This window comes from Schistocerca americana, chromosome 1 (assembly GCF_021461395.2).
Source record: "Schistocerca americana isolate TAMUIC-IGC-003095 chromosome 1, iqSchAmer2.1, whole genome shotgun sequence".
NCBI lineage: Eukaryota > Metazoa > Arthropoda > Insecta > Orthoptera > Acrididae > Schistocerca > Schistocerca americana.
The window spans coordinates 1,127,103,599-1,127,219,086 of record NC_060119.1 but is presented as its reverse complement, the minus strand read 5'-3'; the positions used below and the strand labels follow the sequence as shown (position 1 = coordinate 1,127,219,086).

Here is a 115,488-nt window from a genome sequence, read left to right as displayed (position 1 = left end):
AAGTCGGTACATAGAATTTTACTGTCGAATTCACTGAACGCTTCACGCATAGCCCTCCTTACGCTAACTTTGACATCGTTTAGCTTCTGTTTGTCTGAGAGGTTTTGGCTGCGTTTAAACTTAGAGTGAAGCTCTCTTTGCTTTCGCAGTAGTTTCCTAACTTTGTTGTTGTACCACGGTGGGTTTTTCCCGTCCCTCACAGTTTTACTCGGCACGTACCTGTCTAAAACGCATTTTACGATTGCCTTGAACTTTTTCCATAAACACACAACATTGTCAGTGTCGGAACAGAAATTTTCGTTTTGATCTGTTAGGTAGTCTGAAATCTGCCTTCTATTACTCTTGCTAAACAGATAAACCTTCCTCCCTTTTTTTATATTCCTACTAACTTCCATATTCAGGGATGCTGCAACGGCCTTATGAGCACTGATTCCCTGTTTTGTACATACAGAGTCGAAAAGTTCGGGTCTGTTTGTTATCAGTAGGTCCAAGATGTTATCTCCACGAGTCGGTTCTCTGTTTAATTGCTCGAGGTAATTTTCGGATAGTGCACTCAGTATAATGTCACTCGATGCTCTGTCCCTACCACCCGTCCTAAACATCTGAGTGTCCCAATCTATATCTGGTAAATTGAAATCTCCACCTAAGACTATAACATGCTGAGAAAATTTATGTGAAATGTATTCCAAATTTTCTCTCAGTTGTTCTGCCACTAATGCTGCTGAGTCGGGAGGTCGGTAAAAGGAGCCAATTATCAACCTAGCTCGGTTGCTGAGTGTAACCTCCACCCATAATAATTCACAGGAACTATCCACTTCTACTTCACTACAGGATAAGCTACTACTAACAGCGACGAACACTCCACCACCGGTTGCATGCAATCTATCCTTTCTAAACACCGTCTGTACCTTTGTAAAAATTTCGGCAGCTTTCTGTACCTATAACGATTTCAGCTTCGGTGCTTTCTATCAGCACTTGAAGTTCCGGTACTTTTCCAATGCAGCTTCGACAGTTTACAATTACAATACCGATTGCTGCTTGGTCCCCGCATGCCCTGACTTTCCCCCGCACCCGTTGAGGCTGTTGCCCTTTCTGTACTTGCCCAAGGCCATCTAACCTAAAAAACCGCCCAGCCCACGCCACACAACCCCTGCTACCCGTGTAGCCGCTTGTTGCGTGTAGTGGACTCCTGACCTATCCAGCGCAACCCGAAACCCCACCACCCTATGGCGCAAATCGAGGAATCTGCAGCCCACACGGTCGCAGAACCGTCTCAGCCTCTGATTCAGACCCTCCACTTGGCTCTGTACCAAAGGTCCGCAGTCAGTCCTGTCGCCAATGCTGCAGATGGTGAGCTCTGCTTTCATCCCACTAGCGAGACTGGCAGTCTTCACCAAATCAGATAGCCGCTGGAAGCCAGAGAGGATTTCCTCTGATCCATAGCGACACACATCATTGGTGCCGACATGAGCAACTACCTGCAGATGGGTGCACCCTGTACCCTTCATGGCATCCGGAAGGACCCTTTCACATCTGGAATGACTCTCCCCGGTATGCACACGGAGTGCACATTGGTTTTCTTCCCCTCTCTTGCTGCCATATCCCTAAGGGGCCCCATTACGCGCCTGACGTTGGAGCTCCCAACTACCAGTAAGCCCACCCTCTGCGACCGCCCGGATCTTGAAGACTGAGGGGCAACCTCTGGAACAGGACAAGCAGCCATGTCAGACGGAAGATCAGTATCAGCCTGAGACAGAGCCTGAAAGCGGTTCGTCAGACAAACTGGAGAGGCCTTCCGTTCAGCCCTCCGGAATATCTTTCGCCCCCTGCCACACCTTGAGATGACCTCCCACTCTACCACAGGTGAGGGATCAGCCTCAATGCGGGCAGTATCCCGGGCAACCACAGTCGTAGTCCGATCGGGGGATGCGTAGGACGAGCTGGCCGTCCCCGACAAACCCCCATCCGGAACCCCACAGTGATGCCCATTGGCAACAGCCTCAAGCTGTGTGACCGAAGCCAACACTGCCTGAAGCTGGGAGCGAAGGGATGCCAACTCAGTCTGCATCCGAACACAGCAGTTGCAGTCCCTATCCATGCTAAAAACTGTTGTGCAAAGAACGTCTGAACTAATCTACAGAGAGCGCAAACAAATCGACACAAAATTTAAACGGTTATTAAAATACAAGATTGCCTAGTAAATGCAGTAATGCTGCTACTTGCGCACTGCTGACACACTGCTCGCCGGCGGAAGGAGACTACGCGATTTTACACTATTCAGGTACTAAAACGCGATGCTACAACTCTCAAATACTATAATACGCCCGAAATTTATGAATTAAACAATGCAAGTACCAAAAACACGCAAAGAAATTAAGAATTAAACTATGTAACAAATGAGTGAGCTAGGAGTATACGACTTGCTGCTGCAGCTGCTTATCCAACGGCGGCAGGGAGTACACTGACTGTGACCAACCGACACTGGCCGTTCAAAACAAAAACAGAAGACAGACGACTACGCGAATTTACACTACTCAGGTACTAAAACGCGATGCTACAACTCTCAAATACTATAATACGCCCGAAATTTATGAATTAGACAATGCAAGTACCAAAAACACGCAAAGAAATTAAGAATTAAACTATGTAACAAATGAGTGAGTTAGGAGTATACGACTTGCTGCTGCAGCCGTTTATCCAACGGCGGCAGGGAGCCGGGTCGAAGTGAGGAGTCTATTAGGCGCCGAGGAATCCAACAACCACACACCTCTGAGTACCCCAACTGGTGGCCAAGAGTGTCAGCACTACCACCAAAGACGTCCAGTAGAATGGCGAGGTGTTTAATTATTGTGATCCGTCGATCACGTCGATTGAGAGTGTCCGCACGTTGCAACACTGCAGCAGTCACAGCTGTGTGCGGCTGGACGGCATGCGGAAGACCAGTCAGGTTCGCCGGATCTTGTTGCGATAATGACGGACACCACGCTCAACGACTCACCGTGCTTTTGTTCACTGCCAGGTTTCTGTAGACATGCTGCCAGCGCATATGAATATCTGCGATGCTTTGGTTTCCCGCCAAGAGAAACTCAGTGACAGCTCTCTGCCTGATAAGGGCCTCTGCTACAGACGTCGTTTTAAAGGCTACGTATAGCGCCGTCATCTATCGGAACTTTGTGAAACTTTAAGGGCTGGAGAGGGAATATTCCGCGACGTTCACAATAAATTTCCCATTTTATTCAACTGAAAGTGGCCGTGAAATGAAATCTGTTGCGCTACTTATTGATCGCTACTCGTAAGATAAATGTCAACAAATGTAAGAGAGATACGAAATGGTATGTAGCCAGATTAAAGTTGGCGACACTGACACAATTAAATTTAAAACTGAGACACTAAAAGCAATAAATTATTTTCTCCTTTCGGGCAGCAAATTTACAAATGAACGCCGATGTAAAGAGGATTAATACGCAGGCTGACGATGAAAAAATATGTCTGCCTGGAAAAGATAAATCTGTTGACATCAACCAAACACGCGTTTAAGTGTAAGGATGTTTTTTCTTAAAGTATTTGTCTGCGGTGTCGCTCGATGTGAAAGAGAAACGCGGACGGTCAACAGTACCGGCAATATGAAAACGGAAGCTCTTCAAATGTGCTGTTACGGAAGAATGGTGGAGGTTACATGAGTAGATCGAGTGCATGATGACTAGGTAGTGAACCTAACTGAAGGGAAACCAGCTTTACGGCACATATTGGACAAAGGAAGCGACAGTTGATGGACACACCCTGAGGTGTGGCGCAGTCATTAAATGCGTAACGTTGGAAAGCGTGGGTGGAAAAAATTGTATGGCAGGTTCAAGTGGGTGTGGGCCGCAGCAGCAGGAACGCGGGGTCTCTGGCTGCGTCACTCTGACGACAGCGACAGCCCAAACATTACTAAACAGCATTCATGTAGTTTGTTAGTGATATAGCGTGCCGTCTTCTTGGTGGGACTTACAGAACACTACGAATGACTGAATGTGTCCACCTGGTCATTTAGCAAAAAGTTCATCTCGCTAGCTATAAGTGTCTCCCTCGCTCTCTCTCTTTTCAGTCGCCTTGCTGCTATCGACATTTCCTTCATTAGCATTTAATCTCTCTGTCTTATCGCACTAATGATAGTGCTGAAGCCATACTCTGAAGCGTAAATAAACACTCCTGATAAAGTTACTTTCGAAAGTATGAAAGTTCAAACTGATAAAATCCATTATCAACGAGAGCTGACCACGCACGAATCGATGAGAGTCTGGCGAGTGCGTCCCTAGGAGTGGGCAGTCGACACGGATCCTGGACCGGTGGCGTATGTGTCTGACGAGTCCGCAGGGGTACCGCTGCCTGCCGCCCACACCGTGAGTACACCCAACTTCTCTTCCGCATCACACTGCAATGTATCCGCCTCTATGTTGTTGTATCTTTGATGATTCCGCGTAGTTCGTCCTCATTTCCTCTCTTTTCTGTTTTGTACCACTCCCTACACCTGCTCTCTTTCAGTCCGGTATTTATCAAACGTTGTGGATACGTTTCTCTCATGTTGTTGTAGTCTTCAATCCGAAGATTCTGTTGAAGCAACTCTCCACGCCACTCTATCCTATGCGAGACTCCCCATCTCCAGATAACTACTGCGACCGACGTCCATTTGGAGCTGCATACTGTGCACATACCTTGATCTGCCTCTACAATGTTTAACTCCCGCTACGTTCCAGGATTTGAGTTGGTGTGATTGTGCCAGTGATCATGGCTTTGATTGGAAGAGAGCGAATGCAGACTGGTTCTTACTTGTTTTATTGCATTTCTACGTCCAACCACATTCGCTTCGACTAATTTTCGTATGGGCGCTGATAACCTCGACATTGAGCGCTCTTAACTCACCCACCCATGCATCCACACACACACACACACACACACACACACACACACAGGCACACACATACTTCCCCGCCTTACTAAACTGACGATTCCTCGACACTACCTCGCTGATAACCCGCCATTGAGCGCCCATGAGCACTAAACTGAACTCGATACCACAAGATACGTCCCATCAACTGGTCTGTTCCTCTAGTCGAGTTTCACCATAAATCCTCCAACATCTCACGTTTCAAAACTTTCTGTTCTCTTCCTGTCTGAACTTAATAGTCCTCATTCCACTTTCGTACAGGGCCACAATACAGACAAATAGTGTAAAGATGGCGCCGGTAGAATTGTGTGTGGGATACTCCAAAACCAGTTGAAAATAAATGACTCTTCGTGGAGAAAGTGTAAAAAACTTGTAGTCAATCTGATGTAGATATAACAGATTATCACAACAAAGTAAAACCCTTTGGCATAGGTGAAAACTCTGAAAACTTTACAAAATCATTAAAAGTTTCTGTGGAGGATGTAGATAACGCTATTCCAACATTAAGAAACAAAAAATCTGCAAGGTGTGATGGAATACCCACCAAAGTTATTAAAGTGGTACTCAATAGAATTGCAAACCCACTAGCTCAATTAATACAATTCCAAAACGTAATGTACTTTGTGGATAGCCCTCGTATCTTAGTGGAAGATCAGGATTTGGAAAAAATTCCCAAATCTGTGATCACTACCCTCAGTACCTTAGAAACTTGGTTTCAGCTGAATGGGTTGAGTCTAAACGTATCTAAGACTCATGTGTTGCAGTTCCAAACCAGTCAGTCAAAATGTGAGCAGATTAAGATTGTACACAACAACCAAGATATGGAAGAAGTTGACTCAGTCAAATTCTTAAGTTGAAATGCAGATAAAAATTTCAGCTGGCAGGCTCACATTGAATATCTGGCAAACAAACTGAGCAGCTTTGCATTTGCAATGCAAATATTATTAACTGCAACTGACATGGACACAAGAAAAGTAGCATACACAAGCTACTTCGAATCTATTATTAGGTATGGTATTGTTTTTTGGGGTAACTCGAGAAATATAGTGCAGATACTAAAAATACAGAAAAAATCTTTCAAAATATCTGCACTACAAATCACAGAGAACCATGTCGACCATTATTTAGGAAACTTAAAATATTAACTCTGCCATCCTTATGCATACACTACTGGCCATTAAAATTGCCAGACCAAGAGGAAATGCAGGTAATAAACGGGTATTCATTGGACAAATATATTATACTAGAACTGACATGTGATTACATTTTCACCCAATTTGGGTGCATAGATCCTGAGAAATCAGTACCCAGAACAACCACCTCTGGCCATAATAACGGCCTTGATACGCCTGGGCATTGAGTCAAACATAGCTTGGATGGCGTGTACAGGTACAGCTGCCCATGTAGCTTCAACACGGTACCACAGTATATCAAGAGTAGTGACTGGCGTATTGTGACGAGCCAGTTGCTCGGCCACCATTGACCAGACTTTTTCAATTGGTGAGAGACCTGGAGAATGCGCTGGCCAGGGCAGCAGTCGAACATTTTCTGTATCCAGAAAGGCCCGTACAGGACCTGCAACATGCGGTTGTGCATTATCCTGCTGAAATGTAGGGTTTCGCAGGGATCGAATGAAGGGTAGAGTCACGGGTCGTAACATGTCTGAAATATAACGTCCACTGTTCAAAATGCTGTCATTGCGAACAAGAGGTGACCGAGACGTGTAACCAATGGCACCCCATACCGTCACGCCGGGTGATACAACAATATGGCGATGACGAATACACACTTCCAATGTGTGTTCACCGCGATGTCGCCGAACACGGATACTACCATCATGATGCTGTAAACAGAACCTGGATTCATCCGAAAAAACGACGTTTTGCCATTCGTGCACCCAGGTTCATCGTTGAATACACCATCACAGGCGCTCCTGTCTGTGATCCAGCGTCAAGGGTAACCGCAACCATGGTCTCCGAGCTGATAGTCCATGCTGCTGCCAACGTCGTCGGACTGTTCGTGCGGATGGTTGTTGTCTTGCAAACATCCCCATCTGTTGACTCAGGGATCGAGACGTAGCTGCACGATCCGTTACAGTCATGCGGATAAGATGCCTGTCATCTCAACTGCTAGTGATACGAGGCCGTTGGGACCCAGCACGGTGTTCCGTATTACCCTCCTGAACCCACCGATTCCATATTCTACAAACAGTCATTGGATCTCGACCAACGCGAGCAGCAATGTCGCGATACAATAAACCGCAATGGCGTTAGGCTACGATCCGACCTTTATCAAAGTCGGAAACGTGATGGTACGCATTTCTCCTCCTTACACGAGGCATCACAACAACGTTTCACCAGGCAACGCCGGTCAACTACTGTTTATGTATGAGAAATCAGTTGGAAACTTTCCTTATGTCAGCACGTTGTATGTGTCGCCACCGGCGCCACCCTTGTGTGAATGCTCTGAAAAGCTAATTATTTGCATATCACAGCATCTTCTTCCTTTCGGTTAAATTTCGCGTCTGTAGCACGTCATCTTCGTGTTGTAGCAATTTTAATGGCCAGTAGTGTATATGAAATTATTATATTTTTGTGCACTAGACGTGAATTATTTGAGAGAAATAATTTTGTCCATTCACATGATACTAAAAACAAAGGAATTTTATGCTCCCCACCCACCGCCTCAGACTGTATGCCCAGGGACCTCAATAAATAGGAATGAAAATTTGTAATAATTTAAAAGGGAACAAGTTGATGCAGATGAGTTTAGGCTCACTTAAAAGAAAGCTATATGAGGTACTGACATCGAAGTGTTATTACTCAGTAGATGAATTCAGGCAGGACGAACTGGAAATTTGAGCCGGATACAAGGTGTTACACATTCCAACAAATATCCTTATAGTGTTGTTATGTATTGTAGTGCTATTATTTATTAATGTGAAAATCATTGTAGCTGTACTATAAGTTTTTTACATGTCTCCTGTACGCAAACCAGTTGGATTGCAAATTTATGTATGAGATGAATAAAACACAATTATCAATTCACAACACAAAATACTTCCATCACTTTAATTTATATTCAGCATTCAGAACATTCTCTTTTTAATAAATTATTTTCCTCCTATTGCTAGTCTACATTCTATATTAAGTCTTCTTCAGTCAGCATCAGTTATTTTGCTGTCGAGATAGCAAAACTCAAACAAATAGCTGGGTCTAAGTGTTTGTGGTGTTATGAAACGAAACGATCACATAAGCTCAGTCGCTGTTAAATCAGGTAACAGAACTCGATTCATTGGTACACTGTCTACACCACACTTGTCCGTCCTGTGCTACGGTACTACTGTGTGGTGTGGGATCTTTACCAGGTAGGATTCACGGAGGACATCGGAAACATACAAAGAAGTGCAGCTCGTTTTGAACGGTCGCGAAATAGGAGAGAGACATGGGTATGAATGCGAGTTGCGACGGCAAGCATTAAAACACAAGCGTTTTCCGATGCAGTGATATTTTTTCATGGATTTTCTATCACCAAATTTCTCCTCCGAATGTGAACATATTTTACTGTCACCAAACTGCACGGGGAGAAACGACCGTCATAATAAAATAAGAAGAGAGATTAGTGTGCTCATTTTTCCTGCGCGCTTTTCGAGAGTGGAACGGCATAGAAACAGGTGGTTCCATTTAACGTACTGCCTCGGCCTGAAGCCTGAATTGCAGGGTATTCATGTAGATGTAGATGCTGGGAAAATGCAGTCAGTGTACAACGGAGATAGCGTACAAACCACTCCTGCGACCCATGCTAGAGTACAGGGTTATTCTAAATGGTGGTCCCATTTTCAAAAATTCGTATGTATTCAAGTACAAATCCAAAAAGAACAAGCTTTATACCAATAAAAAGAGGAAGTTTAAAAGTTTTTGTCGGGCAGCGGCTAGTGGGCGGTGATGGTTTCAGAAGCGGCCCGTAGAGTTCGCGCGGCAATAGGACCGTCATTCCATTTCAGTGACAGTTGAGGGTGAGATGGCGACTGAGGAGCACAGGGTTTTCCGCGTTCTCGAGTACGCGAAAAGTGAGTCGCAAATTTCACTGCAGCGGGCATTTCGTACCAAATTCGGTATTCGACCACGAAGTCGCAAAAGTACCCCGTGCGAAACGTGGAAGTAACAAACCTGTAACTCTCAACTGGTTAAAGTAATTTAAACAGACAGGGAGTGTGTGCAAAGGAAAAAGCACAGGCCAACCGCTTGTGTCTGAGGATGATGTCCGATGGATTCGAGAAAGTTTTGTGCGCAGTCCAGGTAAGTCTACCAATAGAGCCAGTCGAGAACTTGGAATACCCCAACCAACGGTATAGAGAGTTCTGAGACGGCGTTTACCGTACAAGCCCAACATATTACAACTTGTGCTGGCTCTCAACCGCGATGACGAAGAGAATCGTCGCGCATTTTCTTGTTATGTGCTAGCAAAGATGGAGGATGACGCATTCCTACAGCATGTAATTTTTAGCGATGAAGTGACGTTCCACCTTAGTGGAAAACTCAACAGACACAATGTTCACATATGGGGTTTGGAAAATCGACATTCATTAGCGCAAAATGAGAGATCAACGTGTTCTGTACCATATCCCGTACAAAGGTTTATGGAGCATATTTCTTTACGGAAAGAGCTCTAACGGGAATCACATACCTAGACACGTTGGAACAATTGCTGTTACCTCAAGCTATGGAAGATTCCCAGGACTTCATTTTCCAACAGGATGGAGCTCTGCCCCATTGGCTCCATGATGTACGAGGGTTTTCCTCAGCACTGGATCGGTCACAGGGGACTTGAGGACCTGGCTGTGCCCTTCTCGCCTTCGAGATCTCCTGATCTCACACCCTGCGACTATTTCTTACGGGGTTACATGAAGGAAGCTGTTCATATCCTGCCTCTACTAAACACACTCAACGATCTGCGGAACCGGATCACTGCTGCCGTGCACTCAGTAACAGCAGATACGCTTTCGCATGTGTGGGACGAGTTCGGCTACCGCGTCCATGTTTGCCGTGCAGCCAACGGTGGCCACATTGAACATTTATAACAGCTGTCACATCTCTAATTATTAATTAATTATTAAAAACGAATTAATTATAAATTATTAAATTTATTAACTTGATATCAAACATTATGGTTAAAAAAACTTTGAAACTTGCTCTTTCATTGGTATAAAACTTGTTCACGTTGGATTTATACTTGAATAAAAACGAAGTTTTGAAAATTGGTCCGTCATTTAGAATAACCCTGCATTTATCGCTCAAGTCTGTGGGATCTGCGCCAGATAGGACCAAAGATACGTACAGAATTTTAACATAGGGGACATTGGTTAAATGCTCTGTGTGACCGTTACATTACACTCGTAAGCAAACGCAACCAATCAGAAAAGAGCAACGGACGCAGCCTGAACCAGTCAGTATCGAACGTTCTGAGTACAGCTCAGACGGCCGTGTCTCAACAAGTACCAGAACTTGTTTCCTCACAGACATTAGTAGGACCATTTTTCCTAGTTTTGCCCAGTACTGTTTCCTGTAAGGATTCGAGACACTTTTAAACACCCTGTGCGTAACGTGGAAGTAACAAACCTGTAACACTCAGTTGGGGAACTGTTGATTAGTTTCACACCTGACTATTTCCCGTCATTAAGAAGCAACTGTCCCGTCCATAGGGCAGCCAAATCGCGCTATCGACAGTGTTTCTGTGACGGTTTCCACGATGGTATAGCTTTTCCCCATCAGGCAGATCTATCATTTGCATTGAATAAGTGTTTGAAACCATACACATGGGAGATCAGCCCTTCGAGATCGATACGGACGTGAGAAAAACTCTGTGTAGGCTGTTTGAATGTACCGATTGCGCTGAGGACATGGCGTCCCATTTTAGCAGGCCGACGAGGGAAAAAATTTTAACCCATAACCGACAATCATCCCGCTAACCCTGTCACGCGAGTCTGGCCGTCACCATTCGTGTAATGGCGTCAGCTCCTAAAACGCGAGTTCGTGGATGGCGTTAAAAATCTGTTTCCGGGAACACAGTGGAATGAAAATTCGTGGTCTGCTTTGCGAAACGTCACAACACACAAAAAAGTTGGCCATAGGTAACTGCTGTAGACGCAGCCCGGCATTTGATTTTTTGATAAACTCCTGTAGCTCTGCGTAGGTTTTTTGGGCTGTAGTCAGTTGTGTGAAGTCAACACCTGCGGAAACTGCATTTGTTCGGGAGAAGTAGTCAGGCACAACATTTTCAGCAGCACCTCACAAGTGACGAATGTCAGCGGTAAATTGGCTGATGAATTCTATACCCCGGAACTACTGTGGTGAGAAAGAGCAGCAGGTCTGTTGAAAAAACCAAGGAAACTGGTTTGTAATCAGTAGAAACTCTCAAGTGGTCTGCCTCTACATCCAGTCTAAAACGCTTAACGGCTTCGTATATCGCCAAAAATTCGCTGTCATAGGCAACAGTCACTGCATTTTGTCTGTGCTTCCTCCAGTGTAAGGGAGAAGAACCCTAGCGGCTGTTGTGTACTATTCACTTGCAATTGTAGGGCTGCTCCAAACACAATTTGGCTAGCATCAACAACAATAGCTAGTAGTGCAGAAGGGATAGAGTGTGTCCTTGTCTTAAACTGGATCCGAAGACCTCGAATGCAGACAACATTGCTCGCCTCCATGTTACTGAGCGTTGTCCTCATAAAATTGGACTATGAGTGCAGTGGCTACTGACACTTGTGTGGCCGCGGTATGGGGCAGACGACACCTACAGAAATTTGCCATACCCAAAAAACGACGCAACTTATGAAAGTTGTCTGGATGTGGAACCGACTGAATCGAGTCAGCCTTACTTTGTAAAGGGTGGATGCCCGAGGGGGCAACCCAGCGTCTCAAAAAATTCACCTCTTGTGTCGAAGCACACATTCGTCTGCAGTCACAGCGAGAAAGTCAGTCAAAAATAATCTGCAGATCTTAGTTGCCTTCAGTGGTGGAGGCTGCGAAAACCGACACATCGTCAAGATACGCGAAGCAGATGGGCAGGCTATGAAGGACTTCGTCGGCGAATTGCTGTCATATTTAAGCCACATTCTTCGGGCCGAATGGCATTCTGTATACTGGGTGGTTGCAATTAAAGTGCAGCTACTCACGAAGGCCCAATCTAGCTGCAATTATCGTACGGCAGCAAAACTTGGTAGACCCTTTAACATGGAACCGATCAATGCTGAAAAAAAATAGTTTCAATTTCGGCCATCAGATACAGATCTGGAGCTGTGAATGTAAGAAAGACGTATAGGTATGGAAATGTTTCAACTTGTAATGGATAAGGAATAGGACATGGGCAGAAAAGTTCAGACATGTGAGAAAGGTTCAAAAATGGCTCTGAGCACTATGGGACTCAACTGCTGTGGTCATTAGTCCCCTAGAACTTAGAACTACTTAAACCTAACTAACCTAAGGACATCACACACACCCATGCCCGAGGCAGGATTCGAACCTGCGACCGTAGCAGCAGCGCGGCTCCGGACTGGAGCGCCTAGAACCGCACGGCCACCGCGGCCGGCTGTGAGAAAGGAATAATATTCATTTTATTATAAACTGCCACTTACACGGTTTGATCAGTGCGAGCACCAAACACGCTGATGAGATGCTGCATTCATAAAACGATGTGACCAACGGTTGCTCACAAGAGTTCCAGTGGAATCTGAGCAACATGTTCCTGTATACTGGCCTTCGGATCAGATAGAGACTGAACATGTGCCTGATAGATGCGTTCTCTTTAGACGTCCCAGAGTCAAAAGCCACATGGATTCAGATCAAGTGATCTTGCACGTCATGCATCTGGAAAACCTCTGGAGATAACACATTCGTGGAAGATTGCGTTAAGCAGCTCTTCAGTGGGCGAGCGACAAAACTTATTTCCCCATCTTGCATGAAATCAGTGATTTCAACGCAGTTGCGCTTTTTCAAAGCAGGAATCATATGTGTAAAAGGAGATCTCAACGTCCAGATGTCATGGTACACCTGACAGGTACTCTGGGTGCATTCCCTTCAAAGAAGGATGAACCAAGAATAAAGGTACTTCTGAACCCACACCAGACAGTCACATATGGCGAGTGTAGTGGCTCTTCATGCACAACACGCTGCTTAACAGTACCCCAAATTCGGCAGTTGTGTATATTCACCACACCCTTTGGTATAAAATGTGCCTCATCACTCTATAGGGCATAGCGCAATCACATGTCATCAACTTCAATCTATGTCAGAAACCGAAGAGCAAATTAAGAACATTCCTGCGGATCATGAAATTCCATTTGGCTCTTGTCCAGGACCATTTGGCTCTTGTCCAGGACCAGAGTAAAATAAACCACAATACTTTCTGTCCTGCTGGCTTTGGGATGGACAATTTTCGTAACACTGCACGAGCACTAGCACTGCCCGGGGCGTGTGCTGTATGGTCAGTTACAGCAACAGCAGCCACGTCAATAACTTCCACCAGGATAGGACGCCTTCTCTTGCCAGGTGCTACACCAAGTTCAACCATGTTTTCGACTTTCATTACCATCTTGTTTAAACCATTTAATGACACCGGGTCTCTCCTTAGTCAATGACACTCAATGCAGCACTGTAATTGCTGCCATTTACATAAAACAGTTACACAAACACCGCCAGATCGCTCTCCACGATAGCCATACTGTTCACTCATGATATGGCTTGTCAAATGACAGCCTGGGTGTCACACTGTCATGTAAACAGTGTACAACGCCAGATTTGGATCTGGTGGCTAAAACTGGAACTATTTTTCCAGTTATTTCGGTTCTGCCTTAACTTATTAGCATATCTACCGAGTTTCGCTGCCATGCGATAGTTATAGCCCACAAAATGAGCTTCTGTGAGTGGCTAAGCTTTAATTATAACCACCTGTATTTGAAGAGGCCAAAGGGCATGACTTCTACTGTCTTTTGTATATCGGCAGCTGTCAGTGTAATCTGCTGATCAGCTGAGCATTTGTTAACACGGCCGTAAACACCTGGAGTTGCGGAATGGGGTAGCAGTGCGATGGTCCCCACAAACATGCCAGGACTCGTATTTCGTCTTTACTACATCTAGGAGGCACGCCCTCAGGCTATCTGTATGTTGAATAATCCCTGCAGAAAATTACTTCTTCGATGTAGTGTGTTTTGCAGGCACCAACTGGCGGGCTCTGAAAGCAACTGGCAGTCTGGGTGTGGTAGTGATTAGTTGTTAATATTGTGCCATACTCCGGACAGTGACACGAACTGTTGCGTTGCGATTTCCAAGATCAATGCAGGAATGAGGTCATTCCGTAGGTCACTTATGTGAACCCAGCCCATCTCAAATCCAGCAGTGTGGTTGTTAATGCGTGTGTGCAACACATCGTTGTCTGTGGTAATGTGTGACTTCTCTTCTTCCATGGTTGTCACTTTCCCAATAAGTTCAGTAACAGTGTTCACTATGATAAGAAGTTCATCCAGTAATGGTGATTTCACGTCTTCAAAGGAACACGCAGGAGCAGTGTTTGGCTAGTTATGTGTGTCACGTCAACACGCAGAATTTCAGTAATCAGTCTCATCACCCAGCCCGAGTTGCGCCGCTCGCATGGACACATCTGTGCAGAAGTGAAAGACCGTGCCAAGGATAGGATCAGCAATGTCCGCACTCAAGAAGGTCCGCCAGAACTTTTGAATGAAATCCAGACTTAGTATCTTACTCCCAAAGTAGGTATTGGAGAGTTTTTGGTGGCCATGAGCCAAGATGCAACTGAAGAAGGGTCTTTGACGTTGCTGCTAGGACACTAACATCCAATCCTGTGTCAGTTAAATACGTTCGTGCATTGCAGGTGTCCTGACTGTACAAACAGTGTGCTGTAGGAAAAACGCGAACAGACATCTCAAGGGCAGTCACATTTCCAATACATGAATGAGATCTGCTTTTTCGTGTTGCAGGGTTCTCTGTGGGCTTTGGGTCATATGATGAGGAACCGTCTTTACTGGAGTGTAGGCACTTCTGAGCAGTCAGTTGTGCATCGTTCCAGTCGCTGTGCGCGTCTGCAATCACTTACCCGATCATTTGTTAGGAGATGTGAATATGTTACAGCAAACTGGAGTGCTAATATTTACAGGGTTAATACACTATCAGAATGAAACATAGTTATGCACTTTTAATAAATTTATGATACAAGAAATACCTAATCACGACTCTTGTGACCACGTGCTGTCAAAACTGGAGTCTGACAAACATTTTTACTTAAGCTGGCCCAACAGTCTCTATTAGGATAGTTAGCTGTAAAGCAGAACGAACTACCTACCAAAAAGTCTTTCAGACTCTGTTTCTAATACTGGCTGGCAATTTATTGATAATATGTGTTCCAGTAGACTGGACCCCTTTTCGGACCAAGGTAAGTGATTTGAGGTCTTTGTGTAGGTTCTTATTCTTATTGTTCTTATGTAGACTGCTCTTATTCCTAGTATTGATGCTATATATTGAGCTGTTGGTTGAAAATGGAGACATATTATTTGCAACAAATTTCATCAAGGAATAAAAATAATGAGAAGCAATGGCTAGAATAACCAGTTCCTTGAACAGGTTTCTGCATGATGTTCTTCAGTTTATACCACAAATAAGTTTTATTACACACTTATTCACTCTAACAACTATCACTCGGTTTGACTAGTTACCCCAGAATATGATCCTATATGACATAATAGAATGAAAGTAAGCAAAGTATACAAGTTGTTTTAAATTTATACCTCCCACAACTGACAACATTCGCATTGAAGATATAGACTTGTTTACGTGCTTCAGCAATTCTGAGGTATGCCCTTTCCAACTGAATTTATTATCGAGTTGTAATTCCAGAAATTTAACACTGTCAACTTCTTCTATCCGCCTGTGTTCATACACACTTATTGGATGGAAATCTCTCATCAGTGAAAATTTGATTAGCAGCCATTTATAATCCATGCCTGACTTGCTGTTTATTGCAGTGTTTGTATCATCTGAAAACAGACAATAGGTGATGAATGTAGGCTACACAAGAAAAAGCAACAGACCCAAGATGGAACCTTGAGGACCCTCACACGTAATAATTCCCAATCAGATGAAGACTGATTGCTTACTCCACAGCTATTTTGTAATGACACCCTCTGTTTCCTGTTAGTTAGGTAAGACCCTAACTATAAAATTGTTAAGGTTTTCGTGGCAGCTTGTTGACAAACTGCCTATTGGCTTCTGTCTTGGGTTCTTCGGCCGACGTTCATCTGATGATTTTGTTGACGTTTCGCCAGCACAAGTGGTTGAAATTGGCAAAGATTCACCTTCCATTGCCGGTTGTGAAATGGAACCGAGCTCGCGGCCGCACGCCAACGTCCGAGGGCTTCTCTTCGGTCATTTCCGGTGCGATTCTTCTCTTGCTGCCTGCGACGGTCGTTCTCTGCAGTCGCAGTTAGCAAGAGAAGAACCGCACCGGAAATGACCGCGGAGAAGCACTCAGACGTTGGCGCGCCAGGTATATATAATATAGTCTGCGGCCGTGAGCTCGGCTCCAGTTCACCATCGGCAATGTAGAGTGAAGCTTTGACAATGCCAACCACTCGTGCTGGCGAAACGTCAGTAAAATCATCAGACGAACGTCGGCCGAAGAACCCGAGAGAGAAACCAACAGGCAGTTTGTCAAGACTAACTGTTTTGCAGCATTGCCAGTGACACCATAATATTCTAATTTACTTAAGAGAATTCTGTGATTCACACGGTCAAAGGCTTTTGACAGGTCACAGAAAAAGCCATCAGCGTCTAATTGGTTAGTTAATGAATTAAGTACTTTCTCACTGTACTTGTAAATAGCCTTCTCCATACTTGAACCCTTATGAGACCTAAACTGTGACTTGGACAATATATTAATTTCAGTCAGAAGCTTAAGAAGAGGCTTGGACGCGACCTTTTCAAATTTTTTGTAAAAGCCAGCAAAAATGAAATTGGTCAATAGTTTGAAGGTATCTCTTTATCTTCCTTCTTGTAAAGAGTCTTAACTTCAGCATACTTTAGCCAGTATGGAAATGTTCGGCTGATAAGATATTGATAACACAAATAACTTAAGATAAAACTCAACTCACATGAACACTTCTTGATGAACTTCATTGATATGTTATCATAAATAATGGAATACTTTGATTTTAAGGATTTTATGATGGATGCAACCTCTTTGATAGAACTGAATCCCATTTGAATTTTACCGAAGTTGTTTGTAGAAACTGGTCTCAGATATTCCAGTGCACTGTTTACTGAACCTGACAACCCCAGACGGTCCCCAGACTGTCAGTAATAGAAACAAAGTACTTGTTTAAGGAATTTTCGACACTACATGCACTTGTTACCAATGTTGCATTTATTTTTAGAGCTATCTGTTCCTCTTCATTTCTGGCCCCATGTGTCTCTGTCTTCACTATATTCCGTATAGTTTTTATTTTGTTGCCTGATGTAATTACCTTTGTCTCATAATAAAGCTGCTTAAATTTCTGGATTAATTGCTTCAATATTTTGCAGTATTCTTTGTAATGCTTTGAAATGCTAACATCAGAGTTGTTGATAGTAGATACAGTTTCCTTTTTGTCCCACATGATATCTTTATTCCTTGTGTCATCCATGATTTATTTGACTTCTGTTTGATTTCAGTTACCACTGGCGGAAAACTATTTTCAAATGAGGAAGTAACTGTGTTAATGAATGCTTTGCATTTTCCATTTGAGTCAGCAGTATTATAAACACCTATCCAGCTAATGCCTTTGAGCAGTCTCCTAACATTCTCAGTTTTTGACAGATTTATTACCCTCCCGTATTCAGATTACAGAGATTGTATATCCTGACAAATTTCAACGTTTAACATAAGATGCTGCGCATCATAATCAGATAGCCCATACAGGTTAATAGTAAAAAAATGACTTACATGTGTTGTGGTTTTTATTGGGGTAGCCACATGTGAGAATGACAATCCACAGTTAAAGAAGAAGAACGTTAACACTAAAGTATTCATGACATGCATGTAACACATAAAAATTATACAAGTAACGCGAGTAAGAAAGGCAGGAAGTCATGGAGGTAAAAAAAGGGAGTTGTCATTACGTGACAAACTTAAAGTCGATGTCGCTGGTGATATCTGTCGGCTTTTGTGGTTGCATCCGAAATAGCATATGGTCTTCTGATTGTGTCGAGACATAGTTGTTTCATCAAAAATGTCAGTTTGCTTCATTTATGTGCGTACTAATCGATCCTACTGTAATCAAAAGATTAAGGGGCTCCGGAAAGGCTCAAAATCATGAAAAGTTCAATTTTTACTTTTTTGCGTTTTCTGAATCTGCAGACTATTTCCTTTTAATAGATATATAATTTATTCAATTCCAAAGACTACAACTATTTTTTGAAATGTGTTCTACATGGGCGTGACCCACTGTGGCGCTGTTAAACTGCTGTCAAATGGTGTTATTATTAACATCCGTGTTCATCAGGTACATTTTAGTGATGTGAGATAAAGTATGTGTTGTGGCTAACCTGTGATGGTTCAATATATATCGCTGGTGTGATTGTCGATTGTTTCATATTTATTTACTCTGTCGTTATCTCGAAAATATTCGTAATTAATTCTGTTTCTTGAGTCTCTGTTTTGTTGAAGTATAATAATGAGTAAAAGTAAAGTTATTAGAAATCCTCTGAAGGCTTTTAAGAAAAGGAGAAATGTTGGAGAGCCAAAGGTATGTGTTATTACTGTAAACAATAAAGACGATAACCAAGTGTGTGAACCTAACCTCTCAAGTACACCTGCCCATAGCAGTCAAAGTGGGAAAGAAAATACTTCACAGAAGAAGCTTGGTTCAATGAGTGAAAACTATGAATGTTTTATGGGCGAATCGGATGTGAATGAAATATTTGATATGTCGGTTCTCAAAGGAATTTTTTCAAACTGTGTAAGATGTATTCATTGTAGTGAAGTTGGTCTGGAACTCTCCATAATAAAGCACGTAGGACTTGCTAGTGAAATACAACTGAAATGTGATAAGTGTTCATACATGACCACCTTTTGGAACAGTGTTGCAGTAACTACAACTGAAGAAAATGGTAGCAAAATCTACGAACACAACATTAGATTTGTTTATTCCTTGCGTTCAGTTGGTAAGGGTGCTACTGCAGGTGCAATTTTCTGTGGCATCATGAATCTTCCAAATCCCCCAACCAAGTTTACGACCTATAATAAATTAATAGGGTCTAAAGTAGATGATGTCTGTATAGAATCTATGAAGAACGCTGTGGAAGAGGCAGTAATGGAAAATAATGGTAACAGAGATTTGACTGCAGCGTTCGATGGTACCTGGCATAAACGGGGACACACATCTCTTCATGGTGTAGTATCTGCCACCAGTGTGTATACAGGGTAAGTTTTAGATGTAGCAGTAATATCAAAGTATTGTAGATGTCCACAAAAATATAAAGGTACACATGAAAATAATTGCAAAGCTATCTATAGTGGCAGTAGTGGAGGAATGGAAGTGGCTGGTGTTGCCAGTATATTCCAGCATTCTGAGGCGTGTGATAAAGTGCGATATGTTAATTACCTTGGTGACGGTGATTCTAAAAGTTTCAAACATGTTCAAGGACTGAAGCCCTATGGTAATGATGTTGTAGTGCAGAAATTTGAGTGTATTGGACACGTACAGAAGCGAATGGGAACAAGACTTTGGCGACGGAAAGCTTCGTACAAAAAACAAAAACTCAGTGATGGTAAAGGGTTGGATGGGAAGGGAAGGTTAACTGACAGTGTAATTGACAAAATACAGAACTATTATGGAATGGCTATTAGGCAAAATACACAAAGTGTCGACGAAATGAAGAAGGCTGTTTGGGCTCTTTTTTTTCATACTTCTTCAACCGATGAAAATCCCCAACATAGCTTGTGTCCCAAAGAAGAAGACAGTTGGTGTAAATATAACAAAGGGTTGCTAACTGGTGAAGTGTACACTCATAAGCATAGTCTGCCTCATGCAATAATGGAGGTGATAAAACCTATTTTCAGAGACTTAGCAGCACCTGAACTGTTGAAAAAGTGTATTCACGGAAAAACTCAAAACCCCAATGAAAGTGTAAATAGTGTTATATGGTCGAGAATCCCCAAGACTGTATTTGTTGGAATAGAAACACTTCACTTTGGTGTGTATGATGCTGTTGCGACTTTCAATGATGGCAACATTGTAAGGTGCAAAGTATTTAGAAATATGGGAATGAAGATAGGTTCTAACATGGTATGAGCGATGCTTGCTTTAGACAAGGAACACCTTCGGGCTGCAGACAGGGCTGTAAAGAGTCTAGAAATACAAGCAAGAGTAAACAGGAGGAGGAACAAGAGGAAGCTGGAGGAGGAGTTTGCAGAGGATGAAGATAATCCATCCTATGGACCTGGAATGCACTAAAAAGTTAATCCAATCTTTGTCGTTCGATTCCCAAAACTTTTATTTTCTCATACAAATTACATGTTTTCTAAGGATCTTCCAAACATATTTGTTTCAAACTTTCAGTAAATGTTACACAGTACCTTCTGCATAATTTAACACAGCCTTTTTCCAAAAAACTGTATATTTTTGAATACTTAAATAAAAAATTGCAAAAAAAATGTTGTGAATTTTCATTACAATTGAAAAAAAATCATCTTTAATAACTGAACTAAAATTTTGTAAAATCCCTGTGTTAAGTTGTAGCCCATATTCCAATAAATAATCTGTAAAAAGTTCAGTTTCCTACCTCAAATACTTTGTGAGGAAAGATGTAATTTATAAGCATTATTTTAACATTGCAAGTATAGGGCGTTCCGGAGCCCCTTAAAGGAATCACATTTCGTTCGTAACGGGAATCATTCGAGCAATATTTTATTTTATTTACATGAATAACAGCTGTGCCGTGTAGTTTAATTTTTCCTGTGTTTTTCGTTGCCTTCCAGACTGCAAACGGTATGACATCCGAACCATACTCTATCAATGGTCTCATTCCTGCATGGCTTTATGACAGTGCTGATTGTTGGTGCATCTTCTCATGCTCTAAAATCCTCCAGCCAATAATTATTCATTATTCATATGTCCTACCTCCTTAAAAAAGATTGTTGTTAGAACAGCCATAGACAGCAGTTTGTGTGTGTGTGTGTGTGTGTGTGTGTGTCCGTGTGTGTTTGTGTGCTTTGCTTCCTTTCTGAATAAGGTCTTGGCTGAAAACTTATATGAACACTTTTTTGTCATTCGTGCCTGTTGCTCAGCGTGCGAGTAAAAATCTACCCATTTCACAGTATAGTTATTCCCTCATGAAGTTTGTTGTAAATAATCCACTGAGCTTCAACAGGAACTATGACGTACTTAATTACAATACCAGAAGAAAAAATGACATTCATTACGCCAAATTAGGGTTTTCTGTAGAACAAACAGGTGTTGGTAACGCTGCAACCAACAGTTTGGATCAGTTATCCAGTGATATAAAATGCCTGACAGACAGGAAAGTAAAATTTAAAACTAAACTGAAAACCTTTATGTTTGAGAACTCCTCCTATTCTGCAGGAGCCTGCGTATTATTGTACACTGTAAGTGGTGATGGGTAGGAATTACTAACGTCGGTCTGTCTTTACTTAGAAAATAAAAAAAAAAATCGAATAGATGATCAGCCTGAAGGCATATTTAAAAAAATTGATGTTAATATAAAACGATTCATTCCACATCATTGGGATTTATTGTGCAAATGATTTGTGGAACATGAAACCTACCAACTAACTAACTCCAGAATGAGATTTTCACTCTGCAGCGGAGTGTGCGCTGATGTGAAACTTCCTGGCAGATTAAAGCTGTGTGCCAGACAGAGACTCGAACTCGGGACCTTTGCCTTTCACGGGCAAGTGCTCTACCAACTGAGCTACCCAAGCACGACTCACGACCCGTCCTCACAGCTTCAATTCTGCCAGTGCCTCGTCTCCTACCTTTAAACTTCACAGAAGCTCTTCTGCGAACCTTGCAGAACTAGCTCTCCTGAAAGAAAGGATATTGCAGAGACTAGGTTCACAGAAGAGCTTCTGTGAAGTTTGGAAGGTAGGAGACGAGGTACTGGCAGAATTGAAGCTGTGAGGATAGGTCGTGAGTCGTGCTTGGGTAGCTCAGTTGGTAGAGCACTTGCCCGCGAAAGGCAAAAGTCCCAAGTTCGAGTCTCGGTCTGGCACACAGTTTTGATCTGCCAGGAAGTTTCAAGTTTCAACTAACTAACTGTTTGTATATCACAAAGAATGGTACAGGCTTACATATTTTGAAAATTTCAAAATGAAGCTCAAGAGTAAAATGAAGCGGATGATCAAATTAGATGAGCGTTTCAGTTGTGATATGTTTGGTTACTCCTGAAAAATTGACAGATTTACTAAATGAAATGTTCTGGGAGGTGGGGGGAGGGAAATCAAATAGGACGCTGATGGAAAGGTAGGCCTATATGTTACACAGATTAGGCTATTATTACTTATAAAAAATTACTTACATACATGTTAAAACGAAATATCTATTTTACAGGGTCTAAGCATTTGAGACCACTTCCTTAATCACACTGCAGCGTATTGATCGTATTCAGTCAAAAAGTTTGCCAGAGCGGAAGTGAATTGCAACAGAGCCAGCCGCAGGCAGGCAAGAGTGTTATGCATTGTGAAGCAAAACACGGTCAAAGGACATTGCTAAGCAGAGTCAGCTGGGCGCAGTATAGCAATAGCCGACACTGCAGTATATTAGCGGAAGGACAGAAGCCTTTCCTTATTTGCCATTTGAAATAGTAATGGAAGTGTGAAGGGTACGTGCTTTAAGCCCTAAACGGATATAGTCTTGACCGTAATAGTACACAGCCATTAGTGGAGTTAATTATTCTTGCCTTACTATGACAGTCTACACAATGAGCCTGCGACACCCGTAATAACATCCTGGAATGCAGTACAAGATCTGCTGTTCGAAAGTGGGGGGACAACTTCTGGTGCCAGAAAAACCTCGAAATTTTCGGACTTTTTCCAGTTTTTCCCTTATAACTCGAAAATAGTCCACATTTTGGAAATAACCATTCTATAGTAAACTAAACGTGACAAAATCCTGCGTCGATTAAAAGAAAAAAATCAAAATAGATCCAGTAGTTCGACTTTCATGGGGATCCAGAAAAAGGCAAATTTTTCCAAGTTTGTCAAAAACTGTGTTTTACCCATTTTAAATGTGGTGTAACTTCCCAGCATAAAATTTTATCAATACCTCACTGGTTAAAAGTTGTACAGCATCAATCCATGAATTCAAAAAGCACTAAGTTTTTCGAAATTGGACCAATTTTGAAATTTTTTCGACTCATAAAGCAAAACTGAGGAAAACATTAAATTCATACTATCAGGTTTTCGAATTTTTTATGTCAACGAGTACAGGAATCAATTCTAGGTTCATTCTGAGGCAATTATGCCAAATGAATGCTTTTTAAATTGGTTTTAAGGAATTTTGTGAGAATTTTAAAATTTAAATTTTTCATAACTTTGACGTGTTCCTAAAATTTGAGATCTACATTTTCCATGAGTTTGACATGTACAGCTGGTTTCTTCGTCCCTGCATATGTACTTAACGTCTGAAGACCTTTTTCTAAATGCTATAGGTATTTTTTGTACTTATATGTACATATTATACAAATGTTACTGAGAAAGAGTAAGTACTTAAAAAGTCATTTCATTTGCAACTTAAAATACAGGAAAGATTTTTTATTTACCTACTTTTAATTCCAGCATTACATAAAAGGTTAGGAATTACATTTATTTACAGGAATGCTTACAGTAATTACGTAGTTAATGGAAATATTTCCAATTTTGGTCGTTTTGATGGTTCCAGTTTAGTGTCTTCTTCTTAAGGCTGACTGGCGCTATTTGCTGCCTCAGGTTGGCCATCGCCAGTCTCTTCCTCCTCAGCTTCTTCGCCCAAAAGTGCCTCACCAGGCTCAGCCTCATCTTCCTCCTCAACGAGGCAACCGTCCAAGTCTACGTCGAGTTCAGTGTAAGGAGTGTTTGTGCAACCCCCCCCCCCCCCCTTCCCACACACACACACAGTTTTTGCACACAGTGGTGCACTTGAGGCCTGATTTGCGCCAAGTGCATGGACTGGTGCATCCTTTTTTGCAGCTGCAGAACACCGGTATCAGAAGCTCTTGGGGAGCAGGTTCTTTCATTATAGGAATGGGAGTGAGTCCCAGGCTGTCCCACATGCAACATCATTCAAGCGGGTCTAGCGTGTTTCCCATCCACCACTGAACCTGGAGGAATGATCTGCAACTGTGCAGGTCTGCAGTGTTGAGCGATGGAGGATGTCGATGAACTTCACCTTCGTTGAAATCCTTACAAACAGACGTTACCTCAGCATCATTGATGCTGCAGGTGGTCGTTCTTCCATTGCCATACATTGCCATCAGGGTCTTCTCCCCAGATCTACTGATGTCTGCTGGAGTTCCAGATGCCTTTTATATCACCATAGCAGCTTCCCTCAATGCTAGGTTACTGTCGGCGAGAATACACAGTTTTATTTTCCCATGCCCAAATGGTGTATAGGTTGTGTCACACCCAGAAACGGTATGCAAGAGGAGGAGGTGTTTCTTCTCAAACTGGTACAAGGAGGTGGGGTACTACGTTTCAGCCGGCCGTGGTGGCCGAGCGGTTCTAGGCACTTCAGTCTGGAACAGTGAGACCGCTAAGGTCGCAGGTACGAATCCTGCCCCGGGCATGGATGTGTGTGATGTCCTTAGGATAGTTAGGTTTAAGTAGTTCTAAGTTCTAGGGGACTGATGACCTCAGAAGTTAAGTCCCATAGTGCTCAGAGCCATTTGAACCATTTTACTACGTTTCAGCTTCCCCCTTCCTCCCTGGCTTCGGTAGGTAGATGTTGTTGCAGGTGGCATTGCTGGGAGCCCCAGACAGGATGACTGGGATGTCAGTTCCTCACTGACCACAAACACAGTGCCGAATCTGGGTGACTGAGAGCAAGCTGTTGTCACAATCAGTAAATCAGTGTCCTCTGCTGCCTCCAGTACTCGAAGCGAAGATTCTTCCATGTGTTTTCTCAACATTTGAATGAGGCAGCTCTTATTCGTTTAAATCTCACGAACTTCTCCTGGGAAACTCTCATCAAACATTACATCAGCTGAAGTCTTCACTTTCGAACGCCGAGCTCTTTCTGAGCTTTTACTGCCTCGCTGATTCGCCTGACTTGGGTACCCATCGAACGCAACAATCACTCTCTAGATCTGTAGTGCCAAGAGACGAAGCTGACATACTTTTTGCAGATGACACCAAAAGATTCGTGCTTGTCCCACACAACGTTGTGAAGACGCAATCTTCTATCCACAACAACTATTTCATTTTGAAATCCTGTGGGAACAGTTGCTGGCTTAAAAGCCTTGTACGACAGAGATTTGATTCCATTTCGTAATCCGTCTTCGCTGAACAATGATAATGAATACAGTGCCAGTTCATGGGTGACAAAGTGCTTCAGATCTTCGTCAGATTGTGTCGCTCTGCAGATTCGTTGAAACAACGTCATAGGATCAACAGCAGTCAGCATTTGGGAGCCAACTTTCAGGTTTGTGAAACCTGGGCGAGTGTAACAACTTCATCCATGTGTTCCAACTTAAGGTTGTGGAAGTTTTGGCCAGTCATCTTTGTCATACATGCCTTGCCTATTTCTTGGGCTGAATGACACTTCATCGTCAGTTCGTGAGAGTCAGTGTTGTCTCGAGCCACTCTGGTGGGACTTACATAAATGTGCTCCTCAGACGAAACAGCAGTCACTTGGCAGTAGGTTTCCACGACGTCACACACATATTGAAGGTTGATATTCCCATGTGTCCACTTGGCAAGAACACTTTCACTGAAGCCTCTACCACCACTGAGCGCCCCCCGCCCCCTCCTAATTTTTCTGGACCTCATCGATGTCTGCTCTACCGTCATGTCCGACCAACCACCGTACCAAATTTTTCCATTCCGCCTTATGGGAAAATATTCTCCTCTGGTGAGACGGTCGAACTCAGTGGTGTCCATCCATTCTTCCAATATCATCACGTCTTGTACGTAAAGATGAGCACTTTTGGCATACAAGTGCCCAGCTGCATGAAAGAAGGCAACATTTTTTTAGTAGTGACCTGGTGTAGAGTCCAGCTACCCATTCATTCTGCCTCTATGAAGTCTTTCACCAGGGTGACCGACTTGAAGTAGATAACCCACAAAGTTGAAGTAGGCCCTTTTTGCTGAAGAGATATCAAGGTGCTTCGAAATTTGTCACTGACTGACAGCACCACGTTTTTCTCATCAAGGATCCACGATTGACCTCCTCTCAACAGCCTTTCCATTTCAACTCTCCCCTTCTCACTCATCTTCACCATTCCCATGTCACTGATGCCAGTGTATTGTGGGTGAGGATCTCTGACCTGACTGCTAGCTCATAGGCATGGCCAGATAGCATTTTGTCAACACTGTTTGTAGAATAGATAACTGACAGAAACTCCTTCAACTCACTCCTGCCATAATCGTTCCAATACAGCCCATAAAAGTCATAATGAGATGAAAACCTTCGAGCCCCCACAACCAAATTTTTAAAATCAGAATCCCCGATCCATAGCCTTCATGTACAATGGTTGGTCGAAGGTCACTGCACAACTTTTTGTTCCAATTTCTTAACTTTTTTGGTCGCATCCTGAAGAGAAGTGCAGGCAGTGTTGACGTCGGAAAGTGGTGCACTGATCAATGGGAGATATATAAGAGGTGAGCGGACGTATTCGGTGTTTTTCGTTGCTTCCTTCCTGAATCCATTCCATCCAGGATGTTCTGGGAAGTTCCCCCACTTCGCATACAACTATATAATGTCAGTAAATGATGGTAGAATGTCGTCAGCAATATTTATGTCGCAAGCAATGATATTTTTGAAACCATCCTGCATTCTACATGACTGGAGTTGAACAGTGTTTGAACCTTTTACAATCTCTGTAGAGGAGCAAATGGGTAGTCTCTTCATTTTTTCGACAGGAGCCATTGCAGAGTGAAGAGTGATACAAATGATGCTTCCCATTGAATGGAACATATTCAATCCGCCAAGAGTGTTGGCATTACAGCCAGAATTGTCAAAGACGAATTGACAATAAGAGGGCTGCAGCACTGAATTTGTCTGAGAACAGAACACGCAAGATGTCTCAAAACGAATTTATTCCCAGTGGGATTCAGAAAATCTCTGGAATGACAACTTATCTATGAGTAGCCTGGAGCCAAATCTCTCACACAGATAAACAATTGTTCCAAGCAAGACTAGAGATAAAAACGAACTGGGTCAGGTTTCTGAAAAGATTGCATGGGAGTGCATAACAACCTTCTTTCTCCGCTTTCCCAACTCGCCTTCCTTGTGTTTCACGACGCCAGTTTCAAGGAAGAGTTTCAAAGCGCCTGGTATTGCAGACATCGTTGAATAGGAAGTTGTTGCCAGGAGGTGGATATTGCTTTAAGTCATATGCAACAGAGCATGTGTCTTTCATAGCTATTTATACTGCTGCTTTCACAGTGCTGTTTCGTCGGTCTTCAGTGTTTTGGGTTTTTCTTCCGTAGAAGGTGTCAGTGAGGATTTTGTGCCCAACATTCAGAAAATCGTCACCAAACCATTTGAACAGACGAGCTTTCACTGTCCTTATATCTGAGCGATTTTCCTCTTCCATCTGATTCATTAACTCGCAACAGCACATTGGCATTCATCTGAGTGTTCTTCAAGGTGCCATTTTTTTGGCCGAAGGTTTACGTCCTGCTCCTTGCTGACCCTCTGATGAAGGCTTCCATTAAAGTTTATTGTTAGATACCCCGTGATACCATGTGTCAACTGCAACCAAGTCTAACTTCTCATCATGCAAACAATTTACTATATCGTGATCCCCACGAACAGTAGCTGCATTAATCATGCTCTGTCTGACTTCACGTTTCATGACCTGGTGAAGTTGGTATTTTTTTTCGTTTCATCTTTACTATTGAAGCTCTTTGAATTATTCTGTGAGACTCTCACCACATAAAAAAAGTGTTCTCGAGAATTGAAAGTACCACTTCTGTCACGAACTCGTCGTGCTACAGTTGATTGTGTAACCTCTTTATACCCACAGCGAATATAAACGTCAATCATTTTAGGGTTACTTTAGGGTTTTGACATGTAATATGAACTGCTACCTCTCGAACTCTCTCTCCAGCAGACGAGTGTGGTCAGCATTCTCGCATTTTCTGCTGCTCTCCAACAACGTTCTCACTCCTTTCTCTTTGACAACTGTCTCTTCACCTTCGTCAACAAATGTTTCCACTCATATTGAGACAAAAACACAACAACTGCTCACAGCACATTGGTATCCATTCACTTTGGCGAAAAGGTTTGAACTGAAGAGTTCGGTGGGGAAAACAAAGGTGGGAGAGTAGGCCATCCCCCATGACCTTCGGCCTCACAAAAGGTAAACTGGCTACCTGGTCTCCACTCTCTCCATCCTACTTCCTCCTTATCTCAGCATTACGAAATAGCTCACCAAGCGCCATTCTTTGATGTGCACATATACCTATATACTCACTGAAGGTATAAGTCAGTGGGATTTTCTTTAGGCAGAATATATTCTGGATGATCAACTTTCCTAAGTTAGTAATGCAATTCAGCATTGTCACATGTATTTAAATGGATGTGCAAGTAAGTACATGGAAAATATTTGTTCGGACCTAATATAGCTGTTCAGTTATTAGAGTCTATGTTGTGAACAAGAAGCCAGCAGTGCTAGTTGAAAATTATGAAAAAATTAGATTTTCAAATTTTCACAGATTTCATTGAAACCAATTTCAAATGCATTCAGGTGGCATATTATAGCCTTCGAATGAAATCAGGCTTCTAGGCATCAAAGAAGTATGAAAACCCGAAAGTGTGAAATTAAGGTTTTCCTCAATTTTGCTTTATGAGTCGTAAAAATTTCAAAGTTGGCCCAATTTGGAAAAAAGTGGTGTTTTTGGAACTCACGTAATGATGATCTACAACTTTCAGGCGGGGAGGTATTGATAAAAGTTGATGCTGGGAAGTTACGGCAAATTTAAAATGGGTAAGACACAGATTTTGGCAAAGTTGGAAAAACTGTCTGTTGTTTTGATCTCCATAAAAATCGAACTACTGGATCAATTTTCAATTTTTTTCTTTTAATCGACTCAGGATTTTGTCCTCTTTATTTCACTATAGAACGGTTATTGCCAAAATATGGGCCGTTTTCGAGCTATAAGCGAAAAACTGAAAAAAGTCCGAAAATCTCGAGATTTTTCGGCCACCAAATCTTGCCCCCCCCCCCCCCCCCCCCCACACACACACACACTTTCGAGGTGAAAACTTAGATTTAGCATACTCACACCATACCTAACGATCCTAGAAAAAAATATTTTGCTGGAATTAATGTAAGCTGAAGCACTTCTTGAGCCCTCTATATACTAGGCTATGAGGCATCTCCCTTCTTTTGTTACTTCCATGCAGGAAACAGAAAGCACTCCAAAGTAAATATTTCAACCCACTCAAAGACATTTCACAATTTCTGTCTTAACAATCGACTATTTGCGCCGCCACAATGAATGATCCCAGCACCGATGAGATATTTTAAAAAACATTTGCTAAATAACAATAACTATCCTTAAACTGTAATATGGAACTTTATTTCCATGAACGTGAATTATGTAACAACATATGGCATAATTAGAAATGCTACAGGATGAAATGTAAGAACTGAAAAGTATAAGAAATTTATTTTTGTTAAGGTATGTCCAAAAGGTACCTCTTTCGTCCAGTGCAATCACAGACACATGGGAATAAAAGAACATGTACAAAATTTTGTGGAAAGAATGCATGTACACATGGATGTTCTCGTGTCCACACCATGTTTCATTGCATAAACAATGTGCTGTGAATCCCCTTCTTTGCTCAGGAGCTTGTGTTGCGTTTATTGTGATGAAAAGGCGTCAGGAAAAGAAAATGCAAAACCGACTGTGGGTCAAAACGTATAGAAACAACAGAGGTTTGAGAAATACAGAGTGATTGCAGCGTTTTCTGTGCAAATTTCAGAAGGAAGTCGATTTTAGATTTTCTGCTTGGGAAACTGAAGCGGAGGCTGACAATACAATTTTGTTAGCTAGTAACTGGCGAATTATATTCTCGTTTGAGTTATGTATTCCTCATCTCAAAGCAAAGCATTTCAATTCTATCAAATTTGTAAATTGTGAAGGCCAATTCACAATGGCCGTCACATCATGCCCCGTTCCCTCCTGTCCCATTCTGTCCAAACATTCTACAATGCATTTCAAATGGCGCCATCCGCACTGGCCATCCTATCCCATCCCATCACGTCATGGCACTTTCAAGGTTTCTCTGGAAGAGAGTTTGATGGCTGAAGTCATCCATTGCTCCTCACACGACCCAAAAGCTCATTTCCTCGCGATACATGGCCAAGGGCAGATCTTCACATTTCGTCTCAGGTATTAATAACAATTTCAGCTGTATTTAATCCTTTATTACTGGATCACAACCGATTTTGTAATACTAAAAGCTACCTCTTCAGAGTGGAAAAGCTCATTTTCTTGCCCTCAGTATGACAGAGCACGCAGGCGCATTCCCTGTACGAGGTTCCGTGTAGATTGGAGAAGTGACCACTATGGTACAATTTGTTTTGTATGCATTCACTGTACTGAAATCAGGCAGTTTTTAATCTATGACTTACCGTCTTTTAGCGGTGTTTTGTTTTGATGGACAACGAATGTTGGGTAAAAAGCTATTCCGCTCTGGTGTTTTAATCACATATTCGCCTGAAGAAATGGCTTTTCGTGCCAGAAAACTGGTTGTGATCCAGTAATAAAGGACTAAATATAGCTGAAGCCGTTATTAATACCCAAGATGAATATTCGCAGCTGTGGTTGCCCCACACGCAAGGTTGTCTGCAGCTCCATATATCGATTCATCGTGGTTGTCGTGGTTGATATCAGTTGTTCGTTGTTCGATATTTGCTATAAAATGTTTCGTTTAGTTATTTCTTATGTTAAAATTTGTAATAAATGGCGATAGACTAATGGGAACAGTGAGAGAGAGCAGTCCAAATTTTATGATATGAGCATACTACATTACTTGCTCTCTACAGCACTTACGAATTGGATATTTACAGATACCGGTACCATATTTATACTTAACAATGAAATGGATTTGCAGCATAGCTGCAACTTGAAGTGAAATAAGAACTGTGAGTAGAATCAGATTAATTAATAGATGGAATTTATTAGTGTGCTGTCAGGCATTTTTGGTGATACATAACGAATGCACAGATATATTCAGGGACTGCAAGTTGTTTGTTTAAATATGATTTTGTGGCAGGCCTATTTATTGTTAAGCAGCTTTCAGAATTGTGCGTGGGACAGTTTCCAGCAAGCATCAGTGGTCAATATTTATGTGGTTTCACTATCTAACTGCAGACCAAATAAGACACTAAAAGCCAAATACAATATGTAAAGAAAGCCGATGTACCTTGAAGGGAAAGGTACTGTAGGAGATATGAGTAATGTACAAAAATTTGCATTGGACTAGCAACTAAAGTTAACCTTAAAAGAAATTTTCACAGGATGTGATGGCAGCTCGTAACTCTTTCCTTTTAGTAATTTTGGGTGCAGTTTGACATAACAAATGAAAAAACTGATTCTTCCACTTTCCAATATATTACATGCATATTACTCTTCCTCAAGCTCCTTGTATAATGTATGAAATTCTCCATCTGTACTATGACAATTTTTTGGACCCATGCACTTTCTTTGTGTTGTTTTGCACGTCTGTCTCCCTTCTATAATGTACAAATCTATTCCTGCAAGCTGCAAACCACTGAGGTCCAACAATTTTTATACAAATGTGGACTAACACATTGTGTATTTGCACTTCATGCATAAAAACAGTTAAAAATCGTGTTGCAAAGATCGCAGTTTCCGTGAGGAGATCAGTTGAAGACAGTAATGTGTGTTGAGATCACATGACTTGACATACCGTGACGTGATGGGCAGTGCGAATACACCTTGACGTGATGGTGCCGTGACGTGATGGACAGTGTGAATTGGCTTTAATGTGGAATAATGGTAATTTATTATTCAATTGTTTTATACCTCTTTTCATTGCAGGAAATGCCCAAGCTTGTAATTATTAGCATATTTTGCTCCTATGCAATATTATAATTTGTATCTGTTAGGATCTATAAGTACTGTTCTCGTGTAGCCTATATTATGACTCATTCCATATCCATGCAATTCTCTTGCATACTGGATCGACAGAAAACGAATCAATAAATGGAAATAAATGCGATTGTTCCTGAAACTGAGAAATACTTCAGGGAGGTTCATAGTCGTAATGTGAAGGTTAATTTACTTTCAGTGCGTCATTTGTATTTAATCATGAAATATGATATGTGGATTAACATCCTGGGACTTTCCAAATTTGGGAATTTCATAGACGCCAGAATCCACTAGAATGGCGGCTGTGTTTTTCAGTTTCGTATTTTTTGCATCATCAGTGTCCTTTATTGCTATTTTTGTTGAGGAGCTACATATACCCTATCACTTCTTTTGTCTGTCAGGCTCCTCAGCAGTTGTTCTTGTAAGTCACCATAACATGAATATTCACCCACAGTTTTCATGAAGATTTTTATAAATTTTTGCCTTATTCTTCTCAGTCATCCTACTTTGAAACTTAGGGTATTTTATTCTTTCCAGAGATATGATGGTAGACTTAATCTAATCGTGACGCTCAGGGCAACACATATCGAATTTTTATTGAAATAATCTTCAGAAGCGACATTTCACACGACTTTTGTCTGTAATCATCAAGGGCTATCAACTTACGTGTGCTTCCTTTGGAGTCAACTTACATTATTGCTCATAAATTGCTTTACAACATAACCTCAACATGCTAAACAATCTAACATATATGGGCCCCTGCTACCTGTCGTCTGCTAAGCGCAAAGATTCCCAACAAAGGCGGGCAGCAATGCACTTAATGCACGACCAAATGTGCATGCATAGTTCCACTGTTGCAAATTTATGTGCATATGCAAAGTTGAACACAAAAGGCATCGTGTGAATGCACAGTTACTGAATAAAAACCTTTGTATCAACCACTAATGTAATCATTCAATGCACTTCGTACCACAGGAGTATAAATAAATCAGTTAGTATGTACGAATGATCTCAGATGGCGCCTTATTGAAAAGAGCGCCAAGTTTGACAAGAGCATCTGTAAACAGCAGCACACCCACCACTGCCTTGTCAGCTGTCATGCTACGTGGTGTGGCGCCAATTTTGCTAAATGAAGAAATTTCGGCTTGAGGAAAAGAAGAACACATCACGTAAACTGACGCACCTCAAAATGTCAGAGGCACTTGTGCGACTTTTCTTTCAAACAAAATTTAAGAACAAACAGAAAACAAAAATTTCCATACACTATATATTTTTGTAATCATCATGAAATTATCTTTCGTGTAGATCAAAAATACTTTTTTCAAATCCCGTTTGTGGTCTTTTTCACGAGCGTTCTCCTTCACGTCCTACTTCTGCTTGTGTAGTGCGGTTCCTCTTTGTTCTACTTTAAAAAAAAAAAAGTTAAGATGGGATGGAGGCACTGTTTTCCATCTGCCCACCTAACTGGACACCATTACTGGTGCCATTTTTATTGTGTTCATTTCCATGGGAGAGTTTGGAACTGCCACTCTAGTATCCCTTGTAGGTCAGAAATCAAACCCACATATACTTTAACACATGTATGTAGTTGGATTAGAGTCGGAAACAGTTCTAAAGATAAACAAGGAATAAATATTCAACTCTCAAAATCAGTTACTCTTCCAACGAATGAACAATGCGCTTCACTGTGTGAATAAGCAGGTTGGGATATTTTTTCTTCCCCTCTTGTTTTGCCATCTACCTACTTCAATTCGTTTTTTTTTCATTTCATTAACATACGTGAATATAATCTGCATTTTCATAAAAGAGAAAGGTTGGCCCTCAGTTTTAAAGAATATAACACCAGACCTAACTTTGTGCACAGTTTCGTGTATTTAATTGATTTTCTTATTTATTTTAAGTATTCCTAGTTAGTATCTTTTGTTACAGGGTGAAATCAGTAATTGTTTCGTAACGTATATTCTATTGTTGACACATAAACAAATATAAATTCTGTACTAATTATAAACGTTCAGAATACGAAATTCTAGTAATCTTAGAGTATCTATTTGGCTCTATTCGAAAACATGTTGGCAAAGGCAGCTCTTAATTAATTCAAAATTAATTAACAGTTTTGTCAAAAGTATTTTTTACATAACGATATTTGTTAATTTCATGATTTAATGAAAAAATTCGGCCTAAATCTTGTAGTAGAAGAAACTGTTAAAAGGAACGAATTTTTCGATGTATTCAGTTACTTTCATGAGTTAAATTTTAATTGTAATTTCTGTAAATTTAACTTCGAACAGTGTGTAGTTTCAACATCTATTATTGTGAGGATATATAAGGGCCCGATCTTTGGTCACGAGACAGTCACTCCACAGCCGAATTTCAAACGAGGAACCTGTGTTGGTTAGGACGACAACAATACATCAACTTCACAGTGAAATAAGTGTTACACCAATAGACCATGTGTTAAAGCAATGACAGTGTCTGTTCCATACGTACCTGATTATTCTGAAAGAACTGTGAATTATGTGGTTAGGTTTTTACTGCTTGTAGATATTCAGTATTAAACTACGGTAACAGTATGTGGAGGTTTGCCTGAAAACGATTAATGAGGCTTATCGAAAGTTAAACAATAGTGCACTGCCCATATAACTGTTTATTATTGGGGGGTTGTCAACGGTGAAATTAGAGTGCTGTGAAACACAACTGTGCACCTGTTGGCTACATTATTTACAGTAGTCAGCGTGCAAATTTCAAACCTCATTTTTCCGCCAGTGTAGTAACGCAGTACATCGACACCGAGGACAACAAACGAAGAAGCAAAAGAAGGCGAATCGCTACAACTGGTCAATCTCTTGTTCTCACCCAGCTTCCCCACCCCCTAAAGTGCGGAGCACCTGGGATGTAGGAGTACTAGATTTTGACTGGTTATCCAGCTCTTGTATAGACGACCGGTTGTTGTGTCGGTGTGAGTACAGGTGTGACTAGTTGTTCTGTAGTCCTCTGGTATCTTGCCATTACCTCTTCAGTTCGACTGGGTGTAGGCTCGCCTGAACCTTGGTCATCCTGAACTGGAGGGGTGCTTTCGTGCGTTGGCGATGGTAAAATTCATACTGGTTTCACTCTCTCAGGTGACACCATGAAAGTATTTCCATTTTTGATATGTCTGTAGCACGGCCATCATGTTGCGGTACATGGTAGGGCCCAGTACGAGGAGGCTGTAAAGGAGCCCGTACGGCATCCGTGTGCAACACGACGTGCGAGTAGTTGGTCAACGTATTGTGCATGAAGATCAGATGTTCATCACAGCGGGATGCCGGTGGCTTTCTCATCTTTGCCACACGGCCACGAATGTGTTGTACCAGCAGTGATAGCTCCATTTGTGGTGGTAGTGGTGCTGTTGTTTTTTTGAGACAGCCTGCCAGAATTCTCAACAGTTCTCCACAAACCATGTGGAGTCCGTAAACCTAGAAGTACTAGTGGTAGCACCTTTATCCAACTCTGAACTTCAGTGTTCTGTACCACCTTTCCACCATCCCATTGTTTGCTGGGTGATAACGGGTTGTGCGGTGATGCTGGAATCCACACAATCTAGCCAGTTCACTAAATAGATTACTCTCAAATTGTCGAACCTGATCTGTAGTAATTTCTAGGTGTCATCCAAATCATGCCAACCAATGTGCAACAAATGCCTTTGCTACTGTCTTACTTGCTACATCTGTTACTGGTACAGCCTTTGTCCATCTTGTTCATCTGTCTGCTGCCATGAATAAGTATTTATAACCCTCTGAGGCCAAACGTGGACTCACTATTTCGAGCTGAACATGACCAAACCTTGTCTACGAATCAGCAAAATTTGCGACCTCTGCATGAACATGTTGTCCTACTTGACAACACTGGCACTGAAGGCATGAGCGGCTCCAGTTCCTGGCATCCTTGTTAATCAACGGCCACACAAACTGCTCGGTTAGCAACTTGATATTGATGTTTGCCCCTGGGTGTGCTAAGCAGCAGAATTTCTGCGTAATGTAGGATCGTGGTCTCTATTGTGATACATTGCACCATATTTTGATCTTGCTTCCTGACACTTCTATTTGTTCCAGTGGCAGTCCTCTGTGCCAATCTGTTAGTAAGACTTGCAACTCTTTATCTCTCTCCTGTGCTGTGGTGAGGTCGTCGTAATATAAGATGCTGACTAACCTGCATACTCGCGAAAAGGCTGACGAACTCCATGTGTCGGAACTGCCGTGGCGAACATTTGTCGTTGATGTTGTGGAAGGCTGACACGATGTGTTTATGACCTGTGAAAATTGTCAGTTCAATGTACAGGCGAAAATGTCTCTCACTCTCATGTATCGCCAGTAACTCCCTATCGTAAGCACTCCATAAAAAAAGGTCAAAGGCTGCCAATGTCCATTCACTTCTTGTGCAGTGCTGCTCCAATCCCGACCTGGCTGGCACATGCCACAATATTCAATGGTGTACCCAGGACAGGAAGGGCAAGCAACGTTGCGTCTTCAAGGCTGGCTTGCAGTTGGCTGAAAGTGTTACTCCTCTCTGGTGTCCAATGTAATATTCGCTTGTCCTTGCCATTCTTACTGGCAACCGCGTCCGTTAGTAGTGACTGAGCTGTTACCAGTAAATGACGGGGTAAAAATTTACCATGCTTAAAAATCGTCAAGTTGCTTATAGTCCATTGACTTTGGTAGATTACGCAATGTGGTAATCTTTTCGGGCATAAGTTGGATCCCATCGGCTGAAACTTTCTCACCTAGGAAAGTTACTTCGCTTTTGCGCCTGTCACACTTGTCTTCATTTAGTACCACTCCATAGTTACACAACCTCTGCTTGTCGTTAACTTGTGCATCAGCTGAATATATTAACATGTCATCTAAAAACAAAAAGCAAAATGGCAAGCCTTGTAACATTTTGTCAATGAATTCTGCCAGGTTTGCGCTACATTTTTAAGACCAAATGGCATAAACAAAAACTCACAGACAAAAAGGTGTAATAACTGCTGTCTTTGTAACATCGGTATGTGCCACTGGGCAAGCCAACACTGAGAAAACTTTCGCAACCTCCAGAGAATAGGTAAATTCTTGAATATTAGGTATCGGGTACTTGTCTGGGACTGTCCCTACGTTCAGCTACGGCAATCGCCACAGGGGCCGTCCTTTTTGCGCACTAGGTGTGTTGGGTATGACCATGGGCTGTCTGATCTTCGTATAACACCAGGACGGAGCATATACTCAAATATCGCCTTAGTCTCAGCCAATCGTTCTAGAGCTATTCTACGGACGCGCTTTGAAACCGGCGTACCTGGTGTCGTGTCTTTGTAATGCACTGCATTGTGCATAAGACAGCTTGGTTGCACCCACGTGCGTGGGGTGGACTGTTTACTTGCAACATTAATTACTCCTATTACCTTTCTGAATTACCTTCACCATGTCACACTGTGTCCCGCCTATAAGGCAGACGTTTGCCATGTCTACGACCAGTGCAAGTTGACAGAAAATAATCACCTAATATGGGTTCTGTAACGTCTACCACCACGAAACTCCAATTGTACGGAGTCGAAAAACCAATGTCTACCGTCATATCTTTCCATCATACGTGTTGATGCTGGAGCTGTTCAAGGCTAACAACTGTAAGGGCTCCTGTATCGTCGTCTTAACTGTGCCCGTGACTGGAAGGGTGCTGACCTCTGAACCAGTGTATATTAAAAATCTTAGACCTGAATCTTATCAATCACGTGCAACCGACGCGTTGTCGTGCCGCGACTCGTCGGAAAAGTAGTAAGCATGCCATCATGGGCCTTACCTTTGCCGTGTGTCCATTTGAGCGTTGCTGCAATGAGACTCCTTAGTCCTTACGTCGACGGCGCCGTTTGTGAGTGTCGCAGTCCCTAGCGCCTAATTCGCCCTGCCCTTGCCATTTGAGTACTCACAAGGTTTCGTGCACTTTGTAGCATCGGTGCCGACCCGTCTGTAGTACCAGAAGATGTCACCGATAGTAGCTGGACCTTCCGTGCCGTCTAACGGCTGAAGGTTGGATGAACGACGCGACCGCGTCCTCTTATCGGAGTCCGTCCGTAACTTACGAGTTCTGTAATTGCTTGACGGTTCTTCCCATTGTGGTCCGCAACTCTCGGAGTTCTCCAGCGATGTCGTGGTTGTCGATAATATGCGGAGTTCCCCAGCGATGTCGTGATTGTTGATAGGATGCGGCACACAATTCGGCATCGGCTCCTCCAAAAACCCCGATACATGTTTGTCACCTACTGCTATGACGATAGTATTTATCCAGCGGCTGACGTTCATACGATATTAATGTCAACTGTACTTGAGACTGGAGCTGCTGTCGCTGGATATGTACCAGCAGCTCATTAGATATTACGCTACAGTCCACTATCGCTCACAAATGTCTCTAAAATTCCAACTGGTTTCTGTTCTCACGTTTCTCCCGGTAAGGAACTTGTGAAAGTCTATGCTCGGGTAACTTCCTGCAGCGAGTGATTAGGGAAGTCTTCAGGGCGAGGTATGCTTGTTGATGAGGTGGGTGTAGAATCACACTGGAAACTGTTGTCGTCACTCTCTGGTCCAAATTGCTAATTGCCAGCGTAAATTGTTCACGGCCTTCTGTGATCCGTTGTTCTGCGAAAATGTTTTTCAAGATCACAAACCTTATGTGCGGTTGTGTGGGCGTAAATGGAGGAGCCCGCAATTGTAGACGCAGCGCACCTGACACGAACGAACCGGCACGCATAAAATTTTCGGTGTGGGTGTGCGCAAGCGGCGCGGCAATTATCGCTGGAATTTGTGATCTCGTCGTGTCCGTCTTACCGTCGTTTCTCAGCATCGACAGTTCTAAGACTTCAATCTCTTGTAGCTGCAGCCGGATCTCGTCACCAACGGTTTGTAAAAAAATATTTGCACCTTCCATGTTTGACTGATGTAATTCGAAACATGTTATTGCGACTTAAGCCGTTCTTGTTTTCGGGGCCTCCAATTAAGTAACTCAGAAATCAAACCCGCACGTACTTCGAGACATTTATTTAGTTGGATTACAGTCGGAAGAGACAGCTCTAAAAAAAAAAAAAAAAAAAAAAAAAAAAAAAAAAAAAAAAAAAAAATAAGCATCCAACTCTCAAAATCAGTTACTCTTCTAAGGAATAAATAATGCACTTCACTGGTCGCTAGCTTGTTCCCACACCCTTATTCTACTGGTGTTTTCACTACATACTAACATTTCCGAAACAGTGAGAGCGGACATCTACATTGTCGAAATAAGTAATCATTCTCTCTTGACAGCACAGTCTACTTGACAGCAATTGTGAAAGCTTTTTATTAATACAATCCCGTGCTGTTTCAGTGAACTTTGCATGAACTTTGACCAGAGAGCAATAGTTGGCCACAGTTTAATTTCGAGTGTTTGTTGTTTGTGTTGGATAACGTGGCTGTCAAAGTAATCAGGTGACTATGGAGGTGACTGGCTTCTCGTTATCAGGGAATAGTTTGTTTCAGAATGCCTGTGATACCATCTTTCCAGTTATAGAGATATCGTTGCGTACGAAGGTAGAAGAAGGACAAAGTGTTTTTGCCTTAGTGCTGTGACACTGCAACAATTGTCAATGTCATAGCTCCTCGACTTGTGGCTACACTAATAACAAGATTTTAGAAGTTTATGTCGGAGCAACTTAGGTAGGTACGTAATATAAGACATTATATTCGATAATCGTATACATGTAGAACAGCAATAGTTTTAATACACGTAATCTATTCATATTGCACAGTATATCTGAAATGTGCATTTTCTGCTCATAGACGTAGTAACTTAAACGCGAATAAATCGCTGAGAATCCAGTCTAACAACTTTCAGTATATGGTTATAGTTTGAACAGCAGTGTTGATAGCTGTTAAGGCCAGCGTGTGATGATGTTCTAGAACAATGTGCTGCTTGGTTATTTGTAGGATCGGTTTTGGCCACTCATGTACAATCTTCGTGCGTACATGCACTCCATTTTAGTTTACTGAGTAAAAATCAACCGTCCAAGATTGTTTAATGCTGTTATATTGGCTGCATAGACTGATTACCCACAATGACAATCTTCCCTATGATAAACAGTTCATGTCATGTATTGTCATTCACAAGCTGCAGGTGATGAATGTTGATACCTTGTTGTGTTGTGTAGTAGTGATGTTTAGTATGTGTTCATATGCCAGACATAGCCCACAAAGAACTAAGTGTAAATGACTATCTTTATTAAATATGTGACATATTAATGAATTCATCAATGGTCTTGTTGAATAGATCAATTTGATATTCACTCTAAATGATTTCCATAATGCACAGAAAAACACAGTGATAATTACTGTAAGTCAGTTTGTTTTATGGTGATAATTACTACATAGCTGACACTGTTAAGCACTCTGTTTTGTGAAATTCTGGGCTGTGATTCATGAGTCCGTATGCTCCTGTAATAAAAACTGCAAGAAATCTGATTATATTTGTATCCTGCTTGTTTCCTTCTTGTTCGTAGTCATCATCTGGGTTATAATGCTTTTGTTGAAAATATTTATTCACATTATAGGAAGCATTTAATTAAAAATACTGTTGGCATATGTTAAATATCTTTATTTCTTTCTTAATCCATCTGTTGACAATTTTCATTGTATAGATGTGGTCATGTTATACATTAGCAAAATGTAAATTATTAGTCATTCATTCCAAAGTATATTGTATTTGTTTTCTTTATGTTAAGTGTTACTTTGCTTTCCTGTGACCATTTGTAGACCTCCCTCAGCACTTCAGTAGAATTTTCCAGCATTTGTGCTGGTGTCTTACTGGTGATTAATATGTTGCTGTCATCAGCGCTCCCTGGCTGATATGTTGTGAGAAATCATTTATGTGTACCAGAAACAATACTGGGCCCACTACACTTCCTAGAGGAACCTCAGTATTGATATATTGTGGATCCGATATATGTTTCTCGTTGTACTTTGATCCACTGGAGTCTTGGGATCTCTGCTGACTGTACTGTTTTCTTGATATGAATGAAACCATTTATTAACCACTCCCCTTACTCCTAGAGCCTCTAACTTATGCAACAGTGTCTGGTGATCAACTGTGTTAAATGCCTTAGACAGGTCTAAGTAAAGGCCAGTTACATAGCTTTTCTCATGGTCTGTAGTTCTCAATGTTTTCTACGCCACCTTTCTTGTGAACTGGTAAAGTTTTTGCATGTTTCAGATAGTCAGGTAAGCAACCACTTTTGAAGGATTCATTTATGATTTTCGTTAGTGGAGCTTTGATACCATTTATGCACATTTTCAGCACACACATTGGGATTTCATCTACATTTGCCAAGTTTTTGTTCTTTAATTGCCTTACAACATTCCGTACTTTGTCGTTAACAGTTGGAAGCAATACCACTGAGTTAGCTATATGCTTTGGTGTTGGTTGATTAACACTTTTTGGAAGATGTTTCTGTAATTTCGTTGCAATACTGCTAAAGTAGGTATTCACATAATTTGCTAGTTCTTTAAGGTTACTTGCTAAGTTTTCCTTGTTCTTTATTTGTGTGTTTGTACACATCTGCTTCATGTTCCTGCTTCTTGTTTCACTATAGCTCATGCAGCTTTACTTTTATTATTGGCTAAATTTATGAACCTATCATTGGCTGATTTTTTTTTTTTTTTTTTTTTTTTTCAATAGGAAATTGGAATTAACGTTTTGGGGAATGTTTCTTCAAATTTTAGTTTAGACTCAGACATGAAATTGGAGAATTTCCTATTCACTTCAGTTTCTGTATTAACTCCTTCCCAACTTTCATTTGTTAACTGTAAGGAAAATTCTTGCAAAGCTGATGGAGAGTATACTATTTTATATACATGCAGTTTGGATTCTTTTTCTACACAAGCTTTTACTTTTATAATCTGACATAGATTGTCTGACAGTACCAGATTTTTAACAAGTACATCTCAGTTTTCTCTGCCTACATCTGTAGCTACATGGCCAATGGTAGATGATGAATCTGTGATTATTCTTTTTGCACAGCTTACTAGAGATGACATCCCAAAACCAAGTAGGATATTCAGAAATGTGTTACTGGTGTCATCTGTTTTAGCTGTATTCGTGTTAAAGTCCCCTCGCAAAAGAATGTTATGTTTCAGAGTCAATGCTAGTTATAGGCTTTGTATAAGTTTTGAAAAGTATATCTCCAAATTACCACTGGGAGAGCAGTACAAAAATAATATAGTTAGTTGCTGCCACTTCAAAGTCTTTGTTGTACATAATAAGATAGGCCTAATGTCATTTCTGACTTTAAATTCAATACCGTTCTTAACATAAATATATGATCGTCCACCTTTCATTGTGTTTGTGCAACAAGAACATGCTTGGACATATGAGGGAAAATTAATATATAAGATTTCATTTTCTTTGCGCTCGTACTCTGTTATGCAGAAGCTGTCAAAGAATTGTAACTTGACTTTGTTTTTTACACACTGAATTAAATTCATAGATGAAATTTTGAAATTTTTCTTAGTTAAAACAAGGGCAGGAAAAGGATATGGGATCTTGCCACTCTTATTCAACATTGTTTTAGACAAAGTAATGTAAGACTGGGAAATGGAACTAAGAAATCAAAACTTCTGAAAGCCAATTGAACTAGGAAGAGGCCAAGGAAAACTGAATGTTTGATTTTTAGCATTTGCAGATGACTTAGTGATCCTAACGGACAGTGAAGAAACAGCAATAAAACAAATTGAGACCCTCAAAGAATGTGCGGGGAAGGTTGGCTTGCAGATGTCCTTTGAGAAGACTTAATTCATGTGCTCCAATTTAGATGTTCTGAAACTGAAAGTAAACTGTGGTGAAATCAGCAGGGCAAACACAAGTATCTCAGTGACATTATTGAACCAACAGGACAAAAAAAAAAAAAAAAAAAAATAATCAGAAAAGCATAAGAATTTGTTTCAGGCTTGTGTAAAATCACAAACTACTACTCAGTTATCAAACTGACAGTTACATACACAAGTGAAACACTCTCATTGAAGCAAAAATTACATTTACCGGAAATTAAGAAAGTAGAGAGAAAGATTATTAGAAAAATTCTCGGACCGCGATACTTACTAAACGGATACCGACTGAAAAAAAAATGTGAAGACAAAAGAAAAAGTATCAAACATCAAAATTTATATTGGAAAGACATGAATGAAGTTTCATGGGTACCTAGATAGATTACCTGGAAACAGGCTAACTAAATTGTGTGACATCACTTAAAGCATCAGTACCCTGGGTAACTGAAGTTAAGGAGGATTTTATACAAGCAAAAACTGATGTAACAAACACATCAGACAGTGAGAAATTCAGAAGCAAAAGTAGTCAAAGTTTACTCCAGAGATTGAACCAAACCCGTACCAACCTAAGTGGACTGAAGAAAGAAAGAAGGCCTTTGGGGAGAAAATGAAGAAATATTGAGCAAATAAGAAGAACCCTATGAGAGTTTGAAAATCGCTTGCTTATTGTTCTCCAGTGTGGACATTTGCTAGTAATAATAATAATAATAATAATAATAATAATAATAAGTGCTCAATCACTTAAAAAAAGTGCCTTTAACATAACCTGAAATAGACGGAAACATGGATATTAACACTTTCAAGACAACGCTATAATCACATGCTTGCCTTTACAGTTTCACATTATTATACTTTTACCATCACACTTCAATAGTGAGCACCAGGCACTGAGTAATCTCTGGTGTCTTACTGTCTGGCAGCCTCACTTTACAACAGCATGTCTTTCAAAAGAGCAAGCAGCAGCTGGACCATTCTTATATAATAGGACACTACATATATTTTATATTTGTGCTCATTGGCTTGTGGATACACATTTTATGATGGCCACCCTGCTTGAACAAACTCCTCTCTACTGTTTAGCTTCTAGATATTCATTTAAACTATGTAGGGCTAAGGAGACCAAATAAACTTTAGATTTGTTTCTGAAAACAGATCTATTTTCATTGCTTCTTATTCTAGATGACAATTTATTGTGTAAAATGCACCCCTTAGTTATTGTTATAGGATAATTTTCGGATAACTTGAGCCACTTCCTTTATAGATGATAATCATCCTTGTTTCTTGTATTGTAATTGTGTATATATCTATTTTACTGGATGGTACTGTTTGCTTTCATATGCATAATTTGTTTCCAATTTATATAATGAAGGGACTGTTAATGATATTAGGTTCCCTGAATTTATTGCTGCAGGATTGTCATAGGGTCATGTAGCGGGACTTTGAATTTTGCCGCGCTGCACTTGTTCCCTCAGACATGAATTGTGCCGTCGCAACGGTATGAGCGCTCGGCGGCAGAGAAAATACTAAAATTGTAACTCTTTTTTGTTTTTCTATCCGTTTCTTGATTGACCCTTGATAGCCGAAGCTTAAGGCAAACGTGATCTGATGAAGACGTTAAAAAAACTTATTAGCTAGTCTTAATCTGATTTTAATGTGTAGACATATTGTGGAAGTTGTTAAGAAATTCGGAGGATGGAAGTAGCAAAGTAAATTAAATTGCATACAGTATCAAGATGATTTTAATTGGTATAAATTAGTGATTCCTGGACGATTGCAAGATTTCGGAGCAGACTTTTCACGCCGAAATGAAGGAGATTTTTGAAGACCTGGACATCGCATGAAAGAAGACAAGTTAACCTGGGTAAAGGATGAACTCTTATCTACGCCACTTCCCCCTGTCAGTTACATTTTGTTATTCTCTGTTTCTTTCCAATAATTTTTGTAGTGGAAATTGGTTTAACTTTTGCTCAAAAACGCCACAAGGACCACCCCAACTATAGCTTTTCTGTAATACAAAGTCCGACCTGCATTTCTTTCTTTCCCTTTTTTCGCGATCATTAACGATTTAAAAAAAAAAAAAAAAAAAAAAAAACATTTTCACTTACGATTTCTTCCCACATTTTCAACCTTTTTTCTTTTTCTTTTCTTTTCTTATCTTTTTTCTTTTTTAATTAACTGCTACAGTCAGATTTGCATTGCATCTAATAGGCTTCTTTTGAAGCTTCACTAATCTATAGATATTCATATGTGCAGTATTTTCCCAGACTAAAATGCAGTATGGTAAGTGGGGGTAGACTAGACTATAGTACATTGTTAATAGCGTGCCTGTGTTTACCGTCCTAGACATCTTCCTCATTAACCCTAGGATGCACCGTGCCGAAAGCACACATGAATGCATATGCAGGGCCTCCAAGGCCCTGCCCTAATTTAAAATTTTCCTCTTTTCATATAATCAGTCTTTGGAGTTAAATTTATTTCTGTCAAATTTGTCATATTGAAAGATTCCTAAGATACAGTAACAGGATCTGGTGGGCCTGATTAACATTTTATTAATTTTTTAAAAAACTCTAAGAGTGAATTTTTATTAGTTACATCCATTTACATCCAACATATACAAATAATTTTATTAATCCACTTATAAGTTGCAGTTTACATTTTATAACATTTATTACAGCCAATTTCTTAACTTATAACATACTCATTATTCACAATATTATGTATATAGACAATATTTTAACAAAAAGTTATTGTTCATTGTTCACATAAAATTGCATTTTTCTTAGTTTTCAACATGTGACAAACAGGAAGCACAAAGAACGCCACTATGTTCCTTACAAATGTTGGTTTTACACTTAATGCATATCATAGCACTTTTTCTATGTTTATTATATGGACAATAATTGCATCTTCTTCTTTTTCCTGGAACAGGTAGTTGGTTCGGCAATATGACGTCTTTTTGAACACCGCATCTTTGCATGGCATCAACGATTTTCTTTGGAAGATTAGGGATCTGAATACGGAGTTACCATTTCCTCTGCTAAATCTCTTAGGAACAAATGCCTTTTATCACTTCTTCAACTATGGTATGTCAGATGTTGGGCAGAAAATAAAATTTCACTGTTCATTCCTGCGACATCCATCATATTCATCCATAATGCAAATGGCCATCTTCTTGTTTGTCTCTTGCAAGTGTAATAACGAATTTTCTGGTCCATTTGATCTACTCCACCCTTCGTAGAGTTATAGAACATTATTATATCTGGTTTCTTTTTTGCATGAGTTTCAGCAATGTTTCTGTCATGATGCATTGTGCTAATGAGAACTACAAACTTTTTCTTTTTGGGAACATAACTCACCATTGTAATGTCACCTCTAAATGCAAACAAAGAGGAATGAATTGGTCTTGAGGCAAATGGTTTCATCTATTAGGAATTTCTGGTTTATTTTGTTTGATTGTTCCCACCACTGTAATTTGCTTCTGAAGCATCTCTTCTGCCAGCTGCACACTAGTAAAGAAGTTGTCAACAGTAATGTTTTTTGATGATCCTTCAATGCTTTTAGCAAGATCTGTCACCACATTCAATCCAAGATGTTTCTGAATAGGTTCATGGGGCTTCCTTTCCGTGTAAATAACTCCATCTAAAGCATATACAGATGTAGCATCACATAACCAAAATATTTTTATGCCATACTTGGCTGGTTTAGAGGGCATATACTGGGTGAAGCTGCGTCTTCCACGGAATGGGAGTAGCTATTCGTCAACTGTGAGCAAATCATTGGGAGTCATTCTATTTCTACACTTCTCAAGAAATAGTTCCCATACATAGTGAACAGCTGCAAGTTTGTCATCTGCAGATCGAGCTTCACGGGTACGCCTGTCATCAAATCTAATCATTCTCTCTATATCCTCGAATCTATTTACTGACATAGTGGCCTTATAGTAGAATTTGCCTTTTCATCCAAGAATAATTCTCTAATATGGACATCTCAACTCTTCTCAACACCAGAAAGCATTAAAATATCAAGAAAACCCTCCATTTTAGCAAGTGACAAGTTTTTCCATGTTTTACCACGTAAAGCAGCCACTCTTCTGCTTTCAATATTTGTGCAGTTGATGATTTCCTCTAGTATTTCTTTGGAGATGAAATAGTCCCAGGCATCCTTAGGTTTACAGGTTTTCAAACCATGGGCTGGACCAGGTGCCTTCTTTACGGTATTATGGACAGGCATACAAAAATTTGCAGGAGGATCTAATTTCCAAATCGTTCCATTCCGACTAATGTATGTGTGGTCTTCTATATCTTTTTGTGGTGGTTCTTCATTTTTAGACTCTGATGAAGTAATATTATCAGAAGGACTGTCATTTGCTTCAATATTCACATCTGCAGGTTCATTGGCTGATTCTTCACTACTTGCATCTTCAAAAATATTTCCTTCCTCGCAATAATCATTTTCTTCAAACCACTGAGCCACAACACTTTCAAAATTAGCTGCACTTGCACGTACTGACTCTCTTGCTTTGCGTGTCGAAGCCATAGCAAAGGGTGTGTCTCTCGAACAGCAGCTTGTGCAGCACTAAACAAGTCATACTCGTAACAATATGGGCCTTGCAGCAACAAACAAACTACAGTTACAGTGAGGCTGACAAGAGCAGCACAGGATAACAATACTATGCAATAATAAAACATTTGATAGCAAAAAGAACAATAATACACCGACGTCGCCAATATGTGAAAGTAGTGTCTATTATTTTTTAGTTATACTATTACTACTACAGCTACTGCTGCTGTTGGCACTCCTGTTGCTGGAAATACCACTACAGTTATTGTTGAATTAATAATTGCTCCCAAACAAATGTTGAAGACAATATAGGTTAAAGAACATTTATAAATGTGTGAGGGCTTCTGAACCCCTTCTTATGCATTCACAGTGTGTGGGTAAACGTATTGAATTAAACAAGAAACTTAAAGAGGTATCTCGTTCAGACTTGATAGGAGGAATGTCACAGAGTTAGTGAAAGAGTACTGGAAAGTGATTTGAAATCAAACAAAAAATTATAGAATTTTTTTAAAAATGAAGACAAGGCCCTGTATATGCATCCTAGGGTTAAGAATATGTTGCTGCATACTTTTGATCATACTTTGCGGATATGGTCCTCCCATGTCAAATGCTTACCAACAGTGACACCCAAGAACTTGTAATTCCTTATTTCTTTGAGAACTGCATTACCCAATTAAAGAAAGGTATTGTCAGTCTCTGCAGTTTTATTTACTTGTAATTATATATGTATTTTAATTTATTCACATTTACAAACATGCTGTTTTCTCTGAAATATTTGTAAGCCTCACTCAGATTTACATAAGAACTTGATTTCACTTCTTTTACTGAGTCACTTTTTACTACAAGTGAAGTGTCATCTGCAGACATTACTACATTGTCACCTACTGCTGAAGTCATATCACTTACATATATAATGAAGAGAAGGGAGCCTAAAACTGATGAATATTTGTGTAGAATTTGTATATGGGCATCCAGTTAATTTATAAAGTACTAACTCTTGCTCTAAATGTGAAACAAAATATCACAAAATTGATCAAGTTAATTATGAAAGTGACTTTACCAAACAAAAATGAGATTAGTGATTTAATAAAAATACCCATAGGAAATTCTAATGTTACTGGAAAAATCAGCACTGGTAATAAAATAAACAAGAACAGTAAAAGTCTTTCTGTTTGCCTTCAAAGTACTTAATCAATCGTAAGCAAAGTCTTAGATGTAGAGATTTTGCTAAACATAGAACTCCATTTTATTCTGTGCAATAGGCAATACTGGCTAAATATTGACCGGATTGTCTCTCTTTCTGTATCAGTCTACATTGTATTGTATTGTATTGAACTGGGGACCTAGAAACGACGGAGAGGCTTCGTCTCCACCGTAGCCCTTAGTGGTTCACAACCCCACAACAGGCTACAGCATTCGACTCACCCCACCGTCACCCCACACTGAATCCAGGGTTATTGTGCGGTTCAGCCCCCGTTGAAAGCCCCCCCTCCCCTCCGGGAATGTCTCAGTCCAGATGAGTGTAACCCTGATGTTTGCGTGGTAGAGTAATGATGGTGTACGCAAACATGGAGAAAGTGTTTGCGCAGCAATTGCCAACATAGTGTAACTGAGATGGAATCAAGGCAGGTGGAAAACCGCTTTAAAATCCATCCACAGACTGGCCGGTGCACCGGACCTCGACACTAATCCACCGGGCGGATTTGTGCTGGGGACCGGCATGCCTTTCCGTCCAGGAAGCAGTGCGTTAGACTGCACGGCTAACCGAGCAGGCTCAACAGTCTACATACTAGTAAATTATTTCTGTAGGAACAGTTAGAAAATGGGGGTACTGTAATTTTCATCAACCAAGTGTTCAAATATAAATCTATGTATAAGTGTCAGCATTTCGATGCAGAAGGATCGTCAGGCTAGCACTCATTGAAGTCAGTGAAGCAAATTACCTTTATTACAAATTCTTTGTTATTCACCACCCATGGCTGGACAGACAGCATTAATTTTACAATAATATTACCACTTTAAAATTAATAAAAAAAATTAAACAGTATTACTAAAGTGGGTACTGTAAAATATCCGTTTAACTGCTAGATTATGATACATAGTAGAATAATAAGACAATCTGTATTAGAACACAGAGTTGTAAAACAGTAGAGTTGCTGCTGTTTTCTTTGGCACTGACTTGCAGCACAAGTAGACAGTGTTTTATCGCCAGAGAAGTATTCTTCTTCACTGTACAAAGGTTGTTCTTTTTATTATTATTATTATTATTATTATTATTCACACATGGGCCCAGTAGGACCAAGTGAGGTACAATCAATCAGTGTCACTTTTGATGGTTGGCCTTCTTTTGTATCCAAAGTTCTTTCATCCTTTCAGACTGAAGTCTCTTTCTTTCATCAGACCATGGAGTGCCAGACCGTTTTCTAATTTCCCTCTGACCAACTTTCCAACCAAATATCTTTTGTCTGAATATTTTCCTATCTGTAATACCTGCCTGAGTTATAGCGGCTACTTTAAGATCCTCCTTAATTGCAGTTATCCATTTAATTGGCTCAGTTTTGACCTTACTTCTGTTTTTGTAGAATTCTGCTATTTGTTTTGTCAACTTAGTGGTTGCCATTCTTTTAATGTGTACGTAAAATTTAAGTCTTCATTTTCTTATGTCATCAAATATTATGTCTGTGTATTCTTCTATTCCCTTATTACTTTTCATCCTATAAAGTTCCTCCATAAGTAATTCTGGGGCCTAATATTTCTTAATTTTCTTTCATTCTTTTGAAATTCTTCAATGTCCATCTTTTTATTTAAAATTAAAGTGTCTGCTCCATAAAGACATTCAGGTCGGTTATAGTGTTGTAATGTCTAAGTTTCCTCAGTTTAGAAAGTGATTTTTTATTATAAATACTTTGTGTTAATCTGAATGCAGTTCCCATTTTTTGACAGCGAACTTTGTTTCCAGCTCTTTCCAGACCATTTTCTTGTAGTTTCCCCCAAGTATTTAAGCTGAGAAACCCTTTTTATTTTTCCATATTTCGCATTCAAAAACTTTGATGTGTGTTTGTTGCATGTCATGTATTCCGTTTTTTCAAATGATATTTGTAGTCCTAATGTTTCTGCAACTACTTTAAGAATTTGTTTTTTTCCCAAAACACAGTTATATAGTAATGGGGAGGTTGCTCTTTTAATATACACAAAATTTTACTCATAAATAGTTCAACTGATAATGACTGAATACTCTCTGGTAGAGCATTAAATAATTTTTAATTTTAGGGCCACCATTGAGAAGCTGGTCTGCTTCTTAGTTAATCGACATCTTGGCCTGTCTGTACTGTCTTTGTATCGAGGGCTGTATTGATTAACTTCATTTCTCTTTCTATAGGCCTCATGATTTGTCTTTGTGTGTAGAAGGCAGTTGAAAATATGTTGACTGAAAACAGTCAGAACTCCTAAATTGGGAAAAATGTTTTTTGAATTTTGTTTGAGGTAATGCTCCTCAAGGCTTTCTTTCATAATATAAGCACATTCTTGCAGCCTGCAGAATGGTCCCACAGTAATAGCCAATAGCCGATGTGACTGCGGAACATTGCATAGTATATTGTTAATAGATACAGGTGTGATGTAACACTTTTTAGTTTCCTCAAGAGGTATGGGACCAGTGAAAGTTTGGAACATACATGATTAGTATGTTGTTGCCAGGTTAACTTGGTATCAATGACAAAGCCCAAAAGCTGGTGTCACCCAGTGCTCCAGTATTACTTAGGCTGCGTATCATCCTCATGGTTTGTCTTAATTAATGTTCATCTTGTTCATGGCGAACTGGGCCTTATCCTCATCGAGTAGGACTTCTCCTCTTTTGTGAACAAAGTTGTGTCATCTGCAAACTGCAAGGTGTGCCTATTGGAGCCTATGTCATTAATGAGCAGGGGGCCAAATTGTGGATCCTTGTGGGACACCATGTTTGAACTTCATTTCACCTGATTCTGCTCCTTGCTCTTATACAATCTGTTGTTTGTTATTTAGGTAGGATTCAAGAGTTTCTAGAACAGCTCCCCCAATACCATATGATTTTAGCTTGCTGAGCAGGGCCTTATGCGGGATACGATCAAATGCCTTACTAAGGCCGCAGAGTACTAGTGCTATAGGCTCCTTGCCTTCAAAACCATGCCATATATTTGAAGTAAATTAAGTACTGTTGTAGTTGACTTGCTCTTCCAAAAATGCAGTTGCAGCATGTATTTATCATTCCTCAGATAGAAATTTTGACTCATTCCTAAATAAGCCTGAATATGTACCATATGTTCATCTAGACAAGAAATCAACAGTAAATGTTGTTGTGTGGAAACTTCAACATTGATTTTTGTGGAATCACAGAGGGAGGGAGAGAGAGAGAGAGAGAGAGAGAGAGAGAGAGAGAGAGAGAGAGAGAGAGATGGATGGAGGGAGGGAGGGAGAGCTCTAGCTGCTGCTCAGCTGTACAGTAGTGGTAGTAGTAGTTTATGCATCCAGAGACCAGAAAACACACATGCATGCACACACGCAAGGTGCACAGTACCTTACACAATCTCCCATTAAAACTGCATATACGACTTTGATTAATTACGTATTTTTCATGGAATACTCTTTTGAGATTTAAATAAAAGCATGTAATTGTTGTAACACTTCTGTTCAAAAAACTAATTGGGATCATAGCAAATGTTTGCTTGAAAATACTGTTGACATTGACTAGTGTGTAAAGTTCATTATTTATTTGGGGCACTGGTATAAAAATGTGTACATCCATACAGTCTGCTATTTTAAGCATTCATTCGAACTTGTACCAGTAAAATGCATGTTGTAATATTACCAGCAATCAATTGTTCATAGACAATAAGTATTTGTACAATATATAAAATGCTTACATAACTGTGTATTATTTCACTTGACTTGTCTGTATTTACATTACTAGCACTAGATATGTAATCAACAGGACCAAATAAAAAATCAAATCAAGTATGGCATATAGTATATGAATATAATTATTTGCTACTAGGTTGTTGAAAGTATTCATTTACACTGTAATAGCAGTTGGTCATTAAAAATGTGAATTTGCTTCCATAAATGTAGACAATTTTTTAATTTCCTTATGTGTGCAGGAAGCTGGTTATACAATTTTGTACCTTGAATGTTTGTTTGTTTCTGTGCAACATGCTTGCTTACTCTTTGTACATGGATATCATTGCACTTTTTGTATTACCTGAATGCAGATCTGAGTTGGTGTTGAAATTTTGAATGCACCTTTTTATGGTAATTACACCTGTTTGTATGTACAGTCACGGTAAAGGTAGAATATTTAGCTGTTGGAATATCTGTTTGGTGGGTGTTAACCTTGAACTGTTGGTAATCATACTAACAGCTTGTTTTTGTGGTGTGAAGATGATTTTTAGATTTATCATAGTATGACCCTAGAAACTGCAGCTGTAGGTAACAGCAGTGTGAATGTAAGCAAAGTAGACAGTTCTGCTTCACTATATACTAGACACATTACTAATTCTATGTAGTGAAAAGCAAGAACTTAACATGCTAGTGAGATAGCTTATGTGGACTTTAAAGTCTACATTTTCGTCTATATGGACACCTAAAGATTTTGTGATAGTTACTCTCTTAACTTCTTTATTTTTTATTCTGTGGTCCAGGTCATTTTGTGATTGTTTTGCTGAAATGGATGTGATTAGTTTTTGAAATATTTAAAGTTAGCTTGTTCATTTCAAACCAGTTTTGTAAACATTCCGAAACTGTGGTTGCAGATGTTGAAAACATGTGATTTACATTAGTTACAATGACTTTGGTATCACAGCAAACTGTGTTATATGGCACTGATTGGAATTTTGATGTCATTTACATAAATTAGAAATAAGAGAGGTCCTAGAACACTTCTGTGATATCTGAATTGGTACAGTCCAAAAATCAGATCTGTAAGCAATACTTTTTTTAAAATGTTGGTTGAAGTAATTTCTACTACAATTCTTCTTCTACTATGGAGAGAAGACTGAAACTTTTATTTTCGACTCCTCATATACCAATAGCTTCTAATTTGTTTAGCAAGATATCATGTTGGACAGTATAAAAAGTCCAAATTTAGTCTGTCTAGTCCCATTACAACATTTTCAATGAAATGGGTAATAGCTGATTCTGTACTCAGTTCTTATGGAAACCTTGTTGGTTTACAGAGAAGAGATTAAATTTTTCAAGGAACTTAGTATTCTACGTTTCAGGACTGGCTCTATTACTTTTGAAAATACAGATAATAAAGCAATTGGTCTATAATTTCCCACTTCATATCTATTGCCCTTTTTATACAGTGGTTTTATTTGTGAAATTTTTAATCTTTGAGAAAACACTCCTTCTGATAATGATATATTTATGATGTGTGAGGGCAGTCCTGGTATGACAGTAGCATTTTATGACTGAATCAGGTACTTCGTCAATTCCTAAAGACAATTTATTCCTCATTGTTTTTAGTTTTCTGAGAACTTCTGATTTATTTGTTGGGCATAGCAATATTGAAATGACACTTAGTATGAAAAGAGGAAGAAGGTGTATTGTACTATGAAAAAAATGCAAAATAGAAACAGTCAATGGTCCAAAGACAAGAAGTGCAATACAGGGCAGTTTGAAGTAGCAACAGCATTGTGGTTAAGTGGTTATGGTATTGGACTGCCATGCAAATGGGTGTTCAAACTTCACTTGTGCTCCGGTATATAAGAGGGGTAAAAGAGCAGACCCGCAAAATTACAGTCCAACATCTCTAACTTCTATTTGCTGCAGCCTCCTTGAACATATTTTCAGTTCAAATATAATAAACTTTCTTGAAACTGAGAACCTTATGTCCCCGAATGACCATGGTTTTAGAAAGCACTGCTCATGCAAAACTCAGCTTACCCTTTTTTCACATGATATACTGCAAACTATGGATGAAGGATAACAGGCAGATTGCATATTTCTAGATTTCTGGAAAGATTTGACACGGTGTCCCATTGCAGGCTGTTAATGAAGGTATGAGCATATGGAGTAAGTTGACAGGTATGTGAGTGACTCGAAGACTTCTTAATTTATAAAACCCAGTATGTTGTACTCGATGGCGAATGTTCATTAGAGGTAAGGGTATCGTCCGGAGTGCCCCAGGGAAGTGTGATAGGACCCCTGTTGTTCTCTGTATACTTAATGATTTAGCAGACAGGATGGGCAGCAATTGATGGTTGTTTGTGTATGATTCCGTTGTGTATGGTAAGGTGTTGAAGTTGAGTGACTGTAGGGAGATACAAGATGACTTGAACAAAATGTCCAGGTGGTTTGATGAATGGCGGCTAGCACTAAAGATGGAAAAATGTAAGTTAATGCGGATGAGTAGGAATATCAAACTTGTAATATTCGGATACAATATTACTAGTGTACTACTTGACACTGTCAAGTTGTTTAAATATCTGGGTGTAAAACTGCAAACCGATATGAAGTGGAACGAGAATGTGAGAACTGTGGTAGAGAAGGCGAATGGTCGACTTCAGTTTATTGGGAAAATTTTATTAAAGACTGGTTCACCTGTTAAGGTCACATATAGGATGCTGATGCGACCTGTTCTTGAGTACTGCTTGAGTGTTTGGGATCTGTACCAGTTCGGATTGATGGAAGACATTGAAGAAATTCAGAGGAAGGCTGCTAGATTTGCTGCTGGTAGGTTCGAACAACATGTAAGTGGTATGGAGATGCTTTGGGAATCCCTGGAGGGAAGGCGATGTTCTTTTCGAGAAACACTATTGAGAAAATTTAGAGAACCAGCATTTCAAGCTGACTGCTGAAGGATTCTGCTGCTGCCAACATACACTGCATGTAGGGATCGCAAAGATAAGAGAATGAAATCACCCTCTAACCTTCCCCCCCCCCCCCCCCCTCCCAACACTTCGTACCAACCTTTACACTGTGTTATCTGTTGAGATTATTAATGTTGTCTGTGTTTTTGTGTTTTTCTAGCTTCTTATGATACTAGTCATCTGGAAGGCTGACATAAGAATATGAGAGTGCTCTATTCTAGTTAGATAACATAACTATTTTGGTCCATGGTTCTGTTGATTCTTCATCCTGGATGTATTATATATCTCTGTTTTAGCCTAAGAACTTATCGTGATGTATCACATTACGTAGAATGAATTGATAATTCTCTCTATTGGGTATCATAAATTTACCCCCCTTTTTTTTCTTTGAAAATGCTTGTAGTTGAATTATTGTTTTCATTTCATATGTAATTTGAATTTCAGCTATTTTGTGTTGTAATTCATCTTTTGCTGGCTGCTAGTTACCTTACTCTTCCAAATCTTTACTGACTACTACTGCTGTTTCAAACATTTTCCATTCTCAGTTGTGGATGCCTTTGATTAAATATTGAAAGTTTCTTAATCTTCACAAATTTAAAAGGCATCTACACTGGACACTACCAGTGCAGATGACTCAATTTTCTTTCTGTCCTCTTGTTTTTACCAACAAATTTAAGTGACGTAATGCCTTTTGTTTTGCAAATGGTTCAGGGTATCAAAACATGGTTTTCAGCAAATGAATGTACACAATGTACATAAGTTTTTTGTTCAGTTAGTACTCTTTAACTTTTGTATTAAAACATACTAATTTTTGATATCTTGAACCTTTCAGGAGATGAATGTGCTTTTTTTCCAATTTAATTTTTATTTGAACCCGTGCCAAGTAATCATGACCTAGGATGACCAATTTAACACCAGTTTCTATTATTGTTTGTTGCAGAATTGAAGCAAAATGGCTGTGGACAGACTGAAAACCATACAGCGCCATCTGCAGCACCGCTTGGAGTCCCCTCGTCCTGTATCCTTCGCTGATTGTCTTAGAAAGGCAGCGGGCTGCTGCAGAAAATGAGCTCATAAAAATTAGCAACAGGACATAACCCAATTTATTCAACCTTTCCTCCTATTTTCCAAACAAATGAACACCAGTAAGTCGTAACACAAGTTAATATCCCCGGTGACATGACTAATGGTAAAAGAATGAAATATGTGACCACCAAATTCAGTTACTCTATTGACAGTGACCGAAAGCACAGAGATAAAAAATAACCAACCAAATAGTTATAGGTACACTGTATTTAGTGTTGCAGATTGAGAGGGAGTAGCTGAGCTTCTTGTTCAGTGAACTGACTTGGTGATACATGGTCATTCTTCAGTTTCTTTTTAACATAATTTCAATCAATTTCAGAGAGTTAAATCCTATCACCAGGCTGGCACCTTCTGGGATTTGTCAATAATCAACATTGCCAACCTGAATGGGAGTCATGGCACTGCAACAACCGTCAGCCGACAAACCAACTGGCCAGTCAACTTCTGGAAGGTGCCTGAGGATGGTATTCAAGCATCCCAAAGTCGACTGCATGAGAGACAATAAATTTTTAATGGGATACAGTACGATGAGCAAACGAATTGAACAAATAGAAGCAGCTGATTTACTCGAGTTTACAGTGCACTGATTGCTGTCATATAATAGTCTGAAGCCCACAATCAACAAAGAGATTACATAAGAAATTAAAGCACCGAAAACAGTTATTCTTCCGGTTAGCTGTATGAGGAGGAGAATAAAGTCCATCAGAATGTAAAACTTGCTGAGATGGGAAGACTGGCTTGTACTTGCCTACAGCAGGCACAACTCACAGTGCTGCTGATAGAAAATGGACAGCTTTTGAAACAGTAGGTTCCTTCTTCGAGGAGGGCGAGGAATTTGTTGTGGAGGACTGGTAAGGGAGGAGAGAGGGTAGCTAACTCAGATTGTAAGTTAGACGAGAAAGGGGGCAAGAACAGAGAAAGATCGACAAAACATCTATGTGCTTCAGGATCTTTGAGCACATTCAGAACATAAATACTGTGAGTTTCCTACATCTGCATGATTACTCTGCAACTCACATTTAGGTGTTTGGCAGAAGGTCCACAGAACGACTTGTTGGTAATGTTTCATGTGATGTGGTGGGAAGTGAATGCAACAAATCGCATGTCGAATGTGGCTAGCTAGTCATAGTGGTTGTTCATAATTTCCTGTGCTTCAGACATGTCAACTGGTAACTTGTTTCACCCACACCAATAAAACCTGACCTATTATGTCCTATCCTAACTACCATATTGGAAATTGCAACTTATTGGGAAAACACGGCCAAATGTTTATGATGACCAAGATTGTAGGATTTGTACTGGACAACCAGAAAACATTAATAATTGGTTCCTTTTACTGATCCTCCGATTCAGATGATACATTTGTTGAACAGATCAAAGAAAACTTGAGTGTCATTTCAAATGATACAGTGGCAAAAATACACACTTAAAGCTGGTTGTAGGCATAACATAACATCCGAAATTGTACTGAATGCCTTCTCAGAAAATTATTTTGAACAATTAGTTCAGGAGCCCAATTGAAGTGTAAACAGTTGTGAAGACATACTTGACCACTGAGCAACAAATAATCCTAACCAAATAGAGAGTGTCATGCCAGATACAGGGATTGGTTTGTAGCTAGACTAAATACCATAACATTCAAATCTATCAAACATAAATGCACAATACATCTACTTAAAAAATCAGATAAAAATCTCTAGACACCTTCCTAAGAGACAGTCTCCACTAATTCCAATTTGACTTTGTGAGCATAGACTTGATATAATTTAAATGGAAAGAAATAGTACTGACAGCAGTTGAGAGATATATATCAAATAAATTAATAAGAGGTGGTACTGATCTCCCATGATACACAAAACAGATCAGAACACTATTGCAGAAGCAATGGAAAAAGCATGGCAAATTTAAAAGAAATAAAAATCCGCAAGATCTGTAAAGTTTTACAGAAGCTCAAAATTTAGTTCAAACTTCAATGCAAGATGCTTTTAATGCCACAACAAAATTCTGTCTTGAGACTTGATGGAAAACCCTGAGAGATAATGCTTGTATGTGAAGTACACCAGTGGCAAGACACAATCAGTGCCTTCACTGCACACTAACAATGGTGGTATTATTGATGATAGTGCCTGTAAAGCAGAGTTACTAAACAAGTTTTCTGAAATTCCTTCAAAGAAGATGATGAAGTGAACATTCCGGAATTTGAATCAAGAAAAAGTGCCAGCAAGATTAGCTTAGAAGTAGATACCTCCAGATTAGCTGAGTAGCTTAAAACCCTTCAGAAAGGCAAGGCCTCTGGTCCAGACTGTGTACCAGTCAAGTTCTTTCAGAGTATGCTGATACAGTAGCTCCCTACTTAGCTGTCATATACAACCACTCACTCATGGAATGATCCATACCCAAAGAGTGGAAAATTTGCACAAGTCACACCAATACCCAAGAAAGGAAATATGAATAATCTGCTGAATTACAGACTCGTATTACTAACATTGATTTACTGTGCTTGAACATTATGAATCACCTTGAAGAAAATGCTTTATTGATGAACAGTCACCCGGTTTAAAAAAATATTGTTCTTGTGAAACACAATTAGCTTTATAGTTTCATGAAGCAATGAGTGCCATTTACAGGGGATGTTAGATTGATTCCGTATTTTTAGATTTCCAGTAGGCTTTTGACACTGTTCCTCACAAGTGACTTCTACTTAAATTGCATGCGTATGGTGTATTATCTCAGTTGTGAGACCAGATCCGTGATTTCCTGTCAGATATGTCACAATTTGTAATAATTGATGCAAAGTCATTGAGTAAAACAGAAGTAATAAGTAATATCGGGTGTTCCCCAAGAAAGTGTTATATGCCATCTGTTGTTCCTGAACTACATCAACGATTTAGGAGACAATCTTAGCAGCGCTCTTGGATTGTCTGCAGATGATGCAGTCGTTCACCATCTTGTAAAGATGATCCAAAAGAATTGTAAAATGATTTAGACAAGATATCATGTACATTATAATTATCCGGGCTGTTATGCCGTGGTCGGTTGACGAATTCTGTGTCGATTCCCAACGTTTCATCTCCGACTGCGGGAGACATCTTCAAGGGCGTCCGTAGCTCAATGGAAGGTCCAACACACCCACTGGCTCGCTACTGACTGCCGCTAAATTCCGTGTCCGCGCGCTCCCATGCCGCGGCGTGACGTCACATGTTTTGAAAACGTCAGTGCAATTGGCCGCTGTCCATCGCTGTCGATCGCCGTTGCCATCACCCAGTAGTGGGCGGGTGGTACACATCTTCTTTAACACCGGCATCCATATGCCGTTTAATTTCACACCCTCCTCCTTACGGTTGAAATTATTAGGGTGTTTAGCGATTTCGATTGCCTCCCTGTAGAGCCTTTCGTAATATCCGCTTGTGGCCGCTAGTACTTGCGTCTCCTCGAAACGAATATTGTGGTTCCCTGGCTGGAAAGCATGCTCCGCAACAGCTGACCGTTCCGCTTCTCCTCTTCTGCAGTTTCCCTTATGCTCTTCCAAACGTTTAGAAACAGTTCTTTTAGTGGTACCCACATAAACATCACCACACCTGCATGGGATCCTATACACTCCAGCTTTTTCCAGTGGTTTGCGAGCGTCCTTGGCAGACTTAAGGTATTCCTGTATCTTCCTGGTGGGCTTGTAAATTACGGTAATATTCCGCTTCGTCAAGATCCTCCCTATTCTTTCCGTTACATTTTTAACAAACCTTAGATTTTGCAGTAGCCTGTACGTCGGTATGATTTCTGCGTGGGTGCCTCAACGCACGTTTTATTTCGGCGGACAAATATCCGTTCTTCATTAGTGCATTGTGGAGATGTTCCATCTCAGCGTCGAGCAACTCAGGTTCACAAGTATTTCTAGCTCTGTCTGCTAACGTCTTGATAACACCCCGCTTCTGTTGTGGGTGGTGGTTCGAATCCCGGTGCAAATAACGGTCCGTGTGCGTGGGTTTGCGGTATACTGAGTGGCCCAAACTACCATTTTCGTTTCTAAAAACAAGCACATCGAGGAAATGTAACTTGCCGTCTACCTCCTCCTCCATTGTAAACTGAATTCTCGAGTTTATACTGTTCAGATGGTCGTGGAACTGTCTTAGTTCCTCCCTACCATGTCTCCACAGCACAAACGTGTCGTCCACGTATCGAAACCATACATTTGGTTTTTTGCTGGCAGTACCTAAGGCCTGTTCTTCGAATTTCTCCATAAAGAAGTTTCCAATTACGGGACTTAGGGGGCTTCCCATAGCCACGCCATCCGTTTGCTCATAAAACTGTTCATTCCACTTGAAGTATGTGGTCGTCAAACAACACTTAAACAGTTCTGAAATATCGGCAGGAAAAATTCGATCCAGCTGTTCCAATACATCATTAAGTGGAACCATAGTAAACAGCGATACCACATCGAAGCTGACCAATATGTCCTCCGGCTGGACCACTATGCCATTCAATCTGCTGATGAAATGTGTCAAATTCTTTATATAAGAGTCCGAACGGCCCACATGTGGTTTTAGCAGCGTAGTCAAAAACTTGGCTAACGAGTAGGTGGACGAACCAGTGGCACTTAGTATCGGTCTTAACGGCACATTTTCTTTATGAATTTTGGGCAATCCATACATTTGGTTTTCTGCTGGCGGCACCTAAGGCCTGTTCTTCGAATTTCTCCATAAAGAAGTTTGCAATTAGGGGTCCAGCCGGAGGACATATTGGTCAGCTTCGATGTCTTCCTCATGACATGAAACAAACAGAAACAATGATTATTTTACAAAAGGACAACACATTTAAATAAGAAATTAAGTTCTGAATCGAATAACATAATAGATATCGTGAAATTACTCTTATCTTGTCACCTGCATACACTGGGGCAGTGAGAATCCTGGTGTAACTGCTGCTAATTTCTGTTATACACGTGCACACACACACACACACACACACACACACACACACACACACACACACACACACACACACACACACAAAAGCACCATTCATTTGTCTTTAAGATGAATTGCTGTGTGGCTGTTGATCAGATAAAGGATTTTAAACACACTTTATACTTTCACTCATTTGTGGTTCACAGCAGTTTGGTGTAGGGGAGCAGTCTTGCTGGGGTTCGGATAATGAAGCAGCTGCTGTGTGCTCTGCAGCTAGGTATTTGGTGGCTTTTTGTCAGCACTTGGGATGGTCCGTGTACATGCAGAAGGGTTAGAAGTTGATTGGAGGGAGGGGGGCTCCTATAATATGGTGTACCTCAGGTGAGAGAAGCATCATTATAAGCATTATCCAGACAAAGACCATAGGTAGTATGTGTAGGTGGCAGTATCAACTGCATAACGCCAAAAATGAAATAATCTGTTTGACCGAAGTCAGCTTTATAACACAAACTAAAACACCTTATCAACAGGATGTATGGCGTGGGATATTTCACCTGAAGATCACTGGATAAAGCTAATCTAGTCCCCTTACCAAAGGAATAATACATCACAGAAAGTAAAGATTATGGACAATTCTTTTCATACACTGCATTACAAAGTCAGTATGTAACCTTTTAATCAGATGATTTGAAAGAAAAATTGAAGAAAGCCTGGGGTACAAACAGTTCGGGTTTTGGAAAGGCAAAGGTACAGGAGATGCTGTTGCATGATAGAGGATGATAGTACAGAGAAAGTTATCATTTGTAACACTTTTACTCTCATTTGTCCTTGACTACTGAATTTCCACAGATTTCAACTGTAATTCCAGTTTACTCCAAAATAATGAGCTCGTTGCATTTTTTAATTATTCAAGAGCAGGAAGAGAAACATAATTTTTTTTTTTTTAAATCGATCCTCTTGATGATGGATGATTGCAGTAATCCCATTAAAAGTGTGGCTTTTTGTTATTTGTGTACTACATGTGAAACTGGTGAGTTTTTAAAATTAATTTCAACATCAAATTTCAATAATACTTTCATTTATTCGTAACTTACTTGGTCTCACAACATTTGAAATTACATAACTGCATATTAGCACAGCCTTCCACTGTAATAATGCAAACAAAATAGTGTGTGTGTGAAAACACAGTCAACATTATGAATATGTTTCATTGCAGGAAAAGTGTGACATTAAAGGTTCCAGATGGATATATTATATAAGTTGTATCCGAACACAAATCTGTAGTGCTACCATCTTTATAACACATTTGTAACTGTGAATTACTGGTTACCCTAAGACAACTCACCTGTAAAGCAATGCATCATATGTTTGTTGAAAGCAGTCTTATGATGAATTTATAAATTTGCAATTGGTAACAGTACTTTTTTTGAATAAAGTAACCTGAAACCAGTTTGTGGCTGGTTGCAGTACACCATCAACAATTTACTTCACATAACAGCCACAGTATCCAACAATGTTTTTATTTGACAAAATTACATCATTCCACTCTGCATGCTCAGCCACCACTGTCTTACAAAAATTCCCACCAAAACTCTCAACAAAAAGAGTTCAGAGATATAGCTTACATATAAAGATGAAAGTAGTCAATTTCTGACAGTAGAATGTAATTGGATAGTTTTAATATAACCTACATATAAAGATAGTTAAATACAAAGATTTCTTTATGGCAATTGACTTTATAAAATGAAATAATTAATTGAGACATTTTAATTTTATATTGTGGTTGGAAATGGAAATGAAGTCCCATGCTTCTTGATAGAGCGTAGGGGAACGATTCGTGAGACCTGCACCGCCGTACTGGGCGAGGTCCTAATGGAGGTGTTTTGCCATTGCCTTCCTCAGAGCATAATGGGAATGAATGATGATGACGACAAAGACACAACAACATCCAGTCATTTCAGGGCAGATAAAAATCCCTGACCTCACTGGGAATCGAACCCCAGACCCCGTGCTCAGAAAGCAAGATCACTACCGCGAGACCATGAGTGACAGACTTATATTGTGTTTAAGAAAATAAATAAAAATCATTACTAATAGCTGATGCAATAGGATAACATATGTAATTGTTAGTTATACTATCTTCTCTTCAATATAAAATCATTTTGTTTCGGTAGAAGTATACCTATAAAATGGTAGATGGCACTCATCAGTGCCACACTGTTGTGACACCAAATGAAGAGACTCTTACACAATGGAACAAACATCTGTATCTTTACATATATAAAAAGTCAAGAAGTATATGTAAATCTGTTTTGTCTACTGGGGAAAGGTGACTGACAGAGTTGACTCTCAAAGACGTGTGTGCAGAGTGGAAGGCCAGAAGAACGATAAAAGAAATAAAAAACTGGTGCTAAGGATTGGAGATTAGGAATTGTGAAATGGATGATGTAGGAGGTGAATAAAATGTTCTGTTCTCAGGCCACGTCAATGGTGATAAAATTCTCAATCTTCCAATAACTGTCATAGCCATTGCCCTCATTAGTTAACACTACTGACTGTGGCACAGCTTGGAAACAGAGAACTTTCTATCCAGTTATGCTGCCATGAAAGGCTCAGATATTCAAAGAAGTGTTAGATGAGTATGTTGTCTGTTACCAACACTTTTCAATATTTATGCTGAGAAAGAGACAGAGGTGTAGAATAAGGGATGTAATAGTAGGAGAAAAGGTAGACAGTGAATTATTCAGACAATTAATCAGTGTCAGCTGAATCAGAGCTTCATAAAAGTTTGTGGAATACGGATAAACATAGGAAAGACTGAAGTTATGAGAATCAGCTGACAAAGGTTTCATCAAAATATCATTTGGCAGAAGACTTCAGATTGGATAAAACCTTTATCTACTTTAGAAGTTTTTTGGTGGAAATGAGAAGCCATGTGGACAAAAAATAAGTAGAATGTCTATGACTAATATTGCTTTTGGAAGATGAAAGGTTTATTGACAGCAAAAAGAATACAATTGGAATAGAGAGAGAGAGAGAGAGAGAGAGAGAGAGAGAGAGAGAGAGAGAGAGAGCATGGGAGGTGGGGTGGGGGGAGGGTGGACGACATCAGAAGTGGACGAAGTTGGAGGCTGGCAAGACATTAAAGGAGAGGCACAGTGTCTCAGAACTCTGCAAGTGGGAACTGGCTGTAAATGTGCTTAGCTTCTATGACTCATCTGGCTTAAATTAAGTCTCACCTGGTGCAGCCACTAACAATTAGTTGTTCCTTCTCGTATCATCCAGTAAGTCTCCCGTGACCTGGGGTTGTGGGTGACTTTTCCATAAATCTTCCCTTAAACCTCATTAGTCCTTTTCTTTCAGCCCATCTCCTTTCTCATCGCCCTTCTGAAATGAGAAGGAGCCACTGGCTCTGCAAGCTTGTATGTTTCCACCTCTTTTGTGCATTTGGTCCTGGTTGTCTGTCCATATTATGTTTTCCAACAGTAATTTATCTGAATAAATTTTTAAGATCAGTAAGCCTCTCTCTGATTTCACAAGATGTTTGTGAGTGTAAGTACCAGGGGTGATCAAAACATTTCTGTGAAGCTGTAGAGTTCAGAATCGGTATGCTAATCAGGCAAAATAGCCATGAGCATTGAGGCAATCATTCCACCAAAGCACCAGGTCAGAGATACTCGTTTGATAAAACACTGTGTTCTGCCGCACGAAGAAGTCCGTAACTGCCCACTGCACACCTTTACCAGCCAGGAATTGTCGATGCTTGAGACCTGAGACCTTTTTAAGCGACCAAAGGCATGATAATTCTATGGAGAGAGCTTGGGACTATGGAGCAGGTGGTGAAGTGTCTCCCACTTGATGGACTGAGGTCTCATGTCGAATTGCAATGAGGAGGGAACTTGGCGCACCATTCCACAACAGTGATTTTTGACAGATGTGTTGCTCCACACAACATTCTTCATTCCCTGGTGAATGTTCGCTGGTGTTTGTTCTTCAGCAGCTGGAAAAAGAATAACGGCACATTGATCCTGTTGGGACACATTTGGTGATAAAATTTCTGTAGTTCACATTTCTGAATTAGTGCATGCATGTCAGAAAGCCACAAATGCCACACTAATCCCTTGCCTACATGGCAGAGCTTGTGTACGTGCGTCAGAGTTGTGCTACGTGGCACAGCTCCAGTAATGCCCTCAGATGAAAACATTTTGATCACCCCTTTTATTGTGCGGCTTGACTCTTCTCAGATTGTATGCTCTCAGAATTTTGTTAGCAATATCTGTGATGCACGACACCTCAACATCTTCACTGTACACTGTTACCCACTGTGAAGTGCTTGGCAGAGGGTACTTCTGTTTTATACCTCCATTTCCGTTGGGAGGATGTTTGCGTAAATCCCTCTGTGAATGCAGTAATTAGTCTAATCCTGCCATTGCAACCCCTGTGGGAGTGACATGTAAGGGTGGTGGTAAATTCCTAGATTACTCACTTAGTACTGATTCTTGAAACTTTGTAAGTAGATTTTGTTGCTCGAGAGTTGATGTCTGTCATCCATCCACTGCCATTGGAGGTTTCTCTTAATTTCTGTGAAGCTGTCTCATTCGTCAAAAATCTGGGACCATCCACACTGCCCTTCTGTGTAGACTTTAAATATCCTGTGTAGTCCTCTTGGTTTTCAGGCCTCTCTTCCATCATAGTTTTACGAGTAACACAGTCACAAAAGATGGTATTAACCTATGTTACTTATCTGTTTGCTTAGTTTGGTGTGGATCCCACTAACTTGAAAAACAGTTTAGGATGATTTGCAAGAGTGATTTGTAAGCAGTCTCCTTTGTAGACTGCTTGTATGTTTCCAGCATTCTACTCATGAAATGAGGTCTACAGCTTGCCTGACCTCCAACCGGGCATTTCGTTTTATATCCCCAAAAATTATTTTAGCCACACATTTGTGTGAGTTGACCGATTCCACTCATATTGTTATTATATGGTACTGTGTTAATGCATTTTGTGAAGTGTAAAGTTTTACATTTGTGAACCTTTAGAGCAAATTACCAGTCTTTGCACTACTTTAAACCCTTTTGAAGATATGAATGAATATGTGTACAACTTTTTCCAAATAGTACTTCATTACAGGTAACTTAGAAACACTGAAGAAACCTTATATGAGAAACTGGTGCAGAAATGTCACTATTCAGTGTAGAATTCGTGAGTACAACCTGAAAATTTGAGTAGGAGAGAGCAAATACTTATGTCAGTCAATTTTTAAAGGGTTGTTACTTTTTAAGACAAATTATTGGTTACATATTAATTATGTATCCAGTATATTATATTATATTATATTATATTAACGATATAAGATAATTGTAAACCAATTTTTGTTTTTTGACGAGTCTCCTGTACATTAAGTTGATGACTTGAAATTGTATTTTCTGAGACAATAAACTTCTATTGTATTCTATTCTGGTCTCTACCAACTGCAAAAAGTCTGAAGCTTTTCACAGTTTTGTCTGCCAGGTCACTACAAAACAATATGAACTTCAGGAGCTCCATCATCTACATCAGTCAGTGAGTCTCCATCCGAGTTAACTTGCTGCACTACCAAGAAGTCTTCTGTTGATTCACAGATTTCATTGATAGCACATACAGATGTGCTCTGGTTATTAAGTGTTGATCTTATATGGATTCATATGCTTTTCAGAAATCAGGAAGTGCCACAGCCACTTGGTTGGTTTGATCCATGGGTTACAGGATATCGTGTGAGCAAGAGCAAAGTGCACATTGTATTTCAAATGACCAGTGTTTTCAGAAGCTGTACCAGTTGGTGCAGAGATCAGTCTCTCTGAGACACCTCATTACATGTGAGCACAGAATATGCACTAGAGGGATGTCAGTGGTAATTTGTGTTGCGGATGTGTGTGAACTGTTGGTTTTTTTTTTTACAACTACTGTGCATAGTTTTATTTTTTTTAAGGAATATGTGGTACTTACAGTTAAAAAAGGGGCTAAATCAGTCACAAATTCTGTAGAGTGTCTGACTGGGATTGCATCAGTTTCTGAGATCTCATTTAATTTTAATGGTTTGAGTTGTTTCCCACAGGAAGACGGCACTATCAATACATCTTGCAGTGGTGCTAGAATTAACCTGCAGCGGTACTCGTCGATCTGTACGTGAAGCTCGGCATTTCTGTTTATGCTTCCCTAGTCTCTCTTGTAGCATTTACCATTGGAGTCTGCTGAGCATACCAGTAATGGCTTTCCACATACTAAGCGAACCTGTGATGAAACATGCCATTCTTATTCAGGTCTTCTCTGTTTCACCTGTAAATACTATCTAGTAAGGAACCCAGACTGGTGAGTAGTATTCGTAAATTATTGAAGCATGTTTTTTGTAAGCCACTTCTTGTGTGGTTGCATTATCTTTCTTAGGATTCTTCAAATGAATGTCAGCCTGCCATCAGTTTTTTCTACAATGAGCCTCACATGGTCATTCCTCTATTGGTCAATCTGGTCAGTTACCTCTATTTATTTTTTAGTCATTACTGGTTCCAGTGATTTATTGTGTAATCAGACAGTAATGGGCCTTTCCATGGTATATTTATTTACATTCATGGTCAGCTGGAGTTCTTGCTCTAATCATCTGTCCTATGCAGGTCTCCTGCATTTCACTATAGTTTTCTTGCACTCCAAGTTATTTTATATTTGGCAGTTTCATGCTGCTGTGATTGATGTTCTGAGTTCTGCCTATTATTAAGTCCTGAATCGAGTCACAAAGAGGGTCCGATATTTGGTTAGCTCATATTTCGTGTACTGAGTGATGATGCAGAACTGCAGAAAATGCCTTTCAGAAGTTGAGAATCTCAGCATCAACCACTACATTGCTATTTAATGCCCTCTGGATCTTGTGGCCAAACAGAGGAAGCTGAATCCCACAAGAACTTTGTGAAATCCGCATTGACACCTTTAGAAGAGATTTCTGTTCTCCAGGAAAGTTAGGATTCACAAATATAAAATATGTTCCATAATTCTCCATAAACTGATGCAATCGTATATGCTGAACACTGAACGACCTGCACTTCCCTCTACTTGCTTTGGAACCCTTCATTTCTCCAACAACCCGTGATAAATTGCTGCTAGAAGGTGTCAGTTACATTTGCAAAATCTGTTTTCGATCATATCTCACAAATTCCAGATGATTTTCTTCAGTTGTACAATTGTAGTTGATTTTCTATTCAATGATCTCAATATCTGCCATTTCAGCATTCACATAATATTGAAAAGAGGAATTTGATCTACTGCTGTGAAACAATTTTGGATGACCAACTTCTGTATTTTGGACTTTTGCCTGTGTTCTTCCTTTTGCATATTAATTTTTATTGGAAAATTAAGAACTTACATTAGTAAGAGCTTCAGATAGGTTTGGAAAGAAATGTATGAAATATTTATCAAATTTGACTCATTTTATATGTAATTCAAGTTAGACACGAGGGGGAGTGGGTTCGGGGAGGTGTGTGTGTGTGTGTGTGTGTGTGTGTGTGTGTGTGTGTGTGTGTGTGTGTCGGGGGTTTGAGTTACCATAGATCTTGCAATATTTCTCCTTAACAAAGTTCAACAGACACCAAATTTAACATCTACAGCAGTTTTTCCAAGTAGTAATAGTGAATTTAGATATTCTCTGGACAACAAACTGTTAACCTATGCTCAAAGAAGATTTTATGAAGAAAATGGCTACATTGTTATTCCCGGCTTAATTGAAGATGGCCTTCTTGATGAATGCAGGTGAGTAATTTCAGATATTACAGATTTGATTGTGTGTGAATTGCTTTATACCACCTTTTAGAACTGGATTGCGTGGCATTATTGGGTACTGCCTGTATCTTCACTGTCCAGCTCAAATTTTTTAAACTATCTCCTCCTGCTTGCTTTCCTATAACACTGTCTGTGCCCTCCTTTGCGCACTAACATTTCCTTCCAGTTTTAATGGTTATCTTTCACTCATCATATACTGGCAGCTTTTTATTAGTGTACTGAAAAGAGTTCTTCAGAAGTGTTGTTTACCATTGTTACATTTGCACCTTTCTTTTAAGTCTTTTGCCCCTATAGATTGTTTTTGTTTCAGGGATCATTTTGTTGACATATGCCATGGACGCGTTGACAAGGGCAACATGGTTTTGATGAAAGACATTTCACTGGCCAAAACTGGAGCAACAGGAGAGTACCTGTATTATAAAGCTCAAGACATTTTATGGGATGAAATCTTTGCCAAGTACATCACTCATCCATTGGTAAATAATGTTCACATGTAATACAAAATGTAACATACAAACTTGGTTAAGAAATGGTTTATTTTTGGCATCTCCTAAACTGTGTCTCTATGGCACATGCAGTGTGTGAAAGTTATAAACACCGCAATGAAAACATGGGTGTTAATAGAGCAGTATTGACTACCATCCACAATAAGAGGAACGTCAACGTAGTTAAGCAGTGGTCATATATGGACTCTGTGGCAGAGACTCACACCATGCAATCTGTTAGTAAATCAATTTATTGCTTTTATGTTCATAGGCTTAAATGACCTGTGTCAATATGAATAAAATTATTTTGGGTATTAGGCTGTGTCGTCGGAAACATGAAAACAACTTAAGTGCCGGTTGTCATTAGAAACACTAAAACAACTAAAGTGCTGATGGACTTTGCAGATATCCTGTTCAGAGTGTCCTGAAGAGCAATGCTGCAAAGTTGGTCCGTATGTCAGCACTTTAGTTGTTTTAGTGTTTCATAATGATCTGACCAAAACCCAAAATGATTTCATTAAAATTTATTGCATTTTTTGGCTTCAGATATTAATGAATAAAATTACAAATGGACAACGTGGCTGACCTATACTACTCTGAGCCAAAATTTCAAAAACTGCCATCAGAAACAGTTAAAAAAATGCTATAGCTAGCTTTCATAAGTGTTTGCAACATGAACAAAGGAGTGAAGAATAAGTTGTGACAGGTTGGAAAATGGGGACAAGTCACTCAGACCCTAGGTCAAGAAGTACACAATTGTGTGGACAAAGGGAGACAAAGATAAAGTGGGAGCTTCAAAGAGTTCAAAGACAGTACCTTAGTAAGCACAGTTCTAATTTCAGTTCAAAGATGACAGAACACAGAATAGGAAGCAAAGGGGGATAAGAGGTAAAAGAAGTGGAATGAATAATGCAGTTAAGAACGAAAATAAAAAGAGTGAAATATTTGAATTTGTAATTAAGTGTTCCAATGGAAAAGGTGAGACAGACTGCTTTCAAAGGAGGCATAACCTAGCATTGTGGCAAAATGTACAGATATGTTGAAGAGCAAGTTTGTGTTTTCAGAGCTCCAGTAATATAATACTGGGTGAGAGGATCCCTATCATATAGCAGGCATTTAGTTGGGTTCCTTCAGTCATGCTGCAGAGCTGCCCAGCAAGTGGGTACTGGGTTTCTCCAAGGTGGACGGTTCTTCAGAGTTATTACTCAGACAGTATCTGTCCGATAAAAACATGTTTGTCTACAGCACATATGGTTTCAAACATTGCTCTGTATTTGATATTGTGAGATTTACAAATGGTGGGGCAGAAGTGCTAAAGGGTGGGTGTATCAGGCAGACTTTTCAGGGGAATATCATGCAGTTTGTCAAGGATGACCTTACACTATCTGATGAAATTTTATAGAAAAGTTGTGGTAGAATGTAAATACTTTGGGAGTAAAGGAGACCTTCATCAACAGTCAGATGAAAGAAAACTTTTTAGAGTTAGAGTATGCACACATAGCACTGCCGGAGTTGCAGATCGCCAGGTGGACTAGTGTGAGGTGGGTAGGGGGAGAGAGAGAGGTGTGAGGCAGGAAGCAGAACAAGATTTTGGAGGTGGATGGCTTGGAGGGAGGCAGCCAGTTAGCAGGCTAGGAATGCAGGATGGAGGGGTAGCGGGTGCATGGACAAGATGTGTGATGCCCAGTTGTCAGAACCGATGGCGAGCACCACATGCTGAAGGCGAAGTGAATTGCGAGGGGGGTGAAGGGCAGAGGTAGGGGAAACAGTTGCATGGAGGGTGTGGGTTACAGGAGATGGGGGCAAGGATGACCTGGGAGCGAAGTATGTGTTGCAAGGATATCTCACACCTGTGCACTTCAGAGGAGCTGGTGGTGGAGGAGAGGATACAGGTGGTCTAGGTTGTGAAGCAGTCATTGAAAATGAGCATATTATTCTCAGCTGCACATTATACAGGGTGATTCAAAAAGAATACCACAACTTTAGGAATTTAAAACTCTGCAACGACAAAAGGCAGAGCTAAGCACTATCTGTCGGCGAATTAAGGGAGCTATAAAGTTTCATTTAGTTGTACATTTGTTCGCTTGAGGCGCTGTTGACTAGGCTGAAAACCAAACTACCCGAGGCAGCCCGTGACAGAACACTTCATCACTGGCCTCCAAGAAGCCCTGATCTTACCCCCTGCGATTTTTTTTTATGGGGGTATGTTAAGGATATGGTGTTTCGGCCACCTCTCCCAGCCACCATTGATGATTTGAAACGAGAAATAACAGCAGCTATCCAAACTGTTGTTACGCCTGATATGCTACAGAGAGTGTGGAACGAGTTGGAGTATCGGGTTGATATTGCTCGTGTGTCTGGAGGGGGTCATATTGAACATCTCTGAACTTGTTTTTGAGTGAAAAAAAAACCTTTTTAAATACTCTTTGTAATGATGTATAACAGAAGGTTATATTATGTTTCTTTCATTGAATACACATTTTTAAAGTTGTGGTATTCTTTTTGAATCACCCTGTACTACTGGGTGGTCAACTTGGTCCTTGGCAACAGTTTGATTATGGTCATTCATCCTTGTCATCAGCTGATCATACTGACATAAAAAACTGTGCAATGTTTGCATCGGATGGTATATGACATGGCGGAAGTGCTGAGTGCATGGATTGGGCAGGTCTTTCATCTTGGTCTTCCAAAGGGATGATTACTGTAGCAACGGGTTGGGAGTGAGAGTAGTATAGGGATGAACTAAGATGTTGTGAACATTGGATGTTCAGTGGAAAACCACTTGGGGGGGGGGGGGGGGGGGAGGATGCTGGATAATGTCTCTCATTTCAGGGCACAATGATAGATAATCAAAGACCTATCAAAATGTATGGTTCTTTTGTTGCAGTCCAGGGTGATTTTGGATCACAAGAGGGGCCTACTTTGTATTTGATTCTTGGGGGGTAGTGGGAGGATTGGGGGCATATGAGGATGTGGCATGGGAAATCTGTTTGTGGACTAGATTTGGGGGTAGTGTCTGTCTGTGGTGGCCATTGTGAGACCTTCAGCATACTGAGAAAATTAGTTTTCATCACTGCAGATTCATGGTGCACAGGTAGCCAGGGTGTGGGAGGTATTTTTTGGTGTGGAAGGGACAGCAGCTGTTGAAGTACAGGTACTGTTGATTAGTAGATTTAATGTGGACAAAGTTACGGATGGAACTGTCAGAGAGGTGGAGGCCAACGTCCAGGAGGGTACCACATTGAGTTGAAGAGGCCTGGCTGAAACAGATGGGAGAGATGTTGAGGTTGTGAAGGAATGAGGTGAGGGTGTCTTGGCTCTTGACTCCAGATAATGAAGATATCATCAGTGAACCTGAACCAGACTCGGTGTAGGGAGTTGTGGGAGGCAAGGAAGGTTTCCTCTAGATGGCCCATAAACAGGCTGACATAGAAGGGTGCCATGTGGGTACCCATGGGGCTGTGCCACAGATTTGTTTGTATACCTTCCCTTCAGAGGAAATTAGTTGTGTGGTAGGGTATAGTTGGTAAGGTGTATGAGGAATGAGGTAGTGAATTTAGAGTCTGAAGGTGACTGGAAGAGATAGAGTTCAATAGCAGCAAGCCCAATGGCATGAGAGATGTTGGCATGTAAGGAGGTGGCATCAACAGTTACGGGTGTGGATCCAGCAGGTAAAAGGGAGGGGATGGTGTAGAGTTGTTGAAGGAAGTGGTTATTACACTACTGACCATTGAAATTACTACACCATGAAGATGACGTGCTACAGACGCGAAATTTAATGGACAGGAAGATGATGCTGTGATATGCAAATGATTAGCTTTTCAGAGCATTCACACAAAGTTGGCGCCCGTGGCGACACCTACAATGTGCTGACATGAGGAAAGTTTCCAATCGATTTCTCATACACAAACAGCAGTTGACCAGCGTTGCCTGGGGAAACGTTGTTGTGATGCCTTGTGTAAGGAGGAGAAATGTGTACCATCACATTTCCGACTTTGATAAAGGTCGTATTGTAGCCTATCGTGAGTGTGCTTTATCGTATCGCGACATTGCTGCTCACATTGGTCGAGATCCAATTACTGTTAGGAGAATGTGGAATCGGTGAGTTCAGGAGGGTAATACGGAACGCCTTGCTGGATCCCAGTGGCCTCGTTTCACTCGCAGTCGAGATGACAGGCATCTTATCCGCATGGCTGTAACGGATCATGCAGCCACGTCTCAATCCCTGAGTCAACAGATGGGGACGTTTGCAAGACAACAACCATCTGCACGAATGGTTTGACGACGTTTGCAGCAGCATGGACTATCAGCTCGGAGACTGTGGCTGCCGTTACCCTTGACGCTGCGTCACGGACAGGAGTGCCTGTGATGATGTACTCAACGACGAACCTGGGTGCACGAATGGCAAAACGTCCTTTTTGCGGATGAATCCAGGTTCTGTATACAGCATCATGATGGTCGTATCCGTGTTTGGTGACATTGCGGTGAACGCACATTGGAAGCGTGTGTTTGTCATCGCCATACTGGTGTATCATCCGCCGTGATGGTATGGGGTGCCATTGGTTACACGTCTCGGTCACTTCTTGATCGCATTGACAGCACTTTGAACAGTGGACGTTACATTTCAGATGTGTTACGACCCGTGGCCCTACCCTTCATTCGATCCCTGCGAAACCCTACATTTCAGCAGGATAATGCATGACTGCATGTTGCAGGTCCTGTACAGACCTTTCTGGATACAGGAAATGTTTGACTGTTGCCCTGGCCAGCACATTCTCCAGATCTCTCACCAATGACAACGTCTGGTCAATGGTGACCGAGCAACTGGCTCGTCACAATATGCTAGTCACTACTCTTGGTGAACTGTGGTATTGTGTTGAAGCTGCATGGGCAGCTGTACCTGTACACGCCATCCAAGCTCTGTTTGACTCAGTGCCCAGGCATATCAAGGCTGTTATTACGGCCAGAGGTGGTTGTTCTGGGTACTGATTTTTCAGGATTTATGCTCCCAAATTGCGTGAAAATGTAATCACATATCAGTTCCAGTATAATATATTTGTCCAATGAATACCTGTTTATCATCTGCATTTCTTCTTGGTGTAGCAATTTTAATGGCCAGTAGTGTATCTTTGATGTGTTAGGCTAGCTTTTGTGCTATTGGTTGGATGTGTTAGTCAACAAGAGCGGACATTCTTGAAGTGGGAGAACAATAGCTAGCTGCAGTGTGGCATCCAGAATTTGTGTGTGTGTGTGTGTGTGTGTGTGTGTGTGTGTGTGTGTGTGTGTGGAGGGGGGGGGGGGTGTCATTGGGATGAGGTTGTGAGGATGGAGGTGGACTTACTGCGATAGGTTTTAGGAAGAGCCTATGGATTTCCTTAGGGATTGGAAGTTATGTTGAACTTATGAGATCTCTATGACAGAACTTGTCTCCTCTCCTTCCCCTGATCCTTGCAGTGGAAACAGTTCTTTGCAACCAGTCCCTCCAACCAAAGCCAACCTAATCCTAACATTGAACCATGTATTTCCCAGTTCATACCACTATCCAGTTGTGACTTTGTCACCTTCCAGGAATTCTGTACCCCCAACTTGGCCACACTATCTGTCCCCAGGTCCCTTCGTAACAACACTAACATTACATCAGAAAAAAGGACAGCAATACAGAACCTGAAAGCAGGTCCTGACCTAATCATCCTCCCCACAGACAAAAGTTCCACCACTGTCATGATGAGTTGCAATGACTTCCTGGCAGAAAGCCTCTGCCAACTGTCTGACCCCTCCAGTTACAAGGTCTGCCATAGTGATCCCGTTTTGGAAGACCATTATAACATCCAGTCTGGACTGAAATCAAAAAGGTCTTCCCAGGACCTTTCCTCAAGTCCATCTCCCTCCTCACTCCAAAATCACACTGCATGGCCATCTTCTACATGCTCCACAGAATTCCTGAAATCAGTGACATCCTACCCAAGATCCTTTCCTCTCCTCCTAAAATGGTGTTCCATCCCCCATTCAACTTATACAGTGTCCTAGTCCACCCCTGTGTCTCTCCCATTCCCAAACCCTTACCACAGGGGTCATATCCCTGTTGAAGATCCAAGTGCAAGACCTGCCGAATCCACACACCCAGCACTTCGTACTCCAGCCCTGTCACAGGCTCATCCTACCCCATCATAGGCTGAGCCACCTGTGAAGGCAGCCATGTGATACCAACTCTGCTGCAGAACCTGTACAGCTTTTTATGTTGGTATGACTACCAACCAGCTGTCCACTAGGATCAACGGCCATCACCAGACTGTTGCCAAAGACAAAGTTGACCACCCAGAGGGACTTGTGCAGCTAAGCATAAAGTTCTCAATTTCAACGGTTGCTTCAGGACCGGGACCATCTGCATTCTTTCCTCTACCAACTGGTTCTCTGAACTAGGTAGATGGGATTTATCCTTGCTATTTTGACAATGGTAGTACTCGAAGCGAGCATCGTTACTCTGAGTCCATTTGCAATGGTAAGTAGAGAGCACCTGACACATTTCTTCAAAAGAGAGACTGGCAGGTTCCTGAAGAGCATCTAGCTAGCTGACACAAAAGGTGATAAATACGAGGAGAAATCCATGACAGAAATAAAGCTTATGCACTCCAATTGCTTGAAAATGTTGCCGAAGGCATTTTTGATATGCATCATAATCTTCTACAGAATTGTCATACAGAGGAAACAGTGAGGGTTTCATCATTGAGGCTGCCCATTTGTTTAGTGCCATAGAGAGAGTCTGCTGCTGGTCGGTGAGAGCAGACAGTTTATCAGAATGCCAACCAAGTTTTATTCTGATTCCACATAATCTCAAAGTCTTCTAACTATAGAACACGTCAATATACAGTCCCTTAGGTGTGCATACAAGGCCGACGGCCTGTGGTGCACCGGACTTATGTTGGGCTGTTGGGCACACGGCACAGTGCTTGTTGCGCCGTCTGTCCACGTTGTGAGGTGACCGCTCTGTACCAGCTGTTGGGCTGTTGGGCACACGGCACAGTGCTTGTTGCGCCGTCTGTCCACGTTGTGAGGTGACCGCTCTGTACCAGCTGTGGAGGCACATGTATTGCACACTGTTTGATTACACGTGCTAATAGTATAGTACTGGAACAAATTTCTTCCCTTTTATCATTCTGTATATTTGTCCATGTTATTGCATTCATTATTCCCATTTCTCAGTTTGCTGGGATTTCATTTTATTTATAATCCCTTCTTCCATTTAAATCTTTGTCTGTGGTACTTTGTCCATTGTGCAATAACGATTTGCATTTTAAATGTTTGTATGGCGATTACCATTAAAAAAAAAAAAATGTACATCTTGTAACAAAAAGTGGATTTTTGATTACATTGTATAGTCGATATAAGTAGGTTACATCATCCATTGATTTTTAACTGATAAAACAGCAGTTTCAGATGTTTAAATATTATGATAGATAAATAAAAAGAATTAAATTCACATGCCCAGAGATTCCTGATGGAAAACAAATTGTAGGAAGAAAAAAAATGAGGGCAGTTGTAAAAGTTAATTCTGTAGTTAAGATGGTGTGTCACAGGAATAGAAATAAAATAATTACTTTAAGGCAATTAAGGGAGTAAACATAATGACCAAAAGTCATTTCTATAAAAATTTCAGAGTTTCTAACAAGATCCGAATTACAACATTTTGCATGTGAGGCCTGGAAGCTGCAGCAAACATACTAAAGATACTGCCTGTATTTATATTTTGCGTATTTGTCTTCTTCTGGAATATTGCTGTGCAGTGTAGGATCCTTAACCCATATGACTGATAGAGGACATTAAAAATTTCAAAGAAGGGTGGCTAGTTTTGTACTATACTGAAGAGATGAGGTGGGAGTCTCAAAGATATGATTAACAAGGTGTGGTAGGACACATTAAAACAGTGTTTTTAACTGTGGCAAAATATGTTCAGAACATTTCAATCACCAACTTTCTTCTCAGAGTGAATAAATATTGTGTTGGCTTCCCATACACAAGGAGAAATGACCCTTGTGATAAAATTTAGAGCTTGCACAGAAATAGTTCAGTGTTCTTCACAAATGCTGTTTGAGAATGGACCGGCAAAGAAATGGTCTGAAAGTCATTCTATGAACTGTTTGCAGATGTAAAGATTTTCTCACTGAAAGAGGATATTTTACGTTATATTTTACCAACTTGACACGCTCACTCCTGCATAAAAAGCACTATAGATAAAAGTAAGCAAAATTTAACCTACCAAATTGTCAAAAGAGTCTGTACTTTAAGAAGAACACGCCCACACAAAGGAAAAAAGGAAAAAGAAAGAAACTTGTGCCCCTACATATCTGGCTGGGTGCACAGTGCAAGGATTGCACACTGTGGTGGAGCAGTTTTTGTGTTGGGTGAGGCGGGGTAGAGGGAGAGGGTGAGGTGTGGGGTAGGAAGAAGGAAGAAGGTGGCTGGCAGCTCTGAAGGAGGGATCCAGTTTGCTGTCTAGGAAAGCGGGAGGGAGGGAGGCGTGATAATTAGACAGGCTAGATCTCTGATGCTTGACCCTCCGAGTTGATGGAGAGTGGTTTATGCTGAAGGTGACGTAGGGACATGAATTGGGAGGGGATGACAGGATGAAGGGAAGGGGAACTGTTGGGTGGAAGACGTTGGGACAGTGAGTTCTCGGAGATTGAGGCTGGGATGATTGGGTGCATGAAGAGTGTGTTGCATGAGTTATTCCCATCTGTGTAGTTCAGGAAAGCTGGTAATGGAGGGAAGGGCCCAGGTGATGAAGGAGCCACTGAAATAGAGAATGTGCCCAGGTTCATGTTGGGCCACTGGGTGGTCAACTTTGTTCTTGGCAACAGTTTGGTGGTGGTCAGTCATTGTGGTGGACAGCTTGTTGGTAGTCATATTGCCATAAAAAGCTATGCAATGTGTGCGGCAGAGTTGGTATGTGACATGGCAGAAGTGCTGGGTGTGTGGACTGGGTGGGTCTTGTATTTTGATCTTTCACTGGGATATGAATCACTGTGGCAAGGGGTTGGGAGTGAGAGTGGCATAGGGATGGACTGAGACTGGCAAAGGATTTGGTTCAGTTGTTCCACTCGAGGGTGATGGGAGATGAGGGGAGCACTATTTGGTAACTGATTCTTGGGTTGTAGTTGGTGGATGGATTGATGTGTTGATGTGTGTGAGGATATAGCACAGAAAATAATTTTGCAGAGTAGATTGGGGGGGGGGGGGGGGGAGTAGTGCTTGTCTGGGAAGACACTTGGGAGACCTTCAGCATACTGAGCAAGGGAGTTCTCATCACTGCAGATATGCCATCCATGGATGGAAAGCCTGTATAAGAGGTATTTTTAGTGTGGAAGGAATGGTAGCTGTCGAAATGGTTACGTGGTTTACTTAACTGATGATCCAACATAAAAACCGAGGATGCATTTATTGAAATGCGACCTGATAAAATGACAGATCTGTCCTCATTTCTTCCAGTTGTTTACTGAAAGTTGCTCTTGCAATGGAATCGATATTTGAATGGAAGAGGATGCTGCTTGTTAAAGTAAGCACTGGGTGTGCTTTAGAAATTATCACACAGTGTTGCGGATGCGAGGATGGTGCAAACTTCAAAACTCCTGAAGGTGGAGAATGTACCTATTGTGTACGTAGCTGTTGAGATAGAATACTCATTAGTGGGAACCTGCCACACGCCAAGTATACTAGGATTTTCTGGATAATGCATGGGCCCCCGTTTTGACCTTGGCTTTCGTACCTACTTACAGGATACTGTGGTTTCTGTTCCTTCGATAAAAAATTCTCCTAGCAGGCGTGGCACTGATGTCAACAAGTGGGGCTTTGGATAGGACAACAACTACGTCAGCTCAAAGAACGATACATTTCTGTAAAAGGATACTTTGTGTGTCACAGAATGTTTTACTTATAATAATTTTTTAAGGCGAAGGAATTTAGAAAAAGTTGACAATATTTTGTATTAAAAAACACTATCTACATATAGTAGGTATGCTTATGCTGAAATCTGTTAAGTACTTGAAGGATTTGCACTTCTTTGGTTGAAATGGCTACACTGAGGCTAGTCAAACAGACCCAGAAGTCTAAAGTTTCTAGTGACTTAGTAAAATTGCACAGCACCCTTAATTCCATCAGGGATGGTGTCTCATGCAGAGATTTGATGAATATAGATGTAAAGGAGCTAAAATAAGTGGGGGAAAGGGAAGTTAAAAAGATTTTGAAGAGAGTGTACAGTTAATTGGAAAAAGACACTTGCACTGATACTGAATTTTCAACTCTCCAGCATTGCTAAAGCAAAACACAGCAGGTTTCATCTACCTTATAATAAGACCATACATCTCAGATATTTTAACTGTTTCTAATGTTATCACTGTATACACCAACTATGGTGTGTAATGGATCTTCATAATGTGAGAAATGTGGCCACCCTATGCATCTTCTAGTTTACCCGCATTACTTTGTGCAAAGTGATGTGCCAACTATGCTGTTTGCAGTCCTTTTCAGGAGTTCATTATACACAGTGTGTGTCCAAAGCTGATGTACAAATCCAAAACAAAAGTTTCCTTTACTTATAATAATGTTCTTCAATGGCTGTTCTAGTTATGATTAATCATTGGCCTTATATCTAAATGGTGATATACGACATGTAGCTTTTGCTCTAATAAAGGTTTTACAGGTAACATGTAGGAACAATGGGGGAGAGCTTATTAAGTTTTGGGACTGAGTGTGTTAGCATTGTCAGAAGTAATCACAGCACCATGTGTTACACATGCTGTACTCTGACAGTGTGTTGATTTTTTTACATTTTAGTCAATCACATGAAAAGGAGATATTGAAAATTTGCTGTTCTGTATTTAAAAAATGACAGTTGAAAACATTAACATACTTTGTTGAAGACAGGCAACATAGTTGTTGATGTTGCTTGTGATTCTACATTATTCTTTTGTAAAGTATTTTAATTTTCTGTACCTTTGATGCTTTAGTATTATTTTCTGTTGCTTTCGTTGACTACTTCTTAGTTAGAGTATTTGTTTATTACTGGTTTCTGCTACATAAAATGAGTGAAATCATTAACATTACGTCTACATTCCAAAGGATGTTAAACATAAATTTGTGCAATCATTAATTTGGTGGAGCCTGTGCTATTGCGTTGAGCAATAAAATCCCTAGGCAGTTAGGACTAAAAGTGAAAACGTGGACCTGTGTGGGCTTATATCTGCAACATCTGTCTGTATGACCACATCGATGCTCCATACACCAAGTTAGGATGATGTGGTTAGAAAACTTACTTGACAGCCATATGCTGTGTCTACCTCTTCAAGTCCTCAGTGTGTGTGCACCACAGTACCTTCCATAACAGATTAAGTTCCTAGCAAATCATCATAATTACAACATAAGGCCTCTCTTATCTAATATCCAACTGTATCTATCTGTAAAATAGAAACATACAGAAATTCCTTCCCCACTGGTGCTGTCTACCTCTGGAACAGGTTACCCTGCACCGTCTGTGGAATTCAATGTCCTGTTGCGTTTAAGAAACTACTGAATCACTTACTTTTGTCAGCCTCAAAACTCTTCAGTAAAAAAATTAACATATATGACCATTTCTCCCTGTCAAATGGTGAAGCAAATTCTCAAATCTTCTTGGAATTGCATTTCTTTCTAATTTCATTTGTCAACTTCACCACTTTCTTCATTACTTGTGAACCCATGTTATGCCCACAGTCATTGTCATTAGATGTAAGAGAGGACTTAATGTCCATTGCCTTTCCAGGATAAATAACGCAGCCAAAAAAAAAAAAAAAATAAATAAAATAAAAAATAAAAATAAAAATTAAAAATAATAATAATAATAATAATTTTAAAGTGGCACTTTTATTAGTCTACATAAGTAACATCTCCATTAAAATTCTTAAAATTATTATAATATTACTGTAACATTTATTGCAGCTGCTTGACTACGTTGAGTGCTTTACTGGACCCAACATAAAGGCAATGCACACAATGCTTATAAATAAACCTCCAGACTCAGGGAAGGCTACCTCTGTACACCCTGCACATCAGGTGAGTAAAATGTTTCGAAGTTTTCTTGTTCCCACTTCACCCCAGTTCATCCCCATCCACACTCCTCGTCCACCTTCCATTTCCTTTATTTCTCATTTCATTTCTGTCTCCAGCCTCATCTCTGTCTCTCTCATCCAAATCTTGTAATAATAAAGTGACTTGTAATTGACATGTCTTACTTCCACAATTACAGTTTACTAATTCACTGCTTTGTCCTGTCTCTTCTGTGAACTTCAGACTTCAGTTTTCTGTTACAGGACCTCCATTACTTTCCCTTCAGGCCAGCTGATCGCATAGTGGCAGCGTGGACAGCCATGGAGAGGGTGACTACCAGGAACGGCTGTTTGTACGTGCTCCCCGGAACTCACAAGGGCAAACTCCTGCAGCATGACTATCCTGATCTGGAGGTAAATGTCATTACTCCTAAAACAACTCAGTGCAACCAAATTTGCACTTAGAATCATTCCAAATCTTGGGGGGGGGGGGGGGGGGGCCAATAGTAATGTCATATGGAATAATTTTCTGGGGTGATGCATCTTTAAGAAAGACATGGTTTCTCAAAAAAAGTGTTATAAGGGTAATATGTAGTGCACACCCGCAGTCATGCTGTAGACATCTGTTTAAGGTGTTGGACATTCTGACTACTGTTTCAGTCCCCCGTGAAGTTTGTTGTAAATAATCCAATGCAGTTCAAAAGGAACAATGCTGTATGTAATTATAATACCAGAAGGAAAAATTTCATTATTCCACATTAAGGTTGTCTTTAGCACAAAGAGGGTTGCACAGTGCTGCAACTAAAATTTTTTCTCTCTTACCCAGTGATATAACATGTATGATTGACAGCAAAGTAAAATTTGAAAACAAACTTAGAAAGTTCCTCCTTGACAACTCCTCCTATTCCATAGAAGAATTTCTATTGTAATGTGTAAAAGGTGGTAGGTAGGAATTACTAATGAAAACCCTTCAATAAATGTTCAGCATGTAGCAATAGCTAAAAGTTAGTTTGTAGGGTGTACATAAAATCACTCATTCCACATCATCACAGTTAATTGTGCAATTGATCCATGGAACATGAAACTAATTAACTAATGACAGTCAGTCAGGGCAACTTTTTACCAGTCAGGGTATCTTTGTACCAAATACCGCTTTTGTTTCAAATGGGTGCTGCCCCACCTATTTGCATTATTTTAAACTAAAAGTAGTAGTCTTATTACCTCTCTGATTTCTAGTTAATATTTCAGTTCACTTCCTAACTTCCTACAATTTCATAGGCTTGTGATTATCCTTTAATTATGTTGTCTATGAAAGGAGCTTCTGGCAACAGTGATTTAACTGGAACAGTGCCAGGTCGATACCAATATCCTGAAATTTCAAAGTAAACCTGCACTATTGTATTAACACCGTTTGTTTTTACTTCTTATTAACATCTGATGTCCTTCTGGCATGATGTAAATTTGCCAAGAGCATTAGACATAGGAACACTTCTTTGTTTTTTAAGACCAATCTAAAATTGCCCTGAATGATAGTGTAACTTTGTACCAGCATTAACACTGAAATTTTACTCTAATAGGCCATAGTTAGTATACATTTTCACTTTTCCAAGCATTTAGTAACTGAGATGTAAAATGTTAAATGCCTGTTGTGATGTGTAATTTATTTTGTGTCCAGTTTGTTCAAAAAATGGAAATAGGTGATATACAGGTACCCTAATTGACTAACTACTTCACTAATAAAAATACTGGTTGTGGTCATTGTGCAGTACAAACTTCATTATTTTAAAAGGAGTTTTTGTATAACCACACAAGATCACTGCTATTAGGTCAACGAAGTATCACGTGACAAGAAAACTGCAGTACTGGTATGTGACATTGGTCTGAAACTAGTATAACTCTATAAATATTCATGCTAGTGTCAAACTAGCAGAACTGACTAAGTTTTGCAACTATAACATTTCTAGTAGGGTACACTACATTATTCAGAATTGCCAGTAGGCAGTTCTGTGATCTGAAATTTTTCTCTGTTGCAAAGTACATGCGCACACGCAGCTGTTTGCATTATCAATACACACAAAAAATTAGGCTGATAAGTTTTTAACCAGCCTGCTTATAAAATTCTGACTTTTTACCAATAGCTCCTACAACTTGAAAACTAGTTTCAACAACTTCATGTATAATGAAATAAAAGTGTAGGGGGCAGAAAGAATTGAGTCGGGTCCCACAGTGATGAAACCTTAGACTCCTACTATGATTTTCTGTTTTTCCACTAAATCCTTTGAGACAAATGTAGGGAGGGTGACATCTCTGAAAATGGTAGGGATGATTTCTTTGCCTATATTAATTCAGTTGTGTCATTACTGGATGGTATGTCTCCCCTGACGTGGGGTTCTGGGTAACTTCTCCAAACTGTACCCCTTTTCCTAAACCTGTCCAGACCTTTTCCTTCACCTCTCTTCCTTCCCCTTCAATTCTTCTGCCAGAAAAAGGAGCCACTGGCTCCAAAAGCTTGCATAAGTTAAACCTAACCTTTTGTGTCTGTATTTGCTCCTGCCGCTACTTGGTGAGTAGATTTTTTTTATCTGTGCAATTACTTTATTTTGCCAAAGGTTGATTATTTTCATTTGTTACATTCCATCCTGGATTTTCCATTGTTTGAAAAATGCAAAGGCAGATGTAATTTCTCTTCCCATTGTGCATGTCAGGTAAAAGTGAACTTACAACATACCGCTGCTTTTGTGTTGCGTGCTGCTACTGGTAACAGTTTGTGTGACGAATGATGGAAAGTAAACATGACAAATAAAGTGTTTGATGTGGGTTGGCAGTCGCATTGCTCGTTTGTCCTATAATTTGTAAATGAAGTTAGCTTGTGTTTTGTTTAATTCGCAGCAAATTAAGCCGGGCTATTAGATGTCAAATGTAACTACAACCTGTAATGGTACTTGAATTATGTAACCATTACGGCACCTCATCTGAACCTCTCGGTACCAGTAATATTCTACCGTATTTCTGTTAACTACTTAACACATTTCTGAGACAACATTCAAATTTGATTTCACTTTTGATACATTGATATGTTTATATTGCAATGATATTATTCTTATGTGTATTCTTTCTTTTGTCACTATGATCTTTGACATACTTGTAACTCTGATTTTTGGGTGCATAAGCGATTATTAGTTAGTTAGTTGTTACCTTGTTAGAGAGTCGGACCTTGAGAAGGTCAAGTCTTGGACATCATGTTGGAAAGACACATATTGTAGTTGGCTTATAAAATGTGAGAAAGATGTTTTCAAGTATGTTTTGTATTGTGAAGTGATGTTTGTGTGTCACGTGATATTGCAATAAAAGCAATTAAAAGGGAGTGTAACTTAAATTCGGAGTGCTGATTGCTTTTTTTACATCACTATTGTGCTAACTTTGAAAGGTTTAATCTCCAAAAATGGTTGGAGAAGCACATCTACAAAACCTTTGAATATAGCAGAATAAAACCTAGGCCTCTTTGCATCCGAGCTTGGAATCATAACCACCTAGATTTTCAACGATTGAGTCATGATTTTACGACAAGACCAGCGTGGGAAACACAAAAAGATGAGTGCCTAGTTTTTTCATTATTACATGAAATGACTATTAACTGTGCTCTAATGACACCAGCCACATAATATGACTGTTGTTGCTCGATAATGCAGTATCTAGCAGCGTGAGCAACACCACAATCGTTATTAAAATTTTGACCTTTGTTGTGGTAGGGTTGTTAGAAACCTCAGAAATTACGACATTTAGAAAAAAACAGTCATATATTTGTGGCAGAAAAAATTATAAATTCCATAGCTGCTTGTTTCACTTGCAATAATTTATGCTGTGATATTAGATTCCAAGACAGTTCAGCAACATAACCACAACCCCAGAAGTCAAGACTTTTTGGAAGAAACAGCCAAGTATTTGAGACAACCAAGATTATAAGATTGAACAATTCTCATTGGTTACCTTGAAGATGAAATGGGAGATGTCATAGTGCATGAAGGATTTGACAGAGCACTGATAGACCTAAGTAAAAAAAAGGCCCTGGGAATAGACAACATTCCATTAGAGCTACTGATAGCCTTGGGAGAGCCAGCCATGACAAAACTCTACCATCTGGTGAGCAAAATGTAAGAGACAGGTGAAATACCCTCAGAATTGAAGGAGAATGTAAAAATCCAATTCCAAAGAAAGCAAGTGTTGACAGCAGTGAAATTACTGAACTATTAGTTTAATAAGTCACGACTGCAAAATGTTGTGTTGTTGTGGTCTTCAGTCCTGAGACTGGTTTGATGCAGCTCTCCATGCTACTCTATCCTGTGCAAGCTTTTTCATCTCCCAGTACCTATTGCAACCTACATCCTTCTGAATCTGCTTAGTGTATTCATCTCTTGGTCTCCCTCTACGATTTTTACCCTCCACGCTGCCCTCCAACACTAAATTGGTGATCCCTTGATGCCTCAGAACATGTCCTACCAACCGATCCCTTCTTCTGGTCAAGTTGTGCCACAAACTTCTCTTCTCCCCAATCCTATTCAATACTTCCTCATTAGTTATGTGATCTACCCATCTAATCTTCAGCATTCTTCTGTAGCACCACATTTCGAAAGCTTCTACTCTCTTCTTGTCCAAAATATTTATCGTCCATGTTTCACTTCCATACATGGCTACACTCCATACAAATACTTTCAGAAATGACTTCCTGACACTTAAATCAATACTGGATGTTAACAAATTTCTCTTCTTCAGAAACGCTTTCCTTGCCATTGCCAGCCTACATTTTATATCCTCTCTACTTCGACCATCATCAGTTATTTTGCTCCCCAAATAGCAAAACTGCTTTACTACTTTAAGTGCCTCATTTCGTAATCTAATTCCCTCAGCATCACCCGACTTAATTAGACTACATTCCATTATCCTTGTTTTGCTTTTGTTGATGTTCATCTTATATCCTCCTTTCAAGACACTGTCCATTCCATTCAACTGCTCTTCCAAGTCCTTTGCTGTCTCTGACAGAATTACAATGTCATCGGCGAACCTCAAAGTTTTTATTTCTTCTCCATGAATTTTAATACCTACCCCGAATTTTTCTTTTGTTTCCTTTACTGCTTGCTCAATATACAGATTGAACAACATCGGGGAGAGGCTACAACCCTGTCTCACTCCCTTCCCAACCACTGCTTCCCTTTCATGTCCCTCGACTCTTATAACTGCCATCTGGTTTCTGTACAAATTGTAAATAGCCTTTCGCTCCCTGTATTTTACCCCTGCCACCTTCAGAATTTGAAAGAGAGTATTCCAGTCAACATTGTCAAAAGCTTTCTCTAAGTCTACAAATGCTAGAAACGTAGGTTTGCCTTTCCTTAATCTTTCTTCTAAGATAAGTCGTAAGGTCAGTATTGCCTCACGTGTTCCAGTGTTTCTACGGAATCCAAACTGATCTTCCCCGAGGTTGGCTTCTACTAGTTTTTCCATTCGTCTGTAAAGAATTCGTGTTAGTATTTTGCAGCTGTGGCTTATTAAACTGATTGTTCGGTAATTTTCACATCTGTCAACACCTGCTTTCTTTGGGATTGGAATTATTATATTCTTCTTGAAGTCTGAGGGTATTTCGCCTGTTTCATACATCTTGCTCACCAGATGGTAGAGTTTTGTCAGGACTGGCTCTCCCACGGCCGTCAGTAGTTCCAATGGAATATTGTCTACTCCGGGGGCCTTGTTTCGACTCAGGTCTTTCAGTGCTCTGTCAAACTCTTCACGCAGTATCGTATCTCCCATTTCATCTTCATCTACATCCTCTTCCATTTCCATAATATTGTCCTCAAGTACATCGCCCTTGTATAGACCCTCTATATACTCCTTCCACCTTTCTGCTTTCCCTTCTTTGCTTAGAACTGGGTTTCCATCTGAGCTCTTGATATTCATACAAGTCGTTCTCTTATCTCCAAAGGTCTCTTTAATTTTCCTGTAGGCGGTATCTATCTTACCCCTAGTGAGATAGGCCTCTACATCCTTACATTTGTCCTCTAGCCATCCCTGTTTAGCCATTTTGCACTTCCTGTCGATCTCGTTTTTGAGACGTTTGTATTCCTTTTTGCCTGTTTCACTTACCGCATTTTTATATTTTCTCCTTTCATCAATTAAATTCAATATTTCTTCTGTTACCCAAGGATTTCTACTAGCCCTCGTCTTTTTACCTACTTGATCCTCTGCTGCCTTCACTACTTCATCCCTCAAAGCTACCCATTCTTCTTCTACTGTATTTATTTCCCCTATTCCTGTCAATTGCTCCCTTATGCTCTCCCTGAATCTCTGTACAACCTCTGGTTCTTTCAGTTTATCCAGGTCCCATCTCCTTAAATTCCCACCTTTTTGCAGTTTCTTCAGTTTTAATCTACAGGTCATAACCAATAGATTGTGGTCAGAGTCCACATCTGCCCCTGGAAATGTCTTACAATTTAAAACCTGGTTCCTAAATCTCTGTCTTACCATTATATAATCTATCTGATACCTTTTAGTATCTCCAGGGTTCTTCCATGTATACAACCTTCTTTCATGATTCTTAAACCAAGTGTTAGTTATGATTATGTTGTGCTCTGTGCAAAATTCTACCAGGCGGCTTCCTCTTTCATTTCTGTCCCCCAATCCATATTCACCTACTATGTTTCCTTCTCTCCCTTTTCCTACACTCGAATTCCAGTCACCCATGACTATTAAATTTTCGTCTCCCTTCACAATCTGCAAAATACTAATACAAATTCTTTACAGACGAATGGAGAAACTGGTAGAAGCCTACCTCAGGAAGGATCAGTTGGATTCCGTAGAAGTGTTGGAACACAGAGGCAATACTGATCCTATGACTCAAGTTAGAAGATACATTAAGGAAAGGCATATCTACCTTTCTAGCATTGGTAGACTTAGAGAAGGCTTTTGACAGTGTTGAGTGGAATACTCTCCTTCAAATTCTGAAGGTGGCAGGGGTCAAACACAAGGAGCGAAAGGCAATTTGTACAGAAACCAGATGGCAGTTATGAGAGTCGAGGGACATGAAAGGGAAGCAGTGGTTGGGAAGGGAGTGAGACAGGGTTGTAGCTTATCCCCGATGTTATTCAATCTGTATATTGAGCAAGCAGTGAAGGAAACAAAGGAAAAAATTTGGAGTAGGAATTAAAATCCCTGGAGAAGATATAAAAACTTTGAGGTTTGCCGATGACATTGTAATTCTGTCAGAGATAGCAAAGGACCTGGAAGAGCAGTTGAACAGAATGGACAGTGTCTTGAAAGGAGGATATGAGATGAACATCAACAAAAGGAAAATGAGGATAATGGAATGTCGTCGAATTAAATCAGGTGATGCTGAGGGAATTAGATTCCACGTATGGAAGTGAAACGTGGACGATAATAGTTTTGACAAGAAGAGCATAGAAGCTTTTGAAATGTGGTGCTACAGAAGAATGTTGAAGATTAGGTGGGTAGATCATTGTAACTAATGAGGAAGTAATGAATAGAATTGGGGAGAAGAGGAATTTGTGAAACAACTTACTAGAAGAAGGGATCAGTTGGTAGGACATGTTCTGAGGCCTCAAGGGATCACCAATTTTATATTGGAGGGCAGCTTGGAGGGTAAAAACCATAGAGGGAGACAAAGAGATGAATACACTAAGCAGATTCAGAAGGATGTAGGTTGCAGTAGGTACTGGGAGATGAAGCAGTTTGCACAGGATAGAGTAGCATGGAGAGCTGCATCAAACCAGTCTCAGGACAGAAGACAACAACAACCACCTTTTACTATTACCTTACTGGCTGCAGACTATGATAACAAATTGCTAACAGCAGCATGCAGTGGGAGCGCCACTGTAACCTGTAAGTACACTTCAGCTGGTTGTCAGACGAAGGGGCTCTAAAGAGAGTGAACTTTCGTTCTTGTAACAGCTTTGCTTAAATAAATGGTGGGTTTCAAAATTGTTTGGTGTGGACTACATTAATTAACAACCTATCAATGATTTTATCTTTATGTTGATAGAAGGATGGAAAAAGAGTGTTATTCTGAAAATAAAGAAAATATTCCTTGAGGCAGTCGCTGTATGTTAACAGTCTTTATGCAAAATGTTTATTGGTGGCAACAGAATCATTTGCAATGAGCTGTAAATGTTGGTTCTTTATATTGTCAATAGCGCTTCACTTGAAAAAAGTTGCCTTCCTTCCAGGGATTCCCATTTGAGTTCACAAAGCACCTCCACAACACTCGCGTGTTGACAGCACCTACTGGTAACAAATCCGGCAGCACGCCTTTGAACTGTTTCTGTGTATTCCTTTAATCCGACCTAGTGAGGATCCCAAACATGTGAGCAGTACTCGAGATTGGGTCACACTAGTGTTTTATATGTGATCTCCTTTACAGATGTACTACACTTTCCTTAAGTTCTCCCAGTAAACACAAGTCTACCATTTGCCTTCCCTACTACCATTCTTATGTGTTCATTCTATTTCATTTTGCTTTGTAATGTTACATCTAGATATTTAATAACACAGCTTTATCGAGCAGCGTACCACTAATACAGTTGTTGAACGTGTCGGGATTGTTTTTCCTACTCATCTGCATTAACTTACATTTTTCTACATGTAGAGTAAGCTGCCATTCGTCACATTAAATAGAAATTGTGTCAAAATCATGCCGTATCCTTCTACAATCGTGTAATGTCAATACTTTCCCGTGCACCATAGCATCAACAACAACCAGCCACAGATTGTTGCTCACCCTATCTGTCAGATCATTAATGTGTGTAGAGAACAAGAGTGGGCCTGTCACACTTCCCTGGGGCAGTCCCGACTATTCCCTTGTTTCTGAAGAATGAAACTTATATTACAGTGAGTTTGTAGAAGATTTTACTTTATGATTTGTATTTTGTATTTATCCTTCCTAAAAACAATAAAATAAATTAATACAGTAATGGAAAGTCCTGGTATAAGGTATATAATTTAGGAGTTAATGCTAACAACTCGCCACTCCACTGTGCCACACCCTGCACCCGCAGCCTCTGTTCAGTCACCCCGCCCAGCCCAGTCCCCACGTCACCATCATTAAGTGTCGCTGCCTGTGATGCTCTCCTGCCCCTCTGAAACTGCTGCCTCCCCCCAAGCCATCAGCCTCAACCCCCCCCCCCCCCCCCCCCTCCCAATCAGCCTTCCCTCCCACATCCCACCTCCTCCCCTTAGGCCAGTCCACCTGACACAGTCTCTATACCACTCGAGCTACAGAACTGCAGTCACGGCATCATGTAGGCGGTTGGCACTGTGTAACTCTACAGATTTGTGTGTACCTGTACTCTACCTTGAGAAAAGATTTGTCTGAAAAGTTTCCGGTCTTTTTTGTGTGCTGTTGGCAAAACACCTCCGTTATTTGGTGATTTATCACCGTCACTCCTAAATTATTTATGTATGTAAATTAAATTTCTTGTTACTGTACAGGCAGATTTCATCCCTTTTTCCGTCCACCATAAGTTTGGGATGAATAAGTAACTGAGTAACTGAGCAATTCTGGGTACTCAGCTATGTGTACAAAGGGAAACATAGACAGCTGGGTTCATTAACTCTTAGTGTACTGGTTGGGGCAGTCATTGACTTCAACGGAGTTTTGTCCTTTTGTCTTCTGTAGCACTCCGTACTCAGCAAGTGTCAACTAATGCGATGACACTTTCCACAAAAAAAAAGTTGGTTGTCCATTTGACTATCTTAGATCTGAATGTTAATTGTATACAGGGTGCTACAAAAAGGTATGGCCAAACTTTCAGGAAACATTCCTCACACACAAATAAAGAAAAGATGTTATGTGGACATGTGTCCGGAAACGTTTAATTTCCATGTTAGAGCTCATTTTAGTTTTGTCAGTATGTACTGTACTTCCTCGCTTCACCGCCAGTTGGCCCAATTGAAGGAAGGTAATGTTGACTTCGGCACTTGTGTTGACATGCGACTCATTGCTCTACAGTACTAGCATCAAACACATCAGTACGTAGCATCAACAGGTTAGTGTTCATCACGAACGTGGCTTTGCAGTCAGTGCAATGTTTACAAATGTGGAGTTGGCAGATGCCCATTTGCTGTATGGATTAGCATGGGGCAGTAGCCGTGGCGCGGTACGTTTGTATCGAGACAGATTTCCAGAACGAAGGTGTCGCGACAGGAAGACGTTCAAAGCAATTGATCGGCATCTTAGGGAGCATGGAACATTCCAGCCTATGACTCGTGACTGGGGAAGACCTAGAACGATGAGGACACCTGCAATGGACGAGGCAATTCTTCGTGCAGTTGACGATAACCCTAATGTCAGCGTCAGAGAAGTTGCTGCTGTACAAGGTAATATTGACCACATCACTGTATGGAGAGTACTACAGGAGAACCAGTTGTTTCCGTACCATGTACAGCGTGTGCAGGCACTATCAGCAGCTGATTGGCCTCCACGGGTACACTTCTGCGAATGGTTCATCCAACAATGTGTCAATCCTCATTTCAGTGCAAATGTTCTCTTTACGGATGAGGCTTCATTCCAATGTGATCAAATTGTAAATTTTCACAATCAACATGTGTGGGCTGACGAGAATCCGCACGCAATTGTGCAATCACCTCATCAACACAGATTTTCTGTGAACGTTTGGGCAGGCATTGTTGGTGATGTCTTGATTGGGCCCCATGTTCTTCCACCTATGCTCAATGGATCACGTTATCATGATTTCATACGGGATACTCTACCTGTGCCGCTAGAACATGTGCCTTTACAAGTACGACACAACATGTGGTTCATGCACGATGGAGCTCCTGCACATTTCAGTCGAAGTGTTCGTACGCTTCTCAACAACAGATTCGGTGACCGATGGATTGGTAGAGGCGGACCTATTCCATGGCCTCCACGCTCTCCCCTCAACCCTCTTGACTTTCATTTATGGGGGCATTTGAAAGCTCTTGTCTACACAACCCCGGTACCAAATGTAGAGACTCTTCGTGCTCGTATTGTGGACGGCTGTGACACAATACGCCATTCTCCAGGGCTGCATCAGCGCATCAGGAATTCCATGCGACGGAGGGTGTATGCATGTATCCTCATTAACGGAGGACATTTTGAACATTTCCTGTAACAAAGTGTTTGAAGTCACGCTGGTACGTTCTGTTGCTGTGTGTTTCAATTCCATGATTAATGTGATTTGAAGAGAAGTAATAAAATGAGCTCTAACATGGAAAGTAAGCGTTTCCGGATACATGTCCACATAACATATTTTCTTTCTTTGTGTGTGAGGAATGTATCCTGAAAGTTTGGCCGTACCTTTTTGTAACACCCTGTGTAATACTAATTTCTATTTTTTATATTTATTCCATTTTTATTTCTATATTTTAAATGTTGTTTAAAACTGTAGTCTTGATCCAATCATCCAGTCCTGACCGGTGACTGCTAAAGCTTTCATTATCTCAATACACAAAAGGCAGTCCTGACTGATTCAACATTGCCCAGCCCAAACCACTAAGGATAGAGACTTGAAATTTGGAGAAAGTGTGGATTTTATACTGTAGGCATTGTTTAGGAAGCCATTTTTTGTAAATCCAACCCTAAGGGGGTGAAATAGGGGATGAAGTGTTTTCTTGAAAAATGTCACTATTAGGGCAACTTTGAAGCTAGATCTACGAAAATTTGTATTTGGTTTCTTGGTCAGAAATAAAGAAATAGGTCTTTCAGCAGTTTTGGATATTTAACCGTATGGGGCGAAATAGTGGGTGAAAATGTTTTTTGAAACTATATTTGACTTCTCAGTTACAAATAAAAAATAAATTGTTTCAATGTTTTTGGAAGTTGAACCCAAGGAGGTAAAATAGGTGACGAGATTTTTTATGAAAATATTCTATTCTGAAAGCATTTTTAAAGCTAAATCTATGAAAATTTAAATTTGACATCTCAGTTAAAAATAAAGAAGTACGTGTTCCACTGTTGTTGGAAATTCAACCCATATGGGAGTGAAATGGAGGATGAAAGTTTTTATGGAAATATTTCATTGTGCAAGCAGTTTTGAAGCTAAATCTATGAAAATTTGTTTGGTTCTCTGTTAGAAATAAAACATATACATTACTGTTTTTGAAAATTCAGCTCATAAGTGCATGAAATAGGGGGTGGAACATTTTATGAAAATATTTCATTGCAAAAGCATTTTCAAAGCTAAATCTTTGAAAATTAGGTTCATGGTTTGAGATGAAAAAATGCACGTATCACTGATTTTGGAAAATCAACTCCGAAGGGGGTGAAAGAGTCAGAATGATTCACTGACTCATTGCCACTCAGCCCATATTTCTAAGTGTAGAAACTTGAAATTTGGAGAGGATTTGTATCTTATACTGGAGGCATTATTTAAGAAGGGATTGTCCAAAATTGTGAAATAGGGCATGAGAGACTTTTTGAAAGTATGTGACTATTAAAGGAATTTTGAAGCTAGAACTATGAAAACTGGTATTTGGTTTCTCAGCCAAAAAATAAAAAATACGTGTTCAACCACTAAGTGGGTAAAGTAGTGGCTGAAAGTTTGTTTGAAAATACACAATTACTAAAGGATTTTTAAGGTAACATCTATGACAATTGGTATTTGACTTCTCAGTAAGAAATTAAAAAAAAAAAAAAAATGTGTGTTTCAGTGTTCCTGAAAATTCAGCCCCTAAGGGTATGCAGTAAGGGATAAAAATTTTTAAGAAAATATTTCAATACATTAAAAAAATGTTAAAGCTAAATTTAAGGAAATTGGTGTTTCACTTCTCGTTCAGATATAAAAAAATATTTGTTAAGGGATGAAAGTTGCTATATGGAAATATCTCCACAAAAACAGAAAAGCTATAATTAACAAAAACTTTGGACTCCTTCTACATTCAGGAAAGACAATGCTTATATGTCCTTAATTAGCATGAAAAGCTTCGAAGGTGTTGCAGTTTGTGAATAACATAAAAATTTGATTAAATAATAAAAAAAAAACCTCTGCACACCATACAGTTTACACAAGTGAAGCAACAGGCACTAAGCTAGTCAAGTAACAAAGATCTCATACTGTCACTGAAATATTTTCATTCTACAGTGATCATGTTGCAGTAAAGTTAGATTTTGCTCACTTAGAGATGTTCTTCATTTCATCCTTTTTACTTTCTAGTTTGAAATTCTAAAATGGAGATTTAGTACATGCAGTAAATTAATGATTTAAAAAAAGTTATATTTCCTTTTTCCTTTCAGAATGGTGTCAACAAAGCTTTTCATGGAATCAAGGGGTACGATAACCACCCAAAGATTTTTGTTGAGATGGAAAAAGGTGATACGGTATTTTTCCATCCATTGTTGATTCACGGATCTGGTATTAATGTTACACAGGTTAGTAAAGCACTTGAAGTACCTACCTGAATATTTCTGCTTTCTATTTATGAACGTGACTTTGATTCCACTACATGATACACAAAGTTACTTATTTCAAATTGTAGCCAAAAGTTGCTATGGATATGTAGATTTTTAAGAACACAATAAATTAGTCTATTTCATATTTAAAATGTAACTCATCTGTTAAAATGAACTAATATATGTCTGTTCATTGACTAATTCATTCAAATTTTGTGCTTTTAAGTCTCTCTGTGAGAACCTCCAGAGATAGACAACAAGTCAGCTGTTTCATTTCTAGGAAGGAGCAGCTATTAAAAAGCCTTTTCTGTGATATAGTAAAAGTTCCAATGAACATTAGCGTTATTAATCATTGAGCTAGTGAATGTCACTGTGCCCTAAGGTAGTGTTGAAAATTTAAATAAAATGGTTAAGATTACAAACTTCTATCAAATCACTCTCAGGCAATAACTAGTGAACAATTTTTATAATTTGTTATGAATAAACCTGTAATGTACCTAATATATACTTCCTTCTCATCCCATCTGGTAAGTCTCCCCTGACCAGCAGTTCTGTGTGACTTTCCCAAAATCTACTGCTTTTCCTAGACCTCTCCAGTCCTTTTCCTTCACCCCTCTTCCTTCCCCTTCAACCCTTCTGCCCGAAGAAGCTTTCTTAGTTAAAACCTTCTGTTATTTGAGTGTTCTACCACCACTTGGTGAGTAGATCTTTTATCTATGTAATTAATTTTTTTTGTCAAAAATTGACTGTTTTTGTTGTAATATATACTTACGCTACATTAGTCCCATTTTCCAGCAAATGTGCCTCTATTAAGAAGAACTTTAGTGGCATTTTGGTAGACAATTTGATGAGTCGTGCACGTATGTGCCAGCCTGGCAGCAGTCAGGTGTTCCAGTGAGGAGATTCCTTAGGCAATACTGCAGTTACATTGTAGCAGCAATCTCTGACTCAGTTGGCTTTTGGCTTGTGTCATGTACACAGGCATTTTGTATGCCTCAGTGTCTGTTAATAAAGCGTAGATATTTGATATTTACAATCTCCTTCATTCCATCTGGAGTATTCCTACCTATATCTACACTACAAGTGTATTGGGAACACACTTTCAGTGAACTGAACATTTCAGAACATTGGCATGCCTTGTCATTGTCCTTTGATATGATTTTTTTGTCACCCGTGGGAGCTATGTTCTGTCAATTTTCTTTGCAAGTGAGTAGTTCTTTAGTGCCAAAAGTCATTATTAAATCATTTGAGTTTCATGGTTATTATGGGACTTGCATTACATTTCTGTGTAAGTGTGAAGTAGGATACTGCTTGTACATTAATTATACGATTTCACTGACACTCAACAGTTACACAGTTGTAATTCAAAAGATAAGTATATTGTTGCTATCAGAATTTCTTGGACCACTTTATCTTACAGCCTGCTAGGAGTGGTAAGTTACCATAATGAAAATCAGCTCAGGTGTCTGTGAGTAATTGTCCGACTCATTTAACTCTGACTGTAGTAATTACGAAGATTTAAATGTTTTGTCTGCCAAATGCAGGGTAATGGCTTTTCTTCTAATTTACTATGTTTAATTTATGGTGGCATAAGGCTAAATAGTATTAAAAATGCAGTGGCAGTTTTTTGTTAATACAGTGTACGAGTTAAGTTTCTATGCATTGTATTTCCTTTGATTCATTTAGCATCCCTGGAGGAACTTCTCCTTGATATGAGGTTTGGAAAATAATGGATAAATGAATGCATGGATGAAAGTGTGAAAATATTTTTCATCACAAGTTTTTGACCCTGGTGTTGCAATTTTCTAGTATTGTTTTACTGTTATTGAGATTTTGTCTGAGTACACTTTGGTAAAGTGTATTCTTTTTTTTTTCCCAGGGTTTTCGAAAAGCAATTTCTTGCCATTATGCTGCATCGGACTGCGACTACATAGACGTACGAGGAACAACACAAGAAAACATAGCTCAGGAAGTACTTGAAATCACAAAACGCAGAGGTGTGGAACTCACCTACCAGGTATGTTATACAAAAATACAAGAAAAAACTAGTTTAGAAACAAATTTAGAAACAGAGCCCATAGACAACACTCCTGCAAAGTGAACCCTCTCTGATCAGTTCTCCCCTTATCACACAGTACCTCTCTGGCCTTTAGGAACTTGGCCATATTCTTTGCCAGATCTTCAAGTACTTTTTATCAAATCCTGAGATGAGGAATATCCGACCAAAAATTGTATCCTTATCCTCCAAAGTAGTATTTTGAAGCCTACCCATCTCGTCCAACATCTCAGTCCAACCCAGTACCACCTCTACATCCAATTATGCACTTCACAGATCATCCCCAAAGAGACAAGACAGGTCCATGACTTTTCCCAGACACCCACCCATCCACTCACCTCCTATCGGTGAAATTCAACCACTGGCATATCATATCCCGCGCAACAAAAGGCTACATGTGAGCGCAGTCACTTAACATGCCATCTGTACTGCAATTTATGGAAAGAGGTATCATTTTGAACTGGATGTGGCAGATATTAATGTTTTATTCCAAGAAAGAAGTAAATAGTCTCCTTAGCTTCTTAAGTGTCCCAGAGTTGTTTTAAATTCATATAACTTTAGAAAGGAAAACACTCCAAATGTGATTTTTAGAGCCTTGGTTTGTAGCATTTGAGATATACTATACAATTTTAAGATTGTGTAAACAAATTAGTTAAAACAGGGAGAATCCCTTCACCTGGTGATGCTTTCAGAATCCACCTACCAGGAATTTTGGCACATAGCATGTACATTTCTACAGAATTCTGAATGTAGTGTAGCAGATGAGGTAATACAAGTAATAAAGTTTGTCATCTGCTCCAGATTTTGTAGTGTTCTTCAACTGTTCCAACAAATGCACCCAGCTGAAAAAATGCTACAACAGCTTAGAAAGGAACTGGCATTTTGCATGGTACTGGGGCACATCAGAACACAAGTAAAGCTGATAAATCAGTCAGGAAGGCTTGTAGGAGTGGCAGGAATTAGATATTTCTTTACACTAGCTGTTGAGACAGATGGTCATGTCAGTGGAAGAGTGGCTGGAACTGAAGGATAAGAAACTGTTGACTGTGAGGCCGAATATTCTGTCATGTTTCTCCTGCCAGGCAAAGCTGAACCGAAGTCTCACTGACCTCTCCCAAATTGGACATAGCCCCTTGAAACATGGCAGTTTGGCTGGTGGAAGGCCCCACCTGATTTAGTGCCTGTGGCATACACATCTTGGTGTGCCTTCTTTTAATGGAATGCATTTCGGATTCTGACAACATCTTCATGTACATACATACTCTGCAAACCACTGTACAGCCTGCATTACAGAGGGTACACGTACCAATACTAATAATTCTCTTTCCTGTTCCACTTGCAAATAGAAAGAGGGAAAAACAACTGCCTAAAGCCTATGTATGAGCCCTAATTTCTCATTGCTTATCTTCCTGGTCCTTACACGAAATATATATTGGCTGCAGTGGAATCATTCTGCAGTTTGCCTCAAACGCAAGTTCTCTAAATTTGTGTCTTGCTCTCCTGGGATTCCCATTTGAGTTCACAAAGCATCTCTGTTATACTAGTGTGGCAATATAATCTACCACCAATGAATCTAGCAATACACTTCTGTATTGCTTCAATGCCCACCTTCAATCCAACCTGATGGGGAGCCCAAACACTAGAACAGAACTCAAGAATGGGTTGCACTAGAATTCTGTGTGCTGTCTCATTTATGGATGTGCTACACTTCCCAAAATTCTCCCAATAAAACGAAGTTGAACACTCGCCTCCCCTATTACAGACCTGACTTGTTCATTCTATTTCATATCACGTTGATGCCAGAAGACGGGAACTGCACAGCTATGTACCCTCTACATAAGAAAGAGAATAAGACATACGTCATCAATTAGGGATTGATATCTTTACAGAGGAAGGGGTAAGATAGATACTTCCTACAGGAAAATTAAAGAGACCTTTGGAGAAAAGAGAACCACTTGCATGAATATCAAGAGCTCAGATGGATACCCAGTTCTAAGCAAAGAAGGGAAAGCAGAAAGATGGAAGGTTATATAGAGGGTCTATACAATGGTGATGTTCTTGAGGACAATATTATGGAAATGGAAGAGGATGTAGATGAAGATGAAATGGGAGATGTGATACTGCATGAAGAGTTTGACAGAGCACTGGAAGACCTAAGTTGAAACAAGGCCCCAGAGTAGACAACATTCCATTAGAACCACTGACAGCCTTAGGAGAGCCAGCCCTGACAAAACTCTACCATCTAGTGAGCAAGATGTATGAGACAGGCGAAATACCATCAGACTTAAAGAAGAATATAATAATTCCAATCCCAAAGAAAGCAGGTGTTGACAGATGTGAAAATTACCGAACTATCAGTTTAATAAGCCATGGCTGCAAAATACTAACACAAATTCTTTACAGACGAATGGAAAAACTGGTAGAAGCGGACCTCGGGGAAGATCAGTTTGGATTCCGTAGAAATGTTGGAACACGTGATGCAATACTGACCTCACAACTTATCTTAGAAGAAAGATTAAGGAAAGGCAAACCTACGTTTCTAGCATTTGTAGACTTAGAGAAAGCTTTTGACAATGTTGACTGGAATACTCTCTTTCATATTCTGAAGGTGGCCTGGGTAAAATACAGGGAGCAAAAGGATATTTACAATTTGTACAGAAACCAGATGGCAGTTATGAGAGTCAAGGGGGCATGAAAGGGAAGCAGTAGTTGGGAAGGGAGTGAGACAGGGTTGTAGCCTATCCTCAATGTTATTCAATCTCTTTATTGAGCAAGCAGTAAAGGAAACAAAAGAAAAAATTCGGAGTAGGAATTAAAATCCATGGAGAAGAAGTATTAACTTTGAGGTTTGCCGATGACATTGTAATTCTGTCAGAGACAGCAAAGGACCTGGAAGATCGGCTGAACGGAATGGACAGTCTTGAAAGGAGGATATAAGATGAACATCAACAAAAGCAAGAGGATAATGTAAAGTAGTTGAATTAAATCGGGTGATGCTGAAGGAATTAGATTAGGAAATGAGACGCTTAAAGTAGTAAATGACTTTTACTATTTGGGGAGCAAAATAACTGATGATGGTCGAAGTAGAGAAGATATAAAATGTAGACTGGCAATGGCAAGGAAAGCGTTTCTGAAGAAGGGAAATTTGTTAACGTCGAGTATAGATTTAAGTGTCAGGAAGTCGTTTCTGAACGACTGGAGTGTAGCTATGTATGGAAGCGAAACATGGACGATAAATAGTTTGGACAAGAAGAGAATAGAAGCTTTCGAAATGTGGTGCTACAGAAGAATGCTGAAGATTAGATGGGTAGATCACGTAACTATTGAGGTGTTGAATAAAATTTGGTCGGAGAGAAATTTGTGGCACAACTTGACTAGAAGAAGGGATCGGTTGGTAGGACATGTTCTGAGGCATCAAGGGATCATCAATTTAGTATTGGAGGGTAGCGTGGAGGGTAAAAATCATAGAGGGAGACCAAGAGATGAATATACTAAGCAGATTCAGAAGGATGTAGGTTGCAGTAGGTACTGGGAGATGAAGAAGCTTGCACAGGATAGAGTAGCATGGAGAGCTGCATCAAACCAGTCTCTGGACTGAAGACCACAACAACAGCAACAACAACATCATCCTTACTGACCACTGTATACAAAATTCTGTCGCAGTCCCTGCACAGGAGAATTCTGAGCAGGCTTCATACTGGGAAGGTCCTGTGCTGAAGAGATACTCAGTTTAAAGGTACTCTTGAGGTAACTAAGCAATGAGAAGCACAGAGGCTATAGTGCACCTTTGTTGTCAATTTCAAGAAGGCATACAGCTCTATAGGTAGACTGTCATAGTTGGAAGGGAAGGCCTTGGATAAGAAGACAGTGAACATTGTCAGACACACTCTTAACAAACACCAGATTGAAAATTAAATTCATGGGAGAGTTATCAGAGTCCTTCAACATTATTATGTTCAAGAAGAGATGTGCCGATTTTCAGTACCGATCTCCATCACCAGCAGAACTACAAGAATGGACTTGGCCAACTCGGACATGTACTGCAGCCACCAGATGACCACTGAGTATCCTACTAGTGCACATACAACCAATTCCTATGCCACGTGTAATGTCCTGCAGAAGAGGACAGAGAACAAAAAACCGGCATGTTGATGTTGAGGATGCTGTGTACACTTACTGTGCTGTTGCAGAGAAAGAAGGCGAGTTTTCGGTGATTTCTATGCACTGTGCTATTAAATGTTAACCATCACAATGGTTGTATTTACACCAGTCAGCTGTAGACAATTATAGTAGATTAGTAGCACAGAGCTGATTGCCGTACCCTGTACGAGGCCACTGCTCGACAAGTTGTAGCTGATTCCTGTTGCAGTACAGAGGTACCAGCTGCCCGTGTGGGTCCCAAATTCAGGAAAACTAAGCGAAGTGACCGTCTGTGGAAACGAGGCCACCACAAATGAAATCCTTTGTGGCATACAATCACCAGGATGTCAGAAAACCTCATTAATGTCACCATTGGGACACAACCTGTCTGGATAATAGTCAATGCAGAGACTTCCTTTCCTGTAATGTTAGATGCTTACTGTAGTCGGCTAATAATACTCGTTCCACGATACGAAGGCAATTACGACAAAGTCGCAAATTGGAGATACGTCCAGCCGACAGGAAGACATATTGCAAGAATAACTCTCAATAAAAGGAGACAGCCCTTCAAATTAATCATTTTAGCAGAATGTAGTCATAATGTTATTCTCAGATGACTCATTCCAGGCATCACAAGCCATCATAAATGCAGAAAATCAGAACTCCAGCGTGATAAAGATATTTCAACAAGTACACATAACAGGAATGTTTACTGGTGGGACTTGGTTATCTGGTCATCATCAATGAAATGAGTTTCATTCCTCATTTGAGATGCTCAAAGTGTGAAGCTCTTGTCAATTGCAAAAGCTACTGTGGCTCACAAAAGAAATTTACATGCCAATGCCAATCTTAATAATTTTAGGTGGTGAAAAAAAACTTTAGTTCGCTAATGTCACAAGCAGGAACACCTCATCTGTAAAGGTACATGCATAGGGGTGGCCAAACCAGTCCAGGAAGGCCAGCTTAGCGCTATTGCCAAAGACTGGGCTCTGCCAATGCTCACCATGTCAGGCAGTGCTGGGGAGAAAGCTACTGTCAAACTGCTAGTAGGATCTGGCCCGACTGGGGAACATCATCAGCAAGAGTCAGCCATTCTGCTCCAACTTTTGGGTGCTTTTAAAAGACAGACCAAAGTGGCCCATGGTAAAACACCATATCAACACTGGGGATCAGTCACCAATTAGCCAGCACTCGTACAGCATGTATGACAGGTAATCCAATGCTGCAAGATGATATCACTGAACCGTCAGAGCATCCTTGGTCCTTCCCTATGGTCCTTGTGAATAACAAGGACAGCATATCTTTCTTGACTTCTGATGACTGAACATAATCACAAAAAAGGTGTGTATCTACTGCTGTGTTTTGCTAACGCCGTAGAATGCTTGAAAGGAACAAACTAAAATGGACATGTGGACAAGCTACTGACAAATTGTTGATGATAGGCTGACTGTGAAAAGAGTGCCTTTGTAATTCCTGATGGCCAAAGCTATGCTGTTTGGACTATGTAATGCCCCAGCCACACTCAAATGTATGGTGGACAACCTTAACTGGACAGCAAGTTTTTGCTATGTGAATGACATTGTCATTTTTCAAAGACAGTGAAAGAACATCTAAGCCACCTGATAACTAAGTGTGTTCAGCCTCCACCTGAATCTGTAAGAGTGCCTCTTCGCCACATGTGAAATAAAAATGTTGGGGCACTTAGTGGTGTTGAACCAAATCCAGAGAGAATAAACAATGTTGTAAACATTGAATGCTGTGGTGGTTGTTGTCGGGGGGGTATAGGTCTCCTGATAAAATCTTCCTGCTCACTGTCTGTTGCCATTTGCCTTTCTATAAGTAAACACCATTTTGCCAAGCTTTTGATTTGAACACAGAATTATTGTGTAGAATGCTGCATCACATCAACTACATGGTGAGTCAGCAAGAGAAGTGTATTGGACACCTCATTACCAATTACAATGACAGAATAGGGTACTTAGGCATCACCTATGAGGAAGGGTACCGCCCTCTAGGAAGAAACCATGCGTATTGTAACTGTGGCTGCATTGTAAAGCATGCATTAGACCGCAGACCCTGTTACAAAGTATGACTGAATAAATGGTATCTAGCATGGAAACCAAGCATTTCTGGACATAAGTTCATTAGACCCTTTTTGTTCCATATTCTGTCATCGATCAATCCCTATACATTGTGGATAAAGTCATTGTGTATAGTTGTCTGTGTTTTTAAGAGCCTTTTGTCACGTTTGGACCAAGAATTATATGACTGACACGTTCTGCGCTTGCTCAGGTGTTTGCTATGATCTTGATGTTTGTGCTGCTGCTGAAGACTGACTTCATTTTTATGCACCACTAGCAATTTGACTATGGATTACCAGAAGCCTTACATTCTAACTAATTTACTTCTCCCCCTCCCCCCCCCCCCCCCCCCAGGGGGTCCACAACTCTTTTGTGGACACGTGCGTAGCGAGCACGGGACCCCGAGCTAATGTGGCCCTCCTTCCTTTCTGGGCTGCATACCTTCCCTTCCCTTTCCGCATCCTTCCCCGTCCCCCATCTTCGCCGCCCCCCCCCCTCACCTCTGGCTCTTTCCTTCCCTTTCTCCCCCTCTGGGAGTATGGTTTGTGCCTACGTCCGGAGACGGACGCTCGAAACTGTTCCAAATTCCTTGCTTTCTACACTTGCAAGTCCTCGTCCTTCCTCTGTCCTTCTCCTTTCCTTCCCTCTTCTCCTTGCCCTTTTCTCACTGCGGCATTTGAGACCCCCTCTTCTTTCCTTTCCCTTTCTCTTTTTTCCTCCCTGTGCGTGTCTGAAGGCCGACCCACGCACTTCCATGCGTAGCGGTAACGCGTAATTCCCCGCCCCGGGTAGACAGGTAGGACACGTACGTACCCCCTGGTAACGGCCAGGCCCAGGGAGGGGTGATTACCCGAGCTGATACCTTCCGAAAGTGCCGATTGGTCCCTCCGTCCGTTTGTCGGGAGGTGTGACCTGAGGTGTGAACAATCACCTAAGGCGGGTGTGCCCTCGGTGAGGGCCCCCACAAGGGAGGAGCGCGCCATCGGAGATGCCGGTAATCATGGGGGATTCTTCCGCAGTGGTTTCCTCACCTTCCACTATGTCTGCTCACAAACGTAAGTTCACTGAGTCTCAGCCACAGACGGTTCTTCCATCGTTGCCACAGTTCCTTGTTGTTTCTCGGTCTGACGAAGGTCACGACTTCTCCACGGTCAACCCTTTCATTATTCAGAAAGGTGTCGACGCAATTGCAGGTCCTGTGAAGTCTTGTTCCAGATTACGGAATGGCACCCTGTTGTTAGAAACACACAGTGCCCTCCAGGCTCAAAAATTTCTGCGTACTTCTCTGCTCCACACCTTCCCTGTCCGGGTGGAACCGCACCGTACCTTAAATTCCTCGCGTGGAGTCGTTTATACACGCTCCCTCGATGGATTGTCTGACGAAGAAATTCAGCACTACCTGTCTGACCAGGGTGTAACGGCTGTTCATAGGGTTATGAAAAGGGTTGACACGAACATAATTCCAACCCGCACTGTCTTCTTGACATTTGACAAAGTTCAACTCCCATCGAAAATCAAAGCAGGCTATGAGATAATTTCCGTTCGCCCTTACGTCCCAAACCCTACGCGTTGCTATCGATGTCAGCGGTTCAATCACACCAGCCAGTCCTGTTCCAATCCGGCCAAATGTGTTACGTGTGGCAAGGATGCCCATGAGGGTGCTTGTCCACCTCCATCCCCTCGCTGCATCAACTGTATGGGTGACCACGCTGCTTCCTCTCGAGATTGCCCCGTTTTTAAGGACGAAAAGCTCATCCAGGAAATAAGAGTGAAGGAAAAGGTGTCGACCTTTGCTGCTCGAAAATTATTCGCCAGTCGACAGCCCACCGTGCCTCAGACAGGAGAATACAGCACTGTCCTTGCTTCTCCTCGACCAACAAAGGAGGCAGCCACGCAGACTTGCAACCTCACCTTTAGTACCACGGTCGTCAGATCTGCTAGCGCAAAGATCGCCCGATCAACCTCACCACTTTCGCCTGCCCACTCTATGGCTCACCCTTCGTCGGGTTCTGCTAAATCTTGAGCCCAAAAGTCAGACGCCAAGTCTTCGAAAAAAGAGCATACTCGTGAAGAGTTTTTACGTACCGCAACTTCACAACCATCGATTCCTCCTTCATCTAAACATCATACTTCCAAGAAGGCTACGAAGAAACACAGTTCCTCTCCTTCTCCGCCAAGGCGTGTCCCATCTACAGCACCACCTGGCGGAAATCGCCCTCGGCCGTCTTCTGTGTCGCCGAGGCGCACTGCTGGTGGCCGGTCAGCCGGCAGATCGCTGGTGGCACGAGCTGCTCCTGACCAACCTATGGATCAGGATCTTCTGCCTTCGACTGAATGCCATTCCATGCTGTCGGTCGCAAGCTCTGAGCAGTCGTTGAGTTGACAGCACCCTTGGTCACATTCCTCCATTTTCTGTTCACCCTTATGTCCATTATCCACTGGAATATCCGCGGCATTCGAGCCAATCGGGATGAATTGTCGATCCTCTTACGATCCTACTCGCCGGTCATCTTCTGTCTTCAGGAAACAAAGCTGCGTCCCCATGACCGCTTTGTTCTCCCTCATTTTCAGTCCGTCCGATATGACCTCCCGTCTGTTGAAGGCACTCCAGCCCATGGAGGACTCACGATTCTTCTCCATGATACTCTCCATTATCACCCAATCCCCTTAAACAGTTCCTTCCAAGCTACCGCCGTCCGTCTTTCCCTTTCTGGATTCACGTTCTCTCTTTGTACGGTATACATTCCATCATCCACACCAATGGCACGAGCTGATCTCCTTCATCTTCTTGGTCAGCTTCCACCCCCCTATTTGCTGGTTGGGGACTTAAATGCCCACCACCCGCTTTGGGGATCTCCACATCCTTGTACATGTGGCTCACTATTGCTAGACGTCTTCCACCAAGCGGATCTAGTTTGCCTCAACACTGGGGTCCCCACATTTTTGTCTGCCTCCACGACAAATTTATCTCATTTGCGGTCGGTACTGTTCCGCTAGCTCGGTGCTTAGAATGGTTCGCCCTTGATGATACACATTCGAGTGACCACTTTCCATGTGTTCTTAGACTGCAGCCTCAACTGCCATATATGCGCTCGCGACGCTGGAAGTTTGCCCAAGCCGATTGGACACTTTTTTCGTCTCTAGCGACATTCGATGATCGTCGCTTTCCCAGCGTCGACGATGAGGTCACGCATCTGACCGACGTTATTCTTACAGCTGCGGAACGCTCAATACCATGCACCTCCGAATTGCCCCGGCGCCCCCCAGTTCCTTGGTGGAACGAGGCATGCCGTGACGCAATACGTGAGCGGCGACGTGCTCTTCGCATTTTCCGTCACTATCCAATTTTGGCCAACTGTATCCGATATAAGCAGCTCCGTGCGCGATGCCGTCGCGTCATCCGCGATAGCAAGAAGGCAAGCTGGAAATTCTTTATTAGCTCATTTAACACCTTCACTCCCTCCTCGGAAGTTTGGAGTCGGCTTCGACGGTTCTCAGGCGCGCCTAGTTTCTCCTCGGTCTCTGGGCTCACTGTCGCGCATGATACCTTAGTGGACCCCATCGCAATTTCTAACTCATTGGGTCAGCACTTTGCTGAGATTTCGAGCTCTTCAAATTACCCGCCAGCGTTTCTCCCAAAGAAACGTGCAGCGGAAGTGCGACATCTTGCTTTCTCCTCTCAAAATCACGAAAGCTACAATACTGTTTTCTCCATGCGGGAACTCCAACATGCCCTCTCTTCTTCTCGCTCCTCTGCCCCAGGACCGGATAGTATCCATGTCCAAATGTTGCTGCATTTATCAACCCATAGTCTGCGTTACCTCCTTCGCCTTTATAATCGAATTTGGACCGACAGTACCTTTCCCAGACGATGGCGGGAAGCTATTGTCGTTCCCGTTCCGAAACCTGGAAAGGACAAACATCTCCCCTCTAGCTATCGCCCCATTTCTCTCACGAGTAGTGTCTGTAAGGTTTTGGAGCGTATGGTGAATTACTGTTTAGCTTGGTGGCTGGAATCCCGCAGTCTTTTAACACCAGCCCAATGCGGATTCCGAAAGCATCGTTCTGCAGTTGACCATCTTGTTGCTCTCTCCACTTATATCATGAACAATTTTCTCCGGAAATGCCAAACGGTAACAATATTTTTTGATCTGGAGAGAGCATACGATACCTGTTGGAGGACAGGCATCCTCCGCACACTGTTCTCTTGGGGCTTTCGAGGCCGGCTTCCCCTATTTCTTCGCGAATTTATGGCAGAGCGCACATTTAGGGTGCGGGTGAACACTACTCTCTCCCGTACTTTCTCCCAAGAAAACGGAGTACCCCAGGGCTCCGTGCTGAGTGTTGTACTGTTTGCCATCGCCATAAATCCAATTATGAATTGTCTCCTTCCTGATGTCTCGGGCTCCCTCTTTGTGGACGATTTTGCGATCTACTACAGCTCTCAACGGACCAGCCTTCTTGAAAGACGTCTTCAAGGATGTCTCGATCGCCTCCACTCATGGAGCATCGAAACCGGCTTCCGTTTCTCACCCAGTAAGACCGTTTGTGTTAATTTTTGGCGACGTAAGGAGTTTCTTCCGCCCTCCTTCCATCTAGGTCCTGTCAACCTTCCGTTTTCCGACGTCGCTAAATTCTTGGGTCTTATGTTTGACAGAAAACTGTGCTGGACCTCCCACGTTTCCTATCTTTCGGCTCGCTGTCTGCGTTCCCTTAACACCGTCCGTGTCCTGAATGGTACCTCCTGGGGAGCGGACCGAGTGGTCCTTCTCCGCCTCTATCGCGCCTTAGTGCGCTCGAAATAGGATTATGGAAGCATAGTCTACTCCTCTGCTCGGCCGTCTATTCTTCGGCGTCTCGACTCTATCCACCACCGTGGATTACGTTTAGTGTCTGGAGCTTTTTACACCAGCCCTGTGGAAAGCCTTTATGCTGAGACTGCTGAACCTCCGCTGTCCAATCGGCGAGCAGTCCTTCTGAGTCGTTATGCTAGCCATCTGTCTTCCATGCCTGCTAATCCAGCCCATGACCTTTTTTTCGACGCCTCCTTTGATGTAGGGTATGCAAGCTGCTCCTCCTCCCTACTACCCCTGGGAGTCTGCTTCCGTCAACTGCTCCATTCTCTTTCCTTCCGCTTTCCTAAAACCCTCTTGACAACTTGGGGTACAGCACCGCCTTGGCTCCGTCCCCGGATCTACTTGCTCCGTGACCTATGTCAATTTCCCAAGGATGGTACCCCTACACTTGTTTACCGTCGGGCATTTGCTGCTCTATGTGCACAAATGACGGACGCCACATTTATTTACACCGACGGCTCAAAAACATCATTAGGTGTAGGGAGTGCCTATATTGTTGGCGACACCCCAAATCACTTTCGGCTTCCCGACCAGTGTTCGGTTTATACTGCGGAGCTTTACGCTGTTCTCCAGGCTGTCCACTACATTCGCCGCCATCAGCGGATACAGTACGTAATCTGCTCAGATTCTCTCAGCTCTCTCCTCAGTCTCCAAGCTCTTTACCCTGTGCACCCTCTGGTCCACCGGATTCAGGACTGTCTGCGCTTGCTCCACCTGGGGGGCGTCTCGGTGGCGTTCCTCTGGCTCCCGGGACACGCTGGTATCTGTGGAAATGAGGCGGCCGATATAGCGGCCAAGGCTGCAGTCTCTCTTCCTCGGCCAGCTCTTCAGTCGCTTCCCTTCACCAATCTACGGAGCGGTTTATGTCGCCAAGTTGCTCATTTATGGCATGCGCATTGGTCAACACTTCCCCATAATAAACTGCGGGAAGTGAAAGCCCTTCCTTGCGCTTGGACCTCTTCCTCCTGAACGCGTCGTCGGGAGGAGGTAATTTTAGCTAGACTCCGGATAGGGCACTGTCTTTTTAGCCATCGACATCTTTTAAGCGGCGATCCTCCCCCACTCTGTCCCCACTGCTCTCGGCTGTGGACGGTCAGACACCTTTTAATTGAATGCCCCTATTTTAATCCGTTACGCTCCCGTCTACAGCTATCGCCTGATCTATCGTCGATTTTAGCAGATGACACGCGCTCAGCCGACCGCGTTCTCCAGTTTATTAGTGACAGTGAAATGACGTCAGTCATTTGAAGCTTGTTTTGGGGACAACCAACCCCTTTCTGTAGTGGATTTTTAAGCATTCCTTCTGCTTTTAGTTTCTCAAATTTGATGACTTTGTTCCCATTGCTGCTGGTTTTAAATTTCGGTTTTTTCCTGTTTCCTAAGTCACGGGCTGGGCGCTAATGACCATAGAAGTTTTGCGCCCTAAAACCACAAACAAACAAACAAATAATTTACTTGTACTAATAATTCTAATAGTTATCAAAGTAGTAAGTATAAAATTATTATGAAAAGAAAAGTTGCCACTCACCATATAGTGGAGATGCTGAGTCGCAGATAGGCACAACAAAAAGACTGTCACAATATAAGCCGCGCTGTAGCTTCAGCTGCTAGAGCTGAGATTTATTTTTGACAAAAGCCTTTTTGACTGAAAGCTTATATTGTGACAGTCTTTTTGTTGTTTTTATCTGTGACTCAGCATCTCCACCATATGGTGAGTGGCTTCTTTCCGTTTCGTAATATTGTTACATTCCACACTGGATTTTCCATTGTTCAATAAGTATAAAATAACTTTTCATTGCCATACTTAGTGAAGAGCATAAAGATTGTTCACAGGACTGTTTGGAAATGGCTGATAATGTTGCCCACACACCTCAACAAAATGCAAGGTGGTTCCATACAACGTGTCAGGGCGGCTGTCTTGTTGAAGCTGTTGCTTACCTAACTAATATTATTACCGGGCCCATTATAGTGAAATCCACATTTACAATCCTGGAGTCCTGTGTCACACAAGTGACCCTTCCACTGTATTTAAAGATGCTGGATAGCTTGTAGTCAGTCCCAAGTACTCTGCAACTGAAGACTTACACCATACACTTTGTGAGTTCCTAACAGGACTGTTACCTTCTGCTTTCCTTTGCTGACAGTTACTTCTGTCTTTGGTCTCCCACTTAAGGTTAAAGTGTACTACAAGTTCCTGCATTTACTTCTATCATAGTACAACTTTTCACAATACTCGTACAGAAAATGCACATTTTTAGCATTTTACTCTTGAAAATATGCCATTTTAATACATATACATCAGCTTAAGCTGCTCAACATATGTGTGTATATTATCATGAAACTTTTTCAGTATTCACAAGCTGCTGTGTGCCACATGTACAAGGCTTTCTTGTTTCATTCTTGCCCACAGATCCCAGAATTCTGGAGTTAAAGCCACTTTATTATTCTGTACTCAATATTATTGCTAATATACTACATGTAATTATTTGTTCTTGCAGGATGTCTGGAAATACAGGAGCAGACTTGTTCGTGGGCAGGAGATATCACTGTAAAGTAAGTTCCTGTCTCTCTCATCAGCAAATTTATATCCTAGATCCCTTATTGAGGGAAAATGCTTAGGAATGTGGAATGAGTGACAATATACCGCAATGTAACCGCAAAGACATGTCAGTAGATTGATTTAATAACTGACAGTAATTCAGGATAGACGACTAGTATCATTGACAGTATCCTCCTACCAGTATTGGGAGACACTGAGTGAATGTGTCTTGTGTATACTGTTCTGCAGCATCAACAAAATGTATGAAATGCATACTGTTGCAATAATAATCCAGTAGAGCACCTTTTTTATATTTTACATATGGTACAAATCGATTTTTGTCAAAGATATAAATTTGGTAGTGAACCAAATCTCTGACGCACAAATCGATGACGTTACAGCTGTGCACAAATATGACATAACAAAAGTAAACCATATTTCAAAAATAACATTTAAGCTCCTGTAACATGTGTAAAAAATTATAATACAAACAAAAATTACATATATAGCCCAATTGTATCTAGGTATTGCTTGAGAATGAGGCATCATTCGAAAGTTGTACCAATAAATAAAATATGAAAAATGCAGCCCTGGTGGATTATTATTTCATTAGTATGCTGAGAGAATACATGTTTCACAAAATATCAAAGTGGACTCTAAAAACAAAAGAGTATTGAAAGGCATACTGGGCATTGGTAGTCAAACTCTGCTATGAATAGCAGCCTGAGACCAACAATAGTACCCAATGTGGTTGGATTCTAGGCATCAAGTACATATAATGGCACAATTCACAGCACCAGAAGGAGACAACCAAGTTGGTTGTCGAAATATTGTGCATTAAGTGGAAACAGTAATTCGTGTGAATACTCAGCACATCATTAAAAAGAGAGGTGTTTATACGGCACCATAATGTATTGCTGTTGCCATTCACATATCGTATTTCTGTAGCTATTGTCAGAGAATTTTGTAGTTGTGCAGTAGTCCTGTATTATTCAGTATTAGGTTCACTGGAGAATCGTAAATTTGGACCACATGGTCCAGAGGAGTAACAGCAATCTGGTGATACAACTCAGTTAAAACAACAGTCTAGATTGCAGTAATATTTTATTAATCACTGGTTTTGACTTCATGTAGAAGTCATCTTCAAAAAGGTGTGTTGCTGGGTGAGCACCCAGGAGCTGGTGGCGGCGGCGGCAGCAGCAGCAGCAGCAGCAGCAGCAGCAGCATCATCATCATCAGCAGCTGCCAGAGGTGCTTATTTTCTGAAGATAAGTTACACACAATGTCAAAACCGGCCATTAGTAAAATATTACTGTGATCTAGACTGTTGTTTTAATCTCACTGGAGTGTAATATAAATCAGTCTTTCTTCTATCAACAATTCAAGAACAGTCTTAATCGCATTTATTATTATTATTGTTATTATTATTATACCGCCAGCCGGATTCAACCTGATGTAGGGGTCATCTTCTGGGCGTTTACACCATTGTTCAATTGCTGGTGGTTTCCTGACATTATGTAGAGAGGAGTGACACCACCAGCAGTCGACCAATGGTGTAAACGCCCAGAAGATGACCCCTACGTCGGGTTGAAACCGGTTGGCGGTATTATAACAATAATAAATGCGATTAAGACTGTTCTTGAATTATTGATTAATCATACTAATCACTGCTTCTCTCCACAATCATGTTGTTCAAAAATTCTTCCTTCTAGTGTGGCATATACCATTATTTTCAGACTGGAATGGACTGTTGACAACGTATTTATTCAGATTAAAAATAAAAAAAAGCATCATGACAGATACAGGGACTATGACCACAATGTTTTGCAGCTAAACTGAGTACTGTAACCCCCCCAAACCCACCAAAAATAAATGCAAAATGCATCTATTTAAAAAAAGATAAAATTTGCTTGACACCTTCTTAAGAGACAATCTTCACTCCTTCTAGTCTATGTAAGCATAGACCGGGTGTGGTTTAAATTCAGAGAAATTGCAGTTGAGAGATATATACCATATAAATTAATAAAGAGGTGTTACATATACCCCGTGGTACACAAAACAGGTCAGAACACTATTGCAGAAGCAACATAAGAAGCATGCCAGATGTAAAAGAAATCATAATCCCCAAGATTGGTAAAGTTTCACAGAAGCTCAAAATTCAGCGAGAACTCAGTAAAAGATGGTTTTAATAGTTTCCACAACAAAACTTCATCCCGAAATCTGGCAGAAAACCCAGACAGATTCTGTTCATATATGAATTACACCAGTTCCAAGACGCAATCAGTGCCTTCACTGTGTGGAAACAATGGTGGTGTTATTGTTGACAGTGTCTCTTAAAGCAAAGTTACTAAACACAGTTATCAAAATTCCTTCACAAAAGGAGACAAAGTAAATAGTCCAGAATTTGAATCGAGAACAACTGCCAACAAGAGTAACGTAGAAGTTACTCGGTGTAGCAGAGCAGCTTAAAACACCTAAGAAAGGCAAGGTGTCTGGTCCAGATTGTTTACCAGTCAGGTTTCTTTCATAGTATGCTTATACAGTAGCTCCATACTTAGCAATCATATACAAATGTTCACTCATTGAAAGTTCCGTACCTTAAGACTGGAAAGTTGCAGAAGTCGCGCCAATATCCATGAAAGGAAAGAGGAGTAATCTACTGACTTACAGATACATGTCGCTAACGTCAATTTGCGGCAGGATTTTGGGACATATATGTGCTTGAGCTTTATGGGTCACCTTAAAGAGAAAGTTTGTTGACAAATAGCCAACATGGGTTAAGAAAATGACATTCTTGTGAAACACAAGTAGCTCTTTATTCTCACAAAGTAATGAGTGCTACTGACAGGGAATGTCATGTCAAGTTGATTCCATATTTCTAGACTTCCAGAAGGCTTTTGACACTGAACCTCACAAGTGACTTCTATTCAAATTGTGTGCCTGTGGACTATCATCTCAGTTGTGGGCCTGGATTCGTTATTTGCTAGCAGAAAGGTCACATTTCATAGTAATTCATGGAATGTCATCAAGTAAAACAGAGGTAATATCTGGCATTCCCCCAGGAAGTGTTATAGGCCCTCTGCTGTTCCTGGTCTACATAAATTATTTAGGAAACAATCTGAGTAGAATTCTTAGATTGCCTGCACATCAAGTTGTAATTTATCATCTTATAACATCATCAGATGGTCAAAACAAATTGCAAAATGATTTAGACAAGATACCTGAAGCGTGCAAAAATTGGTAATTGACTGTAAATAATGAAAAGTGTGTAGTCATTCACATGAGTACAAAAAAGAATCTGCTTAATTTTGGTTACATGGTAGATAACACAAATCTAAAGACTGTAAATCCAACTAAATGCTTAGGGATTACAATTACAAATAACTTAAGTTGGAATTATCACACAGACAATGTTGCGGGTAAAGCAAACCAAAGACTATGATGTATTGCCAGAACATAGAGAAGATCCAACAGGTCTGCCAAAGAGACTGCCTACATTATGCTTGTACACCCTATTGTGGACTATTGCTGTGCAGTGTGGGATCTGCATCAGATGGATTGATGGAGAACATTGAAAAAATCCAAAGAAGTGCAGCTCATTTTGGACCATAGGGGGGAGGGTGCCACAGAGCATCTTCTCACGAAATTTCAGTTACCAACTTTCTCCTCAGAGTGTCTACAGGCACACATATTCATCTTTCTCCTGTTATATGCCATCCAGCATTATCATCACTCTTATTGTAAACAAGAGTTCCTAAGAATGATACTGGTGTGAAAAAGTTTTGACATGTTGTTATTAGTATACTGAAGTGCACTTAACTGTGTGGTAAAATACAATGAAACAACAAATAAATTTCAATCAATTGCTTCAGCAGAAGGTTATAATGATTATAATTTCTCTTTACAGCACTACAGTGTGAAACATAGGCTTTGGGAAAATGCTGTTTGTTTGCTGGTCCTGATATCCTGAGTTAAATATTTTTCCAGATACCAAAGAAGACATTTTTCAATCATGCATATATATATGCTCCATGCCTAGTGATTTTGTATTGAAAGGGCAACAGGCTGGACTTGTAAATGTCTATTATTCACGTTATATTAAGATAAAAGAATTATGTATTCCTTGAAATCTTTGTATTTTTATGCATCAACTTTAAGTTGGGTTTTACTGTGATATAACTAATGGGTACTGTTTGTAATCTACGTACAAAATTGTAAACAAATTAACAATAGACAGAGGCTATACTATATTTTGTGCATTTTTAACAATAAACTGTTATGACAGAAAGCTTTTTAAAATGTTTTTAATTGTTATTACAATCCCTTTCTCATTGAGGTTCTTCTTTTTGAACTCTTTCTCATTGACAGGCAACACGATGCATCAGTTTGTACCGAAACAGTAGAACTCATATCATGACAGTTAACCATCCTTTTGTGAATTACCGAGTGAGGTGGTGCAGTGGTTAGCACACTGGACTCGCTTCCAGGATGACGAAGGTTCAAACCCACATCCGTCCATCCTGATTTAGGTTTTCT

The 115,488-nt window shown here is 40.7% G+C and overlaps 1 protein-coding gene across 4 annotated transcripts; it reads left to right on the top strand.

Moving 5' to 3' along the window:
- Nucleotides 1–4,303: 4,303 nt before the first annotated feature.
- LOC124619064 (phytanoyl-CoA dioxygenase, peroxisomal-like) lies at nt 4,304–115,240 on the top strand. 4 transcript variants are annotated; one of them, XM_047145398.1, is made up of 10 exons: nt 4,304–4,382; nt 56,443–56,520; nt 69,099–69,262; nt 69,603–69,768; nt 81,745–81,858; nt 82,116–82,265; nt 95,125–95,259; nt 97,160–97,297; nt 110,912–110,966; nt 114,860–115,240. In XM_047145398.1, the coding sequence occupies exons 2-9, from the start codon at nt 56,455–56,457 to the stop codon at nt 110,963–110,965; spliced, it is 987 nt and encodes a 328-aa protein (XP_047001354.1). In that variant the 5' UTR covers nt 4,304–4,382; nt 56,443–56,454; the 3' UTR covers nt 110,966; nt 114,860–115,240. The 4 variants fall into 4 exon arrangements, with proteins under 4 accessions (XP_047001354.1, XP_047001357.1, XP_047001352.1 ...); XM_047145401.1 differs by lacking the exon at nt 4,304–4,382 and adding an exon at nt 39,113–39,152; XM_047145396.1 differs by lacking the exon at nt 4,304–4,382 and adding an exon at nt 39,654–39,939.
- The last annotated feature ends 248 nt before the right edge of the window (nt 115,241–115,488 follow it).

Excerpts from the sequence above, each read along its gene's own strand:
- LOC124619064 (XM_047145398.1), top strand. The coding sequence starts at position 56,455 with ATGGCTGTGGACAGACTGAAAACCATACAGCGCCATCTGCAGCACCGC. Across the intron at positions 56,521-69,098 it reads GCTTGGAGTCCCCTCGTCCT|ACACCAAATTTAACATCTAC; the intron begins GTATCCTTCGCT and ends AAAGTTCAACAG. Across the intron at positions 97,298-110,911 it reads GTGTGGAACTCACCTACCAG|GATGTCTGGAAATACAGGAG; the intron begins GTATGTTATACA and ends TTGTTCTTGCAG.